The 144,179-nt window shown below is 35.2% G+C and overlaps 2 protein-coding genes and 2 long non-coding RNA genes across 9 annotated transcripts in view; 2 read left to right on the top strand and 2 right to left on the bottom strand.

Moving 5' to 3' along the window:
• The window catches only part of LOC127855707 (uncharacterized), a 5,996-nt gene extending 1,955 nt beyond the window's left edge, over nt 1-4,041 (top strand). The window contains exons 2-3 of one of the 2 annotated variants that reach the window (XR_008037647.1): nt 1-121; nt 3,463-4,041. The exon at nt 1-121 is cut by the window's left edge and continues 30 nt beyond it. This is a non-coding gene — a long non-coding RNA (uncharacterized LOC127855707). Of the gene's footprint in view, nt 122-2,388; nt 2,469-3,462 lie in introns of those variants that run through there. The other variant, XR_008037648.1, reaches the window with a different exon arrangement.
• A 23,261-nt stretch (nt 4,042-27,302) lies between these two features.
• Nucleotides 27,303-31,694, bottom strand: LOC127856439 (uncharacterized). Of its 3 annotated transcripts, XM_052392648.1 has the most exons (3): nt 31,633-31,694; nt 30,316-30,531; nt 27,303-28,546 (listed from the first exon to the last, which is right to left on the bottom strand). In XM_052392648.1, the coding sequence occupies exons 2-3, from the start codon at nt 30,316-30,318 to the stop codon at nt 27,506-27,508; spliced, it is 1,044 nt and encodes a 347-aa protein (XP_052248608.1). In that variant the 5' UTR covers nt 30,319-30,531; nt 31,633-31,694; the 3' UTR covers nt 27,303-27,505. The 3 variants fall into 3 exon arrangements, 2 of the variants coding, with proteins under 2 accessions (XP_052248608.1, XP_052248607.1); XR_008038031.1 differs by lacking the exon at nt 31,633-31,694 and having other exon boundaries at nt 30,312-31,215; XM_052392647.1 differs by lacking the exon at nt 31,633-31,694 and having other exon boundaries at nt 30,316-31,171.
• A 4,742-nt stretch (nt 31,695-36,436) lies between these two features.
• On the bottom strand, nt 36,437-131,934 carry LOC127856071 (receptor-type tyrosine-protein phosphatase N2-like). 3 transcript variants are annotated; one of them, XM_052392058.1, is made up of 13 exons: nt 131,881-131,934; nt 117,083-117,277; nt 104,815-104,948; nt 78,398-78,452; nt 75,030-75,177; nt 69,525-69,598; nt 64,790-64,867; nt 61,920-62,039; nt 60,045-60,211; nt 39,440-39,493; nt 38,776-38,840; nt 38,232-38,305; nt 36,437-37,311 (listed from the first exon to the last, which is right to left on the bottom strand). In XM_052392058.1, the coding sequence occupies exons 3-13, from the start codon at nt 104,928-104,930 to the stop codon at nt 37,240-37,242; spliced, it is 1,023 nt and encodes a 340-aa protein (XP_052248018.1). In that variant the 5' UTR covers nt 104,931-104,948; nt 117,083-117,277; nt 131,881-131,934; the 3' UTR covers nt 36,437-37,239. The 3 variants fall into 3 exon arrangements, with proteins under 3 accessions (XP_052248018.1, XP_052248017.1, XP_052248016.1); XM_052392057.1 differs by lacking the exons at nt 104,815-104,948; nt 117,083-117,277; nt 131,881-131,934 and adding exons at nt 89,882-90,045; nt 92,535-92,610; XM_052392056.1 differs by lacking the exons at nt 104,815-104,948; nt 117,083-117,277; nt 131,881-131,934 and adding an exon at nt 89,882-90,123.
• LOC127856072 (uncharacterized) lies at nt 111,067-112,135 on the top strand. Its single transcript, XR_008037839.1, has 2 exons — nt 111,067-111,195; nt 111,532-112,135. It is a non-coding gene; the product is annotated as an uncharacterized LOC127856072 (long non-coding RNA).
• Nucleotides 131,935-144,179: the final 12,245 nt, after the last annotated feature.

Raw genomic sequence — 144,179 nt, 5'->3', positions numbered from 1 at the left:
GGTGTTCGGTGCCAACCTGACCCGAATTACATAGCCTGCAGACTCTATCTTCAAATGGGGTTCCGTCGTATCGGCCTGTCTCGACTGGAAACCAGTGGTTAGCAGTCCTGAATTGGAATAGGTAAATGTATTCTTTTTTGGTGAGTTTAATAAGGTAGTTTTCAAGGGATGGTGATTGTTTGAAGCTGGTATATATTTGTCCTTTGTGTGTTTGCTGTAATTGGTGGTGCCATTGGGTTTTGAACTGAGTTAGTAATTATAGTACTCCGCGTTACATCGTATAGCGGAGTACTTTTGTCCTGACGGACATGAGAAAACAAACCGGTTTTGCGAGTTTGTTTTGTGTATTGCTATTTATAGAAATAAATAGCGATAGAAATCAGTTCTAGCGAAGGCGTCAACGTGGCAAGATCAAATATATGCGTCTCTCGTTTTTTTTTGTTTGAAACATAGTTAGGACCTGTGATTTAACTAAGCGGTGGATATTAATTTGGTTTATTTGAAACTGATTATCCCATATGCTACTTTGGTTAACTGATGTGAGTATTTCTTTTATTTTGTTTGACCATTTAAAATTTGAGTTTGGGAGGTTCATCATGTACTTATAAATCTGATGTGATATTTTCTGTTCTTTGCCTTGAAGAGGTCTACACCAGAAGGAGATCATACGAGTTTTAATATTGATTGCAATTGGATGCCTGCCAAGTTCACCGTATAGAAAAGATATAGGAGTAGATTTTCTGGCTTTAGTAATTTTTCTGAGGAAGTTGTTGTGTACTCTCTCCAGAATGTCTATGTTTTCAAAACCAAATATTTCTGAACCATATGTTAAAATTGGTAGCATTGTGTGGTTGAAAAGTTTAAGGATTAAGTCTATGGGAAGTTCTGCGTTGTTTGCTCTGATATATAATAGGTGCATTGCTTTTGTTGCTTGTTCAGCTAGGTGTTTTCTTGCGTTTAGGAAAGAGCCATTGCTGGAGAGTGTTATCCCTAGGTAGTGGTAACGGTCAGTTATGTCTATGGGATGGATGCCTAGTGTGAAATGAAAGTTTTGAAGTTGTCTAGCACCGAAGATTATAATTTTAGTTTTTCTGAGGTTTATTTTTAAATGCCAATTCTCGCAGTAATCATGGAAAATGTTTAAGCTATTTTGGAAGTCAGTTTTTGAGTCAGAAATGATAACAGTGTCATCAGCATAAAGTAATATAAGTAGTTTTAGCCACAAAGTTAGGTCTTCAGGATTTGTAAGTTCTATGCCGTTTGAGCCTTGGAGGTGCATATGTGTTTGCAGATCATTAAGGAAGAGGGAAAATAGGAGAGGGGACAGGTTTTCACCTTGTCTTACGCCAATTTCTGATATGAATGGTTCAGATATGTTACCGTTAAGTGAGATACTAGATTTGATGTTGCTATACATGTTTTGAACTAAAGTGAGAAATTTACCTGTTATATTTTGTTTGATTAGTTTGTGCCAGAGGCCAGTACGCCAGACTTTATCGAAGGCTTGGGAGAAGTCAATAAATGCGCAGTTAAGTTTTTGTTTCTTTTTTTTCATTAATTCAATTAGTGAGTGAAGTGTAAATATGTGATCAGAACAGGAATAGCCTTTTTTAAAGCCAGCTTGATTTTCATCTAAGATATTGTTTTCATTTAAGAACTTAGTTAATCTGTTGTTAAGTATTGAAGTAAAAAGTTTGCCAAGACAGCTGAGGATAGTTATGGGTCTGTAGTTACTAGGATCTTTAGGGTCACCTTTGTTTTTAAATATGGGTATTATAATTCCATTGAGCCAACTTTGTGGGATGAACCCGGTTTCTAGTATGTAGTTAAATAGTTTGCAATAAACAGGCATAAGTAGATGTTTTGTGGACTTTATGTATTCGTTAAGAATGTTGTCAAATGGGCTAGGAGTTTTTGAGTTTTTAAGGTTTGAAATACATTTTTCTATTTCTTCTTTGGTGATTGTTGAATTAAGTGTGGTGCTTGTATAATGTGATTGATCGTTTGTGTCATTGAAACGGTTGTCATTGATAGTGTTTGTATTTAGTTCTTTGAAGTGTTCCTGTAATTCTTCTAGAGTTGGTGTAGTTGTGATTTTTGATTTTGGTTTTAGTTTGTTAAGATATGACCAATATTGTTTGGGGTTTTTGTCGGACATTGATCGAAGTTTGTTTGACATGTTTTGTTTGTTTGCATTAATATGGTGGTTCATTGTTTGTTTGTATTTTTTGCTGGCGTTCGTCATTTCTTTTTTGTTAAATGTGGTTTTGTTGCTATTATAAATTTTTTTGGCAGTGTGATACTTTTTGCGTGCTTTGAAACATTGAGAACCAAACCATGGTTTATTGTTAGCTGAATGGTTATTTTGAAAATGTGTTTTATTTTCAGGGAAGGTGCTGGTGGATGCTTGATGGAAGATTGATTGCAGCTCATCAGTTATGTGCTCTATGGTCTGCTGCGATTTGGGTAAGTATCAATTTGGTAAAGTATTTGGTCAATCGCATTAGGGTTGATATTGCTAACAAATTGGCTGGCGAGATCAGGTTTCCATTTTGGTTTTTGATTGGTGTAAGTTTTACTTTTTGGAGTTATATTTGGATGATTGCTATGTGATATATTTATTGAGCATGAGAGTGCATTATGGCCATCCGAGAATATTGGGTCAGTTTCAATGATTTGAAATTCCGAAACAAAATAGAAACAATCAGATGAGGCAATAACATAGTCTATTGTGGATTTATTTCTGAATGTAAGCATATCGTGATTATTTCCAGAGGTTAGTCTACCGTTTAGAATGAAAATGTTGTTGTTCTTACATAAGTCTATAAGACGGAGGCCATGTGCATTCGTTCGATGGTCTTGAGAGGTGCGGGCAAGTGGGACGGATAATTTTTCAAGAGTTTTGTATTTGTCTTGTTGACTTTGTATGTCGTCATCAATATCGAAAATGTCATTTAAATGTGGGTCAGTGGTTATGTAATCTTTCATGCTGCCTACTCTGCCATTGAAATCACCTGCAAGAATTACATATTTATGGTCACTACATATCTGGGAGATTTCATTTTCAAAGGTCATAAATTCATCGTCGTTAAAAAATTTAGAGTTTACGTGTGGGACGTATACAGCACCAATGACAATATTTTCGTCAAGCATCGTTAGAGATTTATCAATAGAGATCCAAAGGGCATATTCGCAATTTGACTTTAAAATGTTAATTGAGGGTACAAGCTTGTCTTTAACAAATATACCAATGCCACCAGACTTGCGTTTATATTCTTGCTTTCTATGGTTCGCAAAATAATCATAGTTATTTATCTTTATAATATCGTGTGTATCAGTGTGAGATTCACAGATACAAAATATATCATAACAACCTATGAAATCAGTGAATTCCTGGTAATTTAGTCTTTTCTTGATGCCGCTAACATTTAAAGTTCCTAATTTTATGGTGTTTACTTTCAGGTTGGATGAGGGTTCTGTCCCCCCACTGGCCTAATGGCTATGGTTGCTGTCTGCTGTGGTCCTACTATGGTTATTGGACTGTGGAGTGTCCCTAGAGGGCACACGGTTATCAGTACGCGCAGAATCCCAGGGGCGTTGGATGCTGGGCACAGATGACTGGGTGTTCAGTGGAGTTCTGGGAGATACTGGAGGATGATTACGAGCATGAGCTTTTGAAGAATTAGGAGAAGCAGACTGCGAGCGTCTTGATACGTGTTCAGAATTGGGAGTTAGAGTATTGGGAGTGATGACCATGGTTGTTTTCCTCTGGTTAGCAGAGGTTGTGATAGGCTCTGGCGGGATATTGTTCCTGGCGCTTTGGGGAGGAGGGACACTGTGTGCCTGATTCGACCGTGGTACTTCGGGGAACGTGGCAGTTGGAGTAATGGGAGTGGCGACCGCAGTTGTGTTCCTCCGGTTGCCAGAGGTTGTGATAGAAGCTGACGGGATATTGTTCCAGGTGCTTTGGCGAGAACGGAAACTGTGTGCCTGACTCGTCCCGAAGACTTCGGGGATTGTGCGAACTCTGTTACCGTTGAGAATTGAGTTCCAATATAAATAGGGCGTAACTGATATGCAAACATAAGCCGTTGTCGTCTACAATTATAACGAGTGTCACACTTTACCTTTAATTGGTACTTACAGACGTGTTAATCAATTAGGGCATATTATCATGTACTGTTATAGATAACATCAATCAGTAAGTGTAAAAAATAGGGCGTATTCGAGATGCAAAAATACGAGTCACTAATGCGAGTGTCATGGCCCTATTGACAGGGCGATACCCATTATATATAAATCGCTTTGTACGAATTATAAAATATTTCATAAAATTGTATACTGTTAAACAAACTAATTGTATATTATATAGTACACTATGTTATATGAGAAATGGTGCTGAAAATATAATACGATGTAACAATTGGATTACCAAAGTACGAGACTTACTTCAAAACACTGGTTTTGTAGATGTTTGGATGTACCCAGAATCAGTAAATGCAAATGTATTTATTCCTATATTTAAAAATAGACTAATTGATATGTACATAGGTTTGTGGCTAAATGATTTAAACGTTAAAAGTTCATTAACTTTATACAAAGAATTGAAACATCGATTTGAACTATCTGATTACCTTAACATAATCCAAAACTTTAGTTTGTGAAAATACATATCAAAATTAAGACTTTCGTCCCACATGTTAAAAATTGAATCTGGGAGACATACAAATATTCCTAAAAACGAACGCAAATGTAATATATGTAACTCAAATGATATTGAAGACGAATACCATTTTGTAATTGTATGTCCTCTTTATACAGATATAAGAAAAATGTATATTGACAAATTCTATTATAACCGACCTAGTATGCATAAATTTATTCTTTTGTTAACAAATAATAAAACCAAAGTCTTAAATAAACTCGCGATATATTGTAAAAATGCTTTTAAAATGAGAACTGATACATTGAATGCAAACGTTGAGTAATTCGATGGCCTTAGTGCATTTTTAACACCTTTTTATGTACTAGTTTGGTTATTTCGCATTACTATGCATGTGCCTATTGCTTATATATTGTCAGTTTTGTATATGTAACGATGAACTGTAAATGTTCAAGTTATATGAATAAACTTTCTGTTCTGACGTTTTAAAATATACGCTTGACTGCTCAGCTTTATTAAATAGGAATATAAATGTGTTGTCTAAACATACATTGATAATCATAATGCTTGTATTGTTTGCATTTATTTGTTAAGATAGAAACACATGTTCAGTTTTTTCTGATGTAAGAAATTTGTATTACCGTTTTCATCACGCGGCATGTATTAATTTTAATAATTATGTAAGGCATTTTTATTATCTTAATCTTACGGCAAATAGGCGCAGATGTTTATGAAGTAAATCTAAGTATTCCACATATTCCAAAGATGTTTTTACCTGTATACATATCTAAACAGAACTGTTATTCATTGTGCCATACCACTCTTGTTTTAAATTATCCACAAGTCTACATTTGACATCGCTAATAAAATAATTTACTTATACAACGTTTTTTTCACATGTGACACCCAATTTGTATATCCTTTATTAAATAGTTTAAAGCCACACACCTTGAAATGAACTGCATTGCATAGTTAATTTAAGTATAAATAAGAAACATATTTTATCTATGCCTATCTTTATTAGAATATACCTGGTGTTCACAAGGTAGAAATCCATCTTGTTTGCGCTTTAAAACTAAAAAAAATCGCGTTTGTCGAAATGGACGTTTACGTCTAGAAATCCTACTTTCGGTTTAAAATTTTAAACAAAATTATAAATTACTTGCTAACTAGGCTATAAATTTAATTACAACTTTGCACAGTTGCGAATTGCATCTATATTTATTGATTAACGTGTATTTCATTTCAAGGTGTGTGACTTTAATGCTTGTTTGTAAACCGTTTGCATAATGATATTTTCATTGTTTAGAATTGTAAACCAATATTTAAGAATTTTAACAAACTTATTTACGTACAATGGATATTTTTCTAATTATCCATAAACAGCAACACTACATGTTTTTACTTAAACATGTCGTAATCGTTGGCAAAATTTTATATTTATGCGTTTAATTTGTCCGTTCAATATCATTTGTTTATGGAAAAGCCCATACTTCTGAAGCATAGATCCCACAAAAGACCCATACAACTGACAGGATATTTTTTTGCTTCATGTAAAATTTATTGCATTTAAACAATAAAGTATGCATGGTCCTAAGAGCTTTACCATCCACATGTTCAATTTTGTTCAAAGATTAATTTAAAACGTTCAGTATAATTCAACACTGTTCCTAAATAATTCAAGTTATCAACAATTTCAGTATCATTCCCATTGTATGTCCATTTTTCGTTTTCTTTTAGTCCACCCCTTTTCCGAAATACTATTATTTTCGTTTTTGTTTAAGTAGTGTTAACATGTAACCCCCAAGAATTGCAATATAAATTATCTAAATTTGATTGAACTTCAGCAGGTGACTTGCAATGTCGTCAGCAAATAATATTAAAAACACCACAATACCATTAATAATCAAACCAGAGTTAATGTTATCTTGTAGGTAAAATTCAAGATCTTCAATAACTAGGGAAAACAAAATCGGTGACATAACCTCTCCTCTCCGTAGACTACTAGTCCACCCGCAGAACTTAAACATTTTCAACCATAATACATTGCTGTAAATGCTATCAAAACATTTCAACATATCAAAGTTTACAACATACAAACGTAAGTTTTCATTCAAATGATTTTGTGCAATCGACATAAAAATATATTAAGCAACAACAGTTGAAAAGCATTTTCTATATCCGAATTGTTCATCCGAAATTATAGTGTTTTCATTGCAAAAAGATTCAATACGTTTATTTAAAACAATGGTAAATAAATTTTCAAAAGCAACTTACTAGGGTATCCCTCTATAGGTATTCACATCATTAACAACACCTTTGGTATGCAAGTGTATTATAACCTTCTTTGTCAATTTATCGGGGAAGAAGCCCGATACGAAAATATCATTAAACACATCACACAAATGGGCACATAAAATATCACTGCATTCAAGAAAATATTCATTCAAAATACAATATCTATCAGTTGATTTATTTCGTTTCAAATCGTATTTCAAGTTCTGGAAACACAAAACTTTTTTCTTGCGTATTAAGTCCTTTTACTATTTTAAGTGTACATAAACGTTTTCTGTTCAGACCTGTTTTACTTGATTTAACATATGTAAAGCATCGTGGTACAAACTTTGTGCAGTATCGCATTGATTATCACACCATTCAGGCTTCTTTATACAGTTATTCACATTAAAACTATGGGTTGTTTTATAAACAAAATAATGGATTCTCAACACTGCAAATGGTTTCAGTAAAACTATTAAACAGTTGAATGGGGCCGATATCGTGGGAGTCGCTGCGGGATAGATGGGGTAATGGCTGTTCGGGGGCGATGCGCCTTGTTTTCGGGTGGTTTCCGGTTGAATGCCTTGTTGTATATGTATTTGATGGTGAATTTTTTATCCAAAAATGTTGATTTTTCGTTGAAATGTGATTGTTTGTCATTCAGGGTGATGTTTTCATTAGATGGTATCGTAGCCACACGCTTGCCACCTGTGTGTGTATGACTGTGAATGCTCTTGTGCCGTGTGTACATAGTGTTATTTCTCACGTATGCCTTTCCACATAAATGTTGTTTTGTTTTTACATTTGTATGTGTTGAACATTCAATTATGTTTATGATTGTGAATGTTCTTGTTCCTAAATATGCACGTAAATTGAGCAATTATCCATGATTTATTGCAATTAGAATCTATACTATTCTCATCAAAGTTCCCAAATATTGATACTGCATACAATCTCAATCTTATGTCTTTGTGCACGCTAAACTATAGAAAACAAACTGGTTATTGTGAATGATAATAACAATACCTGGTCATTCAGTGTTACCACTTACATTATATTTTAACCACTTGATACATTCAATTCTGAGGATTCCCTTTCAGTTGTTATTGTACATATAACGTATGTTTGAAGGTACTATAAGTGGTGAACAAATAATCATCTGTTTTTTTTTCAATTAACACTTATAAGCTAGCATTTCTCCCTTTAGTTATAAACTCTCTTGCTTCATGTTCGCTATCATATGAAGCCTTGTTTAAGTGTAAAGTGAATGGTAGATGTTCTATGCAATTACACTGTGTGATTCACTGTTGTTGCTTTCATTGTATTATCTTTTTCTAAAGTAGATAAAAAAACACAATTATTAGTAACATGCATGTAGAATGTTTACTAATCTCCTATGTTTGTGTAAAATTGTATTGCTACAAATCATATCGATATTACCAGCTTTGCAATCTTACTTAAGATACCGGTATGTACAATCATGACATTATCATTGTAAAATAGAATAAGTCCTGTCTAGGTTAGTGTCTTGATAACACGAAACTTTATATATATATAACTTTATATATATATATATATATATATATATATATATATATATATATATATATATATATATATATAGGGAGATAGGTGTGTGAACAACCAGATACACAGACAGACATATTCCCATTTGAGACTTCGGCGTGTGCGCCTAGCTACGGTGCAGAACGAGGCATACACACTATGAAATCCCCATCCCCCAAAAAGGATGGTTCATTCACATTCATATATATATGTATATATATATATATATATATATATATATATATATATATATATATATATATATATATATATATATATATATATATAAATTTCATTTTTATGAAAAGTGGTTTCATCTCTTTTATATATATATATATATATATATATATATATATATATATATATATATAAGAAATAAAACTACTTTTTATAAAAATGAAACTTTTCAAGTTAATGTGGTACTGATCTGCATATGCTCGTTTATCTTTACAATGTTTAACCGAGCTGCTTAAACATATATTGTAATCATTTCTCTTTTAAGTTTGTATGTATATTGTTTGTACTTTTTGCTATTATTTCTTTTTATTTTTTCAATTCTATGGAATATTCATCTTTTTGTATTTCTATTTTATGTTTTCTAGTTTTGTTTGTATGTGAGGAACATCTCATGTCTTATAATAGAAATCAACTGGACATATTTAAGAATAGAACTAACTGGACAAGAACACACAAAATATCACTTATATCCCACTTCCCCTCTTTAAATGATTAAATTATGTACTTTAAATGTAAAGGGGCTAAATAATAAAGACAAACGCATTAAAATCTTCAAATGGTTAGACGACAAAAAAAAGTATATGCCTATTACAAGAAGTCACTTGACACATACTTCAGCACAAACCTTAAAAGATGAATGGGACGAAGACATCGATCTCAGTAGACAACATACTAATAAACAAGGCATTGTCTTTCTGATAAAAAATAATATATGGACCACAGTCGATAACTTTAACGAAATAATTATTGGCAGACAAGAAGTATAGATATCAAAATACTAGAAACACATTTAAGATTAATGAATGTGTACGGCCCTATAATAGATGATTCCACTTTTTTCGAAACAAAACTATTTAACACGTCATTAATTGAAGATCTACTTGAGTAATATATATCTTGAACAATTTTATTAAATACAAGGGACATAGAAATAATAGTTGAACGAAATTGCCCTCGTAACGTATCGTCCCATTTATACTTGACGTCGGTGTAAAACGGATACTCGGACGAGACATTACAGAACAAAGAAAATGTATCGGGGCTTGATCACTTAATTCGTTGAAATCATGCATGGTAAACTCAGATATACTAGAAAAGCTGTTTTCTTTTGTTAACAAATAATCAATGACAGACGTTTCGTTATGTGAATACAAAGTAAGCTTACATGTATTTTCAATTCTACCATTATCAATACGTAGACAAGTAGATTTACATAAATCAAGTAATTTTACTCCATGGCAATTGGTAAAAATATCCACAGAGGCCCGTACAGGTGTGTTACAACCCGTTTTGTATTAAAAACTCGAATTGTAATAATTATTACAAAGTGGGTTGCGATGCATTATTACATTTCGCGTCGACAGTAACAACCCGTTTGGTAATAAAAACCCGGATTTGATTTTTTTTTATCATGTCCATTTAATCAGAGATACAGACTTTTTTAGAAGTTATTTTCATGTTTAAATTAGTTTTAGATTAGGTATTGACTGTTCCCCCGACATTTGTTCTTATTGACTTCATCAACAAATCATGAATGTAATTATTTATTACAAAGTTGGTTGCGATGCATTATTACATTTCGGTTCGACAGTAACAACCCGTTTTGTAACAAAAACCCGAAATGTTATAAATTTTATCATGTCCATTAAATCAAAGATACAGACTTTTTTGAAGATATTTTCATGCTTAAATTAGTTTAAGAGTAGGTATTGACTGTTCCCCCGACCTTTGTTCTTATAGACTACATCAATAAATCATGAATGTAATAATTTATTACAAAGTGGGTTGCGATGCATTATAACATTTCGGGTCGACAGTAACAACCCGTTTTGTAATAAAAACCCGAAATGTAATCAATGTTATCATGTCCATTTAATCAGAGATACAGACATTTTTAGAAGTTATTTTCATGTTTAAATTAGTTTTAGAGTAGGTATTGACTGTTCCCCCGACCTTTGTTCTTATAGACTCCATCAACAAATCATGAATGTAATAATTTATTACAAAGTGGGTTGCGATGCATTATTACATTTCGGTTCGACAGTAACAACCCGTTTTGTAATAAAAACCCGAAACGAAATAAATTTTATCATGTACATTAAATCTGAGATACAGACATTTTTAGAAGTTATTTTCATGTTTAAATTAGTTTTAGGGTATGTATTGACTGTTCTTCCGACCTTTGTTCTTATAGACTCCATCAACAAATCATGAATGTAATAATTTATTACAAAGTGGGTTGCGATGCCTTATTTCATTTCGGATTGACAATAACAATTCCCGTTATGTAATAAAACCCCGAAATGTTATAAATTGTGCGATGTCCGATAAAGTCCGAGATATAGATTTGTTAGAATATTGTTTCATGTTCAAAAACAATTTTGAGTAAGAATTGACTATTCTCCCGACCTTCGTTCTTATACATTTCATCAAACAAACATAAATGTAATAAATTATTACTTGGTGGGTTGCGATGCATTATTACATATGCCAGTAAAAGTTATTCAAACGATCTGCGAAAATATTTTCATATTTAAATATAGCGACTGACCAAATTATTTACGACGATATACATGCGTTTTCAATCTGACTTAATTCGTCGCTTATTGTGTATATATTTGTAAATCGTCTGTACTTTCAGTTTCTATTACGATGCGAAAAATAAAAATGTCAAAGAGAGGTAGAAAGACGTCCGCGATTGTTGCGCCAAAATATCAGTTGACAGTTACAAAGATATCAGTTAACATCAGGTCTTTTTAAAATTTAAATTGTATATCATGGACAGTTTCAAGGATTGAAGATGTTATGAAACATCAGTTTATTTAAGTTAATTATGATATTTTACAGTTTTATTGAATCAATACAAGTGTGCAGCTTCAACAGAAGTTAAGCAGCAATGACTTTAAGGTATGTTCTTTTTAACTCATTTCACCCTATTTCAAGAATGAAATCCCCCTATTTTTCCAAATCAATGGGTGAAATATATACACGACAATAGCCTTATAATTCCTATGATAGCCTATGAATCTTCGACATAATTCTACGTCGAATACACAGTATATACTAACTTCTAAAAGTGTAAACGTAATGTTCAAATCAAAGTAAGTAAATTGTCGTCTGTAATCAGCCAGAGCTCATTTTCTAAATATTAGTAAACACGTAAATGCACTATGGATACATAATTAACCCTTTCTCACCTGTAAATTTACATCAAACTTAAAAAATCCTTGCCTGCATACGTTCTGCTCAATAGAACGGGGCGTATTTGAGGACTTTGTACCTAAATCACTAGTTGCAATAATACAAGTCCCAGCTATTGACTCTTCGCGTCGCTCGTATGTACTCATTAAAGCTCAGAGCATTCAAGAAAAACAACCTAAATCAACTACTCGTTATCGTTGTGTTTAGGTTACAATATACTAAACCCCGGCCAACGTACACACCAACACCCCGGCCAACGTACACATCAATACCCCGGTCAACGTACACATCAACACCCCGGCCAGCGTACACACCAACACCCCGGCCAACGTACACACCAACACGCCGGCCAACGTACACATCAACACGCCGGCCAACGTACACACCAACACTCCGGCCATCGTACACACCAACACCCCGGCCAACGTACACATCAACACCCCGGCCAACGTACACACCAACACTCCGGCCAACGTACACACCAACACGCCGGCCAACGTACACACCAATACCCCTGCCAACGTACACACCAACACGCCGGCAGACGTACACACCAATACGCCGGCCAACGTACACACCAACACTCCGGCCAACGTACACACCAACACCCCGGCCAACGTACACACCCGATCAGTGGAATAAATGTCAGGATATATGCAGAACCTGGTGTTTTTTCGAGTTATATTTTAGTGAATACAATTAATTTATTAACAAGTAAGTTAGTTTTTGTTTTACAGCTATTTTAAACTCTTTAGGACAGACCGACAGACAAACAGACCGACGGACAGACAAGTTCACTCCTATATACCCCCACACCCCGCCCAAAACTTCGTTTGTGGGGGTATAATAAAGTCGTTTTATTTGTCTATTTTTCACATTCAAAATGATTGAAGTGGACATACTAGTATATGAAAAGTTCGTTATATATTTGAAGACAAATAAATTTGCCATTAATGTGGTTGTGTTGCTTAAAGGGATCTTTTCACGTTTTGGTAAATTGACAAAATTGAAAAAGTTGTTTCAGATTCGAAAATTTTCGTTTTAGTTATGATATTTGTGAGGAAACAGTAATACTGAACATTTACCATGGTCTAATATAGCCATTATATGCATCCTTTGAGGATTTAAAAACATGAAAATTATAAAGCGTTGCAACGCGAAACGATTGAATAATTTGGAGAGTTCTGTTGTTGTCGTTTACTTTTGTGAAAATACGAACATTGTTTATATAAAGTATAAAATACGTCACTCATACATACTTGGCAGGATGGCCGAGCGGTGTAATTTTACTTCAGGACTCAGGGGTCACTGGTTCGAGCCCCGATGAGGGCTACTTTTTTTCCTTTTTTTAAATTTTATTCTTGATTTTTTACTGGAGCTTTTTCGATCCAATGTTTACATTTATCATTATAAAGCATTGAATGACAAACTTCAAAACATGTCAAAATCTGTTAAAAGGCCTTTTTGGTCAATTCTATGTTTAAAATAACATAACATAACATTTATTCGGCATTAAATAGCATATTGCAAATTTATAGCCTATACACAGTATGTGTTTGAGATAGCAAAGGCATGGTGCATGTATTTGAGAAGTACAACACAAAATGATGTATACAAATAGTGGGTAAAACAAAAAAACTAAAAAAAAACATGTCAAAATCATTCAAAGAATAGAATCAATAAGTCATTTACATAATGAATATTTAATTTCGGTGGTGAATTTCATTTACCAAAAAAAAGTTCTCAATGTTTTAATGATCGATTATATTTTCAATACAATTAAAAATTTCAAAATTTTTCAATTACACAGACTTAGTTAAGTAACACTATTACGCAATGCTTATGCTTAAATTACAAAAAATAATGAGTGGATTTATTTAATCATTTAGCATTAAACTTATGTTTGCTGTCTCTTTTATGTAAATTGAATATTCTAATTGATAATGATAACACAATAATTACCTTTAGAATATTCTAGTTGATAATGATAACAATACAATTACATTTTCAAATTTTGAAAATCATACAAAGAAGTGATCTCCTTCATTACAAATAGTCAACATAATATAAAATAATCGCACAAGTTGATTACTTTTACTATATCCAATACAGTCATTCGATCATCTTAATATTTTTAACAGTAGGCAAAAGGAAATAATAATCATAGTTAATACGATTCACTTATTATTGTATCTGTTTTAATAGACATACAAAAATGATGGCGTTAACAGCATATATTTTATACTACGTGTATTGTATAATACTAAATGTTCTTGGCGGCATGTTTCACAACTGCGTCATTCCGATATGAAACGTCAGTATCGGTATGTTATAAAAGACCCACAGTTTCCACTACTGCGTCAAAGGTACCAAAACCAATTCATAAGAAACAGAATAATATGTGAATAATTAAGTATAATTAATTAAGTATAATTTTTAATATTCTAGAATGCGTGTTCCACTGTGGGTCATCTTTGCGAAACACAACAAATTAAAAAAAATATTATGGATAATAACTGTGAAAACACATTAATTCGAACAAAGAAATCAAATTAATTTATTATCATGAATATAATATTTAATATGTATTATCTTACCCCGCCTGAGAAAATATGAGCCTTTTCTTGTGTATAACGTTAATAAAACAGATACCTTCCCCTCATTGACCTCTCCACAGAGCATTAGTTATAGACTAGTTAACTTTTAAAAGAAATATTCATTCGAGTTAATCTAGTTCTATACTTTGCCATTTTTATTTAAAATTGATTTAAATATATATAATAATGTTTATGCGACACTGGCATATGTAGAAGACTTATGAATTGATCTTCCTGTTTGAGTAAGCTTAGCTACATAGCGGTTTACATACAATAGAAATGGGGCTTGTTCTGTAAAAAGGGGTTTAATGCATGTGCGTAAAGTGTGATTTATGATAGTATTCGTTTCAACAAAGTTTCTTCTTAGCAAATATCAAGTTTAGGCGGAAAGTGTCGTGCCTGATAAGCCTGTGCGGACTGCACATGCAAATCTTGGACGACACTTAACGCACATGCATTAAACCCCTCTTTCACATAGCGCGGCTCATATGTTTTATTGAACATATCGTTCTGAGACAGACGCCATGACTACTAGACTGACTGTTCAGGTCTAGTGAAACATTACTTCGGGCCAGTGAACATTCAGTTATGTATACAGTCGGTCTCGTGTAAACTTCACAAATTACTCTAATTGCACAATTATACATGCTTCTGCATTATAAAAATAATTATGAACACTGATTGAATGTTAGGATGTTATATTATTATTATCCTTGATTCAGCAAAAGCAGGGCCTTAATCTAACAAACATAGTTGTTAATTTTTACAAAGGTTAAGTTGAACAAAAAACCATATAAGGTTGTAAATATCAAAGTTTTAATACAACGATATTAATAAAATATGATTTAAAGCTATTGATACACGACGTTGTCGCGAATTGACTAGCGAATAATTTTAATCGGTGCTACAAATTGATTATACGATCATTAATTGTTTAATTTTTGCATTGTTAAGTTTTCCTTGACGTGATTTTAAATGAGTTTCAAACTGAAGCCATCTTTCAAACTTCCATTCTTAACGTAGTACTAATTGCCTGTTACTGTCAGATACATGTATCCGAGGTTACTGCTATGTTTTTATTAACGTCGTTACTTGGTACACATCGAGCGTAAATTATAGTTTTCAATTATGACATGTAAATGTGTTTCATCATCCTGAGGTAAGTAAGGCAATTGCAATATAAAGGACCGACTTGATGAAAAAATATTAGAACTAAGGTCTGGTGAATTGTCAATACCTACTCTAATACTAATTTAAACATGAAAATAACTTTAAACAAGACTGTATCTGGGACTTTATCGGACATGGTACAATTGATTACATTTCGGGTTTTTATAACAAAACGGGTTGTTACTGTCGACCCGAAATGTAATAATGTATCGCAACCCACTTTGTAATAACTTATTACATTCATGATTTGTTGATGGAGTCTATAAGAAAAAAGGTCGGGGGAACAGTCAATACCTACTCTAAAACTAATTTAAACATGAGAACTTCTGAAAAAGTCTGTATCGGATAAATTGATTACATTTCGGGTTTGTATTACAAAACGGGTTGTTACTGTCGACCCGAAATGTAATAATGCATCGCAACCCACTTTGTAATAAATTATTACATTCATGATTTGTTGATGTAGTCTATAAGAACAAAGGTCGGGGCAACAGTCAATACCTACTATAAAACTAATTTACCTTCAAAACAAGTCTGCTTCTCTGATTAAATGGACATGGTAACATTTATTACATTTCGGTTTTTTATTACAAAACGGGTTGTTACTGTCGACCCGAAATGTAATAATGCATCGCAACCCACTTTGTAATAAATTATTACATTCATGATTTGTTGATGGAGTCTATAAGAACAAAGGTCGGGGGAATACCTACCCTAAATACCTACTATAAATACCTACTCTAAACAGTGTCAATGCCTACTCTAAAACTAATTTAAACTTGAAAATGAATTTAAACAAAACTGTATCTGGGACTTTATCGGACATGGTACAATTGATTACATTTCGGGGTTTTATTACAAAACGGTTTGTAACTGTCGACACAAAATGTAATACTGCATCGCAACCCACTTTGTAATAAATTATTGCATTCATGATTTGTTGATAAAGTCTATAAGAACAAAGGTCGGGGAAACAGTCAATACCTACTCTAAAACTAATTTAAACATGAAAATGACTTCTAAAAAAGGCTGTATCTCTGATTTAATGGACATGATAAAATTGATTACATTTCGGGGTTTTATTACAAAACGGGTTGTTACTGTCGATCCGAAATGTAATAATGCATCGCAACCCACTTTGTAATAAATTATTACATTCATGATTTGTTGATGGAATCTATAAGAACAAAGGTCGGGGAAACAGTCAATACCTACTCTAAAACTAATTTAAACATGAAAATAACTCCAAAAAAAAAGTCTGTATCTCTGATTTAATGGACATGATAAAATTTATTACATTTCGGGGTTTTATTACATAACGGGTTGTTACTGTCGACCCGAAATGTAATAATGCATCGCAACCCACTTTGTAATAAAGTTATACATTCATGATTTGTTGATGGAGTCTATAAGAACAAAGGTCGAGGGAACAGTCAATACCTACTCTAAAACTAATTTAAACATGAAAATAACTTCTAAAAAAGTCTGTATCTCTGATTTAATGGACATGATAAAATTGATTACATTTCGGGGTTTTATTACAAAACGGGTTGTTACTGTCGACCCGAAATGTAATAATGCATCGCAACCCACTTTGTAATAATTATTACAATTCGGGTTTTTATTACAAAACGGGTTGTTACACAGGTGTTCTCCGGACAGTAATCAGCGTCATCATATAGATTGTTTATTCTGTCTTGGAACATATCCCATATATTGCCAAGTTTACAATTGAGATCACCAGCAACAAAACATTTACCACATTTAGAGCAATACTTTAAATCGTTTTCTAAAATTTCAAACAGATCAACATTAAAAGTGTTATATACTGGATACCCGTGGGGCCATACATAAGTTGCACATATATTTACATCTTCTGGAACATTAAAAAAATTAATGGTCGAGTTTAAGCCATATAATTGTATCATATTGATTTTTTTAAATTTCAACACCATTAGCTAAAACTTCATTGATATACACTACAATACCACAACTATTTCGACGAGCTTTTCGGTGCTGATTAACAAAAATTCAATCACCCACTTAAATTAATATTACTTAAACTATTGGACCAAGGTTCATTTAAAATCGGAAGATACTTCTTACTATCCGTAAGACCGTCAACGTTCCACGACATGATTGATACATCACAACAGCCGTGATTCTAAGCCCTCACAGGGATGCCGTCTATGTAAAGCGTATCATAGGCTAGGCACGCCCGTTTACCTAGCCGCCTTGCCTCCTTCATTTTCAACACCAACTGTCGCCGTTTCAAAATTAATTCAGGGGGATAATGTTCAAAAACCTCCTTCCACCTTGAACCATTTCTCGGTCTTTAAAGTAAGTTCAACTCTGTTAGTTTAAATGCACTCACTAAATGCTGACGAAGCTTCGTTTTGAAAAAAAATCAAAACCAGAAATTGTATTAAAATACTTGATGAATTGCACAAGGTCGATAGAAGCAACTGGACTGGATTATGAAAGTTTAATATGTTTCCATTAATGTTAAAATATGTGAATTGTATCGTTGTTGAGGGCTATTACTTTTTATGCCCCCGGATCGAATGATCGGGGTATATTGTTTTTGGCCTGTCTGTCTTTCTGCCTGTCATTCCGTCATTCTGTCATTCTGTCCCAAAACTTTAACCTTACAGTAAAGTTTTGCAATAACTATTGAAATATTGAACATAGCAACTTGATATTTGGCATGCATGTGTCAAAGGTCAAGGTCATCCTTCAAGGTCAACGGTCAACAAGATGTGTTTGTGAAACACAATGTCCCCCTATATGATGTTTGACCTTGTAGGATGACCTTGACCTTGTGAAGGATGACCTTGACCTTTCACCACTCAAAATGTGCAGCTCCATGAGATGCACATGCATGCCAAATATCAAGTTGCTATCTTCAATATTGCATAAGTATTCATAAAATAAGCGATTTGGGCCACATATATTTGACCTCTGACCTTGAAGGATGACCTTGACCTTGACCTTTCACCACTCAAAATGTGCAGCTCCATGAGATACACATGCATGCCAAATATCAAGTTGCTATCTCAATATTGCAAAAGTATTTATAAAATGAGCGATTTTGGCCACATATATTTGACCTCTGACCTTGAAGGATGACCTTGACCTTGACCTTTCACCACTCAAAATGAGCAGCTTCATGAGATACACATGCATGCCAAATATGAAGTTGCTATTTCAATATAGCAAAAGTTATTGCAAAATGTTAAAGTTGGCGCAAACAGACAGACCAACAGACCAACAGACCAACAGACCAACGGACCAACAGACCAACAGACAGGGCAAAAACAATATGTCCCCCACTACTATAGTGGGGGACATAAAAAAAAGCGGCGCATTAGAGGGCATTGTGTTTCTGACAAACACATCTCTTGTTTAATTTGAATCTTAAGTTTTTGATAGTTGAAATAGAAATTCCTAGTAGGTGTTTTTTTTCTATATATTCAATAATGAATATGAAATATTTCATTTATATTATAATGTTATTCACAGCGTTATTAACCTCTGGTATTTTGAAGGTTTTTACCCCTGAACGCATGTCTAAAAGAGACAGTTAAACATTTAATTGTTGTTTACACATTCTGGTTTACACTCCCAGAAAAAGTGTTCCATTGTTTCAATATATTCACTACCAATATCACATATATTTTTGTTGGCATATCACATACATTTGTGTTGGCGTAGTTGCACTTTTAATTAATATTAATTTGTAGCTATTATTTTCTGGATGCATTTTTATTGAAAATTTCTCAGCAGTTGCTATATATGGCGTAAAAAATATTTGTTCCCAAATAAATTCATTTTCTGCAAGGATTTCCAATTTAGATTGAGCTTTGGAGATTTCTGCAGGGTTCTTAATTTGAAGCGTGTAAAATAGCTTGTTTTGTTCTGTTTTACCTTTTCTACAAATGTTGTTTGAGTACATGGTGTTATTTGTCTTGGTTAAAGCTTTAAAGTATAGATGTACTTTTGATCAATGTGTAGTACATCAGGAAATTACTTGTATATATTCCGTATATGTAGCATATATTATCAAAATAATAGAAGTCGTTTATCATGTAGTCTAACAATTGATCTACATATTTTATGTTTCGTTTAAACAAATGTTTATAGAAAAACGTCTTATTTTTGGTAGTTATGTCTTCATTGTTCCATAAAATGGTTAAACTGTTTATTTTGGTTTCTAAATTACGAATGACTTTACATCGTGCCGATATAGAAATACGTTTTTGTTTGAAATTTCATCTAAAGTATTATTGATGATAGAGAATTTAAAAAGTAAGGAATCGCTTCACTTTTTAGATTTTCTGGTATAATAATTTCCATGTACACGTATTGGTATTATCTAGATATAGTTTAATCCAACTGCATTTGATTGCATTTAGGAATAAATTTATGTCCGTTAGTCGGATACCATCATATTCTACTGATTTAGTTAATTGAATCGCTTAATTTTATCAGATTTACCGTATCATATTAAATTTAATATTGCTGATTTTATATCGTTTATAATATCATTCGGTGGGTTTGGGAAAACTATTCGCGTTAATATAAATATAGGGATTGCAAACGTTTTTCAATACGGTGTTTTTTCCGAGAAGTGTAAGTTTACTAAGCTGCCATAATTTTAAACATTTGTTTAATTCTTGTAATTTAGGCAATATGTTTTTAGAACTGTTTCATTGTCCGTAAAATCTTTTCCTATCGTTGTTGCTTCATCTGATGTCCAATTGAATTTCATATAAATTTAAGATGAATATTACTTTGTTTAAATTTACCTACTCGAAGCACAATGTTTTTACTTTTGTTAAGTTTAAAGCCCGATACCATTCCGAAAATTGTTAGCGATTCCAAACGATTATTGAATGAGTCACTATTGTCATTTAAAACAATAAGTTGCATCGTCAGCAAATAGAGGCTGTTTAATATCTTCGTCTGATTATAGCGATATGCCCTTTATATGTTTATTTGACTGGATAAACCTTGTTTTGTTTTACCTTGTCGTCACTGGCCGTTGGTGAGATAACTCATGGTTGGCCCAATTTAAATCTATTGACAATTGAAATTTCTTTACACTGTGTGTCCTACATGTATTAAGTATTTTGACTGTCTACTGATAGTAAAACTTGTTTTTACGATCCTTTTAGCTACTGTTAAGTATGCTCTTGAAAACGTTTACATTTTCCGACTCTACATATTTACTCGGCAATGCGTTCCAATTGTTTATCACTCTGTTGGAGAAACGTTTCGGTCCGAAATTAGACTGTATGGTTTGTTTCTTAAGTTTGTATGTATGACCCCTATTATCGTTCTGCACAAGTTCAATGTCGTTGATATTGACACTTTCAAATTTATTAAATAAAATTAAGATTTGAAACATGTCCGCTCGATCTCTTCTGTATATAAGTGTGGGGAGACCTAAAATTCTCAGTCTGTCGTCATATGACTTGTCTTTCAATCATGTAACCATTTTGGTGGCCCTGCGTTGGACATTTTCTCTGGCTAAAATATCTTTCAGGTAAGTGGGATTCCACACCACACTAGCATACTCGAGGTGCGGATGAACGAAGCTTTTATATAAGGGTATAAAAATTTCCGGATCCATACAAGAGAAAGTGTTCCGTATCATGCCTGTTTGTTGATTGGCTTTTTTAACTTTTTGAGCTATGTGTTCATTAAATTTTAGTTCGTCATCAAATCAAATACCGAGGTCTCTTTCTTGTTTCACGCTTTCAATTGTAGTATTACCTATTGCATATTGATGTTTAGGATTTTCTTTGCCAAAGTGCATACATTTACATTTTCCAGCATTAAATCTGAGACGCCATGTATCTGACCACTGTTGTATACTGTCTATATCCCTCTGGAGGCTGTCAATATCGGGTGGTCCAGAAATTACTCTAAAATGTTCGTATCATCAGCAAAAAGTTTCACTATGTTTTCAACAACATCCGGCAAGTCATTTATGTATACAAGAAACAAGGTAGGTTCTAAGACGCTCCCCTGTGGTATACCACTTTTCACGGGTTCCCAAGTAGATTCTGACGCCCCGACACGAAATTGTTGGTGCCTGTTCAATAAAAATGATCTTATCCAACCAAGCACTTTCCCACGGATTCCATAAGTATGTAGTTTACCTAAAAGTCGCTAATATGGGACTGTATCGAACGCTTTGGCAAAATCTAAGTAGATACAATCAAGACTGCCGCCATGCTCTAAAATATGTCACCATTGCTCTACAACCTCGAGAAGTTGGGTAACATAAGAGTGCTTTTGCCTAAAACCATGCTGATGACTGGTAAATAAGTTATTATCTTCCATATGCTTCATGACTGAGTCTCTAACAAAGGTTCCTAGAATTTTACATAATATCACAGTTAAACTTACTGGTCTATAGTTTGAACACAAGTGTTTATTTCCTTTCTTATACAATGGTGAAACTCGTGCTTTTCTCCACATTGGCTGGAGTTATTTCGATGTTAATTAGTTCTTCATTAAAATGCTGTTCACTTAGTGTAGGTATTTGGGATAGGTCCTCGTCTGTAGAAACACTCGAGAAAAATGCATTCAAAAGTTCTGCTTTTTGTTCATCGGAGGAAGTTCGTACTCCATCTGAATTTTCTAGATCACCAATTCCTGTTTTTGTTTTTTGACTAGAGCGCACATAGTTCCAGAATGACTTAGAATCCAACTTAATATTTCCAGCAAGTTTTTTTCAAAAATGAGCTTCGCATCTCTACATAACTTTGTAGCTGCATTACGCTTTTCAGCATACTGTTAAATATTTCTCTTTGTTTTGCACATAAGATATTTTTTCCAAGCTTTCTTTTTATTTTCAATAGCTATAAGTGCTAGTTTGTTCAGCCATGGCTTTTTCTTTGCTTTATTTGATGGTTTTACCTTAGGTACATGTTTTTCTATCGAAGAGTTTATAACATTAAGAAAACTATCCCGAAATTCTTGTATGTTTTCACTTTCAATTTCACACCAGTCAGTTGACTGTAAAGACTCTCTTATAGCCGTATAGTTTCATTTATAAAAGTTTGGACGTGGAACATCACATAGCTTGATATCCGTGTAACACATAAAACGAAAAGAAAGACACGAATGGTCACTCGCACCTAAAGGTTGTACTATATCTAGATCGTTCAACATACCATCCCCGTTAGTTAAAAGTAAATCTAACCGCTAAGGTGATTGTCCAATACGATGTCTCGTTTCTCCACCCACATGCTGATTCAGAAATAAGTCTTAAATGGTTTCCATGAACATTGATGAGCAATGTTCTATACTGTCATGTGATTGATATAATTCCCAGTTCAAACTCCCGTTATTGAAATCGCCTGCAACAAGTATATGTGTCTCTTTCATCTCAACAGCCTTTTTTAGAAGTAAATTCACGTTAAAGTTATTTTCTTTAGATGATTGCAGACTTCGATAAACGTTGTCTATCAGTAGACTGTCTTATCCTTGAAGTTTTACGCGGATCCAGATAGATTCTACAAAATTACATTTGTTCAAAATATCTACAGGCTGAAAAGATAAAAATGGTTTAAAATATATAATAACTCCTCGTCCTTCTATCAATGAACGTACTATATAATCATAGCCTTCAATGTTAAAGTCCTTATAAGAAAGTTTCTTTTTCTTTCGTTTTCTTTTGGAAAGGAATTCATTAAACAATATAATATCAGGGTGTTTTCATTAATCAAAACCGAAAGTTCATCCCGCTAGTTAAGTAAGCCACTATCCACATTTGCATAAACAATATTTAAAAAAGAGGAATTCTCTTCTCTATTTACATGTCTCAAAACATTTCGCTTAGTCTTTTTATTCTTGAAATGAATGATTCGGTGAGCTAGAAGTGTTCACCTCGCCAAAACGTTCTTCAACATCCTCGCCATCTTCATCGCGCTTTGCTTTACGCTGTTAGATGGTTAGATCACGGACAACAATAACTTCTTTCAAATCATCTCGATTTCTTTGGAATTTAATAGGAGTTGTCCACGTTGTTCCTTGGACTCGAGGGCAATGCAAACTTTCAGTGGGGGTGCTTCTCCTCGAGGTTGACCCTTCTTCACAAGTCTTAACAAGCTTTTACATTTAAGTTTTCCATGCCCCGGACAGAGCGACGTGTACAGCTTTTGTACAAGATCCATATCATGAGCTTTGCGCACTTCCACATCCGGTGAGTCAGAGGCTTTCAATAGATTGTTCGATCTGTTCCTACGATCATCAACTTCTCGAATTCGTGTTTCAACGACAGATTCAATAGATTCTGCTAGATCTCTTTTTAACGACTCAACAAGGTCCTTTTTCAGTGTTTCAGAGATGCTAGATTTCACATGTTCAACCTCTTCACGGACAGTGAACTTCACTGAGCTTTCAAGTTTTATTAGTCTATCTTCAACATTGGTCAAAGGTGCATCACTAGACTTTTTTTAAATCGTTTAAGGTAGTTCCAATTGACTTCAAATCACTCATAAAAGATTTACATACCCGGCATTTCCAATCAATTTCATTTTGATCATCTCCCAGTTTCACAAGTTCCTGGTAAAAAGATAGGGGTAATTTGGCATAATCAAGAAATACCCAATTTTTGCAAACATCGCAACGTAAGCCCGGGGAATCCTCATCAATTTGGGTGATACTACATAGAATACATCAAGCTTTATCTGTCCACCAGCCACTTTAGATTTACTTCCTGCTCGAGTTCTTCCTCGGTCGGCCATGACAGTTCCTATTCTCGTGAAATCCCGCGGTCACAGAAATGACGACACAATGATATATTTTCACAAACAATATTCCAAATTGTTAGTTCTGCTCAATACTGGCAAAAACAAAATCCAAATTAGCCCACAAGAGCTCACGTGTCAATTACAATGACTTTCGCACCAAGAAACGTTTTTTATCATTTCAATGATAAATGGACCATCAAGGGTCATCACTAAAAATCCGTCACTATCACATCCATCCTCGAAATTACTCACATATTACTACAACCATCCAGTAATACCTATATTTACACCAAATTTCGCACCGACATTTTATTCAAAATAAGAAAGATCGGTCGACATTTTTAATCAAAAGTTCAACAATTTTGTAAAGTTCTTGAAACCTCGGTCGGCCATGACAGTTCCTGTTCTCGTGAAGTCCCGCGTTCACAAATATGTTGACAAAATGATATTTTCACAAAAATATTCCACATTATTAATTCTGCTCAGTACTGGCAGAAATCATTATCCAAATTAGTCTACGAGAGCTCACTTGTCGAATATTACTGGTTATCGCACCAAGAAACGTTTTTTTCATTCCAATGAGAAATGGACCATCATGGGTCATCACTATAAATCCGTCACTATCACATCCATCCTCGAAATTGCTCACTTATTACTTTAACCATCCAGTAATAGCTATATTTACACCAAATGTCTCACCGACATTTTACTAAAATAATGTTTTAAAACACTGATAAAAATAATTTTGCAAATGTGTCCTACGAAATCAATTAGACGGCCATTAAGCGTAAGGTAACACACCACATGTCCATAGAGTGTGATAAAAACTCGATGCATTTAATAAAAAGGATGAAAGTGGACATCCTTCTAACCCTCGTTCAATGTTAAAACTGTTTGAACAAAACAACCTTGTTCACAAATCAAATATGCTGTTAATATCGGTGTAATGTTTAACCCATTTAATCTGACTTTCACCAAAGTTAATATTTTCTTAGCAAGAGAACATAAACGAATGATCAAGTGAATCGGATGCTTTTTCAAAGTCTGCAAAGAATATAAGGCCATAATTGTTTGAATGGTTGAAATAATTTATGCATTATTGTATAAGACGTACGTTTTTACCAATGTAACGTCCTTTAATGAAACCAGATTGAGATCTTGATATGATTGATGGTAATATGCTTTTGATTCTGTTTGATATACTTTAAGTTGCTATTTCATAATCATTGTTCAGTAACCAAATCGGGCGCCAGACAAGGATTCTAAGTTGCTTCCAGTTTTTGGAATGAGTGCTATTATACTTTGTTTTTGAAGCTTAGTTAAGTTTGCGTTGTTAAATGAATAGTTTAGTGAATTAATTAAATGTGTTTAATATCTTTCCAGAATATTTTATAAACTCGATAGTGATGTCATTAGATCCTAGACTTTTGTTATTTTACCTTTCTTTAAGTGCTAATCCTCATTTATATTCATTAAGTAATCCGTCGCACAATTGCTTTTCCTCTTGATTTAAAGCATGATGTATATTGTTAAAAGGGTGTTGTTTCGACGTTTGTTCGTTTATATATGGTTTCTCGTTCTACTAGTATTTGAATTCTGTTTGTTATATATTTGCCATTTACTACTAAATTGTGACCAGATTTTTTTCGCTTTTCCGTTTTTCAATGTTTGAAGTATTTTGCATACTGTTCATTGTGTTCAACATGCTGTGACCGCGCTCTTATTATTTTGCAAATGAGATGTGTATGATAGATTACTTCTAATACTTGTGTGTTTAATGCTATTTAATTTTCAATGACGGTGGTCTCATTTGTGTTTGTTTCATGCAATTGTTTTTCAAGTGTTGCAATGACTTTAATGGTTTAAGTTTTCAGTTTGTGTGTTTCTTTTTGTTTAAATGATGTGTATCTTAGTGTTGTATTACTTTTATTTTCTTTAATTATTTCACACAAGGTGTTTGGGGGTGCGTCTTTATTATTTTGAACTGTATTGAATATTTCCTGTGTTATTATAATATGCATCTAATTATTTGCTGTTATTAACTTTAAAGGATGATTGTTCAGGTTGTATATTATGCAGTTTGAGTTCAACTAGATAGTGGTCAGTCATAAATCCTGGTTTTATGCTACATGTGTCAATAATGTTGCAAAGTGACTCAGCTATTAAAAAATTGTCTAATCTGCAAAATATTGTTGGTTTTTTGTTTGAGTGCCAGGTTAATTTACTCTCGTTTGAATTTACTGTACGCCAGATCATATCATAGTGTAGTTTTCAATTATTCAAAATGTTTCTTTTTTAGAATGGGTATAAACGTTTCCATTTCTTTTATCTAATAATGTCCCCTCATCCAAGCTTTAGTGAGGGATGAAGGGGCATTATTGGAGTATAGCCGGAGGCTGAGCATGTATAAATTAGCATATCGTTCTAGCGACTCGCTCTTTACAGAACCGGTTTAACCGATTGAAAATCATTTAATTGAGCGAACCCTATGACGTCAACAACCACATTTCTCATAAGTTTAAAGCTAGGCGTTTTTTGTGAATACCCGTATCATGGGAGGGAATCCAATACATATGGGATTAAAAAACAATCTTCATAAAATATGTAAAAGGGTTGGGTTTATACATGCTCAGCCTCCGGCTATACTCCAATAATGCCCCTTCATCCCTCACTAAAGCTTGGATGAGGGGACATTATTTTCGTATAGCCTTCAGCTTCACATGTATAAATTAGCATCTTTAAAGACAAAAAACGCCTGCATAAATAACAATTAGAACATATACTCAGTTTAAAAAAGAACAAATCAAAACCAACACTGAGCAATACCATATGCAAGAAAAATACATTTATTTTCCCAAATTTCATTGAATATCAAATTTGTAGGATACATGTAAATATCAACAAATTCAATAAGAAAATGAACATATGTAGCCTAACAACCACAATTATTGACATTACTGTAACAATGTCATAATGATGAAGTATTCATAAACAGAGAAAATCCCGTCCTAATATTTAATTAAACGTTACTTTGAAAACACGCTGTTTACAAAACTTTTTGAATCAACAGACTCCCTCAAATAGAACTTTTTAAAATTCTTATCTGATGTCCAATCAGCTGTACTTAAGATGTCTTTAAGTCTACAACCTTTTGCATATGCAGCTGATGTAGAGGCACTTCGAAATGAATGTGCTTTAAAATAATCAGTGTTTATACCTGAAAGGTCCAACACACTCTTTAGCCATCTAGCAATAGTACTAGATGTAACTGCTTTATAAGTCACATAAGAAATGAACAATTTTGAAGATTTCCTAAGTGGTTTCGTAACTCTAATATAAAACAACAAAGAATGCAAAATGCATAATTTTTCATCCTTAAAATGTTCAATCTTCATAACATAAGGTCTACCTAACTTGGTAGTTTTCAATAAATTAGGAAACACACAAATAAGCACAGCCCCTTCTTTTTTCATACAAGACAAATCCATAGAAATCAAAGTTTGAGCTCTAGGTGCATTTCCTAATGCCAAAAGTGCAACCACTTTAAATGTTAACAATTTTAATGATAAATTACACAATGGATTCAAAGACTTTAAAAAATTCAATACAAGAGTAACATCCCACACAAACTGGTATCTAGGTACTGGAGGACGAGAATGAAAAACTCCCTTCATAAATTTCTGAATTAAAAAACAGTCTTTACACCACTTATTTCCAAAAAAGGGTAATGTTTGCATTAACATTGATTTATGAGTGTTCAACACAGAGTATGACTTGTTAATAGACCTTAAATGCTCCAAGTATTGAAGTACAGTTACTTCAGATGAGTTAAAGGGAGAAGTTTCCCTGCACATACACCAAGACATCCACTTCCGCCATGCAGAATCATACTGTTTGAGAGTTCCTCTTCTCCAGGCAGCCAAGATGATGGTTGTAGTCTCTGATGAAAGTCCTCTACAACGGAGGGCCTCCCCGATACAACTGCCGCGACCAAGTCGAGTCTCTTTGACAACGGGTGAACTTGTCCATTGTGTGGTAATGTCAGGATGTCTCGATGTCTTGGAAGTCTGACCGGAAAATCAGAAATAATTTCCATTAAACAAGGAAACCAAGGTTGTGTCCGCCATAAAGGAAATATAACAATTGCTCTGTCCACAGCATCTTCTTTAATTTTGCAGATTACCTTCCCTACTAATGAAAACGGTGGAAAAATATATGGTTTAGTATCATGCCATGACATATGAAAAGCATTAGCAAATATTGCACCTGGCTCTTGAAACCATGACACAAATAGCTCGGTTTGCTTGTTTAACCTTGATGCAAATAGATCAATCAACGGTGTAAAAAACTGACAGCAAATTCTTTCAAAAACCTGTTTCTTTAACATCCATTCTGATGAATCAGAAAAATTTCTGGAATAAAAATCAGCTTCAACATTTTTGACACCTGGTATGTGAACGGCTGTAATAAATATGTCCCTTTTAATACACCAATACCATACATCCCTGGCTATAGAGTCCATAACACTGCATGTCATTCCACCCATATCATTAATATACTTGATGGCGGTTACATTATCTGATTGGATTTCAATATGTTCATTACAATAGTCTGAATAAAGGGATTGCAAGACATTAAAAATTGCCATCAGTTCCAAAATATTTATGGATAATTGCATTTCATTTGTCGTCCATCTGCCATTAGCATATTTATTATTTTGGGTATTCACACCACCCCATCCTTGAAGAGAAGCATCAGTCTTGCAATGACAAGAAATGAGTTTTGGTTTTATGCTTTTACCATTTTTGTCTCGCACATTGTTAAGCCACCAGATAATGTCATTTCTGGATGATATTGACAACTGAATACTATTGTCAAAGTTTGAGTCTGAACACAAGCCAGTAAGCTTGTCTCTTTCTAAAGATCTATAATGTAAAGGCGCTTCTAACACTGCATTAAATGCATTAACTAACAACCCAATAAAAGACGCTAAATGTCTTACAACAACTAATTTTGTTTTTAACAACTTTTCAGCTTGTTTACGTATTTTCTCCAACTTTTCTTCTGTTAAAAATACTCTGAAAAGTACAGTGTCAATTACAAACCCAAAAAACACTATTCTTTGTGTGGGAACTAAAACAGATTTCTTGTCATTGATAGAAAATCCCAGTGATGTAAGAATATGGACAACTGTATCAGTATTGTTTTTGCAAGTCTCTTTGTCTTTATTCATTGTTAAAGAGTCATCAATATAGTACGAACAGCGTATCCCAATCTGACGAAAATATGAAAAGACTGGTTTCAACACTTTAGTAAACACATATGGTGCCGATGCTAAACCAAAACACAAACACACAAATTTATATAAATGGCCATTCCAATAAAATTTCAAAAACTTTTGACTTTCCGCATGTATTGGTATATGAAAATAAGCTTGCTCCATATCAACAGAAGTCAAAAAATCATCTTTTTGCAATAAATCAAGAACCACCTTAAAGGTTTCTTGTTTAAAATGATTGTATTGAACAAACTCATTTAAAAACTTTAAATTTATAACAGGTCGATATTTCCCGTTCGGTTTTGGAACAATAAACAGTGTTGAAATAAACTCATTTGGTTCGTGTATAGTTTCAACAATGGCACCTATGTTTATCAAGGTCTTAATTTCTTCCTCCACAATCTTACGCTGTTCACTTATAAAGAGAATTTCCAAAGGCACTCTTTTTTGAATAGGTTGTTTATCAAAAACAATCCTGTAACCACTGACAGTATCTAAAACCCATTTATCTGAGGTTAATCTTCTCCATGAATCAATAAAGAACTGTGTCTTACCTACCATCGATCTATTTTCCACTTGGGGATTGGCCGTATCCACCTCGTCCTCGAAAACTGCCACCTGAGAGACCCCTTCGAAAAGGTCGCCCGCCTCTCTGTGGGTATGGTTGGAAACGGCCTACACCAGCGCCACCATAATTTGAATAATTGGAACTGCCTCTGTATGGCCTGTGAGTTGGACGTAGAGTCTTTGACTTCCACCATGGTTTTCCTGATCCTATATTAAACATTGAGTCACAGGCTTTCAGGTCTTTTGTAACATCATCTCCAAACAACTTGGTAGTGATTGGCATACTAACATTGCATAGTGATGCATACTTTTTATTCAGGTGTGGCCTAATACCATATCTGCGTTTAACAGAAATATTGTATTGCACTTGACCCATTAGAGTAAGGGCATCTGCAATATATTCCTTGCATTGAACTTTAACATTTGACTTTTTAACTGTTTCTGCGAGCTTGATAATGGGAACCATAGCAGCAGTCAAAATTGCCTGCACATCTTGCAGCCCCTTATCTGAGGCATGGCCTTTTCTATCCATTATACGCCACACCTCGGCATTAACAATAGGAGGGCAGGCTTTGTCAAGGTTCCCAGGAATTTTATATTTAGAAACAATTCCCTCAATGTCACAAGGTGTACTACAAGCTAAATTAATCATATTAGCAAGGGAATCAGCAATATGTTGACCCTTCTCCATAGCTTTGGTTTTGGGAGGCGACCATTCCTCGTCAGAATCACTATTGGAAAAAAGTTCATTACAAATTTTCCTTGCCACACTAGAGCCATGTTCATTGTCCGAAATGTGTTCATTATCCGAAATATGTTCATTGTCCGAAATGTCATCTCTATCAATTGAGACGTGAATATTGGGTCTGTCATAAAATGGTCTTCTGTCAGATTGCTCGGCAACTAAGCCAAGCTTTTGTTTCAATACCAAAAGGTCTTCAGAAGACAAATTATTTAAGTCCATAGTTTGTTTTTTACTTTTCGAACATGAAGGCTTTTGCGAATCCGGTTTAGGTTTCTTTTTACTTTCAGGTTTGGATTTTTTAGAGGATTTTACAATCTTTTTCCCTTTCACCGGACTTTTATGTCGTTTTTCGGTACAGACATCGTCTGTACAAACATCAATTGTTTGAGCAACGTATGGCGTGTCGACAATGTCGAAACCAGAAAATTCAGTATCCGACGAGTCGGATAGTCTGAGGACATCGTCCCCACGAGTGCTGGTCATTTCAATTCCCAAAACCAAAGCTCTGGACAGCGTCCTAAAGCGCACTCAATATAAAATAAAAATCACCAAGTAAGACTTACCAACCGAACACGTGGTCCAAAAGAAGAATAGATTTAACGTGCACGATGTTGTCGCTTCGAGCGCTAAAACGATTATGAGAAATGTGGTTGTTGACGTCATAGGGTTCGCTCAATAGGCCAGTTCATTGTTATTGTTTTGATTCCCGATTTTCGCGCATGCGCAATGCACTGGTAGTCAAAAAGCATTGCTTACAGCTAACGCAAAGCATATGGATAACGAGACTTGTTTAGTCAATACATCGAAAAGAAACTTAAAAAACAACACCTAAATAATATTTAAAAAATATAATGTTCAGTGCCAAAAGAATGCATTAACACATTTATTTGCATTTTAAAAGAACGCGTCATTAGCATAAAAGTAATTAAGATTGTCTGAAGACTGAACGACAGACAATTCGACGCAACAAAGAGCTCTATGCATTAGCCGTATAATTATTTGCAGAAAAGCTTCAATAAAAATAATGATACATCTAATTATAAAATTATAATTATCAATTGCATGCGTAAACTAGAATAATAAAAAATTAGTGATAGCTAGAATGTGTCAGTGCTTCATTGAAAATAAACGTACTACAAAGCCCTATTAAAAGCGAAGTTCATGACGGTATTTACATGTAATTTTAATTTGGATGGGTGTTGTTCAGAGAATGACTTGAGGAATATTAACATTTAACTGAAAAACACAACCTCACATGATGCAAATTGAACTGTGTATTCATGTATTTTGTAAACTCGTTACTAGTTATCGAGTATGAGTGACAACTATCTAACATTTAACACACACGCACAAACACACACACACACACACAACATAATATATATACATATATAATATAATATATACACATTGTTTCATTATTATTTACCCCCATTGATGTCAAACGTAATTTCTTGTTTTTATGATGTATTTCGTGCATTGCCGTAACATTACATCTTCATACTGAATGACGTATTTATAATTAACCGATGCCCGCTAAATACGTTAAATATTTTTTATTTACATTTTATAATTCATAAATACTTTATTTTTTTTTATAAATAAAACGGGCCTTTTTCCTTACCGTGTTCAATTTCTGATAATCTATAGACTTCAAATTTGTACAATAATTATGTAACATATCTAATTTAAGCAACTGTTAAGTATGTCGGTGGTAAATTTATTCAACCAAATGCCTAGTTACTTAATACTACCAGAATGAAGACATGGTGGCATCATCAATTGCGTTTAATGACCAGACTTTCATCTGCTACCTAGTGTGATTTATGACACCATGTTGTTAGTTAGGTCTGGACAATATCTGATCAAAACGAGATAATCGGATTAGGCAGGACAAAGGGGCAATAAAACACCGGTATACAAAGGCTTAAACGATTTTAAGATTGATGCAAACAATCAAATGAAAACTATTGCATTTAATTTAATTAAATGTTTATTTAATGTGTCAACATGTTAGTTTTCCCGGACCAGGGTAAAGGTCCCTGCCCAGACATTATGGTTAATTTGTAAATGTTTTTTATTTGGATTTGATCTATTAATTCATTGTGTTCAATCTTATTTGTTTCAGTAACGTAGAACAACTTGTTGGCATGTTGAAAAATAAAATCTAAATATAATCGTTTAAATTTAACCGATCACGCTCTATTTCTCCCCATTGTTTGTATCTTTCTTTTGACTACCAATATAGCCCGGATGTAAACACGCAGGTGCGCGTGACGTCACGCGTGAACTGGTCTATTAAATGATTTTCAATCGGTTAAACCGGTTCTGTAAAGAGCGAGTCGCTAGAACGATATGCTAATTTATACATGTGAAGCTGAAGGCTATACGAAAATAATGGGTTAAGAACAATATTGGAATCACCACCGTTAATATTTTTAAGTTGGTTATTAATTAAAAATGATTGCATTGTTTCGTAAAATGTGGAATCATCTGTATTGGAGCCATAAACGTTGATTAATGTTAATTGTGTTGCTTGTATTTTGATATCTATACTTGCTTATCTGCCGTTTATTATTTCGTTAAAGTTATCGTCTGTAATCGATATATAATTTTAAATAAGAAAAGCAATGCCAGTTTTTTAGTATGTTGACCACCGAGATGGATGTATCCATCCCAGCCATCTGTTAAGGTTTGTGCTAATGTAGGTGTCAAGTGGCTTTTTTGTCAAAGGCATATACTTTTTTCGTCTGACCATTTGAAGATTTTTATGCATTTGTCTTTATTTTTTAGCCCTTTTACATTTAAAGTTTATAATTTAATACTTATATAAGTATTAATAAATGATTATTTGTGTGTGCTTGTCCAGTTGGTTTCTATGTTAAAACATAGAAAAGAGGTATTCATCGTATGTTAGAGATTTGGACAAGGGAAAATATAATAATGCAGGTTAACAAGGGTGAATATGCGCGCGCGTGTGTGTGCGTGTGGGTGTGCGTGTGTGCTTGCTCTGTTTTATATCGAGAGAGACAGGTTAGCATAAAACATGTAAAAAACAAATGAAGACTCAATACAAACTTAAAATTTTACAGTGTATATACGACAAATAAAATATAATACTATTGAACAGGATGTAAGCATTCAGCACGTATCAAAAAAGGGCAATGCTATTATAGCTTTAACTTATTGTGAAAAACAGATAAGCAGTAAAATACACATTATTTCTTCTACGGATATAACTTACACATAATCTATGGCACTGCTGGTATATGAATCGTTTGTCATATGAATAATACAAATTATTCTGTAGCTTTAACTTAAAAAAATATATCTATACGTTTCCTTTTTAGGATATAGTGTATAACTTAGGAAATTACTTTTCGAACAGATGGTAACAAAGGTATAATACACTGGTATTGAGCCTAACTTGGATGACAGATAACTGGGAAGAAGTAATTGTGAAGGAGTGGTCCATACAAGAAGAACGTCTCAATACCAAATGTGATGGTCACATTTCAAGGTCAATGGTGAAACAAGCAAAATCACTGAAGACTTTCTTTGATCTTTACCTGAAAAAAAATCATTGATTGACGTAGCTTTATGACGATCTGTTTCACTTGAAGTCACAATTAATATTGGTAGCATCTGTTAACAATTATGATAATAAAATTGTGTTTTTCGAAATGTAAGAATGTTAATCTCTCACAACTTTATTCTTGCTGGTATTGTGATTGCCGTTGACATTCTGTCTGTCTATCTGTTTGTTTGTCTGTCTTTCTTACTTGCTATACTGTCTGTCTGTCATTCTTTTTTTATTCCATTTGTCTGTCTAGAACAACAATATTTGTGACAAATACAATAAACAACTAAGGCGTTATTAATTGCCCAAATATTACTTTATTGATATCTTTACTGAACAAAATATTTTTTCCAATATACAGACCGCTTTTTTTCTATCATACAAATAGAAACTTCTATCATTAGGTTTTGTTTGCTGGCCCTTCATTTATCATACACATTATTTTTTTCCGAAACAAGAAAGTTTTTAAAGTTCAATTAGTTTGTGATTATGTTTAATCTGCTCTCCTTACACTGAAGAAATACAACATTCACACAAAACATGGAATGATTAAAGACCATGATACATGCGGATACATTGACACAAATACTTCAAACGAAAAGTATGATGTTCACATTGAAAAAGTATTCAAGAAAGAATGCAAGATGAGGTAAACAGTGATAATTAAAATGTTTATTTACGAAAATAATTTAAATGGAGACAAATCAAAAGGGCCATTTAATTTTGGAAAATCAAATTATTAAAAACTTCTGTTTGTATTTAAACCAATATATTGGCATGTAAATCTATAGAAAATAATAAAATTATAAATTCTTATACAAATAAAATTGCGCTGTGGGTTAAATAAAAAAAAATACTTTTAACTTAGTAAAATAATTTTGAATTATAACTAAACTAGTTATGGTTAAAATGAAGCCATTAAAAAATAAATGGCACTTCTTTTTTCTTACAGTACTGCTGTTCTCATTCAAACAGACTTGTAAAAGGTTACTTGATAACGGTTATAATAACAGTATTCAATAAAATACAAAAAAAACACATCTTGTTTAATTAAGTAAATGTATAAAGACTAACATCTAATACTAACTAAATAATAAACATCTTTATACTAAAAATTTAATTTAGGTACCAATTTTTTTATGTATATAATTTTCTGTAACACACAACAAGATCAGATTAAAAATTAAGCATTTATCACACATAAGAATAACAAGACTTTGTAACAATCAATTAAAAAATAAATAGAATTTAAAGGGGCCTTTTCACAGATTTTGGCATTTTTTAACTTATTCATTAAATGCTTTATATTGATAAATGTAAACATTTGATCGTAAAAGCTCCAGTAAAAAATCAAGAAAAAAAATTAAAAAAGGAAAAGAACATTGCCCGGAGCAGGTTTCGAACCAGTGACCCCTGGAGTCCTGCCAGAGTCCTGAAGTAAAAACGCTCTAGCCTACTGAGCTATTCCGCCGAGTACACATTCTTGACGTATTTTATACATTATATAATCAATCTTCGTAGTTTCACAAAATTTAACGACAAAAACAGAACTCTCCAAATTATTCAATCGTTTCGCGTTGCAACGCTTTATAATTTTTAGGTTTTAAAATCATCAAAAGATGCATATAATGGCTATATTAGAGCATGGTTAATGTTCAGTATTACTGTTTCCTCACAAATATCATAACTAAAACAAAAAATTACGAATCTGAAACAACTTTTTTCAATTTTGTCAATTTACCAAAGCGTGAAAAGATCCCTTTAAATATAAAACAATTTAACATATTTGAATAATTAATATAACAGTTTCCAAGATATTCTTTGGTGTTAACACCAGTAAATGTTATTTAACATCAACATCAGCGTAAGTTCAATAGTTCAAATAACAAACAAATATTGAAATAAATTATGTCAACAATTTTTGTTCATTTATTATTTGTTTGCTTACAATTAGCAAATCGAATACAAAACTTTTTATAGAACAAATCCTTAACAAAATCTTGTGATTTCCGAAAACGGACCTACTATTTTTAAGGTGTTCACAATGATACCCATTAATCAAGGTCAGCGAATGTTTACTGGGATTTGATCATGTAAGTGAAGTTTAAATGATGAGGAAGATAATGAAATTCACAACACTAATTTTTCAAACATAAAAGAAAAAAACATTTTGTAGAAATGAGAAAATATATCTAAAAGCATTAATTTCCAAAGTTTCCTGTTTTAAATTGTCTGATACTATACAATCAATGATAGCAGAAAGAAATATTTTAATTGCCATTGCCCTATGAAGTCATAACATGTTTTTTGGAAATTTTGGTATACAATTTTTAGAAACCAAAAGTATGATAAAGCATATTATGCAATTACAATAGCTATGATGAAACAACTTTCATAAAATAGATATCCAGTAACAATGACAAATTTCAGCCACAAACAACACCATGCAATACGTATATTTAGTTGAATGTTCTAAATTCCAGTCCATTAGAAACTTCATTGCAAATTTCAAAACAGCCAATCAGATTCAAAGTCTGAGTCATGTGACAGGCAGGCCAACCAATTGGTTGGCTGCAATATGGTCACATGACTACTGTGGGAGCGCCTTCAGTATGGCATGCACCTCTTCTGCCACTGCAGCAAGTGCAAACTGGAACTGCTCCTGAAAAACAAAACCATCCATAGCTATAAAAGAAATGCAAAGACAATAGATTGATTTAAATTTTGAATTACAAATTAATACAGTTGCATGAATGAAGATTTTTTTTATTTTCTCCTCTGCATACCATTTGTGGAATTTCTATGAGTGTCTGTATATAAATAAGGTGGTATAATTAATACATTATCAATACAATTTTTTAGTTTTATCATTTTTCAAGTTCTTTGGCTGAACTTTATTCTGTATTAATTGAGAAGGTTTAACTTCTGAGTCTATATTAATAGGTCACTTTTGGAACCATAAATTAAAGGGTACAAATGATATACAATTTCTACAGGACATATGTCAATTAAACTGTTCAATATTAAACTTAACTTTATCATCAATCAATATGTCATAATACAGCAAACATATTCTACTGTGGAGAAAAAGACAAAGGTCCATAATTCAGCAAAATTATTTTTCTTTAACTTTCATATTCACACTGAGGGCCTTAATATGTGATATTTGTTGAAAAAACATATCCAAAAATTAAAGGGAAGATTAAAAAAATAATAATGTGGGACCATCTATTCTACTTTGGATAAAACTGGCAAAGAAGAGAAAATCTGCCGAAACTTGTCACAGCTAAAATTCTTTCCTCACAATAATCCACACCATAAATGTGAGAAAGATCCAACCAGTCATTACACATTTTGGGACTGTATATTCTATAGTGGAAAAACAGACAAAGGGCCATAATTCTGCAACAACTGGTCCCAGCTAAAATTAGTTTGGTTATGATAATCTACTCATTAAGGTCATAAAAGCCTGACAGTTTGAGCAAGATCCACCAAGGTCAAGCAGCAAGAGACCTAATTATGACCCATTAATCATTACAATATTCCTATTTATGGCATTAAGGCATTTCAAATTTGCCCTACCTTAGTTTTCACCATGCTGACCCTCTGGTCACGGATGTGCTCCAAGGTCGCAGCAATGTCAATCTCCTTGGCCCCTAAAAAGAAAAGTGTTTATAACAGTCCTTTGCGCAGGGATTCAAAGAACAGTATACAAACTTATCAAACTTCTTCAAATATAATTTTGTAACAATTATTGTTAAATGTTTTGAGAACCAGGCCATTGTTCACAAAGTTATGCAAGTAAATCTTATCCAACATGTAATTGAAATTAAAAATTATACACCATCTCAAAAGACTAATAAACTATGGACAATAAATTATAATTATAGTTTAGAAATGATTCCAGACGAATCCCAAAAACTTAAGTCGTATGAAAGTATTTGTGTTGTAGTAAATATATGAGCAAATGAAATGTTTACTAATTGTATACACCCACTTACAAGGCGTTTCCCTAAGAGTTCAAATTATGCATGATAGTAACCTTGAGTATGCCAAAACATTTATGTAAAAGTCAGTACAGTTATTTTCTTTTATTGGGTATGAAGTGTGTATAAGAGTAACCCACCTTTAGCCATCCTGTTCAGGACCATGTCAATAAGACAATAGGTTCCAGTGCGGCCACATCCATCACTGAAACACAACAGCTCATGTGCAAAGGCAATACATAAGTCTCGGTCTAACCATATAGTGAGAAGATTAACACTAATAGGTTAGTACTTGTCATACGCTCATTTTACCACCTCAGCTGTGTAGAAATGCATTATACATTATATTTTTTTCATTTGGGCCGCTATCTATCAAAATAGGGTTTAATACATGTGCATAAAGTGTCGTTAGAAGTGAAGTCCGCACAGGCATATTAGGGACGTCACTTAACGCACATTAATTTAATTAAGCTGAGGTGTTTAATGGAAAGCAAAAGCTGTTTATTCTCATAATTTAACTTTAAAATGTATTTTTACATAGACATTATCTAGTTTTCTTAAAATTAACACATTTGCAGGTTATTCAATAGTTCATTATCAAAAAAAAAATACATTTGAATCCCTTAGAAAATGTTTGTTGGACTTTTAGTGTCATGCAGTAAACATGTGGATATCATTTTGCTATCTTAAGTTGACACTTTGTTTCATTTACTTTACTTAATCAGAAAGGCGTATATAGTAAAGCACCATTTTTATCTTAATTATATTTCACTTACTTACCTTATTATGCTGATATTAACTCACCTGCAGTGTACCAGGATGGGACAGGACCTGCCCCTGTACGACTTGTTTACCTTCCTGGAAATACACACATGCTACACTCAATTATTTACTGTTACTGTTTACTGTCAATTATTCCCTTATTAATGCCCTAACTCTAATAAATGCCCCTCACCCCTTCCCATAAAAGAAAAAATACACATACCTCCATGCTTAATTCATGCTTCATTTTTGCTTAAACACTCCATGAAAATACACCATTAATATAAAACTTTGATTAAAATGAGTGCATAATAAGCTGTACATTTAAATTATCATTTTTTCTAATGGTACCCGTATATACACAAGAAATGTACGACCACAGATTGTTTGTGTTTGGTCGGGGATACAAGGTATGTTATATTTATAATAGAATATACATTTACACCTGACCAGTCAACAACAGCAACTAGCAAAATCAAAGCGCTGAAGGCACTTTAGTTGTTTGCTGTTGCCATCCTTGATTAGCTTGTGCGCATTGCACAGGCTAATCAGTGTACACAGGCTAATCAGTGTACACAGGCTAATCAGTGTTCACAGGCTAATCTTATTTGACATGCATTAAGCCCCCTTTTCCCTGAAAGCAGCCAATTTCAGATTTCAATGATAAACACAAGACTGGCCAATGTCAACTTACAAGCTGGTCAATACACCTGTTGCAGTAGTATAGCAGACGCTCCTAAGCATTTGTTGTCTGCAGTGCAGACAGGCAGCGGTAATCGTTCCTAGCATAGCGAGTTACAGTCCTTAGCGTAGCTTAGCTAGCTAAGCACATACTGATTTGCAAAACATACTCGGTAAACATCAAATTTTCGACAAAATTTATTAACACAAATTGCATGTTATTAGTTTATTTATTTAGATATTTGGATTGCAAGAAGGTAACTGATCATTGGTTTGGCAAAAAAGGTAAACCACCATCAAAGGTTCCATTTATGAGTAGGTTATTGGAAGAGGTCGGGGCAATTGCACTTTACCAGTACGTAAAAAAGAACGAAAAAGCATACCCTAACCCGCAACACCTTATAACACCTAAAAATTCTTTTTATCCTATATATTTCCTTCGTATCGGGTGCTACCGCCCCCTAATCCACGCTTTGTCGATAGTGGTAAATAACTGCGTACCTGTAAAGTGCAATCTACCCAAGAGGTCTGTGCTTTCTGGGTGCTGTCAAGTTATTTAAGGAAACAAAAGTATTTGTCTATTATACTGTAAACCCATGCCATTAAGGGTAAGCTTGTATTGACACCTCAACTAATGATGTATATCCAAATAAGTTAGGCTATAATGGCAGGAATACAATTAACCTGGGTCATGTAAAGATTGATTTTATGCCATATGTGGCCAGAGCAGCTCCAGACTGGCATATTCGGAAAGCAAAATGGCATACCATTTACAGAATTTAACCCATTACCACTTAGATACGTATTTTGACTCATTTGTAGTCCCATATAACGTAAAATTTAATTGAATACCTTCCTTACTAGATTCAAGTTTAAAAGGCTTCATTTCCAACCCTGATACTGATGAGCAGCAAACAGCATAAAACCTGGACAGGCTGCAAGTTACTTGCAGGCTGTTCTGGCATTATGCTGGTTGCAAAAGCCATTTTCACTTTGCTTCTTATGGGAGAAAGGGTTAAGATCTGTACCACTTTTTCTTCAGTCTCATAAAATAAAGTCTTTAGCTTGGTTACATAATTATGCTTTATTTTGGCATTTGGCATGATGTTTATACAATCACATTTCTGCAGCATTAATAAGGCATGAAATTATTACATACAACTGCTGTAATGTCGAATTTTATTTAAGAAATAATATTTTTCTATCATGGTTTGTTGTCGAATAACAGACAGTAAGGAGTATAGATGAGTAGGAATTAAATCACGAGTGCAACCATGATAGAAAAATATTATTTTGATTCTAACGCAATTCTGATTGATTTGGTTTCAGCTTTTGGACGTGAACTATACTTTCAATACTCCGCCCTTCTTAGTACAAAGTTCACTATTTAGTGACGTCATTGAATTGTACAAACATATGACCTTGTTTTCATTCATAAATATTTTGCAAATGATGTCACTTTCATCGAGAACAATATTTTCTTTGTTTATTCAGAACTATTTTCGAAACATTAAGCTCCACCCATACATTATTGCAAAACAACCCACACTTGATTTCCTTCATTGTCTATACAAAACAAGTCGCGTGTAGTGTAAGAATTTAGTTTAGATCTATTTATTTTAATTTTATTGAATTAAAAACCATTAACAAGTCGTGCAGTTTGATAAATACTTTATATAATACACTCTTGTTTCAGGAAAGAAACAGTTTTTTTTTTTAGATAATAAGACCCTCTCCTGGTGGAGATTGAACCAGGGGTTACTATTGCTTCCTAATGGCATGTAAGGTCACACATTGTGAAAACAAAACATGTCATTCGCTACAAAAATATTGTTTTATAAAAAAAACTAGTATACGCACCAATCACATAATCATTTAAATGTTAGTTCATGGTCCTTATTTACAATACATTTTAAGATGTGGTTTGTAAAGGCTGAGCTGTTACCAACAACAATGGGCTCCCAATTTCCATCCGAAATGTTTTCCTGGTGTCCAAACTTGACAAGTAATTTCACAAGGTGCACTGACACTGGTAAGCATCAGGTAAACTGTATCTGAGATGATTCTAAAGGTGGAATTGTGTCAAGAGCAAGCATAGTCTTAATCAGTTCAGGCATCCAATACCACAGGTGAAATGCTGAAGCCGGTCAGGTGATACCATGGATTGCATCAGCTAAAGGTGAAATGCTGAAACCCGTCAGGTGATACCATGGATTGCATCAGCTTAAGGTGAAATGCTGAAACCGGTCAGGTGATACCATGGATTGCATCAGCTAAAGCGTTGAATTACACAGGTAAAATGCTGAAACCAGTCAGGTGATACCATGGATTGCATCAGCACAAGCGTTGAATAACACAGGTGAAAAGCTGAAACCGGTCAGGTGATACCATGGATTGCATCGGCTAAAGCGTTGAATTACATAGTTTAAATGCTGAAACCAGTCACTTGATACCCTGGATTTTTTGCATCAGCTAAAGCGTTGAATAATACAGGTGAAATGCTGAAATGCTTCAGACGATCACACAAGGATGTTAGTGAAAGCTAAAGGCCATATTGCTGTGAACAGTGACAGGTTAGTTGCGTAATAGTCGAGTACATGCGCCACATGATCACTTTTGTGACTATGCAATTTGCTGAACTAACAATTGCCAAATCACAAAAGCTGTCATGGAGCCAGTATGTGTGCTGAAGCATTGAAGGGAGCCAACTCATCATAGCACTGTTGTATTTCCTTCTTCAATGGGAGGTAAGAATGGTGGGATGATGCTGTTAAAAAAGGGAGATCATGCAGCATGTTTAAAAGAAACTCATCTTCAATAGTTATCTTTCTTGTATCAGTAAAATAATGAAAGAACAACAGTAATGAAAAAATTAATAAATAATATAAATCATGCATTAACAAAGGAACATTACATGCCATGTTTAAAAAGATGATAAAAAATGCCTGGATACTAGACACAATAATCAATTTGGTACTATTAAATATATTAGTGTAGCAAATAAAAGAGTAAAGTCATATTTCAAAGACAGTTTAGTATCACAGGAATTGTATTGATTTAGGACTAACCATACATTTGGTAACTTAACTAAATTATTTGGATGCTAAAAACACTGCTATAAATGTGCAAGAATTATATTTGTTTTCTCAGAAAATTTTGCAAATGCTATAAAATACATCCTGTGTTTGAATGTTAGCTTGAATATTGGGGAATGGTATGGGGTAAGGTGAAAGGAGTCACAACAGTTCATAATGGTCCGTTGACAACAATGCATGCAACATCACAATACTGCAATATCACCGTAGTTACAAGGTTAGTTGTCATGACACACCATAAAGTTACCTGCTCATTTTCCAGGTTTCCAAAAACTTAAAGTATAATTTCTGATACACTGTTCTTCAACAATAAAACAAAGAAAATCTACAAGAATATTATGTGAATCAGAGTTACTAACATCTGAGGCTGGTTATGAGAAAACCAGGCTAAATAAATACAAATTAAGTGTTGTCTTTGATCAGACTGTGAACAGGCAGGAATACTCATAGGCTGAAATGGTATTTTCCGTTTCAGGAATGTCGCTTTTAACCCATGTATGCCTAGTGGACTCTCCCATCCTTCAAAATTGGATCAATTTATTTCCAAAATTAGGCATGTCTAGTATATTTATTTCTATATTTAGAATATTTCTTACAGAAATTCCTTTAAGCAAACAGCGCAGACCCTGATGAGACGCCGCATCATGCGGCATCTCTGGGTCTACGATGTTTGCCAAGGCCTTTTTTCTAGATGCTAGGCATAAATGGGTTAATGATCAACACACTTTAGGCAGTAACATCATGAATCTACCTGTTGATTGAATACAAAACTTGTTGCACGTCCATTTAGCCTGGTTTTCCCATCACAAGCCTCACATATTGAATTACTAACAACATGGAACTGTCAAATACTTTTTTTAAGTTTCAAAAGGGCAATCCTGGTAAGAGATAATGGATTTCAACCATCAAATACATTTCTCTCTCTCTCTCTATGTGGGAAATGTTTAATGGGTTCCCTCTGTTTACAAATCATGACAACAAAAGGTAATGGACAGGTTAATCTCATAATTACAGTATTAACATTTTGTTGCTATGTTGTGGGATTCTATTGTTTGTGTTAGGATTCTATTGTTTGTGTTAGGATTCTATTGTTTGTGTTAGGATTCTATTGTTTGTGTTAGGATTCTATTGTTTGTGTTAGGATTCTATTGTTTGTGGAAGGATTCTATTGTTTGTGGTAAAGCTCTTGTTTGTGGTAGGATTCTATTGTTTGTGGTAGGGTTCTTGTTTGTGGTAGGATTCTTGTTTGTGGTAAGATTCTTGTTTGTGGTAGGATTCTATTTTTTTGTGTTAGGATTCTATTGTTTGTGGTAGGATTCTATTATTTGTAGTAGGATTCTTGTTTGTGTTAGGATTCTATTGTTTGTGTTAGGATTCTATTATTTGTGGTAGGATTCTTTTGTTTGTGGTAGGATTCTATTGTTTGTGGTAGGATTCTATTATTTGTGGCAGGATTCTATTATTTGTTGTAGGATTCTTGTTTGTGTTAGGATTCTTGTTTGTGGCAGGATTCTATTATTTGTGGTAGGATTCTATTGTTTGTGGTAGGATTCTTGTTTGTGGTAGGATTCTATTGTTTGTGCTAGGATTCTCTTGTTTGTGCTAGGATTCTATTATTTGTGGTAGGATTCTTATTTGTGGTAGGGCTTTTGTTTGTGTTAGGATTCTATTGTTTGTGGTAGGATTCTATTGTTTGTGGTAGGATTCTTATGTTTGTGGTAGGATTCTATTGTTTGTGGTAGGATTCTTGTTTGTGTTAGGATTCTTGTTGTGTTAGGATTCTATTGTTTGCGTTAGGATTCTATTATTTGTGGTAGGATTCTTGTTTTTGTTAGGATTCTTGTTTGTGGTAGAGTTCTATTATTTGTGCTAGGATTCTATTATTTGTGGTAGGATTCTTGTTTGTGTTAGGATTCTTGTTTGTGGTAGGATTATAGTGTTTGTGCTATGATTCTATTGTTTGTGCTAGGATTCTATTATTTGTGGTAGGGCTCTTAATTGTTTGTGTTAGGATTCTATGGTTTGTGCTAGGATTCTATTGTTTGTGGTAGGATTCTTGATTGCGCTAGGATTCTTGTTTGTGTTAGGATTCTATTGTTTGTGGTAGGATTCTTGTTTGTGGCAGGATTCTTTTATTTGTGGTAGGATTCTTGTTTGTGTTAGGATTCTTGTTTGTGTAAGGATTCTATTGTTTGTGTTAGGATTGTATTGTTTGTGTTAGGATTGTATTGTTTGTGGTAGGATTCTTGTTTGTGTTAGGATTCTTGTTTGTAGTAGGATTCTATTATTTGTGTTAGGATTCTATTGTTTGTGGCAGGATTGTATTGTTTGTGGTAGGATTCTATTATTTGTGGTAGGATTCTATTATTTGTGGTAGGATTCTATTGTTTGTGGTAGGATTCTATTGTTTGTGATTCTATTGTTGGTGTATCAAAGTGTGAAAGCCATGTCAAATTTCGTTACTGAAATACTCTGGTGCTTCTTGGGACTATAAACAACACCAACAAGTGCCACAACAATACAAAAAACTAGCCTGAACCAAATATGTTTGGATTACAATACAAACAACATCAACACTAGGTATTTTAGTTGAAACAGCTGGGCTCAAAGATGTCTTCCAAACGGAACCATAAGAAAACTTATCATTTGAGAAGATTTCAGCCTTTTGCTGCATCCACGACTTCTAAAGTGTTCCTATATCATTTATAATTCCCATTCTGTATCTGTGCACTACCCGTTTTTTTAAATTATATTCTTAAACAGTGCTGTTTATTCCCTTGGCATTATGTCTATTTTCAATTTTGATTAGTGTATTCCAATATTTGTTATACTGTTGCATGTATACCCCACCTTCTTCGGAACTGCCAAATCTTATAATATTCCTATTCCTGTATATTCAAAAAATTTCCTGCAAAATGATTCTTTTGTTCTTTATAATACTATCTTGACCTGCAAAATTCACATATTGTTCTGTATGCAATATATTACCATCTTTATCTATGAAATGTTCATATTGTTCTGCATATTTCCATCGTAATCTGTGAAATGCCCATAATGCTCTGCATGTTTGCATCTTATTATTTAAGAAGCCAATATTATTCTGTATATTACCATCTACATCTGTGAATTTCCCATATTGTTCTGTGTGTTTCCATCTTGTCCTGTTCATTCCCATATTGTCCTGTGTGTTTCCATCTTGTCCTGTTCATTCCCATATTGTTCTGTGTGTTTCCATCTTGTCCTGTTCATTCCCATATTGTTCTGTGTGTTTCCATCTTGTCCTGTTCATTCCCATATTACTCTGCATCATCCCATCTTTTCTTGTGTTTTACCATACATTTTTGGGGTATCTCTTCTTTCCTATTGTATAAAGCCTTATTACATGTCCACTTGTCTCTCGTCTTGTACATTCCCAAATTGATCTGTGTAATCCTTTTCTGGTCCTGTACATTCAAATATTGATCTGTGTATTCCTTTTCTGGTCCTGTACATTCCAATATTGATCTGTGTATTCCTTTTCTGGTCCTGTACATTCCAATATTGATCTGTGTATTCCTTTTCTGGTCCTGTACATTCCAATATTGGTTTGTGTATTCCTTTTCTGGTCTTGTACATTCCAATATTGATCTTTGTATTCCTCTCTGGTCCTGTACATTCCCATATTAATACTTTTTTTCCAATCCTGTCCAAGCAGTCTCATGCAATTAGACTGTTGTTGTTTTTTCAACATAATTAAGTTTGTTTGCTATTTGATTATTTTTGTAAAAATAAACTACATTTCCATACAATCCTCATCATCAATATCAACTTGAATATTGTGTCATTCAATGTTCTTTGTACGTTGAATTTTTCATTTTCAATATTGTCAACAGATGTATTCTTTTTCTTGAACTGGTGTACAATAACCTGCTCCCCATATAACCCTGATTGTCAACATCCACTTACATATTTTTCAACAAACATTTTGATGCCTTAACAAATAAACAGGCCTGATTCAACATCATGCCTCAAATCCAAGCAGATAACCACTAAACTCTGACTTTGACTGGCCTTTTAAAGGCTACCTGTCATTTGCAAGCTCTCAGTATCCCCTCTTTCTTCCTAGGTTAACCCATTTATGCCTAGCGTCTAGAAAAAGGCCTTTGCAAACAGCGTAGACCCAGATGAGATGCCACATGATGTGGCGTCTCATCTGTGTCTGCGCTGTTTGCTTAAAGGAATTTCTGTAAGAAATATTCTAAATATAGAAATAAATATCCTAGACATCCCTAATTTTGGAAATAAATTGATCCAATTTAGATAGATGGGAGAGTCAACTAGGCACAAATGGGTCAATTCAGCAAATATCTAATATCTCAACTTACAACTGCACACCATGCAGATGTCTGTTTTAAGTCTTCTTCAAATATTTTGTTATGGGCAATTGAAATTAAGCTCATGAATTAACAATCAGTTAAATTATTATTATAATATTGTGTTAAATACGTTATAATTATTATCCTCCCTTTTATTATGACATAATATCATAATGACATATTTTTATTTGTTTCATTTTAACTATTAAAATTCCCATAAAAAATATGTGAGATTGTTTACATCTTTAATTCTGATTTGCATTTTATGGAATGTACATGTAGATACGTGGCCCCACTATTCCAGTCTGCCCCCTCCATAAAAGTCTAAGAATTGTGACACCAGCTTTATATAGTTATTGATACAACATTCACAATGATTCAGTTTTTAACATTTGTTGGACTTATTATGGGAAGTTTCTCATTGATTTGGCTAATTTGAGAACTTTCTCATTGATGGACAAAGTAGGGAACTTTCTCATTGGACAAATTTTGGGGAGTTACTTATTTATTGGATTACCATAATAAATTGTTTGGACAACCCTGTTTAGAGTCAAAATAATTAATTATTTTTTGTGACTGACTAAATGTTGAATTTTTGGACTTCTGTGTTATTTTCAGACAGTTTATTTTACAAGACTTCTGCCAATTTACACTTAACTGGTGACACTTTGATCATGCATTTTTACAATCAGATTAACCATTTAGATACGTATTTTCACGCGTTTGAAGTTACTAAGAAAGTCAATTTAAATTAAAGACCTTTCTTACTAGATTCAAGTTTTAAAGGCTTCTTTTTAAACCCTTAGTTACTGATGAGCAGGAAACAGCATAAAACCTGAACAGACTGTGAGTTAATCGCAGGCTGTTCTGGTATTATGCTGGTTGCAAAAGCCGTTTTCACTTTGCTTCTTATGGGGGAAAGGCTGATTAAGGTAATAAATCCTGGCAGATAAATGTCTTAAGGCAATGAACAATTACATTTGCGTTATTGTGCAAATATCCATGTATACCATTAACATATAGTGGTTTCTACTACAGATTTAAGTGAAATATATATCAAAATAATGTATACCATACGGCGCATTCTATTCTTTGTTGAAAAGTTGAGGCTATACACATTGCATATTGGAGAGAGAACGCACTTACATTTGTCGCTAAATTTTCGGACACCGTATTTTAAAAATATTTTTTGTTTCTAAATTTTTCGGACACAAACAAAATAATTATTTTTAAGGGTTCAAAAAATAAGTGTAATTTCGGTAATGATGGGACATTTCTAATTTTGAATAGGTATGGAATTTTTTCCTTTTTGGGGACAAATTTTGAAAGTTTGTAAATTTATTATTAAAACATTATTAATTTCATATTACAGTTTCTGATTTTTTCTATCTACATTATGAGACAAATTATTTCAATACCTGAAATGATTGAAAGAAGACTTGTCTTACTGGTATTTTTAAATATTTCTGAATTAGCAAACAAAAAATTATCCTTTTATCATCATGCAGTTCAAAGAGAATTGTACACAATTTTACTGTTTGTCTATATAATTAACCTCAGTGTGTTTTGCAATCAAATCATTATGTAATTTAGTTAAAAATTAATGTCAAAACAGGGACTAATTATTTATATTATTATACATCTATATATCAGTATTTATTTACTTCAATTACTTGAATTCATAATACATACCATGTACTCAGAATAGAATTGCAAGTAAATGACTTAAATTATTGTATGTTATACATTATTCAGTATTTCAAATGCATTGCATTATATTAAATCTAATTAATAATAGTTTATTACATTTATACTTGTACAATTTGGTCAATGTTATTTTTGTTTACTATTCATTTTATTTGTTATTATTAATTTAAATACTGAATTTATTATTCTATACAATATTTAAACTGCAAAAAATAAATATGTTTAAATTGGATCTATTCACTGAATACTAATAATTCATCTTGATTAACTTAATAAGGGATTCTTTTATAGCACTAATAATAAAATAAAACTTTATAATAACCAGACAAAATAGTAATAAACTATTTCAATATTAATATCAACATAAAAAATTGTTCACAAACCTGGTTTAGCACAAATCCTCAAAAAATAAAGAATAATTTTGCAGTGTTCTCTTGGAAAAATGTCCCTCATTTTTTTCCACAATGAGGCGAACTGCTATCCACTATTTGGAATAACTGTGTTTCCAGCACTGCGATCTGACAGCGAATGCAAGAGAAATGTCTAAGAGACTGTGTCATGGACTGAGTCTATAAAACTCAACTAATCGCCAATACATGAAAATCCCAATTTTATCCCTCATCACAGAGGTTCTTCATCGTAACGTCACACATTTAAAAAATCAATGTTATTATCTTCAACCAAATCGCCATAGCGACCTTTGTCTCTGAGCATCTGATTTTAAGGCACTGCGAGGGTTCTGTCTTGTGAGAACAGCAATGTGATGCTATTGTCATACCACATGATTTTGACAATGGCACACCAATGGCTGTTGACACATGGTCAATAATCAATAATCATGATTATAATTGCCATGATTTTGGTAGGAAATTAATTGGCAGCAGTCCGGCAGGTGCTCTGATTGCCTGCCTATTGATTTTGCTCAATGACATTGTCTGTGTGAATTCTAATGTTAATGGAAACACAACAAAACCTACCCAGAGGCTAACAACTATCACTGAAATCAACACGCTTCATTTGTTAAAATGCTACAGTTTATTGATCCTGCTTACAAGTTAATGGATTGCATCTCGCACACTTTAAATTAGTAGGATTATATTCAACCTATGCATGATTCATTCGTATGTTATTTTCAGATACAAAATTAAAACTTAGACGTAACATGCAATTCAAGTTTCAATTGAAGTTTCAACAACACTGATACAAATATGCAAATTTTGATGGGTTTAAAGAAGACTAATTCAAATACTATATAGTGCTTCAGCATTAGAAAAAGGCAAGCTGCAAAATTATTAAAAAGGGCACTTCAGCGTTTGCGGTCATAAAGCAAAAAATTTTATATAATAATATATTTAATATTATATGCATTTAAAAGATTGTTTTTCTAATGAATAAAACTAGTTTCATTGGGAAAATTAAAGTTAATTTATTGAACTTTCAGATAAACATTACATTAACCCATTGATGCCTAGCATCTAGAAAAAAGGCCTTGGCAAACAGCGTAGACCCAGATAACCTTATCAGGGTCTGCGCTGTTGTTAAAGGAATTTCTGTAAGAAATATTCTAAATATAGAAATAAATATACTAGACATCCCTAATTTTGGAAATAAATTGATCCAATTTTAAAGGATGGGAGAGTCCACTAAGCATAAATGGGTTAGACCAAGGGTGGAGGCCCAATGGAGGCAGGTTGGGACCTTGCATTGAGGCCTTTATACCTTACCCTGCCAATAAGATGGTCATTGTCTAATTTCATGATAGTTATAAAATATTCATAACTGATTTATACAATATAATATAAAAGGGGTAAGAAAATTATAATTTAGCATATTATCCTAACTTGAACGTTTACTTAATTCATAGAGCTGTATGATCATTTTGCAGGTTACATTATACCATAACAGTATTTTATATGAATGTTCTTTTTATGTATTTTTTATTTTATAAATAAAAATTTATGGACTTTAATATTGGAATTAAAACATACTCTAAAATAACGAAGAATTGTTATTCATCAAGATATGATAAAATAAGTATACATTACTCAAATCAAAAATTGTTCACAAATTAATCAATACTGATGCTTCCTTTAATAAAAATTTGTGATCACTGGTGTTTGCAGCAAAACCATATAACTCGTGAAGTATTGTTAACCCTGGAACCGAATTTTAAAAGCATTTGCAGTTTGGATCCAGATGAGACGCCACAGAACGTGGCATCTCACCAGGATCCAAACTGTTTGCTATTCTGATAGTATTCTATGAAAAAAAATCGAAGAAAATGCTAATTTTAGAAATTCAGCAGACAACATTTTAGCAGACGACAAATTTCCCAGAATGCAAAGGGTTAATTAAAGCAGGTGCAGTGTATCAGAACAACGCTACCTACATCTGTGAAATTAATATCATAAGTCACAGCTATACCAACACCATGTAAAAAAGGTGGTTGTGAGATTTGTATTGTTTTTTCCCCAATAGTTTTACACACAATATTCTATGCTGTTTAATAACCCATCCTTGGTTAAATGATTGTTATGTGAACAGCAGGAAAAAAAAGGGCTAGACACCAGCAACCAACCATAAAAAAAGTGAGCACTGTCAAGGGTGTAGGATTTTACATGTACGGTCTACCCTACCAAGGGAAATGACAATGGACCCTTTCAGAGAATATCATAATGCCAACACCTTCTTGTCACAAGTCTTATGACATCTAATGTTTACAATAAAGTGTTTAGAGCCATCATATGAACCTGTGGCATCAGCTGAGTTATTGTATGTTTGCAAATTGATAAAGAATCCTTTCATACTAGATGAGAAGACATTTCAAAGATTAATTTTTTTATTGCATATTTTATTACAAAGCCATTCTATTAACAGAATGAGACAAGGTGTAATTTTATAATTAAATGATACAAACTTTTTTAATTTTTGTAATAATTCTCAGATTTCTAACACTCTTAATTTATGAAAACCCTTTTAAAACAAAAATAATCCTTTTTTTAACTCTTATTTTTCAGGCGCACAGATTTTCCCACATTACACTGTAACTCCAATATAACGCGGATGACGGGGTCCAAGCCACGCAACAGCGTTATAAACGGACAGCGTTATAAGTTTTGAGCTTATTTATTTATATTGTCATGCTGTGTTGTAATCCGCAAATACATGCATATAAATCGAATCGAACGATAACAGTATATATAACGCTTTTCTTATGTGCACATTTGTCCGATAATCCAATATAATTACAACATCAATTACGAAAAAATAATGTTAAACATTTATTACAAGAAATATGTTTACGTATTTCGTAAACAAATTCATATGCCTACGCCATTTTGCAGAAAAATAGTACGGTGCATTATGGGACACAGCTTTCATTGGACGAGCGAATTTAAATTTAGATTGAAGGCAATACGATACATGTACAAAGTAATGTTTTATTGCGTCATACGCAGCATGTAAAAAAACGCGCTTTCCGCGGACTTTCTGATAACGGGCAAAAATTTAAGTGAATCTCTGTTAACAATTACACTGCGTTAGCATGTAAATAAATCGTCAGGATTTTTTAATTTACTTTTCGTATACGTACTGAAACATTAAACATACACAAAGATCTTTTTATGTATCAAGATTGAATAGCATATAATAAACGATAACACACTTACACAGCCATAGTTTATACAATGAAATACAATACACGATAAATATAAAACATAAACAGGTAATCGTTTTAAATAACTTTAATTTGATAATTATTACGCTTGCACTTACCTTATTGAAATTAGCGCACGGAACCGCTCTGATAGGGAATACATGTAATATACACGGACTCGCGAGTTTTAACACCTTTATTGACATTACACAACAGATTAACACCAATTAGCTGTCGAGTGTCGTTTAACCTCTAATCGATTAAAATCAGTTAAACGAACGGATAAAGCAATCAAGCTGTGATCGCCGGCTTCTTTGAATTTTCTGAAAATACAAGTAGTTGCATAACATGGATTTGAATCAGAAATGTAAGGTTGGAGAAAAAACGGGATCCAAGCACCCCCCGCGTTATATTGGACACAGCGTTATAACGGACCGCACTATATTGGAGTTACAGTGTATTAATGACTTTAAAATTTCAGACAGTTGCACTTTATAAGAATTGCTCAAATGTGTGTTAGTCCTGTGACACATAATTCTTTTACAACTGAATGATGGACATGTAACCTGGCAAACAAATGACAAAAATAAGTAAACGGTTAAATTTGCTTTATAGGCATGTATACCTGATATACTTTATGGTTTCATTTACTTCTTGCTATTATCTTGATTTTTTGGAAGAATTCTTATATTAACAAGGGCTGTTTGTAAAACATGCATGGCCCCCATATGGGCTGTCAGTTGTAGTGGTAGCCATTGTGTGAATACGTTTTTTTGGCACTGTGACCTTGACCATTGACCTAGTAACCTGAAAATCAATAGGGGTCATCTGCGAGTCAAGATCAATGTACCTATGAAGTTTCATGATCCTTGGCGTAAGTTTTCTTGTGTTATCATCCGGAAACCATTTAACTGTGTCAAGTCACCTTGACCTTTGACCTAGTGACCAGAAAATCATTAGGGATCATCTGTGAGTCATGATCAATGTACCTATGAAGTTTCATGATCCTAGGCATAAGCGCTCTTGAGTTATCACCCGGAAACCATTTTACTATTTCCGGTCACCGTGACCTTGACCTTTGACCTAGTGACCTGAAAATCAATAGGGGTCATCTGCGACTCAGGATCAATGTACCTATGAAGTTTCATGATCCTAGGCATAAGCGTTCTTGAGTTATCATCCGGACACCATTTTACTATTTCGGGTCACCGTGACCTTGACCTTTGACCTAGTGACATGAAAATTTATAAGGGTCATCTGCGAGTCATGATCAATGTATCTATGAAGTTTCATGATCCTAGGCATAAGCGTTCTTGAGTTATCATTTGGAAACCATTTTACTATTTCGGGTCACCGTGACCTTGACCTTTGATCTAGTGACCTCAAAATCAATAGGGGTCATCTGCGAGTCATGATCAATGTACCTATGAAGTTTCATGATTCTAGGCCTAAGCGTTCTTGAGTTATCATCCGGAAACCATCTGGTGTACAGACGGACATATGGACTGACATGAACAAAACAATATACCCCCTCTTTTTCGAAGGGGGGCATAAAAACTCTAGAGATTTGACTAGCCTGATTCTCCATGCACTTGAATTCAAAGTCTTACATCCCCTGCAAGCATGTGTGGCAATTCCCGAAGGATCGATAACTCTTTCATTATGGATGCAATTAAATCATCTCTCAACATCAAAGCCCAAAACATGAGAAAACTCTGTAAAAGCTACTGTGAAATCTTTTTAATTTGATTTAATTTCATACTCAGTGGAACACCACACTACATAATCTGACAGCAAAACAACACATGGGTCCTTTTGGCAATTAGCCCAAATATGGTGGATATTGATTGTGGGTTCAGTAGAATTATGGGAGAATTCCAGGGACCCTAAAGAACTTCAGGCATTGTGACACAGGTTGGTCGTATGAAAAGGCAGCCTGGATCACCCAAGATAATAATAATAATTGACCTATTGGATTATTGATGTATTGATGCACCTGGTGACAACAGCAAGAACAGCCAGACTGCTCCCCATTGTTGTAAGTGGTGAATCACCAATTTTCTCAACAGGTCTTGTCTCACATATCCTTATGATCAAATTTATTGAATTTGTTCCATGCTTTGGCATTTCAGAATTGCTGGGAATGTGTTAGTCAGGGACAAGTGTTGTATAACAAGCTAATCAGCAGTTTTTCATTTTATTTCATGGATTTTATTGTTTACTTATTTAACCCTTTACCACTTAAGATACATATTTCCACTCATTTGTAGTCCTTTAGAAAGTTATATTTAATCATTAAAGACCCTTCTTACTCAAGATTCAAGTTTTTAAGGCTTCATCTCAAAACCTTAGTAACTGATGAGCAGCAAACAGCATAAAACCTGAACAGCTGACTGCAAGTTACGCGCAGGCTGTTTTGGTTGTAAGCTGTTTGCACATACCCATTTTCACTTTGCTTCTGAGTGGGCAAGGTTTAATTGAGATGAGATGAAAATTTAAATAGAAATACTATTAATATGGCTCTTAAAAAGCAATTAAAAAATGCATAATTAAAAATCACTTGCATTATTAAGATTTAACATGGTCCTCTACACAAAAAAGCCACTTCAGGAGAGTATGTTAGTTATCAATACAATTTATCATTATAAGCACTTTTGTTGATGAATGAAGAATTAATTGTCTGTTTTAATCGATTTGCAATTTGTACTTTTTTGTAAATTTTTTGAGAACCCAAGTTATTTGAGTGCATGCTATTTCCACAATTCCCTAGTTATAATAATGATAAAAGTATGAGCGGTATCCTGCAGTGAAATATTCAGGATTCTTATGAATGTTTACAAAGGAAAAAAGGAACAGATGAAATTTCCGGTTTAAAAAGTATTTCAGTTTAGAAAAGATCCAGGTCAGTGGATTGCTACTTTTTATAATATAAGCCATAGCTGTAGGGCCCATCTTTCTGTCTGTGAACAATTTTTTTATTTTCTGTGTTTCTCCAGAAAATGAATGACTTTCAAGTACAACATTAATAATTTAGCTAGCTAGATGAAAAGACTTTGTAAAATTAATACACTACCTTTTTTCAATACCATTTACATACAAATTTTCTAGTATTACATTACAAAAGAAGTATCAATCATTCCAATCAAAGAACTATTTAATAGCTTACACTACTTGTAATTGACTTGAACATTACAAATAATTATTAAAGGAAAAATATTTCTCAGCCTTAGCGGAAATTAGTTTTTCTGATGTTTTTTTGTTTTTGTTCGTTACCAGCAATCACCTTCAAACAGTGTCTTAGCAGCTTTCATTGATCCCCATATATACCGCTATTTTTTTTTTAAAGCAAATTCTGTTACCTTGGTTACCAGGTACTAGTGCTGTGTGAGAAGTTATGACCAATGGAAAGCCTATAGGGCACCATTAGACAATTATAAGAGATTCCATCATCAGGTTAAGTTATGAGTCATTAGTCTTGGATTAATTAAGAGTTGGGCATCTAACTAATCTATTAGTTATCAGTGGTTTGAAATTCTTGCTACTGGGCCTGTAGGAATACTGGTCATGTACGTAATTCCGGCCACTTTTGGGACTATTTAAGAAAAATCTTTAGTGTTAGGCAACTGGTTGAAACTAAACTTCACATATATAATCCTGGGTTCAAAACTCACCTAGCATGAAAATTTAAATAGAATTAGATCGGTGAATGTTACTTAATGAACAGAAAATGATGACATGTAAACTATCCATTTTCGTAGGTTAAATGTACCTAAAAAATCGGCCACTTTTCAGTTTGATCTGCAGGTAAAATTACAAAGCAATATCTTTTGACAAATGTCCTCAATTTCAGAGTATTAATCAATGTTTACACTATTAAAATATTTGACTTGAAATTTAAAATAAATGCGAAATTATTATACCAGTTACTCCCCCTACCTATTTTAATAAATATAAACAATGGGAAACTGCTAATTCATAAAAAAATATTTGTTTTTAATGTGTTTAATAATTTTTTTCAAACATAGCTAAAAAAGTAAACACATTTTGTTTAAAAAGTTGACTTCAGTGTTGATTATTAGTAAACGCTTATATATAATATTAAAACATGTAATCTAGTAATATTCTTATAAAGGGAGGTAATTAATATATTAAAAATTTATATCTAGGTTCTGATTTGTATGTTTTGAATATAAGTTTTCGTACAATTAATTGGTAAAACTTTAATTAAAGTTTATTAGATAAAATAAAAATAATTTTATCAAATATATTTGTTTCTTATATGAATATAATTGTTGCCACTTATGATGACATCACTTTTCCCATGAGCCAAATATTTCCTGCTAAATTTGTGACATTTTAACACAAAAGTTTACGGTGATATGGTTCTTACATTTGCAAACTATTGAGAGTGGGGATGGTTTTCATGTTGATTTTTCTAAATAAAAACAAAATATGTGCGTTAAGATCATGAAAATGATTTTACACAGGTGGCCAATTTTTTACGTACAGGCCGGAATTACGTACATGACCAGTAGTGATTGCAAATCCTAACTTGCCCTTGGGAAATTTGCAATTGTCTCTTGCAAATTTTTTTTTTCAAAATTAAGCGCTCAGCCCATTGGTGTGCTTATTATTACCATTATTTTTGTCCTAAATATTGTATAGTACAGGTATGAAAAACTGAGCATGAAAGTGCAGACATGTTTTTGACAAATGCAGAATTTGCATATTTATTCAACTTTATGATGGGCATGAACTGCTTCATTACAGACATGTATCAGAAAAAACAAAATGTTCAAAAGCAGCTGAACCCGTCTGCTTTTATTGAAAATGAGTTAGTCAGAGAGGGTAATCACGTGATTATATATATAGTCAAAATGGCGACGTCCATGCCGAGACAGTTATTTATAGCCATGTTATACCCTTTATTACTTTTGTTTATTTTTTTAATGACTTTCACTTTCCAGCCATATCAGTAAAAGGGTGATTAGCATTTATTTCGTATTTAAATTCTCGACTTTACTCCCTGCAAATTTTCTTAGTGGAGCTCAATATTAGGTCATCCTGATAAGAATTTCGCAGCGAGTAAAGTCAAGATATAGAGCGAATATTACTATGAAATAAATGCTAGTAACTTTCTTGCTAATATGGCTGAAAAGTGATCGGAATTAAAAAATAATAATACAAATAATGAAGGGTATAAAACGGCAAAAAATACATGCCTCGGCATGGTTGCCATCTTGTTTGTCACGTGATTACCCTCTCTGTTAGTACACAAGCTGCAGTTGTTTAAAAAACATGTGTTATCTGGTTCGCATCCCTTGCTTGCAATGTTGGAACTGGAACCAGATGAAAATTTTAAGCTCATATTTGTGCTTGATTAATGTAGTTTTGCAATGGTTGGTAAAAAGCACCTTTCTATGTTGGCATTTTCCTTGAACAAATTCTGCTATCCAAGGTATTTATTTTTTAAATAAACATGAAAGCATTATTGAATTGACATATATAATCGATTTTATGGTATTTAAAGATTTTACACATGAAAAATGCACATGCTCATCGGGACTAGCATTAAATGCATCTAACAACAGACGGCATTGTTAACATGTATTTTACAAACCAACCTGGTTATGGATATAATTACATGATAAAACATTATTAGGGTCACACCTTCCACTTTTAGCTAATGTGATGGTTAAACTGCATAGAAATGAAGAAGGGAGCCTGAGAATGCTTTCAGTGTGCTTAATAAGAATCAATATTCCTACTTTTTTTCTCTCGCTTTTTTCGCGGCTAGAAAATGTGTCTACAATTCTCTTAGTTTCCTGAAAGGTTCAGTTACGCCATGAAACCTTATAAAACTGCTTGCAGATTACAAGATTTACAAATGAGTTGTGTTCTGAGAAAACTGGGCATAATGCATCTGCGTAAAGTGTCATCCCAGATTAGCCTGTGCAGTCCGCACAGGCTTATCAGGGACAACACTTTCCGCTTTTATGGTATTTTTAGTTTCAAGGAAGTCCCTCCTTACCAAAAATCAAGTTTAAGAAAGTGTTGTCCCTGATTAGCCTGTGCAGACTGCACAGGCTGATCTGGGATGACACTTTACACACACGTAATAAGCACAGTTTTCTCAGAACGCGACTCAAATGTTTTTACATCATAGGGCCATTGAACTATCAAACATGTGAGTAACCAGACTTAAAACTTAATTCAAGTTCTCAGTGATTAACCAGCAATGATCTGTAAAGAGAAAGGAATAAAAATATATTACACACTTTCTGAAAAGAACAGTCTTTGTTGAAAGCATAATACTGTTGGAGTTCTACACATATTAACATCATTTGAACACAAAAAGGCATTCAGCTAAAAAAAGTAAAAACTTAACAGTTGACAAAAATATCCACTTTAATGCTTAGCTACTTAGGCCAACATCTGACAGCCCATCAGATGACTGTTGTGGTGCAAAACGGATAAAGGGCGGGCTATTTCTGTGAAAAACACACCATAATTATGATCATAAAAACTTTTTTGACCAAGATTGTTTAAGCGAATTACATGGTACTGCTGTTAATATATGAATCCCCGGAAAAGAAAACATTTGGAAAAACCCACTGATCTGCTGGTACAATTTAAGCTGACCCATTTATAATACTTTGAAAAACACACACTAAATCAACAATTATTATTTAAATCAAGCTCATTCAAATAATAATGGACCATTGTTTGAACCATGGGATTAGTGGGGTTTTCTTTTTACCAACATAAGTCTAATAAAGCCTTGTGTAGCTGCAGGGGAGGCTGAGGCAATACGCCTGCGACAGTTGCATGGAGATACTATTGCAGCTAAATCTTGACATGGCCAAATAATTGTGACGTGTTCTGATAAAATTTGGCTGAATGCATGTGCGTAATGTGTCGTCCCAGATAAGCCTGTGCAGTCTGCACAGGCTAATCAGGGACGACACTTTCTGCCTACACTTGATTTTCGGTAAGGATGGACTTCCTTGAAACAAAAAATACCATAAAAGCAGAAAGTGTCGTCCCTGATTAGCCTGTGCAGACTGCACAGGCTAATCTGGGACGACACATTACGCACATGCATTATGCCCAGTTTTCTCAGAACATGTCTCAATCGTTCTGCTAGCTCTCACCTGCGGAAGTCCATGAGAGCCTTGATGGAGGTCGGGATGCCAAGGTCGGGCCAGGTCAAGAAATTGAACTGGGTCACGGTACGCGTCTCTCCGGTCTGGAGGTTCTTCAGGTAGAAACTTCTTACCAGGTAATCCTCACACCAGATGTGCTCTGAGACAAGGTGCACCTGGGTACGTATAAATCATAGCAGAGAATTTAACCCATTTATGTCTAGCGTCTACAAAAAAGGCCTTGGCAAACAGTTTAGACCCTGATGAGACGCCACATGATGTGGCGTCTCATCAGGGTCTATGCTGTTTGCTCAAAGGAATACCTGTAAGAAATATTCTAAATATAGAAATAAATATACTAGACATCCCTAATTTTGGAAATAAATTTATCCAATTTAGAAGGATGGGGGAGTCCACTAGGCCTAAATGGGTTAAAGGTTGAATTTCCATTGGCAATATTGGACAATACCTAAGGATAAAATAATTAATAGAAATAGAAAATAATAGGTAAGGAGGTTATGTGTTGGTTTCAGTAAAATATTTCTCACCTGAGATTAAGGGACCACAATGATGAGTAATAATTAAGGGTGGCAACAAAAAGCATAATTGCTTTATGAAAATTTGGTCAGCAACGAACAGCATAATTGGTATTTGAAGATTTGGTCGGCAACAAATAGCATAATTGGTATTTGAAGATTTGGTCATCAAAGTATAATGTGAAAAGTTGAATATTCAAGCGTCTGTATCAAAATATAAAAGTTTTAATACTTTTTTATTGAACATTGCTTTTACAAAAATAATTTTTTGTAAGTTAACCCATTTATGCCTAGCGTCTAGAAAAAAGGCCTTGGCAAACAGCTTAGCCCCAGATGAGAATGCTGCATGATGGGGTGTCTCATCTGCGTCTGCGCTGTTTGCTAAAAGGAATTTCTGTAAGAAATATTCTAAATATAGAAATAAATTTACTATAAATCCCTAATTTTGGAAATAAATTGATCCAATTTAGAAGGATGGGAGAGTCAACTAGGCATTAATGGGTTAATCAAGCAATTTAGAAGAACAAAGTAAAATACATTGACTATGTAGACTTATTTATTGTTAAAAAAAAGTAAACATAAACACACAACCCCACTGCAACACTTTGCAGACCATAAACTTAGATCACTAAAATTACTCGACACTGGATGGAACATGTTCTTATCATAAATATAATATTGCAATTCGGATCACATGAGATTCTGTTTGACAGTTTAAGATTTAAACTTTTTTATTTTAGCTCTATTGATGGAAAAAATATAATAATCTGCATCTTCATTATATGGCTCTCTATAGATACAAAGTTTTTATATATAACTTATAATAAGTACTTTTTGTGTTTTCGCAGAAACACTGATGGACCATGGGTAAATCTACAGCGCCCTATGGTTACACCAGTAGGGGACTCATTGTTATTCTTTAAAAAAAAAAGAAAAGATTTTATACAGCAAAAAAGCATTCAAAGATTTTGAATATTTGAATATATGTTGCCATCTTCAGCAATAATGTAATAATTTTAAGAAATAAGGTCAGAAGTTAATCAATACCAATAATATGACCTGTTCTTTGAAAGTGGATGGAAACAGCTAAGCAGAAGTGTTATATATAGAATAAAATGTAATAATTCACTATACAAATGACTGGTCCATTTGTGCGAATGTTTTCTATGAAGACTGGCAAAATAAAATATTTATATTTTATTGTCATCATCCCAATTGTCTATAGCATAACAATCATAACCAAATAAAAGTCAGTGTCATACCTGATTAGCCTGTGCGGACTGCATAGGCTAATCTGGGACCATACTTTATGCACAGTCATTAAACCCCAGGCTTAAATGTCTGATACCTCATAGATGTGGTAGAGGTCGCTGCCCTCCTCCGGCCAGTATCGGTGGCATTTAGCCTCGCCGGTCTCCATCAGTTTGGTCAGCATCACTATCACCACGCTTCCCTGCTCCCACACCATCTGAATCACAATTAGTGACGATATGAGTAGGGGGACACATGAAATAGAACTTTAACCCTTCCAGCGCTGGAACCGATTTTGAAGGCCTTTGCAAACAGTTTGGCTCCAGATGAGACGCCACAGAACGTGGCGTCTCATCAGGATCCAAACTGTTTGCCATTCTGATAGTATTCTTTGAAAAAAAAACGAAGAAAATGCTAATTTTAGAAATTCAGCAGAAGACAATTTAGCAGACGACACATTTCCCAGCATGCAAAGGGTTAACCACTCATATATACATAATTTCATGTGTGCAGTCCTTAATAAAAATCAAATAAAATTCACAACATCTTGTTATGGATTAAAGTTTTCAGGGCTTAATCTCTAACCCTGAGAGGTGAAAGCTTGTAACTGTCCAAGGTGTAAGGTCATAACTGTGTGTGGTGAAAGGTCTTGACTGTAAGAGGTGAATGGTTGTTACTTTCATAGGTGTAAGATTGATACTGTCAGAGGTGTAAAGTCATATTTGTCAGCAGTGTAAGGTCATAACTGTCAGAGGTGAAAGGTCGTAACTGTTAGAGGTGTAAGCTCATAACTGTCAGAGATGAAAGAGAGTAAATGTCAGAGGCACAAGGTCATAACTGTCAGAGGTGAAAGGGAGTTACTGTCATAGGTAAAAGGGAGTAACTGTCAGAGGCTAAAAGGAGTAACTGTCAGAGGTGAAAGGGATTAACTGTCAGAGGTGAAAGGAAGTGACTGTCAGAGGTGAAAGGTTGTAACTGTCAGAGGTGAAAGGGATTAACTGTCAGAGGTGAAAGGGAATAACTGTGAGGTGAAAGGGAGTAATTTTCAGAGGTGAAAGGAAGAAATTTTCAGAGGTGAAAGGGAGTAACTGTCAGAGGTGAAAGAGAAAGGGAGTAACTGTCAGTGGTGAAAGGGAGTAACTGTCAGAGGTGAAGTGTTGTTACTGTCAGAGGTGCAAAGTTGTAACTGTCAGAAGTGAAATTAGAATGGTTTAACTGACAGAGGTGAACTGTCAGAGTTGAAAGGTGGTAACAGTCAGCGATGAAAGGGAGTAACTGTCGAAAGTGAAAGGGAGTAACTGTTATAGGTGAAAGGGAGTAACTGTCAGATGTGAAAGGGAGTAACTGTCAGAGGTGAAAGGTTGTAACTTCCAGAGGTTAAAGGGAGTAACTGTCAGAGGTGCAAGGGATTACTTGTCAGAGATGAAGGGAGTAACTCTCAGAGGTGAAAGGGAGTAACTGTCAGATGTGAACTGTCAGAGGTTAAAGGGAGTAACATTCAGAGTTGAAAGGGAGTCTTTTTGGGTTTTTTTAATTCTCAGCGGTGAAAGGGAGTAACTGTCAGAGGTGAAAGGGAGTAACTGTCAGAGGTGAATGGTCGTCACTGATAGAGATGTAAGGTCGTCATTGTCAGAGGTGAAAGGTCGTCAATGTCAGAGGTGAAAGGTCGTCACTGTCAGAGGTGAAAGGTCGTCACTGTCAGAGGTGAAAGGGAGTAACTGTCAGAGATTAAAGAAAGTAATGGTCAGACGTGAAGAGGAGTAACTATCATAGGTAAAAGGGAGTAAGTATAGTTGTAAGGGTGTAACTGTAGGTGAAAAGGTTTCATTACCTAAAATAAATTTCCACCCTATTAATTTTAGACCATGTTTACTTGAGAACCAGTACTGGTTGTTTATTTTGTAGTGTTTATACCCAATCTTCACAGTGACTTTGACAAAGTTACCTCTCTTATGTAACCTTGTTTCATGCTTGTTTTTTTCTAGATTAATTTACTTTTTTTAGATGTCTCTGTGTTATTGCTGTTTTTCCAACAAAGACTTAAGAGTGACACTATATTTACTTCAAATCAGTTTGAGGAGTTCAAAATGTATTTCTGAAGAAATATAAATGATTAAAACTAGCAAACATGTATTCCTATCTCCATAGTTGACATTAAATCAGACTCAATTATAGGCCCAATTTAGTCAGAAAATAACCACATTTTCCAACCTTTCCATGAAATAAATTAGCTTAATTCATGTTTAGAAATCCCAAACAAAAATATTTATCAGTAGGTCCTGCTTTACAGCCTAGTTTTAAAATGTCCCTTTAAACAAATCAATACTTTATAGTTTCCGATGGTTATCTGGAAGCTTGCAGTTGAAAGGTTTCATCTGATTCTGTCAGAGAAATTAATGGGAATGTATATTGAAATGAATTGTGATAAAATAAAACAAGACTAAGCTACACAACTTCATCATTGTTCAGCAAAATTTGTATTAAAACCATAGAAATATGATGCTGCAGTCATTCAACAATTTCTTGAAATATGTACTTTTGTTTGCAAGGGTCATTTCAGCTGACTGCTCTAATATAGAAAAGTTTAAACATTTAATTATACAAAAAGCTTACTCGTTTTTTTTATTATAAAATATATATATATATAAACAAAAAAAGGAATTGCCACAAGATAATGCTGTCAAGTATATTTTTTGTTTCACCCATCCAAGAATTTCATTAAGTATGCTTGCCACAAGTTATATAAGTTACAAAATTATTTTCAAAACAATAAGTTCAGAAATGACCATTTTTAGTGTCTGATTATAGCTATAAAACTAACAGAGAAAACTGCACATAAAGAAAAACCCAATTTTAGGTCAAACGTCTGCACAGGCTAATCAGAGACAACACTTCCACACATGAATTAAGCCCTAATTTCCCAGAACAAGGCTCCTGTATATAACAACACTAAAGCGTTGAACATACCTGCCAGAAGTCTGCCACGGTGTGGGGAAGAGGTCCCTGGGTGGCCACGTAGGCAGGGTTACGAGGGTCATGGTCCGTCTGCAAGGGAGATAAACGTGTTAGACTGTGGCCAGGGCACGTATTAACTAAACAATTCTTAGACTTAAGTCTAAGAATACAGAATATTCCTTACAGAATATTCTTTCAGTTTGAATATTCAATAATTGAAAAAATATTAGTCAAACTTGGCACTAACCACCTCTATTCATATAGTTATTCATGAAATGACATCATCACCAAAGAAAACCTGTATTTATTGAAAGGCTTGACACATTTTTCTTTGGTTGGTGAATACCAGTCTTGGTACCAATGATGTCAACTTGAAAAACATGGCACTCTAAAAACAAAGATTCGAACTGTAGGTTGTCTCAGCAGTGTGGGATAACCACTGACACTGCATTTAGTAATATGTAGCAAGTTGTAAATATTAACAATTGGACACAGGGTTCTTGCTTGTTTCTGTACCAAAATGTTAATGAAATTCTTAGTCGAAAAAGAGGCATAAGTGTTGTTATTTTATGTAGGTCAATAAAAATCACTCATATACAACTCTATTCTAGAATGTTTGCTGAATGTTGAAAGGTTAAGGACAACTTTCATGGACGAATTTGAATATTGTCTACAGACAGATGTCCGTGGTGGTTCCACTGCAGCCCATTTTACTTCTTATTGGTGGGTGTAATTAACATATTCTGAAAATTGCAAGAGTAAAAAATATAATGTTATAAGATGGATTTTATCCCACTTTTACAGGGAATTCGGTTGATTAAAGCCCCGTTGATTAAATATCATCTATAATCAACGGCAGGAAATGACGTCAATATTTCGACGAAATGACGTCATAAATCCAGTCAAACTAATTTTGTTAAAACAAAAAGGTTTACAAAATAAAAAGTGGGATAAATAGAATAATAGATTAGTGTTAATTATAGATCAGGTTTATCATGCTCGGCACGAAAACGAAAAAGCACTCGCCAAGGCTCGTGCTTTTTGTTTTCTAAGCCTCACATGATAAACCTGATCTATAATGGACACTAACCTATTATTCTCTATGTAATCTGATAGATTGGTGGTATTGGTTATAGGTTCTACCTGAACATTGTAATGTGATAGATTGGTGGTATTGGTTATAGTATAGATTCTACCTGATAGATTGTTGGTATTGGCTATAGTATAGGTTCTACCTGATAGATTGTTGGTATTGGCTATAGTATAGGTTCTACCTGATAGATTGTTGGTTTTGGCTATGGTATAGGTTCTACCTGATAGATTGTTGGTATTGGCTATGGTATAGGTTCTACCTGATAGATTGTTGGTATTGGTTATAGTATAGGTTCTACCTGATAGATTGTTGGTATTGGCTATAGTATAGGTTCTACCTGATAGATTGTTGGTATTGGCTATAGTATAGGTTCTACCTGATAGATTGTTGGTATTGGTTATAGTATAGGTTCTACCTGATAGATTGTTGGTATTGGTTATAGTATCGGTTCTACCTGATAGATTGTTGGTATTGGCTATAGTATAGGTTCTACCTGATAGATTGTTGGTATTGGCTATAGTATAGGTTATACCTGATAGATTGTTGGTATTGGCTATAGTATAGGTTCTACCTGATAGATTGTTGGTATTGGCTATAGTATAGGTTCTACCTGATAGATTGGTGGTATTGGCTATAGTATAGGTTCTCTCTGATAGATTGGTGGTATTGGCTATAGTATAGGTTTTCTCTGATAGATTGTTGGTATTGGCTATAGTATAGGTTCTACCTGATAGATTGTTGGTATTGGCTATAGTGTAGGTTCTACCTGATAGATTGTTGGTATTGGCTATAGTATAGGTTCTACCTGATAGATTGTTGGTATTGGCTATAGTATAGGTTCTACCTGATAGATTGTTGGTATTGGCTATAGTATAGGTTCTACCTGATAGATTGTTGGTATTGGCTTTAGTATAGGTTCTACCTGATAGATTGTTGGTATTGGCTATAGTATAGGTTCTACCTGATAGATTGTTGGTATTGGCTATAGTATAGGTTCTACCTGATAGATTGTTGGTATTGGCTATAGTATAGGTTCTACCTGATAGATTGTTGGTATTGGCTATAGTATAGGTTCTCTCTGATAAATTGGTGGTGTTGGCTATAGTATAGGTTTTCTCTGATAGATTGTTGGTATTGGCTATAGTATAGGTTCTACCTGATAGATTGTTGGTATTGGCTATAGTATAGGTTTTACCTGATAGATTGTTGGTATTGGCTATAGTATAGGTTCTACCTGATAGATTGGTGGTATTGGCTATAGTATAGGTTCTACCTGATAGATTGTTGGTATTGGCTATAGTATAGGTTCTACCTGATAGATTGTTGGTATTGGCTATAGTATAGATTCTACCTGATAGATTGTTGGTATTGGCTATAGTATAGGTTCTACCTGATAGATTGTTGGTATTGGCTATAGTATAGGTTCTACCTGATAGATTGTTGGTATTGGCTATAGTATAGGTTCTACCTGATAGATTGTTGGTATTGGTTATAGTATAGGTTCTACCTGATAGATTGTTGGTATTGGTTATAGTATAGGTTCTACCTGATAGATTGTTGGTATTGGCTATAGTATAGGTTCTACCTGATAAATTGTTGGTATTGGCTGTAGTATAGGTTCTACCTGATAGATTGTTGGTATTGGCTATAGTATAGGTTCTACCTGATACATTGTTGGTATTGGCTACAGTATAGGTTCTACCTGATAGATTGTTGGTATTGGCTATAGTATAGGTTCTACCTGATAGATTGTTGGTATTGGTAATAGTATAGGTTCTACCTGATAGATTGTTGGTATTGGCTATAGTATAGGTTCTCCCTGATAGATTGTTGGTATTGGCTTTAGTATAGGTTCTACCTGATAGATTGGTGGTATTGGTTATAGTATAGGTTCTACCTGATAGATTGTTGGTATGGGTTATAGAATAGGTTCTACCTGATAGATTGGTGGTATTGGTTATAGTATAGGTTCTACCTGATAGATTGTTGGTATTGGTTATAGTATAGGTTCAACCTGATAGATTGGTGGTATTGGTTATAGTATAGGTTCTACCTGATAGATTGTTGGTACTGGTTATAGTTTAAGTTCTACCTGATAGATTGGTGGTATTGGTTATAGTATAAGTTCTACCTGATAGATTGGTGGTATTGGTTATAGTATAAGTTCTACCTGATAGATTGGTGGTATTGGTTATAGTATAAGTTCTACCTGATAGATTGTTGGTACTGGTTATAGTATAAGTTCTACCTGATAGATTGTTGGTATTGGTTATAGTATAGGTTCTACCTGATAGATTGTTGGTATTGGCTATAGTATAGGTTCTACCTGATAAATTGTTGGTATTGGCTGTAGTATAGGTTCTACCTGATAGATTGTTGGTATTGGCTATAGTATAGGTTCTACCTGATACATTGTTGGTATTGGCTACAGTATAGGTTCTACCTGATAGATTGTTGGTATTGGCTATAGTATAGGTTCTACCTGATAGATTGTTGGTATTGGTAATAGTATAGGTTCTACCTGATAGATTGTTGGTATTGGCTATAGTATAGGTTCTCCCTGATAGATTGTTGGTATTGGCTTTAGTATAGGTTCTACCTGATAGATTGTTGGTATTGGTTATAGTATAGGTTCTACCTGATAGATTGTTGGTACTGGTTATAGTTTAAGTTCTACCTGATAGATTGGTGGTATTGGTTATAGTATAAGTTCTACCTGATAGATTGGTGGTATTGGTTATAGTATAAGTTCTACCTGATAGATTGGTGGTATTGGTTATAGTATAAGTTCTACCTGATAGATTGTTGGTACTGGTTATAGTTTAAGTTCTACCTGATAGATTGGTGGTATTGGTTATAGTATAAGTTCTACCTGATAGATTGGTGGTATTGGTTATAGTATAAGTTCTACCTGATAGATTGGTGGTATTGGTTATAGTATAAGTTCTACCTGATAGATTGGTGGTATTGGTTATAGTATTGGTTCTACCTGATAGATTGGTGGTATTGGTTATAGTATAAGTTCTACCTGATAGATTGTTGGTATTGGCTATAGTATAGGTTCTACCTGATAGATTGGTGCTATTGGTTATAGAATAGGTTCTACCTGATAGATTGGTGGTATTGGTTATAGTATAGGTTCTATCTGATAGATTGTTGGTATTGGTTATAGTATAAGTTCTACCTGATAGATTGTTGGTATTGGTTATAGTATAGGTTCTACCTGATAGATTGTTGGTATTGGCTATAGTATAGGTTCTACCTGATAAATTGGTGGTATTGGCTATAGTATAGGTTCTACCTGATAGATTGGTGGTATTGGCTATAGTAAAGGTTCTACCTGATAAATTGGTGGTATTGGCTATAGTATAGGTTCTACCTGAACAACTTTGGCCTCTCTTTGGGAAAACTGTGTTTAATGCATGTGCAAAATGTGTCATCCCAGATTAACCTGTGTAGTCAATGCAATTATTTGCTAAAAGGAATTCTCTTTTAAACGGAAATCCAATTTAAGCTAAACTGCCATCCTTGATAAGCCTGCATGGACTTCACAGGCTAATCAGGGTCGACATTTTACTTACATGCTTTAAGTTCAGTTTTACCAAAACAAGGATCATTTGTACTATCAGTTTAACAGTGTTACATTGTACTCACAATGGTGCTGGCGTTGATGTAGTCGGAGCCAGACACGTTGGTGTTAGTGGTCAGCACAACCCTCGAGTGGTCATCTGAAACAACAGAGTGGTCATCTGAAACAACTGAGTGGACACAGTACAACACAGCTCACAATTGGGAAATACTGTTGACCAAACGAAAGCAGCAATTACCAAACCATCTTCAAACAATTTAATTTGAGTGTGTTGAGTGTTTAACTTTTGTAGATGGCTTATCATAATAAATAAGTTTGCACTGTCTTTGTGCAGCCTTTATACACAATTTAACTTTAAATTTAATTGAACTTTTCATTGTACACCCTATTTTTACATTACATTAAAAGGAACTTATCCAGAAAGAAAAACCATTTTAAAGGCATAAACTCAATTCCCTAATACAAAAAATCCTTAAAAAAAACCTGCTCTTGTCTCGCCAAAATCATGTATCTCCGATACCGCAAAAATCAGATATACCCCCAAGGCCATATATCTCGATTATGGGTCATAGTACATTATGAACAGTTGATCATTTCTTGAGCAGCTTTAACAGGCTTTCCTTTCCATAATCCCCCACCCATTGGAAAAGCGAACATTAGCACCCACTGTGTTAATGGAGCCACAGATCTGACTTTGGAATCGACAAAGAGATTTATTGGAATCGTGAATTTGCATGGTGGAAGGGTTCTAATGATGGATGCTGGGAACTGACAAGATCGTCACGACAACCGTGCATTTGTGAGGCATCCTTGGATTGAAACATCAGTTTCAAGGATTTGAAAGCAAATACAGATGCAAATCCATACTCACAGGCATGGTATAGATTTGCTATCATGGTGACAATTTCATCAGAACAACTTCAGTATTTTATTTGTGAGCCCTCATTCATCAAATGATACTTAGACGCATAAAGTCTCAAAATATAGAATATTCTTTGAATAGGGATATTCAAGAATTGCTTTAACTCTTTCAAAGCTGGAACAATTTTGAAGGCCTTTGCAAACAGTTTGGATCCAGATGAGACGCCACGGAATGTGGCATCTCATCAGGATCCAAACTGTTTGCTTTTCTGATACTGTAAAACAATTAAATTTCGTGTGGTACGAATTTTCGTGGAATTCGTTGGTCCACTGAACCACGAATTCAAGTACCAACGATTATTTATACATTTTTAATCCGAAATCGGTTATTTCCGAATGTCATTTCCGACATTTTGTTGTGTTGTCAGTTATCCGAGATATTTGTTTTTGTAATAGTTACTTCGCTTCATTAGGTCTCATTACACTATATATATTAGTTTATCTTTTTTTATTCATCATCGTTAATGTACGTTTTATTAAACATGGTAAATAAATATAATAAATAGCATTACCAATTGTGGAGAAAAACACATTTCTTTTACGTGACGTCGTAAAATTAACAGTTTGCAGATTTATCATATATGTCAATATGCGCAAATTAAATTTAAAAGAGACAACAGTTTTCACACATGTATTTTGGGGACCTTATTACTGTAGTGTTTCTACTATGGGACCATTTGCGCTGATAAGTGCAAATATTGTCAAAACAACATTGATGCCAATTAGCAAGCAGGGACCCACAAGTGCGCCGCTTTATCGACAATTATCGGCAACACTTTCATGCTTCAGTGCACATTAACCTCAAGTCTTGCAGTCAACACAGATTAGCAGATTATGCTTCGATATTGCTCTGGTTGTTTTAATAAATGTTTTATTATTATGACGGTCAGTCTTCCCCGAAAATTTGAAATCCATGAAATTACATGTCAACGAATTAGTTGTTTTTCATTAAACCACGAAATTTCATACCGACGAATTTCTATACGTTTACAGTAGTATTTTTTGAAAAAAAAACGAAGAAAATGCTAATTTTAGAAATTCAGCAGACAACATTTTAGCAGACAACAAATTTCCCAGCATGCAAAGGTTTAATTTTTGGCATTGACCGCCTCTATCTACATGATTTTTCAGGTGGAATACCTTGTAAATGGCATAATCACCAGTGTTTGCCTGTTTATGAGTCGTGATTTGAGAAAACTGGGCTTAATGCATGTGCGTAAAGTGTCATCCCAGATTAGCCTGTGCAGTCCTAAACAAGATTTTTGGTAAGAAGGGACTTCCTTTAAACAAAAAATATCATAAAAGCGGAAAGTGTTGTCCCTGATTAGCCTGTGCGGACTGCACAGGCTAATCTGGGACGACACTTTACAAACACGCGTTATGCCCAGTTTTCCAAAAACGCGACACATATATTCAAAGGCTGGACTTTTTTCCTATGTTCTATGTCTATCCTTTATATGTAAGTCTAAAAATGAGTTTGTGAGTAATGGCCCACGTCGAAATCCCAAGACAGAGTGTGTGTTAACCCTTTCCCACTCAGATGTGCTCAGATATGATCTCATAGACACATATTGACTTGTAAATGTGGTCCATAAGAAAACCAAATGTCTTTATTTCAAGTTGTGAAGGCATTCGACGGGGCCAGCCCTAAGATACTGATTAGCAGCAAACAGCATACAGCCTGAAAAGCATACAAGCTGTTCAGGGTTTATGGTAATGGCATAATAAAAGCCTCTATTTTTCTATGTTTCTTAACATGAAAGGGTTTACATTCAATGAAAAACTACAGCTTGTTAGATCTGCTATGATTCTTTTAATGCATCAATGATAAATAATAAACCACCAAATTTTGATATAATTTTATTTGTTAACAGACCGTTTGTCAAAATATATATCAATTAAAACTATGGTGTTGCGCTAATATGTAATGCAAACTGGACATGAAAGCATATATGGTTACTGTTAAACTGAACTAATTGTTGATGCCCTGATGTTAATATATTAACCACATACATTGCACATCAACCATATACAATGACAAAACAATACATTTATAATTGATATTAAAATTTCCTTTTTTGCAATTCAAACAGCTGGATCACATAGGAACCAAACATGACCTAGAACATTTCTCAGATATTTACATACAAGGCAAGGCGTGACAATCTCCAGCCAATCTTCACCTTTTTGAAGACATTGAAAGTACATGTAGATAGTAGAACCTCAGCACTCTGTCCATTCCCCATTAAAACTAATAGCCCAATTTACAACCAATTTACTTCTGAAAGCCCATCATGGTCAATGCTTTAACACGCTCTGCATTAAAGGTGCCTTAATGGAACAGAATAAGTGCTTTTGATTGAAGCCAAAACGATTCACGCAATTTTCATAACAATTTTGCTCAAACCGATTATTTCACTTCTACCATTCTCAATAAAAATTTCAATTTCTTTTCCTTGCTGCAATCATACTGACCATTAAAGCTAATTGACAACTTTTGGAGTATGCAATTTGCAATCGGAGATCCAATCAACTATCTTGCGATAATATTCTGTAATTTTGTACAAGTTGTAATTTTTAGCTTGGAGGATTTCAGCAATCATATTTCCAGCAACTTGAGTTATTGCTAGATGATGACAAGATGAACTTGATTGGAGAAAATTATGGTTTAAGAACTCTTTAGCAGTAAGTATTTACTTGTTTGGTGTCTTGGGAGAAGTATTTAAACTTAAGTAGACACATAACAAGGCTTGGGGTTCAAATCGGGCTATCTGCTGTTAATTGCTATGTTTGATGCAGTATCTTCCACACTCAGTCGTTGATAAATATATGAAACTTATTTATTCCTATACCACAGAAAATGTTTTTTGCCATGGTTTACAAAAAAACTTTTCTAAATGTTCGAATGATACTGAAATTTGACAATTGTGACACTTCATTCTTTCTTTAAATTCATTTCAACAAACCATTCTTGTGCCCATGTATTTTCCTGTCTGGTCTGTTTGCTTAAAGGAATTTCTGTAAGAAATATTTGAAATATAGAAAAACATATACTAGACATTCCTAATTTTGGAAATAAATTTATCCCATTTAGAAGGATGGGAGAGTCCACTAGGCATAAATGGGTTAATTATTTGAAGGATGGAATAGTCCACTAGGCATAAATGGGTTAATTATTTGAAGGATGGGAGAGTCCACTAGGCATAAATGGGTTAATTATTTGCAGAATGGCATGCATCATTAGAATACTCCTCTTAACAATGTCACCAGACATAACCAAATGAGAATTTTGAAGGGCATTTTAGCCCATTAAAAGATACAACTTTTGCAAAAACTATTATTTAAAGAAATGTTCTGAACTGTAGGTAATTGAAAATAATTTGTCACTGTTTTATTATTCTTTGTTATATTTTCATAATTGATTGTCAGCGAGACAGATGATCACAACCTTTCCCCACCCACAGCTATACATCAAAGCAAAGCCATAAATCTACAAAATTGCCATAATTTTCCCAGAATTTTATAGTTAATTCTGAATGAACATAAAATATGAAGTTTCAAAATTTCGTGACAAATGATAATTTTCTAGGACAACCTCGGGTTGAAAATTTACACTAGTGTGAGACAGCCAGGCCAGGAACTTTAATTCCAGTTATTATGTGTCATTTTGATCAGGCATGTTGTTCAAATTGTGTCACTTGTGTCGTGTTCATTTTGAAAGATGTGAAGAAAAATTGATGCAAATTTTATGATGACATCCATCTTCTTTACAAAAAGATTTATGGCTTGTTGTTTATATTAAACACTGGAGGACAAGTTTTTTTTTAACATATATATTTGTTAACTAAGATAATCACTGTATCAAAAATTCCAGTGGAAAAAACAGGCCTTGCAATAATTGTCATTTGATATGTTGAGAAAAGTTTGTAGAGGTGAAAAAATTAGGAAGAAAAAAATTATGACAGTTTCAAGACTTACGTCAGTAAAAGTAAGATTAACTACTTTTACAGCAAAAATAAGAACATAATGGAACTAGTAACAGACAAGGCTTGGTCCATAAAACATACCAATAAGACTTGATATTTGAAGACCATATTTTCCAAGTTATTTTTTTACCCCAAAATATATTTAGTAATTTTTTGTAACTGCAATTTATTTGTATTAGTATAAAAATATATGATCAATTGACATTTTACATAAAAGTGAATAGAAAATAAATTAAAAGCTTGATTATAAGTATACATTTCAAGAAAGATGTTGAATGAAAACAACACAGAAATTTGCTATAGAGAACAGTTCACTATTGACATAATATAACAATTGCAACAAAGCAGTACAATCAAATGATTTCAACATCCCAGCAATTTTTACAAAACTTCAACATACTTAGTCTATTTTAATAACCATTTATTTGATCTATTGCGGAAAATACTATAGTCTGCAAAAGTGTATCAAAGACAACACTTTCCGCTTTCATATTTTTTGTTATAAGAAAGTTTCTTCAAAGCAAAAATCCAGTTGAGGTGGAAAGAGTCAACCCTGATTAGCTTGTGCAATCTGCACAGGCCAATCAGTGATGACACTTAACGCACATACATTAAGCCCAGTTTTCCCAGAAACAGGCTAAATTTAACTCTCATGTCACTTACACGGCAGCACATCAGAGTAGCGGTTCTTGCGTGCGTTGGCCATCTCCGTGGCGACATTGGAGCTGCAGGGGTCAGCCTCGTATGCGCACATGGCCTCCCACTCTCTGTCCAGCCGGTCCTTGTTCTTCAGGTGATCCTCCATGTACGTCTGAAAGGTCAAGAACAAAGGTCAACAACAGTCCACGTAGGTCTGAAAGGTCATGGACAACACTCAAAAAAATTTTCTATGTATGTCGAAAGGTCAAAGACAAAGGTAAAACACAATTGTCAAGGGACATCGGTAAAAAGCAATGGTCAAGGGATAATAGTTAAGGAACAATGCTAAAAAAGAATGGTCAAGTGACTATGGTAAAAAAATTGTTAAGTGACAATGGTAAAAAAGAATGGTCAAGTGAATATGGTAAAAAAGAATGGTCAAGGGACAATTGTCAGAGAAACAGACGAAGAAAAATTTTCAAGAGGCAATGGTCATGGTATAATAGGGAAGGGAGGGGTCATGGTAAAATAGGGAAGGGAGGAGCCGATCTCCTAACAGCAATACAGATGTCATAGAAAAATATGATAAGAAAGAGGCACCATTATAGAGCTAATCAGTTGTCAAATGGCACAGATATATGAGAAAGGACAGAGCCACCTTACCATAAGAAGTCTGGGGTAGGAAAATACTTTTGATGTGAGCTTGAGTCATAGAGCCAAAAAGTCATACAGCAAACAACCAATGAAAAATAATAAGAATTAGAATGTATAGACAAACAACTGTATACATATCAAGCTCCCAATCAGCAGAAGAACCTAAATCAGAAAAAAGGATCAATTGATTTGTGTTCTGAGAAAACTGGGCTTAATGCATGTGTGTAAAGTGTCGTCCCAGATTAGCCTGTGCAGTCCGCACAGGCTAATCAGGGACGACACTTTCCGCTTTTATGGTATTTTTAGTTTCAAGGAAGTCCCTCCTTACCGAAAATCAGGTTTAGGCGAAAAGTGTCGTCCCTGATTAGCATGTGCGGACTGAACAGGCTAATCTGGGACGACACTTTACGCACATGCATTAAGACCAGTTTTCTCAGAACAAGGCTCAATTAAAACCCAAAAGATATTTTCTGGTCTCCCCACAATTCCTCTTACACTCCAGGCTTAGCTATGGATTCCTAATCTAGAATTCTGATGTGATTAGCATTTCAAATAGATCTTATAAGATGCAGAGAAGAAATGTAAAATTTACCATGTGATTAGCCGATTGATCGGCTGCAAGAGAATATTTTGTACGTTTGGCGCAAACATGGAACATGGCATAGGATAACTATAGTTCCTAAATTATTGCACTAAAGATTTTTGTTCAAGTCCTTCATAGAAATTGATAACGAAATATTTATGTGAACTTAATAAGGTGAACAAGTTTCTGATGATATATTCATGTGAGATCAAATATTCATATGATGAGATAGTACTTTCTATTTTTGGAAACATTAGGATATGCCTTCAAACATGAGATAAACAAAGACAAACCAATTCATTGAATTGATATCCCTGTCAAATAAATTTTGTTTATGGATTGGGGAAGAACTAAAAGAAAAACAAGCGATACACTATATGTCCCCATATATTTGACCTTGAAGGATGACCTTGACCTTTCACCACTCAAAATGTGCAGCTCCATTAGATACACGTGCATGCCAAATATCAAGTTGCTATATTCAATATTGCAAAAGTGTATATTAAATGAGCAATATTGACCCATATATTTGACCTTTGATATTGAAGGATAACCTTGACCTTTCACCACTCAAAATGTGCAGCTCCCTGAGATACTCATGCATGCAAAATATAAAGTTGCTATTTTCAATATTGCAAAAGTTATGGCAAATGTTAAAGTTTGCACAAACAAACCAACCAACCAACAGACAGGGCAAAAACAATATGTCCCACACTATAGTGGAGGGGGACATAATAAAGTGTAGTGTTATTACATATGTATATTGCTATTCACATTATTGATATCTATACACCTTTTAAGTTTTATGTTGAAATCTTGTATCATATCTGAAATATAGCCCTAAAATGTTACATCATACACAACCATTATGAGCAATAACTATTATTTAAGAAAGTGTGGGCCCCCTGTCGGCCTTGTTTTTCAACTGACAAAGTTTCATGCAGATTGGTCAATAAATGTGACTTCTAGAGTATTAAAAAGCTTTTTTGTTAATTTGATCTAGTGACCTAGTTTTGACCTCATGTAACCAAATTTCAAACTCGACCAAGATATAATTGGAAAAAATCTTCTGAACAAGTTTCATGAAGATCAGACAATAAGTTTGGCCTCTATAGAGTGTTAACAAGACTAAATGTTGACGAAGGTCAAAGCACAATGGACAAAAGGTGATCCCTAAAAGCTCACCATGAGCACGTTGAGATCATGTGAGCTAAAAACAAAATGTAACTTTGACCTTAAGCTTCTGAATGAAAAAGTCGTTCAGACTTGTAAATAGTAATGATGTAATGACAACGTTTATTAACTCTTTCAGTGCTGGAACTGAATTTTGAAGGCCTTTGCAAACAGTTTTGATCCAGATGAGATGCCACAGAACGTGGCGTCTCATCAGGATTTAAACTGTTATCTATTCTTATCGTGTTCTTAGAAAAAAATCGAAGAAAATGCTAATTTTAGAAATTCAGCATACAACATTTTAGCAGATGACAAATTTCCCAGCATGCAAAGGGTTAAAACATGAGCATAAATAAATGTCTGTCCAATCAGAAATAACATTTACTTTATGGCAAAAATACCAAGCTCCTCTGATACATATTTCTGATTTTCCGATTGTTATAGCATGGTTTGGAATATGTCATCACTTCAAGTTTCTTTTAATTTTGTTTATTCTAAAAAAAACTTTTCTTGTTGATAGCCTTTGAAATTTTCATTCCGTCAACTGATCCTTTAACATAAACTTTCCTGTATCTTGCCAATAGACTTTCAACACCGCCGGCGCTCTCTTTGAAAACTGGCCCAGGCCAATGCAAATGTGAATTTGGGCCCTGGTCAATGTAAACATGAAAACGGGCATGGCAGATGCAAACGTTTATTTGGGCCTTGATCATTGCTTAATTTCAATGTGGAAACTGGCTGAGGCATATGTAAACGTGAAGAGGACGATTACAACTAGCAAGGCCTGGTAAATGGTTAGGTTAGGGTTAGGGTTAAGGCATGTGTTAAGGCTAACCCTAACCAAAACCCTTACCCTAAACCTAACCCTATAACCCCCCCCCCCCCCCCCCCCTATGCGCATTACAATATCATGCCTCGCTCGTTGTCGTTGTCCGCTTCCGTATGTAAACATTGGGCCGTTAAGCAGCTATTGGATACATACCAGGACAATGTGGCCAGTGGAGATATCCATGTTGGAGTTAACTGGCTCCTCAGACCTGCAAATAAATGTGCTATAAACACAAGGGAAAGTATTCTAAAATATTCTACGTTGACCTATGTTTACTCATGTAGTGAAAATTATGTTACGCAATGTTAGATAAAATACAATGAAGTAGACTACGTAAATATAATCAACATTTAAGACAATGTTAATCATCATTTGATATTTGTGAGCACTTAATTTTATGGAATAAAATGGTTGAGAAAACATCAATTTTACTGTTGTAATGTACACATTTACTTTCAAAGTTGCTGGAATAATATATTATGGTCTCTGAAATATTATTAATAAAGGTCAAATGCTTTGATGAAACCCTATGCTTTAACACATGTGTATGGCAAGAGCTTTCTAAATACATTAAAAAGAAAAACGCTGTATAAAATATCACCAAACTGGTGTCAAATTTTTGTCTAGTGACTACAGTCAATAATAACTCCATGGTAACCAATTATTATGCTTTATAATAAACATGAACACAGATTGTGATCAGGTCATTTTATAATGATTGATAAAAGTTTCCTTATTTTTCATGTAAAATTAATAGATGTAATTGTTTGTCCAATGACCATGTGTTTTCTGAAGTGGGGAAAATACAAGTTGAAATATATCCATTGCACCTGTCATTGCGAAATTAACCCCAGGTGACATTTCACAAATCATGTAACTAAATGCCACCATGCCAACATCAGTTTTCAATTACAAACATGTAGGCCATTACACATAAAGATGATAATAATAACATTGCCATAACAAAAGGGCCAAGATGGCCCTAGTTCGCTCACCTGAGAGGAGTCAGCTCATTCAATCTTAACCAAACATCAAACTCACCTAGATATTGTCCAGACAAACATCCTGGTCAAGTTTCATCATTATTGAACCAAAACTCTGGCAGATGGAGTGATTTTGTTTTTGTAAGATTTGACCTGGTGGCCTATATTTTGAGTTGACCCCCCTTACCAAACATCAAACTTTGCTGACAAAAATAAATATTATGACAAAGATTCATAAAATCTGAAACAAAATTGTGACCTCTAGAGTGTTTACAAGGATTTTGTATAATATAATGAAAATTTGGACAATCTAAGGGCAATAATTATGGCATTAATTATGTGATATATATAAAACCAATCTTTACACCAAGTTTCATGATGATTGGGCAAAAAATGTGACTTTTTGAGTGTTCACAAGCTTTTATATAAATATAAGAATACTGCCCCCCCCCCCCCCCCCCCCCCCCCCCCCCCCCCCGCTGGCCATGTTATTAAACTGACTGGAACTATTTTCATACTCAACTCTCATATCAAAAAAACAAATTTTCTGACCAAATTTCATGAAAATTGGGCCAAAATGTGACTTTAAGAGTGTTCACATGTTTTCACTATATACATATAGAGAAAAATGCCCCGCACACTGGCGGCCATGTTTTTTCACCGATCTGGACCATTTTCGAACTCGTCTGAGATATCAATAAAACCAATGTTTTGACCAACTTTCATGATGACTGGGCGAAAATTGTGACTTCTAGAGTGTTTACAAGGTTTCTCTATAGCCAAATAAGGAAAACTGCTTCCCCCCCCCCCCCCCCCCCCGCCGGCAGCCATGTTTTTCAATGGACCGGAACCACTTTTGAACTCAGCCAACATATTATTAAGACAAACATTAAGAAAATTCTATCAACTTGACCATTATATAGTTTCATGATCCTAGGCGTAAGCTTTCTTGAGTTATCATCCAAAAACCATTTTACTGTGTCAAGTAACCGTGACCTTGACCTAGTGACCTGACAGTCAATACGGGTCATCTGCAAGTCATGATCAATGTACCTATGAAGTTTCATGATCCTAGGCATAGGCCTTCTTGAGTTATCATCTGGAAACCATTTTTCTAAGTTGAAACACCGTGACCTTGACCTTTGACCTAATGACCTGAAAATCAATAGGGGTCCATCTGCGGGTCATGATCAATGTACCTATGAAGTTTCATCATCCTAGGCATAAGAGTTCTTGAGTAAAACAATTTTACTATTTTGGGTAAACTCAATGTACCTATGAAGTTTCATGATCCTAGGCGTAAGCGTTCTTGAGTAATCATCCGGAAACCATTTTTCTAAGTTGGGTCACCGTAACCTTCACCTTTGACCTAGTGACCTGAAAATCAATAGGGGTCATCTGCAAGTCATGATCAATGTACCTATGAAGTTTCATGATCCTAAGCATAAGCGTTCTTGAGTTATCATCCGGAAACCATTTTACTATTTCGGGTCACCTTGACTTTTGACCTAGTGACCTGAAAATCAATAGGGGTCATCTGCGAGTCATGATCAATGTACCTATGCACTTTCATGATCTTAGGCATAAGTGTTCTTGAGCTTTCATCTGGAAACTATTTTACTGTTTCGGGTCACCTTGACCTTGACCTTTGATCTAGTGACCTGAAAATCAATAGGGGTCATCTGTGAGTCACGATCAATGTACCTATGAAGTTTCATGATCCTAGGCATAAGCGTTCTTGAATTATCCAGAAACCATTTTACTATTTTGGGTCACCGTGACCTTTGACCTAGTGACCTCAAAATAAAAAGGGGTCATCTGCTAGTCCTGATCAATTTACCTATGAAGTTTCATGATCCTAGGCGTAAGCGTTCTTGAGTTATCATCCGGAAACCATTTTACTATTTCGGGTCACCATGACCTTGACCTTTGACCGAGTGACCTCAAAATCAATAGGGGTCATCTGCAAGTCATGATCAATGTACCTATGAAGTTTCATGATCCTAGGCATAAGCGTTCTTGATTTATCATTCGGAAACCATCTGGTGGACAGACATACGGACCGACATGAACAAATCAATATACCCCCTCTTCTATGAAGGGGGGCATAAAAATGTGACTTTCATAGTGTTTGATCACAAGGTTTGACCGAAACCATTTTTGAACTCAACTCTCGTATCAAAGAAACAAATGATCTAACAAAATTTCATGAACATTGGGCCAAAATGTGACTTCTAGAGTGTTAGTGTTAACATGTTTTCGCTATATACATATAGAGAAAAATGCCCCGCACACTGGCGGCCATGTTTTTTCACCGATCCGAACCATTGTAAAATTCGTCAAAGATATCAATAAAACCAATGTTTTGACCACCTTTCATGATGATTGGGCAAAAATTGTGACTTCTAGAGTGTTTACAAGGTTTCTCTATAGCCAAATTGGGAAAACTGCCACTATACATGTATAAATATAAAGAAAAATGCCCCGCCCACTGGCGGCCATGTTTTTTCACCGATCCCGACCATTTTCAAACTCGTCCGAGATATCAATAAAACCAATGTTTTGAACAACTTTCATGATGATTCGGCAAAAATTGTGACTTCTAGAGTGTTTACAAGGTTTCTCTATAGCCAAATAGGGAAAACTGCCACTATATACATATAGAGAAAAATGCCCCGCCCACTGGCGCGATGTTTTTTCACCGATCTGGACCATTTTCGAACTCGTCCGAGATATCAATTAAATCAATGTTTTGACCACCTTTCATGATGATTAGGCAAAAATTGTGACTTCTACAGTGTTTACAAGGTATCTCTTTAGCCAAAAAAAGGAAAACTGCCCAGCCCACTGGCGGCCATGTTTTTCAACAGACCGGAACCACTTTTGAACTCAATCAAGATATCATTAAGACAAACATTTTGACAAAGTTACATGAAGATTGAACATAAAATGTGACTCATACAGTGTTTACAAGGTTTTTCTTTTTTTTTACATAGTGACCTAGTTTTTGACCCGGCACAACCCAGTTTAGAACTCGGCCAAGATTTTATTGGGGCAAAGCTTCTGACCTAGTTTCATGAAGATGGGACAACAAATGTGGCCTCTAGAGTGTTTACGAGCAAATGTTAACGGACGGACGGACGTACAACGGACAAAGACCGGTCAGAAAAGCTCACCTGAGCAATCAGGTGAGCTAAAAAGCATCAAGTAACTGTGTGTCTTCATATTAACTTATGATTAACTGTGAGCAATAAATAATATATGGATTCAAAATGGTAGAGGAGTACAATATGCACAGATATATAACACCTCATTTGATGCAATTAAAACAAGCAAATTTGATGAATTGATATCCTCCGCCAAATAATTTTTTTTTTCATGGATGGGTGCAGAACTCAAAGACACAACAAGAGGGCCTGAAAGGCCTTAACTCGCTCACCTGAGATAACAAGATATTATTGGGACAAATCTTTTGACCAAGTTTCACCAAGATCGGAAAATAAATGTGGCCTCTAGAGTGTTAACAAGGTTTAACTATAGCCATATAAGGAAAAATGCCCCGCCCCCTTGCAGCAATGTTTTTCAACCAACCGACATCATTTTTGAACTCATCCAAGATATTATCGGGACGAATCTTCTGACCAAGTTTCATGAAGATCGGACAGTAAATGTGGCCTCTAGAGTGTTAACAAGATTTTACTATAGCCATATCAGGAAAAATTCCCCGCCACTTGGAAGCCATTTTTTTCAAGCAAACATAATTATTTTCTAACTCATCCAGGATATCATTGAGACCAATCTTCTGACCAAATTTCATGAAGATTGGACAAAAAATGTGGCCTGTAGAGTGTTAACAAGGTTTTACTAAAGCCATATATAGCCATATAAGGAAAAATGCCCCGCCCCTGGTGGCCATGTTTTTTAAGCAACCAAAACCATTTTCATACTCATACAAGATATCATTGGGACAAATCTTCTGACCATTAGTTTCATGATGATCGGAAAATAAATGTGACCTCTATAGTGTTAACAAGGTTTTACTATAGCCATATAAGGAAAATAGCCCCGCCCCTGTGGTGGCCATGTTTTTCAACCAACCGGCATCATTTTTGAACTCGTCCAAGATATTATTGGGGTGAATCTTCTGACCGAGTTTCATGAAGATCGGACTATAAATGTGGCCTCTAGAGTGTTATAAAGATTTACTATAGCCTTATATAGCCATATAAGGAAAAATGCCCCGCCCCATGGCGGCCATGTTTTTCAAGCAAACGTAACCATTTTCGAAATCATCCAAGATATCATTAAGACAAATCTTCTGACCATATTTCATTAAGATTGGAAAATAAATGTGGCCTCTAGAGTGTTAAAAAGGTTTTACAATATATACCCATATAAGGAAAAATGCCCCGCCCCCTGGCGGCAATGTTTTTAAACCAACTGGCATCATTTTCGAAGTCATCCAAGATATAATTGGGACAAATCATCTGAGCAAGTTTCATGAAGATCAGACTATAAATGTGACCTCTTGAGTGTTAACAAGATTTTACTATAGCCATATAAGGAAAAATGCCCCCCCCCCCCCCCCCCTGGCGGCCATGTTTGTCAACCAACCGGCACCATTTTCATCTCGTCCAAGATATTAGTGTGATGAATCTTCTAACCAAGTTTTCATGAAGATCAGGCAAAAAGTGTGGTCTCTAGAGAGTTAACAAGGTTTTACTAAAGCCATATAAGGAAAAATGCCCCGCCCCCTGGCGGCCATGTTTTTCAACCAACCAGCATCATTTTCGAACTCGTCCAAGATATTATTAGGATAAATCTTCTGACCAAGTTTCATGAAGATCAGACAATAAATGTGGCCTCTAGAGTGTTAACAAGATTTTACTATAGCCATATATAGCCATATAAGGAAAAATGCCCCGCCCCTTGGCAGCCATGTTTTTCAAGCAAACGTAACCATTTTCGAATTCATCCAAGATATCATTGAGACCAATCTTCTGACCAAATTTCATGAAGATTGGACAATAAATGTGGCCTCTAGAGAGTAAACAAGTCAAATGTTGACGCCGCACAACACACGACGCATGATGGACGACGGACAAAAGGTGATCACAAAAGCTCACCATGAGCACATTGTGCTCAGGTGAGCTAAAAAGACGTAACACGTATTTAAAAAGTTTTGGGTTATGGTTTTTGTCATTGCACTCCTCAATTTTATCTGTACACCCATCAAGTATAATGATGAAATCTTACAAAGTTTCTGAGATATAGCTCTAAAAAGATTTAGACAGACAGATGGAAAACGCCAATTCTATATCCCTCCCCCTTTAGCAGAAATAATAATTACAACATGCACATTTAACAGCCATTACATATACAGAAGCACAAATGAAGAGCCAGCCTTTACATGTACCTGTGTTGTGGTTCTAGTGTTGATGACATGCTATATAGAGGTCCTTGATGCATGATATACTTTTTAAAATAAAAACATCACAACATAAAATTCCATTTCATTTTAGCAGACAATACTTAAAAAACATATTGTCTACGAATAATAATGAAATACAACAAGAGATGTGTTTGTCAAAAACACAATGCCCCCTTAATTGCATCGCTTTGAAGCCATAAATTTGACCTTTGACCTTGAAGGATGTCACCTTGACCTTGACCTTTCACCACTCAAAATGTGCAACTCCATGAGATACGCATGCATGCTAAATATGAAGCTATCTTCAATATTGCAAAAGTTATGGCACATACACAATGAATTAATTACAGACAGACAGGCCAAAAGGGGGGGGGGGGGGCATACAAACAAATGTAATAACAATAAAATGAAACAAGCCTTGTTAAACTTTTCAATTGTTAGTCTATAGTTGATCATAATTAAGCAAGTTTGAAAATAAAAAAATGCTCGAGACAGAATGGAAAATTGGAGAAAAATGGAAGCCAAGACCCACCCGCGTTATATTGGATTCAGCGTTTTAGCGGAGGGTCTTATTTTGGCTTCACAGTGTATGACTTAAACTTGAAAGTACATTGAAAAAGTCACACATGTTTTTGAGTTACTTTGAAGGCTGTAGTTGCTTTTTTCCTGGTTGCATAAAGCCATCAAATACTCTGACATTAACTTACAAAAAATGCTGAAAAAAGATAGTCAATAATTGAACTGGATGAAAACAAGCAATACTGAAATAAATAGCTTTCCGTGCAATCAGTGTATGAATATGCAGCATGCAAGCTTGGTAGTAACAGATTTAATCGCTTGCAAACATTCATTAACTCATGGAGCCACTTGTAGAGATGACAAACTGTCCTTCAGCAGCCAACATGTCAATTACCAGCTACATGCTGAAACATTTCCACGGAAAGCCACAATCAATACCAATTTATTTCCAATAAGACTAGAATAATTGACTAAATCTAGTCACCAACTCAATTGGCTTCATTCTCTCCCTATCACCTTTTTGGAAATGTCTTTCAAAAACCAGCATACCCAGTAAAAGTGTGAGTCAGTAAACTGACCACTGTGATATGACTGATACACTTGGTTATCTGACCACTGTGATATGACTGATACATTTGGTGAACTTACCACTGTGATATGACTGATACACTTGGTTAACTGACCACTGTGATATGACTGATACACTTGGTGAACTGACCACTGTGATATGACTGATACACTCAGTTAACTGATCACTGTGATATGACTGGTACAATTGGCTAATTGACCACTGTGATATGACTGTTACACTTGGTTACCTGACAGCTGTGATATGACTGATCCACTTTGTTAACTGACCACTATGATATGACTGATACACTTGGTTAACTGACTACTGTGATATGACTGATACACTTGGTAAACTGACTACTGTGATATGATGGATGCACTTGGTTAACTGACCACTGTGATTTGACTGGTAAATTGGGTTACCTTACCACTGTGATATGACTGATCAGTTAAGGCTAATCTGTTAATCAATTTAGTCTAATCTGTTAGTCAGTTAAGGCTAATCTGTCAGTCAGTTAAGGCTAATCTGTAAGTCAGTTAAGGCTTATCTGTAAGTCGGTTAATGCAAATCTGTTAGTCCGTTAAGGCTAATCTGTTAGTCAATTAAGGCTTATCTGTTAGTCAGTTTAGGCTTATCTGTTAGGCAGTTTAGGCTAATTTGTTAGTCAGTTTAGGCTAATATGTTAGTTAATTAAGGCTAATCTTTTAGTAAGTTAAGGCTAATATGTTAGTCAGTTTAGTCTAATCTGTTAGTCAGTAAAGGCTAATCTGTTAGTCAGCTTAGGCTAATTTGTTAGTCAGTTATGATAATCTGTTAGTCAGTTTAGGCTAATCTGTTAGTCAGTTTAGGCTTATCTGTTTGTCAGATAAGGCAAATATGTTTGTCAATTTTGGCTAATCTGTTAGTCAGTTTAGTATTATCTGTAAGTCAGTTTAGTCTAATATGTAAGTCAGTTAAGGCTAATCTGTTTGTCAGTTTAGTCTCATCTGTCAGTCAGTTTAGTCTAATCTGTTAGTCAGTAAAGGCTAATCTGTTAGTCAGTTTAGGCTAATTTGTTAGTCAGTTATGATAATCTGTTAGTCAGTTTAAGCTAATCTGTTAGTCAGTTTAGGCTTATCTGTTTGTCAGATAAGGCAAATATGTTTGTCAATTTTGGCTAATCTGTTAGTCAGTTTAGTATTATCTGTAAGTCAGTTTAGTCTTATATGTAAGTCAGTAAAGGCTAATCTGTTTGTCAGTTTAGTCTCATCTGTCAGTCAGTTTAGTCTAATCTGTTAGTCAGTTAAGGCTAATCTCTCAGTCAGTTTAGGCTAATCTCTCAGTCAGTTTAGGCTAATCTGTCAGTCAGTTTAGGCTAATCTCTCAGTCAGTATAGGCTAATCTGTCAGTCAGTTAAGGCTAATCTCTCAGTCAGTTTAGGCTAATCTCTCAGTCAGTATAGGCTAATCTGTCAGTCAGTTAAGGCTAATCTCTCAGTCAGTTTAGGCTAATCTGTCAGTCAGTATAGGCTAATCTCTCAGTCAGTTTAGGCTAATCTCTCAGTCAGTTTAGGCTAATCTCTCAGTCAGTATAGGCTAATCTGTCAGTCAGTTTAGGCTAATCTCTCAGTCAGTTTAGGCTAATCTCTCAGTCAGTTTAGGCTAATCTGTCAGTCAGTTAAGGCTAATCTCTCAGTCAGTTTAGGCTTATCTGTCAGTCAGTTTAGGCTAATATGTTAGGCTAATCTGTTAAGACACTGTACATAAAGCTTGACTATAATTCATTCATTTTAAGAAGAGTGGTTTACATAAACAACTTAAAAACAACTTTTTTTTAATTCTGTTTTTTCATTTTTTGTATTTCTTAACCAACCATTCCTGTCCTGAAATGGCAATTTTGTGCAATACTTTCATTAGAAACCAAGGAATAATTATCTTGATTCTCAGAATTAAGATTACAAGACGTTAGCTCAATATGCAAATGTTCTGCATGAATTGAAACCGTATCAGGACTAAATCTAGCATCTGCTGTCACAAGTCTCAGCCACATTTTTATCATGGACACATGAAATTCCATTAAATGTCAAAGATTGCCTCGGATACAATCACAAATACTCTGTCGCCAGTCACATTATTGAAAATCTTAATCGATAAAGCCCGACATGAAATACTTCATTAACGAACTTTTCAAGACCGCAACTGCTACAGATTACAGAATAACACAATTGGAAGTGTGACAACTACTCCTCATTACTACAAGGTTATGAATGTGTGTTCAAACACTCTATTATGACGATCTGAAACATTTCATAAACTGCAAAGCATTAAATGTTATTTTCATGATGTGAAAAAATGGACGAAACAAAACAATCAAAAAAGCGAATAACAATGAATCAATGTAAAGATGGGATGCACGGTCTCTGAATGGAAATCAAATTTGAATATTCATGATATCACATTCGAAGAACGCGGGGTAACATAATTTTAAGTGACATTGTTTGCCGTTGGGAATTTTCGTGCGTAATCAGATTTTCTTTCAAACGAGAAAGTCCACACTTGCTGATTAGCTTGTAATAACTTTCTTTTTAACTTAATGGGCAAGAAAAAAAGGACTGTGCTCTGTGAAAAGGGGGTTTAATGCATGTACATAAAGTGTCGTCCCAGATTAGCCTGTGCAGTCTGCACAGGCAAATTGGGGATGACACTTTCCGCTTTTATTGTACTTTTCTTTTAAAGATCATCCAGACTTAGCAAAAATCCAGTTTAGGCGTCCCCGATTAGCCTGTGCACACTGCACAGGCTTATCGGGGAAGACACTTTATGCATATGCATTAAACCCCCTTTTCAAAGAGCACAGCCCATATGTTGCTTTTTTTTTTTCTTTGTAATTTTAAAAAATTACTTTAAGCGCATCATCTGACTTCTTATAATATAGTATATGAAAACAATAATTGTGTCTTTAATTTTTTGTTTATTTATTAAGGATAATGATGATGTTATTTCTATTTTTAGTTTATTTGTAACTTATGTCACCTTATCTATAAATATAAAAACCCTCATTTTATGTTATGATTTCACCATCTAAAAAGTTCCCATACAAAGTCCTATTGATTCCTAAAGCATTTGTAATTAGAGCAGGTTCACAGATAGTCCCCATAAAACTCCAATATACAAGGTATCACCATTTTCCCAAAAGAAATAGTTTTTACAACAATCTAAACATATTTCCCCCTGGAGACCAATTTACCATGCAGGGCTGTGCAGAATCATTGGACTTGAAGAAGCCCATTTCTGGTGGAAACACTTTTGGGGGGAAATAAACATCTCTTTAATTGGATCAGAAATCTGGAGACCTATTAAGCAGGTGTCTTGGGTGATATGTGGGACTTCATTAAGGGCTTAATGACCATATGTGTTTTTTTCACCTGCAGCAAAAGCAAAAACAGCAAATGCATGATTTGATTTAATTTTACATAAAATATTTTGCAATATTACGTATTATCTATTTGAATTAAAAACATTAAAAACCTACAATTTAAACCCTGAACACCCAAAATGAGTTGCCTTAATAAGATACATTAGGACGTCCACAAAATGCAGTTAGTTTAAAGCAGATATGGTTTATATAATTGCTATTTTCTCATCAATTCCTAGGTAAAGTTTGAATAATGTTGAAATATATTTATTAGAAAAACATTCACATGAAGTTTGGCACAAAATCGATAAAAAATATTGAACTTGGAGCAGAGGTGGTACAATGTGTTTAGACATAAATATTACATGGCCTGATCTCTGGGAAAACAGTGCTTAAAGCAGAGGTGTAAAAAATCTTCAAAGTTTAGCATGTGAGTAAGCAAATTTGGGACATCACTTTCCACTTTAAGTGGATGTTTGATAAAGAGATACGTTCTACACACAAAATTCCATAAAAGCGGACAGTATAATCCGGGCTTAGCCTACGCTGACTGCACAGGCTAATCTGGTATGATACTTACACAAGTGGAAAAGCCGACTGCACAGGCTAATCTGGTATTATACTTAAGCACATGCATCTGCCCTGTTTTTCTCATATTATTTGAAATCCCATAAACGATAGATGGGCAGGGAGAGAGGCTGTGGGGAGGAGAAGGTGTGAGACGTTGGTCGACTACAAACCTGTCCAGTCTGTAGACAAACGTGATCACCTTCCTCACACATGACTTCATAGAGACCTTAGATCTATGCTCTTCCAGATTTCACTATAGGATTTTCACTTTGTTTGCTCATCCTTATTAAATATAATATCTTTGAACACAGTTGTATGGGAATAAGCAAGATGTCTTCCAGCATATAATAAATATAGTTGTAAACATTCAGGCACACAATACTTTTTGTCAGAGCATCATTAAATATAAGGAAACAACAACAACCTAAAATGTGTTAACATGTAAAATATGTTTTTTTTTATAGTACACCATAGTCCATTTAAGCTTTGCATCCGATTAAAAGTAAAGCACAGCTACCAAAGGCAAAAAGTAGAGAATAAATGCCCATAGTAGAGAATATATGCTGCTAGTAGATATTAAAGAATAAGTGACCATAGCATAGAGTATATGCCACTAGTAGATTGTAAAGAATATGTGTCAATAGCAAAAAATATATGCTTAAGAATATAGTAAAGTATAAGTGACCATAGTAAAGAATATATGCCTTAGTAGCTAGGAAAGAATAATGCCCATAGTAAAGAATATAGGCCGCTAATTGACAGTAAAGAATAAGTGCCTAAGTAGCTAGTAAAGAATAAGTGCACATAGTAAAGAATATATGCATGAGAAAATAGTAAAGAACAAGGGCTCTTGGTAAAACATGCATGCCCCCCTTATGGGCTCTCCATTGTAGTGACAGCCATTGTGTCAATATGTTTTTTGTCACTGTGACCTTGACCTTTGACCTAGTGACCTGAAAATCAATAGGGGTCATCTGCCAGTCATGATCAATGTACCTATGAAGTTTCATGATCCTAGCCATAAGCGTTCTTGAGTTATCATCCGGAATCCATTTTACTATTTCAGGTCACCGTGACCTTAACCTTTGACCTAGTGACCTGAAAATCAATAGGGGTCAACTGCGAGTCATGATCAATCTACCTATCAAGTTTCATGATCCTAGGCATAAGCCTTCTTGAGTTATCTTCCGGAAACCATTTTACTATTTCGGGTCACCGTGACATTGACCTTTGACCTAGTGACCTGAAAATCAATAGGGGTCATCTGTGAGTCATGATCAATGTACCTATGAAGTTTCATGATCCTAGGCATAAGCGTTCTTGAGTTATCATCCGGAAACCATTTTACTATTTCAGGTCACAGTGACCTTGACCTTTGACCTAGTGACCTGAAAATCAATAGGGGTTATCTGCGAGTCATGATCAATCTACCTATAAAGTTTCATGATCCTAGGCCTAAGCGTTCTTGAGTTATCATCCAGAAACCATTTTACTATTTCGGGTCACTGTGACCTTGACTTTTGACCTAGTGACCTGAAAATCAATAGGGGTCATCTGCGAGTCATGATCAATCTACCTATCAAGTTTCATGATCCTAGGCCTAAGCGTTCTTGAGTTATCATCTGGAAACCATTTTACTATTTCGGGTCACCGTGACCTTGACCTTTGACCTAGTGACCTCAAAATCAATAGGGGTCATCTGCAAGTCATGATCAATGTACCTATGAAGTTTCATGATCCTAGGCCCAAGCGTTCTTGAGTTATCATCCGAAAACCACCTGGTGGACGGACCAACCGACAGACCGACCGACAGACCGACATGTGCAAAGCAATATACCCCCTCTTCTTCGAAGGGGGGCATAATAAATGTCCATTGTAAATATTTTAACCAATGGTAGATAGCAAAGTAGCTGCAGTAAAACACATTATCTGTCATAGGCAAAACATAGTTGTAAAGAAAGGTTGTGTTAAAAGCATAGCTGCAAGAAAGTAAATATAGCAAAGCATCACTGCCAATAGTAGACAATAAAGAATAACTGCTCATAGTTAAGCACATCTACAAACAGTAAATTTTCCCTTGTTGAACTTCACATAAAAATCACATATTCAGGAGCCAATACTTTGGTGACAGCATAGAATGCCATTAAAACACCGAAATAATGTGGATTTTCCTCCCTGGGAGCAATTTATGTATGGATTGCAAAATATTCTATCTGCATGATAGTTCTTGATTAGATAAAGCAGCTTCCCTTCTAACACATTGAGAAGGCTGATTCACACCAATATGTGGCTGAAGTCCCCTTGATGTGGATGTTAATTGATTTCGAAAATTGGAATGCTGAATGTATCTTTTCAGATACAGTTTTTTACTTAAACCGAAATAAATTGAATTAATGTTACTACACAACTCCTTGGAGAATTTGTTACTAAATGCACAGAGCAGTTGATCAAATTATAAGCGAGATATCATCACATTTTTCACCAACACCCTTAATTGCAGCTTGGCTTCTGAAAATTATTTTAATTTAGTTATCAAATAGAAATTGGATTTCCACTATTTTCATGCCAAAGTAATTGACAATTTTCAAACCCTTATAAAAAACAAACAGTGATCTAAAATTCAAATCTCTTATACAAAAATCCATGAAAATGTCACATTTGATCTAAAATTCAAATCTCTTATACAAAAATCCATGAAAACATCACATTTCGTTTAATCTATATCTTTGAATTTAACATGTTCACTGTAAAGCACTCAATGTCTAAACCAGCAGAAAAGAAACTCAAAATCCCTGAGATCTGCAAATTTTCTTGAACATATACATTGTCACACAAACCATCCACAAAGCGATTTCCCTGTGTTTATCGAGACAAATTTACGTGCGAATAACAATTGCGACAGTTGTTGTAAACCTCTGAAGACCAGTACTCAAGCAATTCTCTACTTGCCTTACAGCCCTCGGCCCACACCCCCCCTGACATTTGAAACAAAAAGTGGAAAAACACTACCATCTAAGAAAATAACTTTTGGAGAGTTGAGCGTTAAATAGTTGCATCTGCATAGCGTTTCTAGAGTAGATACTTTAGTTTTGCAAGCACACATTGATATTGAAACCAAGAAAACTGTCTGTGTAAGATAATCTCTGTTGGAAATTCATTTCCACTGAGCATTAGTCCCCAACACCATATTTGAACAGATTCCGTTATAAATGATTAGCACTAGACCTCACATGGTTATCACATGATAATTGCATGAAAACACGTCAGGGAGAAAATAATATGGCGACCAGAACATTTTCATTGTCAATGATTTAGCTTGATAAACACTAGATAAAGTTATATTCTTAAATAGGATTTATAAATAATTGATTAATACTGTTGGAGACTTTTCTAACACAAAACTTTTCAAATTTGAATACCTCAATTATAAGTTGAGATTTTGATATAAAATTTTATGTGTGATCATTTGACTACATTCTGAGCAAGGCATTACTACATTCTGAGCAAGGCATTTGACTACATTCTACACAAGGCATTTGACTACATTCTGAGCAAGGCATTTGACTACATTCTGAGCAAGGCATTTGACTACATTCTGAGCAAGGCATTTGACTACATTCTGAGCAAGGCATTTGACTACATTCTGAGCAAGGCATTTGACTACATTCTGAGCAAGGCATTTGACTACATTCTGAGCAAGGCATTTGACTACATTCTACACAAGGCATTTGACTACATTCTGAGCAAGGCATTTGACTACATTCTGAGCAAGGCATTTGACTACATTCTGAGCAAGGCATTTAACTACATTCTACACAAGGCATTTGACTACATTCTGAGCAAGGCATTTGACTACATTCTGAGCAAGGCATTTGACTACATTCTACACAAGGCATTTGACTACATTCTGAGCAAGGCATTTGACTACATTCTGAGCAAGGCATTTGACTACATTCTGAGCAAGGCATTTGACTACATTCTACACAAGGCATTTGACTACATTCTGAGCAAGGCATTTGACTACATTCTGAGCAAGGCATTTGACTACATTCTACACAAGGCATTTGACTACATTCTGAGCAAGGCATTTGACTACATTCTGAGCAAGGCATTTGACTACATTATGAGCAAGGCATTTGACTACATTCTGAGCAAGGCATTTGACTACATTCTACACAAGGCATTTCAAACTTAGTGAAGAACTTTTTTGTTATCAATAAAATGACTTACTTAGTGATCTGATGAAATGACAAACTAAATCAAAAACATGAGATGATATAAATCGTGAAAACTATTAAACGAGTTGACAAACATATGTGAAAAATAAAAATATTGAGATGACAATAAAGGTTTTTTGACGTCATTATATACTTGTTTGTGTTGAGAAATAGAAAGAAAATGTAGTTAATTTGTTAAAACAAACTTTGAAAAAGCGTATTTAGGCGAAATATATCAGGAAAGAGTGGAACTTGTTCTGTGTAAATTTATATTTATCCCTACTGGATACAAAACTGAGTAAAAGTCTTTTCTTATATGCATATACATCTGATAATCCAATATAAAAATACACAAGGGCTGTTTGTAAAACATGCATGCCCCCCCATATGGGCTGTCAGTTGTAGTGGAAGCCATTGTGTGAATCCGTTTTCTGTCACTGTGACCTTGACCTTTGACCTAGTGACCTGAAAATCAATAGAGGTCATCTGCCAGTCATGATCAATGTACCTATGAAGTTTCATTATCCTAGGCCTAATTATTCTTGATTTATCATCAGGAAACCATTTTATTGTTTTGAGTCACTGTGACCTTGACCTTTGACCTAGTGACCTGAAAATTAATAGGGGTCATCTGCCAGTCGTGATCAATGAACCTATGAATTTTCATGATCCTAGACGTAAGCATTCTGGAGTTATCATCAGGAAACCATTTTACTATTTAGTCACTGTTACCTTGACCTTTGACCTAGTGACCTGAAAATCAATAGGGGTCATCTGCGAGTCATGATCAATGTACCTATGAAGTTTAATGATCCTAGGCGTAAGCGTTCTTGAGTAATCATCCGGAAAACATTTTACTGGTTCGAGTCACCATGACCTTGACCTTTGACCTAGTGACCTGAAAATCAACATGGGTCATCTGCGAGTCATGATCAATGTACCTATGAAGTTTCATGATCCTAGGCGTAAGCGTTCTTGAGTTATCATCCAGAAACCATTTTACTGGTTCGAATCACCGTGACCTTCTACCTAGTGACCTGAAAATCAATGACCCCTGCGAGTCATAATCAATGTACCTATGAAGTTTCATGATCCTAGGCGTAAGCGTTCTTGAGTTATCATCCGGAAATCATTTTACTAGTTAGTCACCGTGACCTTGACATTTGACCTAGTGACCTGAAAATCAATAGGGGTCATCTGCGAGTCATGATCAATGTACCTATGAAGTTTCATGATCCTAGGCCCAAGCGTTCTTGAGTTATCATCCGGAAACCATTTAACTGGTTCGAGTCACTGTGACCTTGACCTTTGACCTAGTGACCTGAAAATCAATAGGGGTCATCTGCGAGTCATGATCAATGTACCTATGAAGTTTCATGATCCTATGCGTAAGCGTTCTTGAGTTATCATCCGGAAACCATCTGGTGGACGGACCGACTCGCGGACCGACCGACCGACCGACATTAGCAAAACAATATACCCCCTCTTCTTCCAAGGGGGGCGTAAAAATCAATTAAAAAATTATAAATAATAAAGATTAACCACACCAAAAAAACGCAATGTGCTAAAAAGAAAAACAGCTATTATCGCGCATGCAGTGTCCACTTTGCCACTCAGCCAATATTTTTACAGGAGAGATCGATTGTTCATGCTGGTTCAGTATTCCTGTTTATGACAAAGACCCTTAATTTTTGGTCAAAGTCCAATTAAAGATACAACATGACAGAAATAAGCTGTGGTTATATTTAAAAAAAAAAGAAAAGACATTGTTCTTCTTGCTGCTCTAAATCATAATGTTACAAAAAAACTCAGATTTATTCCACATAGGGGCTATAACGTATGACAAGAAAATCTTTCTAAAATTGTTGTAATGTCAAAAGGGCGCATGGATTTGCCAACAATATTCAATTCATATTGAAAAAATATTTTTTATTCTGAGCTCACTTGTTCCCATTTTTAGGGGCCAAAATCCATAAAACAATTGATTAATATGTTGACTTGCTTTACATGAAAATCATAAACCAAAAACCTATTTGACAGTTACATGTCATTGTGCCCACTTCTAGGCTATTCGATATGACAACTTCTCCCGAACTGCTCACAAGCATGCAACAAACATGTGCAATATTGAGTGTTATCGGCATATGTAGTCTGTCACAAAAACATGGCGCATCATGTCTGAAAAACACTTTTTTTGACAGCAATACAAGCAAGACATGATGTGCTGAATTGCGTTCTAAAATCATTCTTTATTAGATAAATGTCAAACATATTCTGTATGGCAGATGCTGTATACCTTGCATTAATGTTTTTTATTCCATTGTTTGATTTCTTAAGGCTTATTGAATGTTTCTTGGCTGCTATGGAAAACATGGTTCGTGTGCAAATATCACGGAAAAAATATCTTGAAACATGACAGAAGTTGCTTTCAATTTATCAGTTTTATAATTTAATAAGTCATCTCTTTCATCAAATAAATTTAACGCCAATCATATGCTTCTTATTTCATTGGTTTATTTTTGTCAAGAATATGAAAGCTGAAATTCTGAGAATACTTTCAATGTTCTGAAAAAAACATAAATAAAATGTTGGTGACCAAAAAAAAACTCTGATCCTTCTATGACCTAATTTAGGAAAATAATAGTTAGAGCTCCAGATAATTTTTTCAGCCGAGGGGTATTTCACTCATTATTTTTTTAATTGATGAGTAAAAATCAAAATCCGTTAATTTTAAGGAGCATTTATGCCCAAAGAATCAGAATTAATAATAAATTGTACATGTAGTGTTAACTCGCTATAACAAGCAGTCTTTTACACAATAAAGCAATCATTTTGTTTTATTTAACAGTTATTCCAAGTTTTTTTGCCCTTGGCCTATAAGCAGCCATTAATCTATTTTTTCTGTCTTGATTTGGCAAGCCACTGTTTAGCATACACTGTACAGCCACGATCAAAATCTTCCAAGCTTGGCCCACAAAACTTGTTTCTAATATGTGTATTTTGGCTGCCATTTAAAAAGTGCTTGAAGGATAAGGGGTTTTCCATAGTGCCACACATGAGATGAACTGATAGCAAAAGTTAAATGCTTGAAGTTGGGTGATTCGGGTTTTGTCGAATGTGATGTCAAATGTTTTCACCATAAGCGTATATCGATTCTCAACAATGCAGTGGGGAGCCCGTTGTGTCAACATCGGCCTTTATCGTGGGTCAAAATGAAATGATACCGTTCTGATTGAGGAGTAAATCAGGTCGGGAACCACATTCTATACATAGATGGTCATGTCACTACGTTTTTACAGGTGTGGACACAATGACAGGAACCAGTGATGTCTACATTAATTTATATGCATGTATAAACTGCTAATACGCATCGAAATTGCACACGTTGCGTAATCCGAATTCAGCCAGGAGTTTTTTTACTCAACAAAATTATAAGTCATGCGTATTTTCTTTTTCTTCATGCGTATTTTACGCAAATACGCATCTTATCTGGCCCTCTGATAATAGGTTCACCTCATGACAATGGCTAATAAAAAAACGATTATCTTTTAAACCTAAAAAAAACAAGACTATTGCCAAGCAATAAAATTCCTGTACCGGCTCCACCATTGTCAAAAATTCCACCATTGTCAGAATATTGTTTTATTTGTTGCCATACCAACCAGAATTTTTGACGTAGGAACAAAATGAAATGACGTGCATAATGTCCATATTGCTATCTATCCATGGTCCAAGTTTCATGAAAAAATATTAAGAACTTTTAAAGTGAGCGTAGGATCCAGAAAACCACCATTTTCAGCAGTATTTCTAGTCTATTTGTTGCCATAACAACCAGACTATTTTACGTAGGAACAAAATGAAATGATGTGCATAATGTCCATATTGCCATCTATCCATGTTCCAAGTTTCATTAACAAGAGGGCCAACATGGCCCTAGTTCGCTCACCTGAGAGGAGTCGGTTCATTCAATCTTTACCAAATACAAACTTAACCTAGATATTGTCCAGACAAACATCCAGGTCAAGTTTCATCATTATTTCATCTGTGAGTCATGATCAACGTACCTATGAATTTTCATGATCCTAGGCGTAAGCATTCTTGAGTTATCATCCGGAAACCATTTTTCTAAGTTGAGTCACCTTAACCTTAACAGCCATTGTGTGAATACGTTTTTTGGCACTGTGACCTTGACCTTTGACGTAGTGACCTGATAATCAATAGGGGTCATCTGCAAGTCATGATCAATATACCTATGAAGTTTCATGAACCTAGCCATAAGCGTTCTTGAGTTATCATCCAGAAACCATTTTACTATTTCAGGTCACCGTGTCCTTGACCTTTGACCTAGAGACCTGAAAATCAATAGGGGTCATCTTCGAGTCATGATCAATGTACCTATGAAGTTTCATGATCCTAGGCAAAAGCGTTCTTGAGTTATCATCTGGAAACCATTTTACTATTTTGGGTCACTGTGACCTTGACCTTTGACCTAGTGACCCGAAAATCAATAGGGGTCATCTTCGAGTCATGATCAATGTACCTATGAAGTTTCATGATCCTTGGCATAAGCGTTCTTGAGTTATCATCCGAAAACCATTTTACTATTTCGGGTCATCATGACCTTGACCTTTGACCTAGTGACCTGAAAATCAATAGGGGTCATCTACGAGTTATGATCCATGTACCTATGAAGCTTCATGATCCTAGGCGAAAGTGTTCTTGAGTTATCATCCGGAAACCATTTTACTATTTCGGGTCATCGTGACCTTGACCTTTGACCTAGTGACCTGAAAATCAATAGGGGTTATCTGCAAATCATGATCAATGTATCTATGAAGTTTCATGATCCTTGGCATAAGTGTTCTTGAGTTATCATCCGGAAACCATTTAACTATTTCGGGTCATCGTGACCTTGACCTTTGACCTAGTGACCTGAAAATCAATAGGGGTCATCTGCGAGTCATGATCAAGGTACCTATGAAGTTTAATGATCCTTGGCATAAGCTCTCTTGAGTTATCATCCAGAAACCATCTGGTGGAAGGACGGACCGACATAAGCAAAACAATATACCCCCTCTTCTTCGAAAGGGGGGGGGGGGCATAATGAGAAATTTGCCCCCCTCCCAGCAGCCATGTTATTCAACTGACCGGAACCATTTTTGAACTCAAACTCTTGTATCAAGGAAACAAATGTTCTGAGCGAATTTCATGAAAATTGGGCCAAAAATGTAACTTCTACTGTGTTCATGTTTTCACTATATACATATAGAGAAAAATGCCCCGCCCACTGGCAGCCATGTTTTTTCACCGATCCCGACCATTTTCAAACTCGTCCGAGATATCAATAAAACCAATGTTTTAACCACCTTTCATGATGATTGGGCAAAAATTGTGACTTCTAGAGTTTTTACAAGGTTTCTCTAAAGCCAAATAGGGAAAACTGCCACTATATACATATAGCATACATGCCATACGTCCCGATCTCGGCGGGACAGTCCCGCTTTTGGGCCCTTTGTCCCGCCGTCCCGATATGAGACGATTTGTCCCGACATTCGTAAAAAACGATGTAAGGTCTATAGGTTCCCAATAAAATTCGCTATTGAAGCTCTGTTTCGCTAACACCTACCCCCGCTAATCCCTTTATTGCCCCCAATTAACAATCCGATTCTACTTATCGTGTGTACCAGTGTTATTTATGACACCTTGTCAGCGATTTATCGGCTAATTATTGATTTTATCAGGCATTCACACCATGGTGGTCTTCAAGATAGTGGTCGCTTATTACTATCGATAGTTGTATTATAATGAAATAAATGTTGAAAATGTGTTTATTTTTGTATTTGTTTGAAACGGTTTACAAAACAATTGTTTTGTAAAATTAACTCTACGTAATTAATGAGTCTTTTACATTCAATGTTTAGTTCATAAATAGCGGGATAATCCGAATGTGCAATATACCAAAATCGCAACAAACAGTCCAATAAGTGATACCCATCCTGTCTAGTGTAATTGGGTGTAATTGTAATAAAAACAACAAGGTGCTATGCATGACAGTTTGACCCTACTCCAATTAAGCTAAAAACCACGAGGTGCTATGCATGACAGTTTGACCCTACTCCAATTAAGCCGCGACAATTGACAAGTAACAAACTGCGCATGGATACATGCTTAAAAAAACATCGCAACAAACAGTAAAAGTGGTGCCCATCTTGTCTTGTGTTATTGTAATAAAAACAACGTGTTGTTATTCATGACAGTTTGACGCTACCCCAATACAGCGCCGACAATTCACAATTCAGTTTAATCTGTGTATATAAGAAGAAAACAAAATATGATTATTAACATTAGAGAAAAAAAATTCGAGTAAAGCAGCCATAGACTTCTCTTGTGCTTTTGTTTTTGTTGGTGTAAAAACGGTTGAGGCGTTGTTGAGAGGTAAAATAAACACAAAGACGGTTTGCTTCCACCAAAAACCTACCTCTGAAATGTGTTCGGCCGCGCAATCCGTGTGTAACTGATGTAACTGTTCGGTAGATAGTTTACTGTAACCCGTACTTTCAGTGTACTGGATAGCCTCCCCTGCGTTAATGTTTGCCATTGAAATTAATATCATGAGTATTGTTGTCGTAATGTTCTAGATTTTGTACTCTAAAAAGATGAATATTTTCCTCGTTGTTTGCTATTGTCTTATTTTATAAAACTGTTATTGTTATGTTTTAGATTCCATGCTTCATATCAGATGTTTTATGTCTTGAATAAAAGTATCATGAGTTTTTGTTAGTACTATACTGACTACAGTAAAGTTGGGATGATATATCGTTTTAGGTGTCCCGCTTTTGGGTCAAATGTCCCGACAATTTTTTATGGAATGTCCCGCTTTGGAACTTAAAAATTATGGCATGTATGACATATAGAGAAAAATGCCCCGCCAACTGGCGGCCATGTTTTTTCACCAATCTGGACCATTTTCAAACTCGTCAGAGACATCAATTGAACAAATGTTTTGACCAACTTTCATGATGATTGGGCAAAAATTGTGACTTCTAGAATGTTTACAAGGTTTCTCTATAGTCAAATAAGAAAAACTGCCCCGCCCACTGGCGGCCATGTTTTTTTAACCGATCGGAACTACTTTTAAACTCAACCAAGATATCATTAAAGTTCACGTGCCGCGATTTAAAAAACCCGTAAAACACCACTATTTATCGAATTTAGTGCATATCTAAACTATTTCGCACCTCACTTCATTTCAAATACGGTGTTATAAGTGAGAATGAACAGAACAAAGTCGCGATTTTTCACACATTCCGATGTTCTCGCCATTTTCATTCAAACCGGGAGTGACGTCACAAGCACTCAATAACGAACCGGCATTATAAAGCTTTGGATGAATTATCTCTCGAACGGATGTATTATCTCTCGAAACTTTAGTTAGTAAAAAATTGATGCAAAATGGAATACAATAGAGATTATGATGAGTTTTCCGTTCAACCGTGCATGTATGAGTCAGAATTTAGCGACAGTTTGTCAGGTTTTTTATGATTCTGACTCGGACAGCGAGGTTTATTTTGTCAATGCTCAAGATAACCATCAGATTTGGGAACACGGATTAGAAATACATAACTGTGTTTCATGCACGTGTCGGGGGAAAAATAAATTTTTGATTGTTATTCTACAGTACAAGCTTGTTGAATATGACTTGGTTACACAAAGCACTGGTAAATAATAAACAAATAGAGCGGATACTTGCACCGGTTCTGAATGGGAAGGAATGTTAGTATTTCTAATGACATGAATTTTAATTTAAAACATTGTTTCCAGTTATAATAAAAGAGTTATAGTGTGAACAATTATATTAATTCATAGATAAATACAACTTCCGTTAGAATCACATGATACTCAAAACAATAGCATATGGTGTAGGCCCAAGTGGTAAGAGTGGGACTTTTATATGACATTGAGCTGCACTCCTTGGTTAGCTAACCACTCGTCTGATAGTAATGCATTTTATGATTGTTTGTTGAAATAATTGGCGTTAGGCTAATCTCTTATCTAAAATCATGCTGTGTCTGAAATAATCAACTTTGATATATCCACAGATAAGTCACATGTCATCAGCCAAATAGCCATAAACTCCATGACACTCTGTATGGACTAATACACAACAATGGTAACTGGTGTCAATTTGACTGGTAGCCATGGAAATTCTTGAAACATAAGAAACTTAGAAATCAATCATTGTCTATGTATATATTGTTATCTGAGGCTATTAAAAACTGGACATTCGAGTAAAAAATGAAAGTGATCTTCGAGATCGTTACATTGTTATTATTGTTTATATAAACCGTTTGAGAAGTTGAAATATTGTTCAACTTGTATTTATGATAATACGCACAAAGTAAATTTAATTTTCGGCTAATTATAGGTGTTAACCGAACAGAACAGGCTAATTATAGGTGTTAACCTTTGATCGGCGTATACTATGTTTTAAGATTTCGCATCTAATTGTATGAAACAATGGCCGTGTTGTCAAAATTATAACAGCCTACGTCCGCCCTGTCAAACTTAGCGTTAGAGCGATTGTCTGTGGGAGCGATTGTTCGGATACCCATTACAGAGATTGCCAAGCTGTTATTGTTTATGAAATAAATAAATTGCACTAATAATTACAATCCATGCACAAACCCTCCTCAATTTCCATTTTTATCTGAATATTTCAATATTACATAATGGGTGATGTTAGTAAATAATATTACTATTTTAAGTAATGCCATTCCTATTCCATTTTAAAATGGCTTTTTATAATATGTGTAATAGACAGTAATTAATTTGAGTTCAATATCAGAACAAGAATGTTATTTTTGATACTTTGTTGGTTATTTAGCTGTAGCTTAGTTTGTTTATTTATCAAATAAAATGTATTTGTCATTTTGTATTTCGCTGTTCCACTGATAAACCTATTTGTTCTTAATAATAAGAGCAAGGTTGTAATTTATTTTTTGTAACTAAGCCGTTAATACATACAGGCGTAAAATATATAATTAATCCATTTCTTACGAGTAACATCATCCTTGGCAAAACCGAATAGTCCCTTGTTTCCCTTTCCGCACGTTTGTTGCACCCGAAAAAAACACACACAGACAGTAGAATAACGATTGTCGTGCAAAAGACACACAGCAAAAGCACACGTTTTTAATAAAACTTGTATAAAAAGAACTGTATTAACATATCACGATATTGAGTGTCAATGTTGACATAAAGCGCGAAGTGTTCACGCTTCGATCCGTAATAACAATGGACAAGTTTCCGTGTCATGTGCGTTGAGTGCATGTGACGTCACAGCCAAAATAGGTGGCGGAAATACCCGGGCGGTTTACGGAAAACAAGATCATCGTTTTTAGTATTTTAATATTTTTTTCCATTTCTCTTGATGAAACCACTCGTTTTAGAATATGCATATTTATAAAATAGCATTTTTCGTTATAAAATCGGCACTGGACCTTTAAGACAAAGTAACATGAAGATTGGGCATGAAATGTGCCTTCTACAGTGTTTACAAGGTTTTTCAATTTTTTGACCTAGTGACCTAGTTTTTGACCCAGCACAACCCAGTTTCGAACTCGGCCGAGATTTCATTAGGACAAAGCTTCTGACCAAGTTTCATGAAGATGGGACAAGAAATGTGGCCTCTAGAGTGTTAACGAGCAAATGTTAAGGGATGGATGGACGGACATACAACGGACAAAGACCGGTCACAAAAGCTCACCTGAGCAATCAGGTGAACTAAAAAATATTAAGAACTTTTAAAGTTATCGCAGGATCCAGAAAAGTGTGACAGACGGAGCGCAAACCATAAGTCCCCTCCGGCGAAACCGGTAGGGGACTATAAATACATTATATAGGACTGCCTTTTGTTTCTTTACTTATATACATGTACTCTATAGTATTTACAACAAGGGCCAACCCGCTTATGTGGTTTTTGTTCTGAAGGTGATTTTTTTACCATGTGCAGAGCCTTATAATTAGTACACACTGACCACACGGATGAGGATTGTCATAACAACATACGAACAACTTACATCTTTTTACATATTTTCTCTAAATTGGTGGTACGAAAACACAACAACTAGGTAAAAAATGCAGATCAACAAGATCTATTTATCAAAGAGAAAATATGAAAGACTGACAAGTCAGAAACAAACTAAATATATGAAAAAAAGACTTGAAATTGAAAACGTATGTAATTTTTTGTATACATATTTTTTATTGAAATAGATGTATTAAAAGTTAACCTACACAATCATACAATAACATTTTTAAACATAGAAACAGTAATCATCACAGGAAAGAATATACAAACCAAATTAAGTTCACAAGTCAATTTTATGAACTAAAAACGACAAAAGCTTTTAGGAATAGAAGGATATACCGGTACCAAAAGAGAAAGAAACAAGTCATTTTGTTCTTAGCCCTTTCTCATCATATCTTATGAACCTCTTTATTATTGCAATCTTTTAAGAAAAGTCTTCAATTTGATTTGATTTTTTAAGGCACTACAAAATGTGTTTCTGAGCAGTAAAAGTTTAGCTCCTAAATGACACACTTACAACGACAGATCAAGCATTTCACATGACACAGATCAAGCGCCTCACATGACACAGATCAAGCATTTCACAGGACACATATCAAGTGCCTCACATGACACAGATCAAGCATTTCACAGGACACAGATCAAGCATTTCACATGACACAGATCAAGCATTTCACAGGACACAGATCAAGCATTTCACATGACACAGATCAAGCGTCTCACATGACACAGATCAAGCATTTCACATGACACATATCAAGAATTTCACAGGACACAGATCAAGCGTCTAACATACCATGATGAGGTGCTGCTCCTGCTGGATGGGCTGCGTACCTGGGCCTCAGACACACTGCCCATGCGTGAGGTTGCTGCATGGAGAGGCTCGGGTTTCTCTGAGGACTTGCTCTGCATGCGCTGGCGACACAGGTCCTATCAGGGGCAAATTACTCTGGGTTTTATTTATTATTTTTGGGGGGATAATAACTCTGTGTTTTAATTTCCAGCTTTTATGGTGAAATAACTATGCGTTTAAATTATTTATTTTTTCTGGGAAAATAATAACTCTACATTTTAATAATAAACTTTTATGAGGAAATATCTGTGTTTAAATAATAAACTTTTTGGGGAAAATAACTCTATGTTTTAATTATTAACTTTTAAGGGTTTAACTCTGTGTTTGTTTTATTAAGTTTTTGGAAGAAATAACTGTGTGTTTAAAAATATAAACTTTTGAGGGAAATAACTTTGGGTTTTTATTATTAACTTTTGGAGGAAATAACTCTGTGTTTTAGTAATCAACTTTTGAGAGAACTAATGCTGTGGTTTAATTATTGACTTTTATGAAGAAATGACTCAGTGTTTTAATTATTAATTTTTCATATCATCTTCATAAGTGCACTTTTAAGATATTGAATCAAATGACTTTTTTTTTTAAAAACATTGCAGGCTACCAAATACTATCAACTGATAAGCTTACTTCGGTTTTAGGGCAATTTTAGGCAAACCACTGATCTAAGTATGCAGGTTTGAACAGTAGTGTTGTAATACTAACAAATATATATATCAAACTATAATGTCCAGAAAGTCTTGGTCTGGCCGGGGGAACGGAAATAATATTGTGCTTTGTGACCCATTTTTGTGACTGATGGTAGCTTCTTGAGAATTGACTTTTCAAAATGAAAGTAGAGGACTGGTTTACTTAAAAGAATAAAAGTAAAATCCTGCCCAGATTCTAAATAAAGTTACATAATTTATAATTGGGGGTAAGCGCTCCAAACTCAATGAGTATTTAACCAAAATTAACAGTACTATTGCAATAAAAAACAAGAGGTCCATGGTGGACCTGTATCGCTCCACTGTTTTTTTATGCGAAAAAAGCGTGCAATGCGCATGGGTTGAAATGTACTCAAGCATGTGACTTTCTCTTTCTATCCCTCGTCCCACTGGGCGCTTAAAGTGGGAAGGGTGAGCATTTTTTATATATGGAAAACGTTACTACGGTGTTAACTTAACAGACTAAAAAGTCTGGGAATTGTCGCACAGGTCCTTTGCTTATATATAACGTAGGTACATTTATCTCTCCAAAAGATATTGTCGCTCTTTCTATTTCACATATTTTTAGATGCTGAAGATCAAATCAACGCATGTTTTACAAGATTAATGAAAATTTCTTCATTCAATCATGAATCTTTTTCCAAAATTCCAAAAAGTGTTTTTAGGTTTCAAAGTTTCTGTTACTTATATATTTAATGACATATGCAAAATACCTAATGACGTAGATCACCTGAACTTTACTTCATTCTTGAGGCATTAGTGAATGTAGCAGGATTCTTAACGTGGTGAAGAAATTGTTTATTGTACAAAGAAGATATTTGCCTGAGGAAACATAAAGTTACGAGTTTTTCAGGTTCATGAGGTGCCGAAAGGCAGTAGGAATGATAACTTTGTAGAAGTTGTTTGTTAAACAAAGTAAATGTTTATGAGACAAAAAATTGAATTATAATTCATCAAGATGTTGCGATCATGGCATCACTACTTGCATATGGCGTGAGGTTTAAAGAGATATCATGACAAACAATTAGTTTGACCTAACTTTCCTTTACTTTTTCCATCTGACATTTGTTTACGGTCATGTTAGTTTTTGAAAAATACTAGGATTACAATATATATTGAAATAAAGTATCTGACCTATTCTCTGATAGGTTGCTAGTAATAGACTTAGCGGCAGTCATGTTATAAACAAGGGGATTGTTCACGGCATTGGTAGAATATTTTTTTAATAGATACATCTTTTTTAAGTTAGATTCTCCTTACTTTTTTGCTACTGAATATTAAAATCACTTAATTACAAGGTACAATTTGTTGTTAAGTTTATCTTGAACAAATATTTTTTGCAACCTGTTTATAAATTATAAAATGTCATTCAACAATTTTTTTTGATAAAAATAGGCCCTATAATAAAACAAGAATTTTGAGAATGTTAACATAAAAGAATAATACTAACCATTTGGTGAAAACAAACAAAACAATACAATTTTTTTTATAAAATGTTATATATATACATATTTAATGGACTAAATATAAACAAACACACTTGAGTGTTGTTCTTGTGTTAATGATGTATTAAACTGAGTTAAATTAATACATATAATTTGTTTACCTTTCAATATCTTGCATTTCACATCTTTAGTTCAATGCTATTTAAATTAACTGAACAGCGTGACAAACATAATAAAGCAGAATATGCATATGAATCTGATTATACACAGATCCACTATCATATAAATCAAATCATGTTTGTCTATTTCCATGTTCGAAAGATCCTCTTCTAAATTGTTTTACTTCACGAGTAGACTAAACTCCAATTTGCAAACACTGGTTTCCGTGACACAAATTCACTGTGCACATTTCTAAACAAAATATGTGTTACTTGTATCTAAAAGGTAGTCTTTTTCGTTGACAAACACATTTCATTATTCCTATCAAACTATATGATGTCAGTCATTATTTCGATTGATATTTGTCATTTCAATAATCTTAATTTTCGCTTCACAACGGCGCCATTTGCATACGAAATACCAAACACATTTTATGAAACCGATTTTAATTGGAAGATTTGGAAACGACAGCCAATTATATCGCTCATTTTAAAAATGCTTAGGCAGAATCTACCAGTGTAAAATGCGGAGAGATTTCGCGGGCCACGGATATATTAAGCATATGTTCATTTTTGTGACCCCCGGGGCAGGGTCAAATTTGACCCCAGGGGCATCATTTGAACAAACTAAGTAAAGAACTATTAGATGTCACTACATACCGAATTTGATAGCCCTAGGCCCTATGGTTATGGACAAGAAGATTTTTAAAGTTTGCACAAAATAGGCTTTATATAAGCATATGTTCAATTTTGTGACCCCCGGGGCAGGGTCAAATTTGACCCCAGGGGCATAATTTGAAGGAATTCGGTAGAGGACTATTAGATGTCTCTACATACCCGATTAGATAAACCTAGGCCCAATGGTTATGGACGTGAAGATTTTGAAAGTTTTCACAAAATAGTCCTTATATAAGCAAATTTTCAATTTAGTGACCTCCGGGGCGGGGTCAAATTTGACCCCAGGGGCATAATTTGAACAAATTTGAAAGAGTTTCACCCAAGGAACATTCCTGAGAAATTTCATCAGAATTGGACCAGTACTTTAGGAGAAGAAGATGTTTAAAAAAAAGTTAACGCATGGACGCACGCACGACGGACACAGGACCATGACATAAGCCCTGCTGGCCTCTGGCCAGTGGAGCTAAAAATCAAATCAAAAAGGAATCGGATGTTAATCTTAATTCCATACTACTATTATCCATAATCTCTACCATTAGAAGCCATTGTGCAGTAACCTTTGGAGCAGTCATGCAAGATTTCAAAGACAGAATTCTGGTCCGAGACTGCTATAGAAAGCAGGATGCTGACATGTGCCTGGGGAATGGATGATAACCGTCTACAAGACAAAACTCACAAGGGCAGACAACCAATGTCCTTAAAAATAGGAGTCTTGGTTGTGAGGCAAAAAATCCATTAATATGCAAGCAGTAAGTCTCTGTAGCCAATTAGAGGGGACAATTTGCTATTGATCACAATAGACCAATTGTCTCATTGCGATCGTGAAATATGCAGAGATACAGAGATAAACTTACGGCATTAACATTAACACCTAAATTAGTTAATACTAAAATACTAATAAAGGTTCTTTGCCATACATGATCGCTCCAAACTTTTAGCATATTCTACATTTAATTGCTTTGAAAACTCATAGGCCTTTATGCTGTGTACTTTCTGTCCTTCATATTCTATCTACAGACTCACTGTTGTACCAAAATTTGCAAAGCAATATTACTACCTTATTTATTGACAATTACAAACATAGTCATTGTTTCATGTTATCTCCTAAAACATTTTGTCCCTGCTTCATTAACAGATTGCCATGTATATAATAGTATTGTTTTGTTGTTTTTTGCCAAACAATTCAACAAGTTGAATCCAGGTCAGCCCAGTGGTTGGTTCATTCGCTCCTCTTCTAGGCAAGCCGGGTTCAATCTATAATCCCAGAACCATGTGGGTTCAGTTGGTTGTTGCCATACAAAAAGAATGGCTTTTCTCCACATACTCTGGCTTCCCCCGAAAACACAACCCTTGTCAAAAAATAACCCACTTTCATACCAAAACACACTTAAACCAACATAAAACTGTGTTTTTTCTGAGTTTTTCTTAGCGGAAGTTGGTTTTTGCTAATAAAAGTGAGTTTTATGTGCGCTAAACTGTGCTTAACTGAGTTTAAAGTTGGTTATTTTAAGAAGATGTGTGTTTAAGCGAGTTTTTTTCTGTAAGAAGTCGGTTTTTTGTGTGTCAAAAGTGAGCCTTTTTATTTATGAGTTGGTTTATGTGTGTTTAAGTATGTCTTTTTGTTTTATAAGCGAGTCTTTTACAACAGAAGTTGGTCTTTTTATAAACAGAAGTGGGTTTAAGCGAGTTTAACTTGGTCTTTTTGTAAATAAGTTGAGAGCTGCAACGAGGCTTAAAGACTTACTTTAACACACTTTTTAACAAGTTGGTCTTTTGTTTATTAATATAACTCATCAATGAAACAATAATTCTTCAACTGGGTCTTTGTTTGATGTTTTTAGCCATAAATAATACAAGTCAATTGTAAAGGGGCTTTTTTTACAGCTTGTTTGCCATTGTCCCTATTGTACATTTGTGTGCTCCCCATAATTTTTAGGGAATATTGGATGAAAATGGCTCTTTCAGAACATCACAGGTTCACAGATGGACTACAAGTTTCACTGACAAAAACTATAACAATGGTCAAGCTTAGTTTTATACATGAAAATGAAAGAGTTTGTGTTTCACTTTGAATTTTTATCTTTATGTTTGTTTTTATTATTAACAATATCTTATGATTGTTTTATGTCTTAATTTTTTATTTTAAAAAAAAATCTCATATGATTGTTTATATTTGTTTAAAACAGTATTTACTTGTTAAATCTGCATATTTAAATAATTATGGTATTGGAAACCATAATCTATTTAATTTTGAACATAAGTTATGCAAGATTTTGATATTTGCATATGATACCATAATATCCATTTTCTTAATTTGCAATAAAATAATAAAATGCCAAACATGACCTGTGTTACATAAACTGTCAACAAAATAACAAGACAATACCTAAAAACACCCTTATTTCACACCACTAACAATAAACAGATAACAATCTGTCAGGCATTCAGAGCTAAACAGGGTACTGATTAAGGGGCAGATAAGGCTACTGATGGGGTTTGCCTAGAGATAAGGCTGTGTGGAATAAGATATAAGGCTTTTGATTGGCTATTGCACTGAGGAAGTTATCTTTTTGAAAAAAAACAACTTTTGAAAAACAAGCTGGTGTCAGCAATTGAATATTGAGCTAAATTTAATTCAGCAACATTAATATAAAGAAGTGAAAGACTTATAATGGTAGTGTAAAATGTCTTGAAATTCTGTCAGCATGAAGTATTGTGTGATGAAAACAATGTGTTTTTTACTGCAATGTGGAAATCAATAATAAGTTGGTTGGAAAGGGGGTTGAACTGCCTGTTGTTGTTTTTGGAATACTGAAGAACAGTTTTAACAGGTTTGTATTGTCATTTCTTCACCCCTTTTTTATTTAGTTTATTGAATTAATTATGATCATTATCATATTTATGTATTGTCACTGGGAAATGTAAATGGATAAGTTATTGTATTGCAATTTAAAGGATAAACAACACATTTTGAAGCAAAAATAGATAAACTTACACATGAAATAGTGTAAATGTTGTGTACAGTGAATAATTATGGTTGTGTTTCATGGTTATTGTCATCTAAAATTTTATTTATATCTATTTCTGGTTATTACTGAACGGATTTCTTTCCCTCATACTTAATTAGAACTTACATATTTTAATTTTGAAGGTTAAACTCTTGCCACAAGGCAAAATTGACATCGATGGGAAGATCCTTTGGAAAGAATGTGCATCATCGCCTGCCTGATGTTTGGACTTTTAAACCTGGTTTTTACCCTGCACAAGCTGGCAAACTTGAGGGGAACAAGAGTGGGAAAACCTCGCCCTGTCCTTGACCAAGAAAGCTCGATTTGTTGAGAGGTAAACTATACAGGTTATTGCATTTACAATGCCACCAGACCACACAGCCAAATGAGACCACGCATCTTGGTACATTTTCAAACTGCATTTTCTACCAAACGCAATTTCTTTTAATAAATGATGAAAAGTGCTAAGTCACATGTGATCACGGGATTAAAATTTCAAAAATAAACAAACAAAAACAACAAGCAAATAACTTAAATTTATTATTATTAAAGCAACAAGATTACCATAACAGCAATATTTCATAGTTAAGTTGAACGAAAACATAACCAATCAACATGTTTGAAGAATGCCTTGCCCTTTTGAAAGTGATATGGTATTAATCCTTTGCAGATCAACTGGCATAAGAGATGCTCAAGAGGAGAAGGACACAAGCAGCATCAATGGTACAACTACATGTCGCTCCAGCGCCCGCTTTCCAGGTCTCTACCAGCTGCTTTCCAGGTCCCTCCACCCGCCAAGATCAGGTCTAGGTCCCTGCACTGGCTGCTTTCCAGGTCCCCTAGCGGTCAAGGTCTCTCCAGTCGCTGCTGTGCAGGTCCCAACACCGTATGCCGTCAAGGTCCCTCCATAAGCTGAAATCCAGGTTCCTCATTCCACTGCGGTCCAGGTACCTCCAACAGCTGAGATCCAGGTCTCTGCAGCAGCTGCGGTCTAAATACTCCACCCGCAATGGTCCATTGCGGTCAACCTTTTGCTTCAAAATCTTCCATAAATGTCTATTATTGTATAATGTATTGTAAAAATAATCTGTTTTTATTAATTTGCGGTGTACTATTTTTGTCATATAAACATAATTTTCGTACACATTGTGTTTTTTTCCCTTTTAACCACATGGGGCTTATAATGAACTGTTGTAATTGCTTCACAAAAACCATTTTTTCTAGAACATATCAGTCCAAAATTATTTTTTTTCACACTGCAAAATCCCACAAAAGGCTCACAAAAAAACTACTTTCTTAAAAAAACTCACTAAAACACTATTAAAACCCACAAAAATCAACTTACCCAAACCCACAAATTGCTTTTGTTTTTTTCACAGATAAAATACTGTTAATAACTAGGTTTAAAGCGAGTTAAAAGCATGTTTTCACTGTGAAAAAACTAACAAAGGCGTGCTTTCAGCTCACTTTTCGCTCACTTAAAAACCGTGTTTAGCCTGCTTATAGCTCACATAAAAAACACACTTTTTACCCACTTAAAACCAACTCCACAGACAGAAGTTGGTCTAAGCATGTTTAAAAAACCTCAAAAAACCAACTTGTAGAAAATCATACTCAATTTAAACCCACTTAAGACGGTTAAAAAACCCACTATGTTGGTTTAAAGCGAGTTAAACCAAGATTTAACTCAGAAAAAAACAAGTCGGTAAGCTAAAAAACCCAGTCGGTAAGCTAAAAGCGTGTCTGAAAAACCCGCTTTTAGCACAGTGCAAATACCGCAGAGTTAAACACAGATGCCTGAAAAAAACTCACTTTAAACCCACTTAAGACGGTTAAAAAAACCACTATGTTGGCTTTAAGCGAGTTAAACCAAGATTCAACTCAGATAAAACCAAGTCGGTAAGCAAAAAGTGTGTTTAAAAGACTCGCTTTTAGCTCGGTGCCAATACCGCAGGGTTAAACCCAGTTTAAAACTGGGTTATAACCGGATTTTGCTCACTTTTTTGACAAGGGAATACCACACAAAAATTGATAATCTTTTAGTAACAACTAAAAATAGCTGGTAATTGCAGCTTTAATTCAAAATCTGTCCCTTACTTTGTGTGTCTAGTTAGCCAATTAGGTAGGAGTGCTAGGACACACTTGGGTCTTCCCATAATGCAGCCTCAGGCATTGAAGAAGCTCACAAGCATTGAAATACACACGCACAGATTCCTCAAGTCTGATTCATGATTCATGCAAAGATCTAATGACATTTTGACCCATTGCCCAGGACCAGAATAAACCAGGAGCCAAGCATATGACATCCAAGGAGCCAAATATTGCAGACAATTATTCTCTGATGGTTAGCTAAGCGGTTCTCATTTCTTTTAATATGCATGCAGAAACCTTGAAACTACGTCTTGTCTACTTGCATGAGGAACAAGGATCAATTGTGATGTGTGTCATACTTGGTCCAGCTCTAGAAGAAATTATAAATGGTTTAAAAGTATGGCTTCTTTTGTTTTATAAATGGTTAAAAGTCTGGCCTCTTTGTTTTATACATAGTTTAACAGTCTGGCCTCTTTTGTTTTATAAATGGTTTAAAAGTCTGGCCTCTTAGTTCTATAAATGGTTTAAATGTCTGACCTCTTTGTTTTAAAAATAGTTTAAAAGTCTGGCCTATTTTGTTTTATAAATGGTTTAAAAGTCTGGCCTCTTTGGGTTTTTTTTTTAATGATTTTAAAAGTCTGGCCTATTTTGTTTTATAAATGGTTTAAAAGTCTGGCCTCTTTGTTTTTTTTAAATGGTTTTAAAAGTCTGGCCTCTTTTGTTTTATAAAACCCAGTTTATTTTAGCAGAAATGTGGACCCTTCAATGGAGAGTATCTTGAGCATACTAGTATGTTGATGAATCAAGAGTTCTCTCAAATTCCTGAATAAGAGTTACTGTCCATTCTATAAAGCCAGTGCATTTTACTGGAGTCAAGGTTGCCATGGAAACAGTTTCATAGCACAGTAGTCTGCTCTGATTTTCCCAATCCAATTGATCTAAGATGTTCAATCAATACACCAAAACACAGTAGGTTAACTCGGCTTATCAGTAAAGATCAAAGATAAGGCTCTACAGTGCATTAGTACATGTACAGTTATTTTATTACATAAAAACTATAGGTTTATTAAATTGCATGCAAACTACTGTCTTATGTACACCACATTTTATGAAGGAAGTTCCAGGTTTATACAAGGGAGTTAACTATTAGAAAGTATGTACAGGTTATCTTTCTTTAACATTATTGCTTATCAGAACTAGACTGTTCACATGTTTTCACTATATACATATAGAGAAAACTTCCCCACCCCCTGGCAGCCATGTTTTTGCCACCAATCATGACCATTTTCGAACTCGTCCGAGATATCTATAAAATTGATGTTTAGAAGAAAAAAATGATGATTAGGCAAAAAATGTGACTTCTAGAGTGTTCACAAGTTTTTTATATTATATAAATATAAGGAAAATGCCCCCCCCCTGGCGGCCATGCTTTTTTACCGATCCAAACCATTTTCAAACTCAACCGTCATATCCAGAAAACACCACATGTTCTGATCAAATTTCATGAAGATTGGACCAAAAATGTGACTTTTAGAGTGTTCACATGTTTTCGCTATATACTTATAGAGAAAACTGCCCCGCCCCCTGGCGGCCATGTTTTTTCACCAATCTGGACCATTTTTGAACTCGTCCGAGATATCAATGAAACCAATGTTTTGTCCAAATTTCATGATGATTGGGCAAAAATTGTGATTTATAGAGTGTTCTCAAGGTTTCTCTATAGCCATATAAGAAATACAGCCCCGCCTCCTGGCGGCCATGTTTTTCAAGCGGCCGGAACTATTTTTAAACTCAACCAACATATCATCAAGACAAACATTTTGACAAAGTTACATGAAGATTGGGCATCAAATATGACTTCTACAGTGTTCACAAGGTTTGTCTTTTTTTTTTGACCTAGTGACCTAGTTTTTGGACCCAGCATGACCCAGTTTCGAACTCAGTCAAGGTATCAATGGGACAAATTTCATGAAGATTAGACAATAAATGGCCTCTGAAGTGTTCACAAGGAAAATGTTGATGACGGACGACGGACAACACACGATGGATAAAAGGCAATCACAAAAGCTCACCATGAGGGCATTGTGCTCTGGTGAGCTAAAAAGGTTTAAAAGTATGGCCTCTTAGGTCTATAAATGGTTTACAAATCTGGCCTCTCTGCTTTAAGTTTTAGTTCATGATAATTGAAAAAAACTGAACAAGAGCTGTGTTTGTAAAACATTATGCCCCCTACTGTGCCGCTTTAAAGCAATATATATTTGACCTTTGATCTTAAAGGACACTAAAAATGTGCAGCTCCATGAAATACCCATGCATGCCAAATATCAAGTTGCTATCATCAATATTACAAAAGTTATGACCAAGGTTAAAGATTTGGGACAGACACACACATACAATGACAGACAGACAGATACAATGACAGAGACAGGCCAAAACAATGTACCCCCGATCATTCGATCCAGGGGCATAAAAACTAATTTCAAACACCATACCTACTGCCATATTTCAAAGTCTGAGATTTAATTGTGTAAATTTACAGTGCACATTTACCAACATAGCTTTTAGAATGATTGTAAGAGCAGTGTAAAATGGTGCAAAATGGGGTATTATGCTAGTTGCCATAAGTGTAGATCCAGACTCACAGGACTGCGCTTTTGCGCAATCTGGTCAGGAGCTACCCTGTTCACTTATGAGACCACGAATCTTTGCATGACTTTAGCAGAAAGGGTATCTCCTAACCGCACTGTGCAAATCTAAAGGCAAGTCCTTCTTCTCTTAAAATTTGGGATTATTAATTGAATGACCATTTTATATGTTTGATTCTCAAATATTATTGGTAATTAGATTTTACAGTACTGCCCCTTTAATATTTTTATTTTTTATTTTATAGTACTGCACCTTTAATTATATTTGATTTGTTAAAGTCATTGTGTCATCCCTTCTAAATTACGTCATCCGACACACTTTTACTGTTTTGGGCTACATGCATAGGTCATCGGGTTTATATTGTTAAACTGTATTAATATTTTCTCTCTGATGGGTGTTTCTTGTTTGATTTATTTTTTTAGCAGTCACATAAACAACCAAGCTATGTAATATGGATCTTTTACATCCATTATTGCTGATTCTTCCTGTATTTGCAAGATGATGATCTGAAGTATTAACTATATGATACTATATTCTTAAACCTTTTTTCTAAAAAGAAGGGATATAGTTGACACTTGTTCATAATTTCATTTCATCGTTCCTCAAAAAGTTGTAACTCTGTTGCTCTGGTCTCCTTCCTACAAATGTGTAATTAAATGATAATTAAATTGAATGCGTTTTAATTCCCGTTTATTATTGTTTAATTTGAGTTGCAATGCTATGAGGTCCAATTTTATTTACACTTATATGTATCATGAATATTGCTCGGCCAAGTGTGAGGTTGAGCGCTCTAAAACTGGTTTAAACCCCCAGTGCTTTGCATTGACGGTTCCAAGGCAGTGACCCCAGCTTTATTCTTCTATGTGTGTATGTTGTTTTGTATTGTGCTGTTAAGTACTGTTTTGGCATTGGTCACTTGCCTTAAATAAAGGACCAACTAATTGTTTATAACGAGAATGCAATTCTGCTCCAGCAGCTGGAGTTTCACTTCTTTTTATTGAACTACGATTGCCACATGCAGAATAGTACAAATGTTTGCACAATATGCTCATATTCACAAAACAACATAATTACATACAGGGACCATTACCAGTCCCTGGTGAAGTGAAATGAATATTAACAGTTCAGGTGTATTACAATATATTGTGTAAGGTATGTTAATCATGTGCAGTTTCTATAAGAACTGATGAATGTTCAACTGTTGATTCTTTTTATTTCTTGAGCATGAACTATTTAGGATTAATAAAATCAGGCAACTTGCTGTATCTTAATTGTATTTCATTTTTTATTTACTGTATTTCAATTTCATCCATCTATTAAGGTCTTTGAGTTAAAAACATTCATGTTCACTCATTTTAATATAAGAAAGCCGAAAACAGCAACTTTAATTTCCCAATTTTAGTTAAATTGATACGATTTTTTCCGATCCAAAGAGTTCCGGTCCATTTTCCAAAATATTGCAGAAAAAACAACAACATTCCTACCTGGTAATCCTTTGAAGCGGCCTCTGCATTCCCCTCAGGTCCAGCGGTGATCTGCTGCAGTTTGTCCTTGGAGCGCGAGTTACGCCTGATCAGGTACACAACGAACACCGCCAGCAAGATACCAGCAATGCAGCCACAAAGGACGAATGTAAGGATGAAGTAGCGGTCATCATGGGCCTTGTAGGCAACCTCAGTCTGCAAGGAAACATATCCATGTGCGTAAAGTGTCATCCAAGATTAGCCTGTGCAGTTTGCACAGGCTAATCAGGGACAACACTTTCAGCTTAGATGGAATTATTTGATTAGGCAGAAAGTGTTAACCCTGATAAGCCTGTGCAAACTGCGCAGGCTAATATGGGATGACACTTTAACACATGGATTTAGCCCAGTCAGAATGAAGTAGGGGTCATCATGTGCCTTGTGTGCTTCCTCTGTTTAGAAGAAACATTGGCAAGTCATTTACCCTTCCACACTTGGATAGGATGCGTTTGCAGTACCATAGAAAATCAAAATAAAGACCATTCTTACTAGAGTCAAATGATGAAGGCTTAAATTTCAACCCTTTGAGACTGATAAGTAGAAAACAGAATAAAAAACCTGAACAGACAGAAAATTACTAGCAGGCTTTTCTGGTTTAATGCTGCTTGCATATAGACATGTTCACTTTGCTTTTGAGCAGAGAAAGGCTTAATGCATCTGTATTTTTTTAAGTAAACTGCCCTTTGCAGATCAAGCATTTTCATCGTAAGTTCTTTTTAGCCTCAGCCTCAGTTTGAAAGCATGTGCATTAACCCTTTAGATGCTGGGAAATTTGTCGTCTGCTAAAATGTTGTCTGCTGAATTTCTAAAATTAGCATTGTCCTCGATTTTTTTCAAAGAATACTATCAGAATAGCAAACAGTTTGGATCCTGATGAGACGCCACGTTCTGTGGCTTCTCATCTGGATCCATACTGTTTGCAAAGGCCTTCAAAATTTGGTTCCAGCACTGAAAGAGTTAAATCGAGTTTGTTTTATTGTTGTGCTGCTTTCAAAAATATTTATCTCATAAAAGCTGAGACAGAGGTCAGTTAAGCTACTGACACTTTTTACTTTGTTCAGTGTCCATTATTATAAAGTAATTATGTATGTGAAGCTTCAATGCAATGGACTGGAACAATATTTCTAATGGTGACAGCGTGTATTCCTTTTGTACCATTTAAATGTTAATGACACACAATATATTTTTTAATGAACTAATTATATTCCTTACATGAATATTTAATACCAAAAAATGTTTATAATTAATAACATAATTTGGTGATATTTCAGGAATACAGGAGTCAAATAAATGAGTCACGTTTTGAGAAAACTAGGCAAAATGCATGTGCGTAAAGTGTCGTCCCAGATTAGCCTGTGCAGTCTGCACAGGCTAATCAGGGTCGACACTTTCCGCTCAAACTAGATTTTTGGTAAAAAGGGACTTCCTTTAAAATACCATTAAAGCGGAAAGTGTCGTCCCTGATTAGCCTGTGCAGACTGCACAGGCTAATCTGGGAAGACACTTTACGCACATGCATTTTGCCCAATTTTCACAGAACAAGACACACGTACATGGTGACAGACCTGGCATAAGTTCAGTACTTAAAAAAATCCGTTATGTTTAGGACCTTTTTTAGGTTTGAAACTATACATGATACTGTATTCTGAGTTGCTATTAAACTCACTAATGCATGCAATAGTATTCTACAGATGATGTTGCTTATCAATCCTGTTTGATTTATGAAATTCATTTTACAAAGGCTTTTATACAATACACATAAAATATTTATATGCTAAAAATATTATTTAAAATAAAAACAACAAAAGCACCACAATCCTATCGTTCAATAATTATATGCAAGTGTAATAGACAAAATTAATAATCACAAATATTTTGACATTTTTTTAAATATTAAACTGGTATTCACAAACATTTGCATATTTTTGTAAATATTAAATCAATAAAAAGTACATCTTAATTTTAAAATTGTTTGAATAAATACATTCAATATCAATCAACATAATTAAAAGATATAAAATAACTTAATAGTAAATTAAATTTGAATTATACTTTGTAAACACAATTCAAAGATTAAAAATGAAAATAATATTATAAATTCATTAGTTATAAATTATAGATTGCTTTAGATAATACAAGTTAAAATTGGAAATTAAGATACTTGCAATGCCTAATATCAAGCAAGTAGCTGAAAAGTACTAACTGAATAAAATATCAATCAAAAAAATATTTAAAAAAACATACCTAAAAGCCAGTGCACAAGTCATCATCTCTGACAAGAACCACACTACACCCTATCAGCAGTGTTACAAGTTCAGATGTGACAACACATTTGGGATTTCCCTTCCCCACCAGCTACCAGAATCAAGCCAGATAAATCTTTCCCGACCTAACCTGGCTCCAAAGATGCCATGAAGTCTTTTAAGCCGTTAAAATGTCTCTTGCCATTGGCTCGCCTGTGCATCTCAATTTGGAGTTCACAGCAGTATGTATTTCGCATCATTTCAATCCTCCATTTATTGATTGTCAACGTGTCCTAATGACAGACTGGTCACCATGGCAACTAAATTCAGCTTTCTTTGCAGCCATTTTATCATATTTAGGGAGATAATGCAAATCTGTACAAAGAATCTTGGATGAGCCTCATTCTGGGAAAACAGGGCTTAATGCATGTCGTAACCTGTCATCCCAGATTAGCCTGCGCAGTAAGCATAGTTTGCAATTTGCAAAGGCTAATCAGGGACAATACTTTCCACCTTCCTTGTTTTTTGCTTAACCCTTTCCCACTCAGAAGCAAAGTGAAAATGGCTATGTGCAAACAACATAAAACCAGAACAGCCTGCGAGTAACTCGCAGTCGGTTCAGGTTTCACGCTGTTTGCTGCTCAACAGTATCTAAGGGTTGAAAATGAAGACTTTAAAACCTGACTTTGTTAAGAAAGGTCTTTAATTAAATATTAATTAAATACGTATCTAAGTGGTAAAGGGTTAAAGAAAACTTCCTTTATTTAAAAATATTTAAAAATACAATAAAGGGGAAAGTGATGTCTCTGATTAGCCTGTGTGGACTGAAGTGCCATAACACAATTGCTGATGAGGGGCCAAGCCAGATTGTGAGTCCGAGATGATTACCTATCTATTCTTTCATTTCAATATCCTCACTTCATTGTCAGGGAATATCAATGACCTGTGAAAGCAATTCTGATCAAGTATTGATATATATTGCTGCGACTTATAGTAATCATGCCTGCAAAATTCACGTCCAGAGCCAAATGCGAGTGCTAATTGTGGATTGTCACCAACAGATTGAAGCATTCTATGACTTGTCAATATTATAAACAGATCATGATTGGTGCGAGTCAAAACCCAATGCAGTTGGCTTTTATTAACCCTTTGCATGCTGGGAAATTTGTCGTCAGCTAAAATGTCATCTGCTGATTTTCTAAAAATAATATTTTCTTTGATTTTTTTTCCAAGAATACTATCAGAATAGCAAACAGTTTGGATCCAGATGAGACGCCACGTTTTGTGGCGTCTTATCTGGATCCAAACTGTTTGCAAAGGCCTTCAAAATGCGGTTCCAGCACTGAAAGAGTTAACTGCTATAACATCATGTTCAGACCATTCATTTAGACAGGAGACCTTTTACCCTGTTAGATTTCTGGTTATTTCTGACATGTTAGCCATTAGCATCAATATAAGTGAAAAGAAGCTATTGCTTCACTTAATTATTCCATATAAAACAAACATGACAGTAACATCTGCAGCTACTTATTTATGGTGGTATAGACCTTCACTAAATCTACAATAAATCAAACTAATATTCACATTTTCTCAAGAAATATTAGGATTTCCTATATAACTAATCTTTTTTATAGAAAGTTATTTTCCCTCTAAATGATATATGTCTCAACTCTATTGTAATTTTCCACTCTGAAACAAACTGCACTTTCCAATTAGCAAACTATATAAACCTACAGAATATTTAGCTATATTTTTTTCAAAAGCAAATTGCTGATGTGTTAAGACAAAGTCTGAACAAGACTTATTGCACATCACACACCAGTATCGAAACCTTGCTTATAAACACCCTTAAGCACATATTATGCACTTTAGGCGCCCATGGATTATCATTTAGCGGTGACAACTTACCGCAGGATAAGCCCTGAACAGTCTGGCTGTGTAAGCTGCTTATGTCAAGAACGGATCACAGTCAGTTACAGAAAAATCCACCATGGATGCACAGACAAAAGCTGATGCATTAACCCGTTTTTTGCTCAGAACAAATATCTCTGGGTGGGGTTTTAGGGAAAAACTGTTTATATCAGACACTAATCACTTAATGGGTATACGGAAATGAGCCTTTATCTGCGATAATGGGGCTTAATGCATTGACTTATGGAGTCGCCCTAGATTAGCCTGTGCAGTTGACATGGACGACACTTTACACCTATACTGAATTATCGCAAAGAAGAGACATAATTCTTTGAATGCAATTTTCCTTAAAGGCGTAAAATGTAGTCCCTGATGAGCCTTTTTGGGACGAAACATGCTAATCTGGTACAGCACTAATTGCAAATGAATTGTGCCCTGTGTTCCTACGAAACATGCTAATCTGGTACAGCACTAATTGCACATGAATTGTGCACTGTGTTCCTACGAAACATGCTAACCTGGTACGGCACTTATTGCACATGAATTGTGCCCTGTGTTCCTACGAAACATGCTAACCTGGTACGGCACTAATTGCACATGAATTGTGCCCTGTGTTCCTACGAAACATGCTAACCTGGTATGGCACTAATTGCACATGAATTGTGCCCTGTGTTCCTACGAAACATGCTAATCTGGTACGGCACTAATTGCACATGAATTGTGCCCTGTGTTCCTACGAAACATGCTAATCTGGTACGGCACTTATTGCACATGAATTGTGCCCTGTGTTCCTACGAAACATGCTAATCTGGTACGGCACTAATTGCACATGAATTGTGCCCTGTGTTCCTATGAAACATGCTAATCTGGTACGGCACTTATTGCACATGAATTGTGCCCTGTGTTCCTACGAAACATGCTAATCTGGTACGGCACTAATTGCACATGAATTGTGCCCTGTGTTCCTACGAAACATGCTAATCTGGTACGGCACTTATTGCACATGAATTGTGCCCTGTGTTCCTATGAAACATGCTAATCTGGTACGGCACTAATTGCACATGAATTGTGCCCTGTGTTCCTACGAAACATGCTAATCTGGTACGGCACTTATTGCACACGAATTGTGCCCTGTGTTCCTATGAAACATGCTAATCTGGTATGGCACTAATTGCACATGAATTGTGCCCTGTGTTCCTATGAAACATGCTAATCTGGTACGGCACTTATTGCACATGAATTGTGCCCTGTGTTCCTATGAAACATGCTAATCTGGTATGGCACTTATTGCACATGAATTGTGCCCTGTGTTCCTACGAAACATGCTAATCTGGTACGGCACTAATTGCACATGAATTGTGCCCTGTGTTCCTACGAAACATGCTAATCTGGTACGGCACTAATTGCACATGAATTGTGCCCTGTGTTCCTACGAAACATGCTAATCTGGTACGGCACTAATTGCACATGAATTGTGCCCTGTGTTCCTACAAAACATGCTAATCTGGTACGGCACTTATTGCACATGAATTGTGCCCTGTGTTCCTACGAAACATGCTAATCTGGTACGGCACTAATTGCACATGAATTGTGCACTGTGTTCCTACGAAACATGCTAATCTGGTACGGCACTAATTGCACATGAATTGTGCCCTGTGTTCCTACAAAACATGCTAATCTGGTACGGCACTTATTGCACATGAATTGTGCCCTGTGTTCCTACGAAACATGCTAATCTGGTATGGCACTAATTGCACATGAATTGTGCCCTGTGTTCCTACGAAACATGCTAATCTGGTACGGCACTAATTGCACATGAATTGTGCACTGTGTTCCTACGAAACATGCTAATCTGGTACGGCACTAATTGCACATGAATTGTGCCCTGTGTTCCTACGAAACATGCTAATCTGGTACGGCACTTATTGCACATTAATTGTGCCCTGTGTTCCTACGAAACATGCTAATCTGGTATGGCACTTATTGCACATGAATTGTGCCCTGTGTTCCTATGAAACATGCTAATCTGGTACGGCACTTATTGCACATGAATTGTGCCCTGTGTTCCTATGAAACATGCTAATCTGGTACGGCACTAATTGCACATGAATTGTGCCCTGTGTTCCTACGAAACATGCTAATCTGGTACGGCACTAATTGCACATGAATTGTGCCCTGTGTTCCTATGAAACATGCTAATCTGGTACGGCACTTATTGCACATGAATTGTGCCCTGTGTTCCTATGAAACATGCTAATCTGGTATGGCACTAATTGCACATGAATTGTGCCCTGTGTTCCTATGAAACATGCTAATCTGGTACGGCACTTATTGCACATGAATTGTGCCCTGTGTTCCTATGAAACATGCTAATCTGGTACGGCACTTATTGCACATGAATTGTGCCCTGTGTTCCTATGAAACATGCTAATCTGGTATGGCACTAATTGCACATGAATTGTGCCCTGTGTTCCTAGAGTTCAGTTTAAGTTGGAGAAGTAAATAAGGGATAAACATTTTCTTATTGTATATTTCTTTTGGTATTGGATTGGGTACAAGAGTTTCGAGTAACACAATCCTATGGCAATTTTTAATTGCACCATTGACACAAATGATGTTGGATTTAGGGTTTCCAGAAGTCATCACCGCTATAACTTATGAAGGCTTTGTTGTGGAATGGTTTGAATGTATACATCATCATGTTCTTATCATTGAAGTTGGCTAAATTGTTTTGATACCATGGTCTCTGACATGGACCATTTTCCACTCTTGAGTTCTAAAGTTATCGTCAAAAGAGACCACCAAACCTTCCATGGCTGTATAGCTCCTGACCAGACTGTGTTAATGCGCAGGCTGGTCTGGAGAGACACTTGCTGAATATGGCATGAGACTCATTTCCCTAAATGCAGTTCAAATATGAGTCGTGTTCTGAGAAAACTGGGCTTAATGCATGTGCGTAAAGTGTTGTCCCAGATTGAGGCTAATCAGGGACGACACTTTCCCCTTTTGTGACATTTTTGTTTAAATGAAGTCTCTTTTTAGCAAAAATCCAAATAAGGAGGAAAGTGTCATCCCTGATTAGCCTGTGCGGACTGCCATATTCTTGACTTATTTCCACATTACTGATTTACACAACCGCATTATTTTGTGCATTCTGTCATTTACAAAACATGAAGGGAACACAAGTATAGTTTGAATCAGAACTTTGTTTCATTTGAACAAAAAATGTGCAATACATTTATGCTTGTAAGTGCACACAATAACTTTGCTCTCATTTAATATCTATAAAGGAAATTAATTATAATTTTTCGTTGTGCATTGTGCAACAAAATTTGTAAATATGACATCAATCTGGGACATATTTTTTGCAAGTACTATTTCCTTCTTGGTCTCAAGAACAATCTGTGAATATCATGAATTTAGTTTGAAGGTCACATTTATAAGCATATCATGGGAAAGCAATTTATGGACCGTGCTCTGTGAAAAGTAGGTTAAATGCATGTGCGTAAAGTGTCGTCCAAGATTAGCCTGTGCAGTCCCCACAGGCTTATTAGGGACGACACTTTCCCCTTTTATTGTTTTTTCTGTTTAAAGATAGTCTCTTCTTAGCAAAAAATCAAGTTTATGCGGAAAGTACCGTCCCTGATTGGCCTGTGCAGATTGCACAGGCTTATGTGGGAAGACACTTTATGCACATTAATCAAAACCCCTTTTCAAAGAGCATGGCCCATATTTCTATAAACCTTTATTTCTGTTCAAATGATCCACAATGTCATATGAAAAGTATGTTGAATGATTGAAATTATAAAGGTTCTTTTCTATTAACAAGATTGTTTCTAGGCAACAAAATAATAATAATCTAAATGAAAACTTAGAGACCTAATTAACAACATAATAAGATATCTTATTTCTGAAAGAAACAGTGCCAAAACTCTGCTGAATTTAGATGCCATTGAAGAACACCCTTGAAGGGTCTACAGAATTATTGAACAGTCAGGTTTGTTATGATGTAGAGAAGCCAATTAGGACTATAATAAGACATCCTGGAAGGCTAATTTGGAAGACGCGTCTTGATTAATTAGGGAAATATGATTGGAAGCCAGGTATGTTAATTACTGTCGCAAACATCTGGAATAGGTAAAAAATGTCACGAAGCAACTGAGACTTGTAGTTTAAGTCGAACTTTGTTTAGAGTTTTATAATTTTAAATGGGCGTTTTCACATTTTGGTAAATTGACAAAATAAAAAACAAAAGCTGTCAGAGGACAGCGCGCTCGACTATTACTCGCGAGTGCTTGACAGTATAACGTAAGCCATCATGGAGAGGGGGGTATAATGTGGGTGTGTGGTCATTTAATAGATGATATTTTTAAAAAAAGATTTTTTTTGTTTTTTTGTTGTTTGGGGGGGATTCTGGGGTAGGGCTTGGGGGATGGTTTGGGTGGAGTCGATTGTGGTATGTCAGGTAAGTGTTGTTTTGTCAAAGTATGAATCAAATGTGATCATAAATCAAGAAATTATGGCAATTTAAGCAAAATTTATTAATTTGACCTTAAGAGTCAAGGTCATTCAAAGGTAAAGGTCAAATTCAACATGCCAGGTACATTAACATCATGATAGTAAGAAAGTATTTGAAGTTTGAAAGCAATAGCATTGATTCTTTAAAAGTAAAGTGGATCTAAACACAAAATTTAACAAAATATTCAAAGTTACAAAGACAAAAAAGGCCATTTTTCCGTTAAAAAGCCAACCAGAGTTATGCAACCTGCCCTGTACAGTCCCCTTACGATAGTTAGCGAGTTTTCCAAGTCTAAAAAGCAATAGCTATAATACTTTAGGAGTAAATGGACCAAAACACAAAACTTAATCAAATGTTCAATTATCTAAGTATAAAAGGGGCCATAATTCTGTCAAAATGCTTGATACAGTTGTCTGCTCTTGTTTATAGATTGGGGTCATGTTGGTAAAGAAGTTTGCAAGATATGAAAGCAATATGTCAAGGGATATAGGAAATATTTGGGGTGGTACGCAAACTTTAACAAAGAGTTATCAATAATATGCATATTCTAAGTGGAAAAAGGGCCATAATTCTTACAAAATGCTTGATACAGTTGTCTGCTCTTGTTTATAGGTTGGGGTCATGTTGGTAAAGAAGTATGCAAAATATGAAAGCAATATAAAAAGGGACGAATATTTGGGGTGGTACGCAAACTTTAACATTTGCATGCTATAGAACGCTAACGCTAACGCTGACGCCGGGGTGAGTAGGATAGCTCCACTATATATATTTCATATATAATAGTCGAGCTAAAAATTGTTTCAGATTCCCAAATTTTGGTTGTATAGTTATGATATTAGTGTGGGAAGGAAAAAGTATATAGAACATTTACCATGCTCTCAAATATCCATTATATGCATCTTTTGACAATTTAAAAACCTAAAATTATAAAGCGTTGCAACACCAAACAATTGAATAATTTGGAGAGTTCTGTTGTTATTGTTATATTTTGTAACACTACGATTCATTGTATAAGCACGGATGGCCAACTGGTCTAAGGGATCGACTTTTACTCCAGGCGTCAGTGGTTCAAGCCCAGTTGAGGGTTCCTTTTTTTTCTTTCTTTAATTTTATTCAAGTTTTATTTACTGGAGCTTTTTAGATCCAATGTTTACATTTATCAATATAAAGCATTTAATGACTATCTTCAATACATGCCAAAATCTGGGAAAAGGCCCCTTTAAGAATTAAACTTGAAGAGGCATTCATTATTCTTTCCATATGAATATTCGTGGTCGAATCATATTTTGTAGTGTATGTTTTAAAACAGCACAGAAATTTAAAAAAAGCTTCATATATAATGTTTCTTCAAATAAAAATTTCTTTTTTTACTTAAATAATTTATTAAAATTCTCAGGTTTTTATTTGTCAACATTGTCTCTCAGCATAACGTAAGTACTGGTAATAAGATAAACCTTAAAAATGTTGCAAAATGGTGATAACATGTGTCTTTAGTATGAATTTTGACATCTTGCAACTGTAAAGTCATCCGAAATTATTGCTACAAGAGACAGTCTCAAAGTTTCATAAATCTACAGCCTTATCAAACACTCCTTATTTTAAGGCTTCCTAAATCTAGTAGTAGGAAATTCTAACCGCAAATTTGTAAGGGAATGCTAAAAACTGCCATTAAATCGATGTATGGCACAATCACCATTCTGATGGTGCATTTCTCAGATTTCTGTTCAGATTCAAGCTTGTTGCTATAGCAACTATTTTGTCACACATTTTTATTTGACTATCAGACTCGTACATGTTATTTGTGAACAAATGTCAGACAAGATGTAATGTTATTTTGAAATGAAATGTAGTAAACACTTTTTATAATAATAATGAGTTTTTTTTCTTTTGAGTAATTTCAATTGCTAATTTCAACAAAAAATTTGAGTTACAAAACACTGAAAAAAAAGATGACTTTGCTGTTTAATGGCTTAAATAATTTGCATTGATTGACACATATTTCTTTTTAATAGTGATATAATTATAATGACAAAGGATCATACTAACCATGGCCCATTTTAATGTACCAAAACTTTTCAGACTCATCAACTTTTGTATTAACCCTTTACCACTGCTATACGTATTTGCACGCATTTGTAGTCCCTTTCAAAGTTACATTTAATTTAAGACCTTTAATTCTTTCTAGATTCAAGTTTTAAAGGCTTATTTCCATCCCTTAGATACTGATGAGCAGCAAACAGCATAAAACCTGAACAGACTGCAAGTTAATCACAGGCTGTTCAGGTTTTATGCTGGTTGCAAAAGCCATTTTGCTTCTTATGGGGGAAAGGGTTAATATCTTTCAAAAAATGTTGTGATGTTTACAATAATAACATATACTCAAATGTTATTGATTAATTTCTGATCATTCTTGATTAAATAATTAACAACAGTATATTCAAATAATTGTGAATAACCTACAATGCTAACCCCACTTTCTGCAGCTCACACATAATACAAATAGGACCTGCTAATTTCCAGCATATAACACTCGACGCAAGATACAAATACCTGTAAACTTCTTGCAGTTCACACATAATACAAACAAGAACATGCTCATTTCCAGCCTAATACACTTGACACAAGACACAAATACATGTAAACTTCTTGCAGCTCACACATAATTCAAACAAGAACCTGCTCATTTCCAGCGTATAACACTTGATGCAAGACACCATGTAAACTTCTTGCAGCTCACACATAATACAAATAAGAACCTGCACATTATCAGCATATTACACTTGACACAAGACACAAATACATGTAAACTTCTTGCAGCTCACACATAATACAACAAGAACCTGCACATTTCCAACGTATAACATTTGACACAAGACACAAATACATGTAAACTTCTTGCAGCTCACACATAATTCAAACAAGAACCTGCTCATTTCCAACATATAACACTTGACACAAGACACAAATACATGTAAACTTCTTCCAGCTCACACAAATTAACTATAAGAACCTGCTAATTTCCATCAAATGGCACTTTACACAATACACAAATAGCTGTACACTTCTTGCATTTCACACATAATACAAACAAGAGTGCCAAACTGTCACAAGATACGCCCGTTCGGAGGTTTTGGACACCATGCTTAATGCTTGAAATGCACTAAGTGACCTCGAGACCTAGTTATTGACCTGGCATGACCCATATTTGAACTTGACCTAGATATCATTTAGATGTAACATCTGACTAAATTTGGTGAAGATCAAATGAAAACTACTTCAATTAGAGAGCGGGCACCATGCTTAATGCTTGAAATTCATTATGTGTCCGATCGTGACCTCGTTTTTGACCCGGCATGACCCATATTCGAATTTGATCTACATATCATCTAGACTCAACTTCTGACCAAATTAGGTGATGATCAGATGCAAACTACTTCAATTAGAGAGCGGACACCGTGCTAAATGCTTGAAATGCACTAAGTAACCTTGTGACCTAGTTTTTGACCCGGCATGACCCATATTCGAACTTGACCTAGATATCAACTAGATGCAACTACTGACCAAGTTTGGTGAAGATCGGATGAATACAATTTGAATTAGAGTCCGGACAAAGTGGCGCCGTTGAAAATGCACTAATTGACCCTATGACCTAGTTTTTGACCCGGCATGACCCATATTCGAACTTGGCCTATATATCAACTAGATGCAACTGCTGACCAAGTTTGGTGAAGATCGGATGAATACAATTTGAAATAGAGTCCGGACAAAGTGGCCCCTTTGAAAATGCACTTATTGACCCTATGACCTAGTTTTTGACCCGGCATGACCCATATTCGAACTTGGCCTAGATATCAACTAGATGCAACTGCTGACCAAGTTTGGTGAAGATCGGATGAATACAATTTGAATTAGAGTCCGGACAAAGTGATGCCTTCCGCCCGCCGCCCGCCGCCCGCCGCCAAGGGGTTTCACATAATACGTCCCGTATTTTATACGGGCGTATAAAAAAGAACCTGCTCGTTTCCAGCGTATACTCTTGACACAAGACACAAATACCTGTAAACTTCTTGCAGCTCATACATAATACAAATAGGACATGCATGCACATTTCCAGCGTATAATACTTGACGCAAGACTTGATAAAGCTGGATTCTGAACACACATTATAACAAGAGTGCCAAACTGTCACAAGATACGCCCTTTTGAAGGTTTTGGACAACTTGCTAACTTTACCATTTGAGTGGCAAAATGATATGTTTTTGAAAATTAAGCAACTTAACCATTTGAGTGACACCATGCTAAATCCTTCAAGTGACCCCGTAACCTAGTTTTTAACCCGGCATGACCCATATTTCAACTTGACCTATATATCATTAAAACACAACTTCTGACCAAATTTGGTGAAGATCGGATGAAAAGTACTTCAATAAGAGAGCTGACACCATGCAAAATGCTTAAAATGCACTAAGTGTCCTCTTGACCTAGTTTTTGACCCGGCATGACCCATATTTAAACTTGACCTAGATATCATCTAGACACAACTTCTGACCAAACTTGGTGACTTCTGACCAAGATCTGATGAAAACTTCTTCAATTAGAGAGCGGACACCATGCTTAATGCTTGAAATGCACTAAGTGACCTTGTGACCTAGTTTTTGACACGGCACTAAGTGACTAAGAAATGCATTACATGACCTCTTGACCTAGTTTTTGATATCATCTAAGACACAACTTCTGACCAAATTTGGTGAAGATCAGATGAAAACTACTTCAATTAGAGAGCAGACACCATGCCAAATGCTTAAAATGCACTAAGTGACCTCCTGACCTAGTTTTTGACCTGGCATGATGCACATTTGAACTTGACCTAGATATCATTAAGACACAACTTCTGACCATGTTTGGTGAAGATCAAATAAAAACTACTTCAATTAGAGAACGGACACCATGCTAAATCCTTAAAATGCACTCAGTGACCCTGTGACCTAGTTTTTGACCCGGCATGACCCCTATTTAAACTTGACCTAGATATTGACTACATACAACTTCTGACCAAGTTTGGTGAAGATCGGATGAAAACTATTTGAATTAGAGAGCGGACACTGCTGTGGACGCTGCCCGCCGCCGCCCGCCAAGGGTGATCTTATAATACTTCCCGTTTTCAACGGGAGTATAAATATGAGGAACTGCTCACAGATGACATTTAAAACACATCCAACCGAAATCTATTAGCTAATCACAGTTTAAATGATGAGTACATGCAAAGTTTTAGCAGGTAACAATACTACATCTTCATCTTACTATTATCTGAGCCCCATCATGCAAAAATGGGTCTTCTGACTTATTTGTATTTGTGTTTTTTCCTCAAGTGTTATACGCTGGAAATGTGCAGGTTTTTATTTGCATTATGTGTGAGCCAGCCTAGCTCCAAAAACACATTCAAGCAATCTGGTCAGAAGCCCTGCTTTCTGATGCGCAGGCTGGTCTAAAGCTAAACTGACTGCATATGGTATAAGACCCATTTTTCAATGCACAGGTAATCTCATAACCCTTTCCCATTCAGAAGCAAAGTGAAAATGGCTATGTGCAAGCAGAATAAAACCAGAACAGCCTGCAAGTAACATGCAGTCTGTTCAGGTTTTATGCTGTTTGCTGTTCATCAGTATCTAAGAGTTGGAAATGAAGCTTTTAAAACTTGAATCTAGTAAGAAAGATCTTTAATTAAATTTAACTTTCTAAGGGACTACAAATGCCTCAAAATACGTATCTAAGTGGTAACTGGTTTAGAAGCAAAATAAAACACTTCTGCTTTGACGCCTTATCTTAGAACCCATTTCTACACAACCATTACTGTAAACACTGGAAAAATCACCGTGGAGTAGTGGATATGCAGTCAGCGTAGCGATCAGGAGATTATGGGTTCAATGCCCACTGTGTGAGCGTTCTTCAGATCGTCTCACAAAGAGACCAAGTACTGGATCTAGTTCCATGAAACAGACTCAAGAGCGTTTCAAATAAGCCAAAGGCTTCAGATGCAATCGAGCTAAAATAAATAGGTTCAAAACTAAACATAAAGATTTACTCACCAGACTTCCAATTCCAGACTTCACAAACTTTAGGCCTGTAGCATCCTCCAGATCTTTCTCATGGTCACCTGAAATGACATGCAAAATAGAGGATGGTTTTCATACATGAGCCTTGTTCTGGGAAAACAGGTTTTAATGCATATGTGTCTTGTTCTGTGAAATCTGGGCATAATGCATGTGCGTAAAGTGTCGTCCAAGATTAGCCTGTGCAGTCCACACAGGCTTATCAGGGACGACACTTTCCGCCTAAACTTGATTTTCGGAAAGGAGGGACTTCCTTGAAACTAAAAATACCAAAAAAGCAGAAAGTGTCGTCCCTGATTAGTCTGTGCACACTGCACAGGCTTATCTGGGACGACACTTTACCCACATGCATAATGACCAGCTTTCACAGAACAAGACACATATGCATTAACAGTATTTTTCGTTCTAGGTAAGTCTCTACTTAGCCAGAGTCCAGTTAAGGCAAAAAGTGTAGTCGCTAATTAGCCTTGTTCAGACTTCAAAGGCTAATCTGGGACGACTCTGTAAGCACTTGCATTAAACCCAATTTTCCCACAGCAAGGCATATAATAAGACTTACTAGGGCCGCATTCACCAACCAATTCTTAGGCTTAAGCCTAACTATGAGCCTTGTTCTGTGAATAAGGGGTTTAGTGCATGTGCTTAAAGTTTTGTCCCAGATTAGCCTGTGCAGTCCACACAGGCTAATCAGAGACAACACTTTCTGCTTTTATGATATTTTTCGTTTTAGTTAAGTATTTTCTTAGCAAAAGTCAAGTTGGGGCGGAAAATGTCTTCCCTGTTTAGCCTTTGCGGACTGCACAGGCTAATCTGGGACAACACTTTACGCACATGCATTGAACCCCTTTATCACAGAGCACAGCCCATATAATGAATATTCATGGAACTGTTTTGCTCTCATAGTGTACAAATGAATACAGTAAAATATGACATGCATTACCTCTTATGACACAATTCTTCATTCTGAACAATTTATAATGACATAAGCAAAATATAAAGCCTGCATACATTGAAAAGCTCAATATATTTTCTTGCTTCTAAGTCTATTCTTTCTTCTAAAGTCTTAGAATGGGTCAGTGAATACAGGAGAAGGAATCATTCATGTTTTCAATAGTATGAATGGCAAGATAAAATTGTGTTTTTGAAACTGCTGTTGGCTGCAACAACTTTGAATTGTCAACATTTCACACAATACCCCTGAGTGGCCCAGTGTTCATTATCAGATGTGGAAAAATGAAGCAAAAGAACACATTTTTTAGTATTGCTATGCAAAGATCAGTATGGTCAACTGATTCAGTGTAAAAATAGATGTCTGTTTTTGAAGTACACACTTTGTCATCTTTGCCTCCCTATGGAACAAATGATATAACAGGTCCTGATCACCTTGAACAAATGATATAACAGGTACTGATCACCTCTTCATAGCCCTCCTTTTGCTGACAGAGGCTTACATGGTCAGCCGACAAAGTCTTTAAAATATGAATATTGTATAAAAACTTTATATTTTATGATTTTTAATAATTGAAAGCTCTCTCTGCAGAAATATTTCCTGAACACTCTAGACTATTACAGAAAAAAGGATATATTTTTTAAGTAAAGGCAGAAAATGATGATGATGATTAGTTTATAATTTTGTATGAATGAAAAGTAATCCTTTAAAAAAGCTGCTGTAAGTATTAAACATTTTCACTGGAGGAAGCCATATTGATAAATGACCAGCATTGTCCAAAAATGAATCTTGCACCATATGCAGTCAGTGTAGCTACAAACCAATGTGCGCAGTGGAGCAGTCAATGTTGCTACAAACCAATGTGCGCAGTGGAGCAGTCAGTGTAGCTACAAACCAATGTGCGCAGTGGAGCAGTCAGTGTAGCTACAAACCAATGTGCGCAGTGGAGCAGTCAGTGTTGCTACAAACCAATGTGCGCAGTGGAGCAGTCCATGTAGCTACAAACCAATGTGCGCAGTTGAGCAGTCAGTGTAGCTACAAACCAATGTGCGCAGTGGAGCAGTCAGTGTAGCTACAAATCAATGTGCGCAGTGGAGCAGTCAGTGTAGCTACAAACTAATGTGCGCAGTGGAGCAGTCTGTGTAGCTACAAACCAATGTGCGCAGTGGAGCAGTCAGTGTAGCTACAAACCAATGTGCGCAGTGGAGCAGTCAGTGTAGCTACAAACTAATGTGCGCAGTGGAGCAGTCAGTGTAGCTACAAACCAATGTGTGCAGTGGAGCAGTCTGTGTAGCTACAAACCAATGTGCGCAGTGGAGCAGTCAGTGTAGCTACAAACCAATGTGTGCAGTGCAGCAGTCTGTGTAGCTACAAACCAATGTGTGCAGTGGAGCAGTCAGTGAAGCTACAAACCTATGTGCGCAGTGGAGCAGTCAGTGAAGCTACAAACCAATGTGCGCAGTAAAGCAGTCAGTGTAGCTACAAACCTATGTGCGCAGTGGAGCAGTCAGTGAAGCTACAACCCAATGTGCGCAGTGGAGCAGTCAGTGTAGCTACAAACCAATGTGTGCAGTGGAGCAGTCAGTGTAGCTACAAACCAATGTGTGCAGTGGAGCAGTCAGTGTAGCTACAAAACTAATGTGCGCAGTGGAGCAGTCTGTGTAGCTACAAACCAATGTGCGCAGTGGAGCAGTCAGTGTAGCTACAAACCAATGTGTGCAGTGGAGCAGTCTGTGTAGCTACAAACCAATGTGCGCAGTGGAGCAGTCAGTGTAGCTACAAACCAATGTGCGCAGTGGAGCAGTCAGTGTAGCTACAAACCAATGTGCGCAGTGGAGCAGGTCAGTGTAGCTACAAACTAATGTGCGCAGTGGAGCATGTCAGTGTAGCTACAAACCAATGTGCGCAGTGGAGCAGTCGGTGTAGCTACAAACCAATGTGCGCAGTGGAGCAGTCAGTGTAGCTACAAACCAATGTGTGCAGTGGAGCAGTCTGTGTATTTACAAACCAATGTGGGCAGTGGAGCAGTCAGTTAAGTAGCCACCCTGTCTTATGCCTGTATGAACGCACAGGCTGCTCTGGAACTACATTTGCAGCATATCACATATAAGACCCACATTTTGTGCATGCTGCGACTCAAATTGTCTTGCCTGACAAAAAAAGCTTAAATACAAGGCCATCAGATGCCAACACAAATCTTGAGTTCTCTTGAAAAACAAACTCACAAAAACACAACCACACAAAGACACAGCCATCACACAACACAAGCTATTATTGTCAACTTGGCCTAAAACATTCTGTTAACGAGTACAGCTGAAACGGGAAATAAAATCTGTCAACTAAGCCTAAGGAATCCTAATTTCTCTCTCGGTTCTGTACAGCTGGATGGAAGACTGATGGCAAAGCCCAAGGCATATCTGACTTTGAACACTGGCATAATGTTGAGAACATTTGCAGATATTTTAAGTGGCTTCCAAATCTAGAATCTTCTGTTGCTCTTCTGGCTTTATTTTGCTAGGTGTTTTATACGTATGGGCCTTCAGGTTTGGGAATGCCGGGCTAAATACAGTCTGCACATGCTAATCAGGAACAACAGTTTTAGCTAAATGCAGTCTGCACGGGCTAATCAGGGACAATAATACTGAGCTAAATGCAGTCTGCACGGGATAATCAGGGACAACAATACTGGGCTAAATGCAGTCTGCACAGGCTAATCAGGGACAACAATACTGGGCTAAATGCAGTCTGCACAGGCTAATCAGGGACAACAATACTGGGCTAAATGCAGTCTGCACAGGCTAATCAGGGACAACAATACTGAGCTAAATGCAGTCTGCACGGGATAATCAGGGACAACAATACTGGGCTAAATGCAGTCTGCACAGGCTAATCAGGGACAACAATACTGGACTAAATGCAGTCTGCACAGGCTAATCAGGGACAACAATACTGGGCTAAATGCAGTCTGCACAGGCTAATCAGGAACAACAATATTGACTAAATGTAGTCTGCAAAGGCTAATCAGGGACAACAATACTGGGCTAAATGCAGTCTGCACAGGCTAATCAGGAACAACAATATTGACTAAATGTAGTCTGCAAAGGCTAATCAGGGACAACAATACTGGGCTAAATGCAGTCTGCACGGGATAATCAGGGACAACAATACTGGGCTAAATGCAGTCTGCACAGGCTAATCAGGGACAACAATACTGAGCTAAATGCAGTCTGCACAGGCTAATCAGGGACAACAATATTGACTAAATGTAGTCTGCAAAGGCTAATCAGGGACAACAATACTGAGCTAAATGCAGTCTGCACAGGCTAATCAGGGACAACAATACTGGGCTAAATGCAGTCTGCAAAGGCTAATCAGGGACAACAATACTGGGCTAAATGTAGTCTGCACAGGCTAATCAGGGACAACAATACTGGGCTAAATGCAGTCTGAACAGGCTAATCAGGGACAACAATACTGGGCTAAATGCAGTCTGCAAAGGCTAATCAGGGACAACAATACTGGGCTAAATGCAGTCTGCACAGGAGAATCAGGGACAACAATACTGGGCTAAATGCAGTCTGCACAGGAGAATCAGGGACAAAACTTTCTACTTTTTATGTCATTTTTTGTTTAAAGGGAGTCTCTTCTCAAAAAAATGATAAACTTAGGTGTAAAAAGTTGTCCCTGATAAGCCTGTGCAGACTGCATAGGCTAATCTGGGACAACACTTTATGCACATGCATTAATTCCCATTTGCTCAGAGTCCGGCAAGTTACTTTGTTTGTATTCCATATGGCTTTAATGAGGCAACAACAATAATAATTATTCTTGTTAACAATGAAATATTGACGTACTTTTGAAGTACAATACATTGACGAAATAATAGCAAATTGATCTTGCTTTAATTGGAATTGAATACACTGAACAATTAAATTAAGGTTAATTATAAAAAACTTTAGTATAGTACAAAATAACTTTAATGTTTATTTTTATCTCCTGGTCCTACTAAATACTTTTTTTAAAGCCGAAATGTATTTCTCTTTCCTGCTGAGATGAATTTCCTTCCACCCAATGTATTTCTCTTTCCTGCTGAGATGGATTTCCTTCCACCCAATGTATTTCCTGCTGAGATGGATTTCCTTCAACCCAATGTATTTCTCTTTCCTGCTGAGATGGATTTCCTTCAACCCAATGTATTTCTCTTTCCTACTGAGATGGATTTCCTTCCACCCATTGTATTTCTCTTTCCTGCTGAGATGGATTTCCTTCAACCCAATGTATTTCTCTTTCCTACTGAGATGGATTTCCTTCCACCCAATGTATTTCTCTTTCATGCTGAGATGGATTTCCTTCCACCCAATGTATTTCTCTTTCCTGCTGAGATGGATTTCCTTCCACCCAATGCATTTCTCTTTCCTGCTGAGATGGATTTCCTACCACCCATTGTATTTCTCTTTCCTGCTGAGATGGATTTCCTTCCACCCAATGTATTTCCTGCTGAGATGGATTTCCTTCAACCCAATGTATTTCTCTTTCCTACTGAGATGGATTTTCTTCCACCCAATGTATTTCTCTTTCATGCTGAGATGGATTTCCTTCCACCCAATGTATTTCTCTTTCCTGCTGAGATGGATTTCCTTCCACCCAATGTACCGTAGGTTTCCACATAAAGCGCACAGTGTTATACCTCCAAAATTCAAATTAAAAAGCTGGTGCACGCTATACATTAATACAACGCTATCCTGGCTGCTAAATTGGTAAAAAATATGTTGTGTAATTGTAAATAATCAAAATGGCCGCCATGTTTTTTTTTCCAGAAAACTACCACCCTATAATCGTACAGACTGAGGGGCCATTGTCGAAACAACAAGAAGTCGCTACTGGTAGATATGGATGCGGTAGAAGAAGTTTTGGTCAAAAATAAATTTGTTTGAATAAACTTGCGGACATTTCTTTGTTTGTGTTTTTACACTTCTTTATTGATGAATTCCGATGGGGATTTTTGTCGACATTCCGGAGAGCAGGCAAGGGTAGGTGCGAACAAGGTCTTTTTTGCGGGTAACGGTAGGTGTGAAAAGGGGTCATTTTGCACTTCGTAATTGGCAGATGTTATTGAGTAATATGTGCCTCGACTTGTTAAGACGCTAATTGACATTTGAGACACTAATTGACACTTGAGAACGTGAAGATATGCAATTGCATTTTGTGTGTATAAATATTGAACGTTCAACAGTGGTGTACCTCAACAACTGTATCCCCGTCTACCATGCAACATTCAAATTTTCCGGTTATGCCCATGCTTTCCCTGAGGAAAAATCACACGATGTACACTAATTCTTATTTTTTCACGTTTTTCACGAAATGCACGTGGACTGTTAATCTTTCGCTAGAAAATTACAAAATTGTCCGAAAAGTATAGTGCTATGCAACCCATGCTCCTAATCATAATGACGCTTCCTATTTTGAATGCTTAATTAAGCTTTCCAATGCCCTGGATTATTGGATTGTGCAATAGTAAAATGGCGGCCATTTTCGGTCCAATTTGGTGGTTTTATTGTCTTTAAATATTTTTTTCTCCATTTTTGCATTTACAAAACAGCCTGCGCGCTATACACGGGAGCGTGCTATACATGGAAACCTACGGTATTTCTCTTTCCTGCTGAGATGGATTTCCTTCCATCCAATCACAACAATTGATAAAAGTGAGCAATAAAAGTTACAATGACCGAACAATTAAGTTGTTTTGAACTATAGCGTTCTAAGAAAATATTTAATTGTTCACTGTGCTGCTTTAATTTGGCGATAAATTCACACATACTATAGCGCTGCAAATTCCTTGCATTGAACAAAATCAAAGTTTAAAAACGAATGATTGCACGTATAATAACCATAAAATGTTTAGTTTTGTTACATTGCAGGGCATACTATTCCATGATTTTCAATAAAAAACTTTGTTTACTGCCAACCTTACTTTATTGTTGCACAATTGTTCTATCCCTATGTTAAATATTAGCAGATAGAACAAGAGATTGCCAAGCAATATGGTCCCCTACTGGGGAAACTCCACAATTGTCAGTATTTTGAAAAAAAAAATGTGTTGCCATAGCAACCAGAATTCTTGACGTAAGAATAAAATGAAATGATGTGCATAATCTCCATATTGCCATCTATCCAAATTTCAAGTTTCATTATAAAATATGAAGAACTTTTAAAGTTATTGCAGGATCCAGAAAAGTGTGACGGACTGACTGACAGATAGACTGACAGACAGACGGATTGCAAACCATAAGTCCCCTCCGGTTTCACCGATAGGGCACAATAAAGATATTCTAAAATGACTATGATTATAACACACAACCAACTTTTATTGCTTATGTGAAATTAACTGATTTTAGCTACAAATAAACAGTTCTCATGTATTTTGCAGAAATCCTTGTCCCAACAAAACATTAGCAAACTTTTGCTGCAAATGTACAACGTCAGGTAATTTGCTTGGAAAGCGGGGATATATTGATTGCTGTATAAAACTTTGTAGTACAGGGATCTTTGAGATCCTTTACTTTTGCTTCAAAGCTTGGTAGTAGATTTTTACAAAACTACATAGTGGACGCTTTAAAAAGTGTCTTTAAATTAAAAAGTGATTATGATATAAATTCATGCAAACACTGGATCAAATTTGATCTAGTTATGAAAGTATTAAATCCTGCTGTTGTGGGCATGATTCTTGACACCAGTAATATAATGTTATAACCCAGCCCAGCATTTAACAAAAGTAAATTAAAATGTTGTTTAGAGTATAGTTTTTGAAATCACAGCATCCTTTGCAGGAATAAAACATAATTAGGAATACCCCCCCCCCACCCAACATGCAATTTAAATCAAATAAGCAGCAATGCCTGGATATGGTGTCCGCCTAGCGATCAGGAGGTCACCAGTTTGATCCCAATTGTGGTAGCATTCTTTCGATTATCTCCATATGCACCAAGTACTGGTTCTAGTCCCAGGAAACAGACTCGAGAGCGTTTCAAATAAACCTTAGGCTTTCTATGCAATCGAGCTCAAATAAATAGGTTTAAACTAATAATGCCTTAAAGTTGTACTGACTGACGGACCGTCTGACTCCCTCAGTGACAGAAGTCCTATAACACCTATCCAGCTTCCCAGCTGGAATTAACCCTTTGCATGCTGGGAAATTTGTCGTCTGCTAAAATATTGTCTACTGAATTTCTAAAATTAGCATTTGCTTCGATTTTTTTCCCAAAGAATACTATCAGAATAGCAAACAGTTTGGATCCTGATGAGACGCCACGTTTTGTGGCGTCTCATCTGGATCCAAACTGTTTGCAAAGACCTTCAAAATTCGGTTCCAGCACTGAAAGAGTTAATGAAATGAAATAAATAGACCTTACATAACTTTCAAGTACATGTAATTTTCCAAGGAGAAGCCATAGATGATCATGTCACTGCAGATATGGATTGAAACTTCTACTCTTAAAAAAATAAGATAAAATGTGTCTATTGCAAGTCATCTCGAGAAATAAAATTCAATTAGGAAGCCTTTTTTATAGTTTATAAACATACTTCCATTTAATATCTTCATTTAAATTGGAAGTATTATCAATGCCATTAAGCTTTACATTTAATTTGTTAAAAAATTTAAGCATCCACATTAAAAAAAATTCCGACCCCTTCCAATTGAGACTATATGTTCATATAACACTTTTTAGTAACTAATCTTTCAGCTTTGTTTGTTAATGGTTCCAGTCAGTTGAAACACATGGCTGCTATGGGGTAGGGCAGTTTTCCTTATATGACTATGCTGAAAGCTTGTTATAGCCCCGTCACATCCGATTGGCGTCCTTACGGCAACCTAAGACTGTGTTTCTGGAAATTTCTGATTGTATTAGGAAGGACGCCAATGACTTTTTCAGTAAAAATGCTGTTTTTTGCCTTCCCATCACACCAGTGTTCTGGTTTATGGCGTCCTTACGGCAACCTAAGACTGTGTTTCTGGAAATTTCTGATTGTATTAGGAAGGACGCCAATGACTTTTTCAGTAAAAATACTGTTTTTTGCCTTCCCATCACACCAGTGTTCTGGTTTATGGCGTTCTGCGTGTCCTCACGGCGTCCTTAATATGTCCCTGGCCACCTTACCGCGTTTGTACTGCGTCCTTACGGCGACCAAAGCCAACCATACAGCCTCTGAGCAGCGTCCTTTGCGTACTTACTGCGTTCTTATTGTGACCATAGTCGTTCTGAGGATGCAATAGACGTACAAAAGACTTACTAATGTCGCCGTACTGTCGCCTTGCAGTAGATGATCATTTTCTGTGGGTTTGAGCGGCGACAACCCGACGTCCATGGTGACTTTACAGCGACCCTACTACGTCCCTACTACAACTACTGCGTCTCTACGGCGTGCCTTCAGCATCCTTAACAGAATGCAGTAAAACGCCGGACTTCGGCAACTTTTTTGAGCATGTTCAAAGTGGTCGCCGTGGGCTTGCGTCCTGAGCAATTTTTGGCGTCCTCTTGCGTCCTTACTGCGTCCCTCCGGCTTCCTCACTGCGACCTGGGTCTCCATAAGGACGCATTTAGGACGCCAGTCCGGTGTGACGGGGGGATTAGTACTCTAGCAGCCTCATTTGTTTTGTCTAAAAAACTGACTAAGCTAAGAACATTTTTTCTAATGATAAACGGCCTAGTTTAAAAGTAGTTCCTCCAGTCTTGAAGGAAAAAAGGCTGCCAGGGGTTGGCGAGTTTTCCTTATATGGTGAGAACTTGTGAAGTGACATTTTTTGTCCAAGCTACTTGAAACCTGCTAAAAAACATTATTTTCTTATTGTATCCTGGCAAAGTTTGAAATCTGTTGAAAAGTAGTTGTTTTTTTACAAATCAATACACCACAGATAAGTTATATTGCGGTTTTGACCTAAACATTGGGCATTAAGTACAAACATATCAATGACTAAATGCTCTCACTTCAGGACAAGTTTGACAAAACAAGCCAAAACTGTTGTATCTAATAATCATACATACCGGATTCCACTTTAACACCTAACAACACCTCCGCTGACTCGGGTAAGAAAATTATCTTAATTAAGTACTCATCTGATGAAAAGTTTTTCAAAAAGTACTTAATACACTGGACTAAATACCCTTCATCCTGTCATTAATGTAACTACTAAGATGGATAATTGTGCTCACTATATCCACCTATACAATTACCATGGAAAATGTAAAGAAGTATTAGAATTATAAGACTCCGGAAGACTACCTCTTCCACTACAGAAGACAGTCATTCTGTTAACAATGCTGTAATGACAAGCTTAGAATTTTTCTAATGTGGAATTAGCTTTCATCTAAATCTTAAAATGTAAAAATCCATTAATATAAAGGAGAATGAGAGAGAAGGCAGGGAAATGTATAACAGTGGTAAGTATGTTAGATAATTGAAGAAACCTACTCAGTGCTTATCCCCATCTTGTTCTGAGATTTCTTTTAATTGAAAACAGTCAGGATTCCAAGAAACACAAATGACAAATACATTAAGCATCTTCACAAAATACTTTTCCAATAACTAACATTACCTCACATCTTAGGTGTGTTCTGATTCTTGTGAATTTTATTTCAAAATCAACAATTTTTCTATTTTGGAAAAAAAATATGTGTTTTAAAGGCCTTTTTCTTTGTTATTGTATTTCTGTAACATATCATAATTTTTTTTTAATTTATAATAAATTGTCACCCGTATTCAACTGCAAAAAATATAATGTACACAATGTATTCTACGTTATAAAAGTGGCATATTTGTATTTAGTACATTTATTTCAAGAACATTGGCAAAGCAATGTTTTTTGTCATTCAACATCGGGTCCAGTAATCAGCCCTATTCACAATGAAAAAGTATATATTTTTCCCAAATAGTAGCTAAAAATTGCCAATGGAAGCTTTCCAAAAAAAATATTTATTTTTTTTTAGATCTCAATATTTTGTTAATCTCCCATCCATATAAGTTTAACCTTATTTACTAAGTTAGTAAATATAATACTTAAAACACTTGTATTCTCAATTTTGAAGCATTTTTATCAAAACATCAATAACTTTAACTTCCGTATTTTAGTCAAAACGCTGCTTTTCCCAATACAAAGAGACCTGGCCCCATTCCCAAAATGATGGAAAAAATACTGCATAGGAAATAGCACATTCTACATAGTACATGGTGAACTGAAAGAAATAACAATGTTTATAGTTTCAGTATATAAAGTAATAGTGGCTATGTCCTCAGACAGGTTTTGGAACACAAACCCATACTTACTGGCTTGCTGTGCGACAAAGGATGCATTCACACCTGCCAGAACTGGATCCACCTTGATCTTCAGCTTACGGCCTTCAACTCTGAAAAAATAAAAGACTTTGATGGGTTTGCAGTCCCTTAGTAAATCAAATTCAATTTGAGACCTTTCTAACTAGATTTCAGTTTAACCGACTTCATTTTCAACTCTAAGGTACTGATCAGCAGCTAACAGCTTGAAACCCTAACAGACTTTGAGTTTAACCCATTTAGCACTGGAACCGAATTTTAAAGGCCTTTGCAAACAGTTTGGATCATGATCCAAACTGTTTGCTATTCTGATAGTGGTCTTTGAAAAAAAGTGAACAAATTGATGATTTTATAAATTCCTCAGACACCAATTTAGCAGACGATAAATATCCCAGCTTGCAAAGGGTTAAATGTAGGGGCAAAATAACATTACAGAAGCTATAATCAACTGCAAGTCATCAGAAGTAAACAATGTGAGAAGGGACTTTTTCATAGAAAATTTCTCGTTTTGTTCTTGTTGTGTTTTTTAATAGAGATGATAAAAAATGCTCATTCTTCAACACTATGCCGTGGCTGTGCTAGTTTTTGGTCGTTCATTTCCTCAAAACATCATGTCTCAAAAAATGAAAGAAAGCAACAACAAAAAAGAACAAAAAGAGGAAAGAAAGCAAAAAAAAAGAAGAAAATGTATGAGAATTATTGCTCTCGACAAAGCATCAAAAGGAAAGTCTTTGTCCACTAATCCATTCCGACATCAATTACCTCCGCTGCGGTAGAATTCACAATATCAAATGCCAGAAAAATTCAATTTAAGAAAAACATGGATTTTCGTTTAAGGGAGAAATGCTGGTTTTGTCAGAAGCCAAGAAATGGTTGTATGTTATTGTCAGAATTTAATGGAACACATGTCTGAAGTCTAAATAAGACCATAAGAAATGGAGAACTGAATTGCGAGCATTTTTCTGACATTAAAACTAGCTTTTAAAACAGTCTCTAAAAA

This window comes from Dreissena polymorpha, chromosome 13 (genome assembly GCF_020536995.1).
Source record: "Dreissena polymorpha isolate Duluth1 chromosome 13, UMN_Dpol_1.0, whole genome shotgun sequence".
In the NCBI taxonomy this organism is placed as follows: Eukaryota; Metazoa; Mollusca; class Bivalvia; order Myida; family Dreissenidae; genus Dreissena; species Dreissena polymorpha.
Note: the sequence above shows the minus strand (reverse complement) of the source record. Positions and strands in the feature narration are given on the sequence as shown.

Bases quoted from the DNA above. Each gene is read 5' to 3' on its own strand.
- LOC127856071 (XM_052392058.1), bottom strand. From the start codon at position 104,930: ATGCAGAGCAAGTCCTCAGAGAAACCCGAGCCTCTCCATGCAGCAACC. The intron at 62,040-64,789 runs GTATGTTCAACG...ATTGTGATTCAG, and splicing joins CCGTGGCAGACTTCTGGCAG to ATGGTGTGGGAGCAGGGAAG. The intron at 39,494-60,044 runs GTGAGAGCTAGC...GTGTATTTCCAG, and splicing joins GCTCTCATGGACTTCCGCAG to GAAGGTAAACAAGTCGTACA.